The 142,731-nt window shown below is 42.5% G+C and overlaps 4 protein-coding genes across 8 annotated transcripts in view; 3 read left to right on the plus strand and 1 right to left on the minus strand.

Moving 5' to 3' along the window:
• Window positions 1-4,512, plus strand: part of TMF1 (TATA element modulatory factor 1) — a 14,121-nt gene extending 9,609 nt beyond the window's left edge. Inside the window, exons 11-17 of the mRNA XM_033071577.1 lie at window positions 431-623; window positions 867-936; window positions 1,020-1,112; window positions 2,067-2,177; window positions 2,652-2,798; window positions 3,082-3,207; window positions 3,945-4,512. Of these exons, the coding sequence (XP_032927468.1) occupies window positions 431-623; window positions 867-936; window positions 1,020-1,112; window positions 2,067-2,177; window positions 2,652-2,798; window positions 3,082-3,207; window positions 3,945-4,088 (884 nt within the window). The 3' untranslated portion in view covers window positions 4,089-4,512. The remainder of the gene's footprint in view (window positions 1-430; window positions 624-866; window positions 937-1,019; window positions 1,113-2,066; window positions 2,178-2,651; window positions 2,799-3,081; window positions 3,208-3,944) is intronic.
• Window positions 1-25,819, plus strand: part of EOGT (EGF domain specific O-linked N-acetylglucosamine transferase) — a 147,585-nt gene extending 121,766 nt beyond the window's left edge. For 2 of the 3 annotated variants that reach the window (XM_033071581.2, XM_033071582.2), the window contains exons 7-16: window positions 13,155-13,261; window positions 14,424-14,527; window positions 16,933-17,025; window positions 17,678-17,749; window positions 18,233-18,319; window positions 19,383-19,451; window positions 20,262-20,323; window positions 21,285-21,404; window positions 22,347-22,449; window positions 22,830-25,819. In XM_033071581.2, coding sequence (XP_032927472.1) covers window positions 13,155-13,261; window positions 14,424-14,527; window positions 16,933-17,025; window positions 17,678-17,749; window positions 18,233-18,319; window positions 19,383-19,451; window positions 20,262-20,323; window positions 21,285-21,404; window positions 22,347-22,449; window positions 22,830-22,976 — 964 coding nt within the window. In that variant the 3' untranslated portion in view covers window positions 22,977-25,819. Of the gene's footprint in view, window positions 1-7,912; window positions 8,021-8,575; window positions 8,623-9,438; window positions 9,669-10,026; window positions 10,128-10,669; window positions 10,779-10,864; window positions 10,960-11,992; window positions 12,098-13,154; window positions 13,262-14,423; window positions 14,528-16,932; window positions 17,026-17,677; window positions 17,750-18,232; window positions 18,320-19,382; window positions 19,452-20,261; window positions 20,324-21,284; window positions 21,405-22,346; window positions 22,450-22,829 lie in introns of those variants that run through there. The other variant, XM_033071583.2, reaches the window with a different exon arrangement.
• A 19,566-nt stretch (window positions 25,820-45,385) lies between these two features.
• LOC117002560 (translation initiation factor IF-2-like) lies at window positions 45,386-47,247 on the minus strand. The gene is made up of 4 exons (XM_033071815.1): window positions 47,226-47,247; window positions 46,415-47,040; window positions 46,150-46,320; window positions 45,386-45,981 (listed from the first exon to the last, which is right to left on the minus strand). The coding sequence occupies exons 1-4, from the start codon at window positions 47,245-47,247 to the stop codon at window positions 45,400-45,402; spliced, it is 1,401 nt and encodes a 466-aa protein (XP_032927706.1). The 3' UTR covers window positions 45,386-45,399.
• TAFA4 (TAFA chemokine like family member 4) lies at window positions 45,900-114,852 on the plus strand. Of its 3 annotated transcripts, none has more exons than XM_033071954.1 (7): window positions 45,900-45,991; window positions 46,257-46,441; window positions 70,763-70,898; window positions 73,857-73,972; window positions 106,967-107,122; window positions 110,037-110,161; window positions 113,025-114,852. In XM_033071954.1, the coding sequence occupies exons 3-7, from the start codon at window positions 70,819-70,821 to the stop codon at window positions 113,034-113,036; spliced, it is 489 nt and encodes a 162-aa protein (XP_032927845.1). In that variant the 5' UTR covers window positions 45,900-45,991; window positions 46,257-46,441; window positions 70,763-70,818; the 3' UTR covers window positions 113,037-114,852. The 3 variants fall into 3 exon arrangements, with proteins under 3 accessions (XP_032927845.1, XP_032927846.1, XP_042635649.1); XM_042779715.1 differs by lacking the exon at window positions 45,900-45,991 and adding an exon at window positions 46,074-46,088; XM_033071955.1 differs by lacking the exon at window positions 46,257-46,441 and having other exon boundaries at window positions 45,911-45,991.
• The last annotated feature ends 27,879 nt before the right edge of the window (window positions 114,853-142,731 follow it).

A 142,731-nucleotide genomic window follows, 5' to 3' on the forward strand; every position in this document is an offset into this window, starting at 1 on the left:
GACACTGAAAGTATTCCAATATGGAGCCTGATGCTGAGATGCCAAATTGTAAAGTTTGGAATCACTTACCTAACTGCATAGGTGGTGATACTTATGTTGTTTGATACAGTATTAACCTATAGTTTTAAATGAAAAATACATTAAAAGGCCAAAAGTGGACCCAAAGAAATTATTTCCTTTCTGAAGGCAATTGTGGTTGTATATTGCATTCTGAAAGAGTTTGAAATCTCTTCATTCTGCATTGCTTTGATCCTCTGTAGGTGGGAAATATTTTATTTCCTTTACAAAACAAAACAAGATGTATTTTTTAACAAAGGTTAGTTGCATATAAAAAATCCCCTCAATTTTGATGAGTAAGTAAAGATATTATTTATTCATATTCTAGGTCTTTGATCAAAAAGGTTAAATTCCATGCTTTTCTTACTATCAGGTGAGTCTCAAACTCTTCTAGCAGCGGCTGCTGAGAGAGAACGGGCTGCTACAGAAGAACTTCTTGCTAATAAAATTCAGATGTCTTCTTCTGAATCTCAAAATAGTCTTTTAAGGCAAGAAAATACCCGTCTTCAGGCTCAGCTGGAAGTGGAGAGAAACAAATTGAAGAAAATGGAGAGTGAAAACAGCAGGTGAGTTCGTTTTTGTTTAACAGCATTTCTTTGTAACTAGTGAAATGAAGTGTTGATACGAGTCTGCAACACATTGGCAGAATGTTACAAAAATGTTAAGGATAGTTTGTTTCATGCTAAAGATAGAAAAGTGTTACATTCGTTACACTTTATAGCCTTGCTACTGTGTTTGTTTTAAAAGTATCTGAGAATAGAAGGGAGAATACTTGTTTAGTGACTTGCTCTTTCCTTCCTCCGTTGTAGGTATGAGGTTGAACTAGAAGGCCTCAAAGATGAGTATGCAAAAACCTTGGAAGATGCAAAGAAAGAAAAGGTATCGCCTAGTTCAGCTTTAATTTCTGTTATGGTTGAAATCTGAGCTAGCAGGAGATTAAAAGCTTGTATTTATCTTTGCAGGCCCTGCTGGCTACTCAGTTAGAAATGGAGAAGATGAAGGTTGAACAGGAGAGGAAGAAGGCTATTCTTGTGCAAGAAGCAGCAAAGGAGAAGGTGCCAAAACCTAACATTTCTAAGTCTTAGTGATATTGGCTTTATTTTAATAGATACCTATACCTGAGATTTTCAGTACCTGGCAGTGTCTTTCCAGTGGAACAGGTGTTGTGCTAGACTCACTGAAATAAATTTTGAGTCATAGTCTATTTAACCTGAGAAGAGGAAAAATATGGATTGTTGTGTTAATCCCATGTGTTCCTTGAGCACTCTTGGATCCTTTTTCTTCTGAAGCTACCTATTTTCTTTGCTTAGACTGCCAGCACTGCTGCCACTGAATTCCTGTTTTGTTTCACATGACTGTGTGTGATGTTGCACATGCTTTCCAGCTGAAGTCACAAGTCAGAACAATCCTCAGTAGTCATTAAATTCATTACCACTAATTAACAGTTAGTATTCAAGTAATACCATTTCTGTTGTTTGTTCCTTACTGTCTCCAGCCCTAAAATCTAAGTGTTTTCCCCTTCAGAGGTTAGCATGCTTGTAGATGCTGCCTACAAGAAGAGGCCAGTCTGTTTTGAAGAGGTATCAGTTAATTATTAGCATGTGAAAAATCCTGGAATTTAATTCATACACTCTATTTAAAAAGAAGAAAAAGGCCTTAACATTCATTCCTAGGAGAGATATTCTTTCTGTGATACATTTGGACATACAAAACTGCCTCTGAGTCTCTCTTGGCTACTTGAAAGCACACCTTTTCTTGGTGTAATTTGCATTTTCTGTGTTAATTTCCTGGAAGGTCTGAGATATTGAAGATAGGCTGTATTACAGCACAGAAATTCTTTGTTTTTAAACTTTCATATGTTTTAAGTATGGGGCAAGTAGAAAAACTATCAGATAGTGTTTTATAGTTGGTGGAAAAGGGAGGTTATTTATAGAATCTCTTTTAGCATGTTGTGAACGTTTTTTTCTTTTCCCAACTGCTGATTGTGGATGTCTTTGTTTGTTTTTAAGGACCGAAAATCATTTACAGTTGAAACCGTATCAAGTACACCATCAATGTCCCGCTCCAGTTCCATGAGTGGGGTGGACATGGCAGGTCTTCAAACCTCCTTCCTCTCACAGGTAGGGTAGATTACCTATAATGGCTTTTTTCTTCTTGACAGACCACTTACTTTCCTTCTCAAGAACTTCTAGTAAGATAGAAAATGACTCTTCAAGTGTATATTGGCCTTAGACAAGCTAAGAGCCTGTGCAGAAACATGTAAAGACATCTGTTTACAAGATGTCTGTGTAAAACATACAATTGGTTTATTTTTACTGGCACTCCCTGGGCAGCATCACTGACTGCTGTACTCTGCTGTCTCCTACTGCTACTCCTTCCCTGTCAGTCCAGCTCATGCTGCCAAAATCAAATGGCACCTGTATAAATGTCAGGAGAACTTGCCAGTAGGGAGCTATCCCAGATTGTGCCTATTCACCTCAAGCTTAGCGCAGTGTAATTTTAAATCTTAAATAATTTCGTGTTTAGGAGAGGGAAGATTCCAAAATGGGCATGTCTTTGTCTAATTTTCAGCTTTTCTGACCTTCTGTTTGTAGGATGATGCTCATGATCACTCATTTGGACCAATAGCTACCAGTGGGAGCAATCTCTATGATGCAATAAGGATGGGATCAGGTTCAAGTATAATTGAAAACCTACAGTCACAGCTAAAACTAAGAGAAGGAGAGATTTCACATCTACAGGTATCTTTTCAGAAAGCTTGGTCAGTGTTATGGTAATTCTGTGAACCAGCACAGGAAGGATTTGTTAGTTCCCTTTTTGTTTTGGCAAAGGCCTATTCCTTATCTGTCTGAAAAGTAAAAAAAAATCCCAAGACCCTGAGATTTGAGGAAGTGAGAGTGGATCTGAGATGTGCTGTTTCACAGTCTGGTTTAAGAATAAGCTTTAGTTATTGTGTATTTTGATATGGTGTTTTATAAATACAGTGAATTCTTTCCTTCTCCTTGTTATGTATGTTTACCTTAGCTGGAAATTGGAAACCTGGAGAAAACTCGATCAATAATGGCAGAAGAGCTGGTTAAATTAACAAATCAAAATGATGAACTTGAAGAAAAAGTGAAGGAAATCCCCAAATTACGCACACAGTTAAAGGTCAGTGCATTTCTGGTGTAAATCCACCATAAAATGTGGATAATGGCTTTTCTTTAAGAATGTCCTGTTTAGGAATATATTCAAATCTGTCTGTAAGTGACTGAAGAGCTTGTTTTTTGTTTTTGGGGTTTTTTTTTAATAAACATGTGCTGTGCATAAGAATCTGCTAAATCAGGAAGAGACCATTTTTGTTTCTATCATTCAGGCACTTGTCTGGAACTGAATTTTTTAGTAGAGGGAGGGTTTTGATAAATACCATGGGCTTGTGAGAAGCTGAATATGTATCCAGTAGAGATACAAGAAATAAGAAAAATGATTGAATCCTATTGAATTGAAACTGAGATATTTGAACCAGTTTTGGAATAATTTTTGAATACAGAATGTTCAGTTTTCTCATGAAACATTTCCCAAACTGGTCATTCCTCTAGTAAAACAGTGCAGTTTTCTAACTGATTTTAATTCTTACAGCAGCTGAACTTCAAAGTGCTTCAGTATGTCCTCTGAAGCCAGCACTAAATCTTTTTAGGATCTTTGGAATGTCTTCCTTTAACATCTAGAATGTAAATCTAGCTGTATTCAAACCACAAAGTCCTTTTGCAGGGTTTACTGTGTACTTCACTGTAGTTACACTCTGAGGTAGTGCTGCACTTGCTTCCCCTGGTAGTGTCAAACACTGTCCCAGCAGCAGCTTGCTTGGGGCTGGAAAAGCAGTGAGATAACCAAATGTGTCCTTGCAGGATTTGGATCAGAGGTACAACACCATTCTCCAGATGTATGGGGAGAAGGCAGAGGAGGCTGAGGAACTGCGGCTGGATCTGGAAGATGTGAAAAACATGTACAAGACTCAGATAGATGAACTTTTAAAACAAAGACAAAATTAATTCCTCATGGAACTCTTAACACTATATGGTGACAGACTGTAAAGATAACTGTTTATGTAAATGCTGAATTTAAATGTCCTGTAAAAAAACCCTGTATTATAGAAAATGTGACTATATAATAGAGTTCATATGTTGACAGAAGAATCAATGCTTTAAGTGTCCTGCTCTGTCTGCAGTTAAATTATTTGTGCAATATTTAATTTTTTTTTTTCTTCAGTCATCCCTTTATTTAAGTTTTTGCTAAATGCTGGGTCATTTAACACAAACAGCAGAAATTATGGTTGTTGGTTGCTTGTGAGACAGCACTGGAAAACATGAGTAGTACTAAAGCAGCCCTTGATTCATAATCTTTGTAAACCTATGAAAATCACATTAGAAGTCTTTCTCAAGTGTTCATAGGAGTTTTTCTAAAATCTCATCAGGTAATTTTTCATAACTAAGTAGCAGAAACTTGCTGTCCTAAAGCATAACCGGTGGATATTTTTATGAGAGGAAAATCTTAGATTTGTGCTTACAACATCTGAATGTGTCAGGGTGATTATTCTTAGACAAATCCGATTAGTCTGACTACACTAAATCCTCTAAAGCAGAGTGTGAGACTCAGATGAGACTTCAAATTACAGCTTCATTTTGTATATTGCTTGTGTTCTCATGAGTCTGGAGATAACAGCTCTGCTTGAAATGATAAATGTGTTCAACTTTTAACACCACAAATATGTTATTAAATATCTGTTCTAGATTTAGTAGCTGATTTTTGACAGTAGCTAGAACAGTTCAGAAGAACGCAGGAAACTGATTTTTTAAAAATAAACTGTTGCAGATCTCATGGTTCCTTTTATAAAAGTAGCAAGGGTTAGACTTCTTGTAAAACTGAACTGTGGCTTAATAATAGTTTTTGAGCAAGTCTCCAGTGGCTGCAGAGTATTTCTCATGGCATTCCTTAAGCAAGGTATTGGTCAAACAGCACCCACGTGACTTGGAGTCGAGCTGCATTTTTGGTAATGTCAGAGGAAATGTTTGAATGGGACCCTTGGGAATGCTGAGAAGAAGCTTTTGTCTTCCCCTCTGCATTCCAGAGAGCAAATATTTTGCTGCATCTCAGAACCTACTCGTGTGAAATACTGGGCAGTTGAAATTCTTCTCTTATCACACCAGTGCCTCTGTTGGGAGAGGGTTTTTTTTTTTCCCAGACCAGTGCACGTTGTCATTTGGGAACTCTTTTCCTGCTTGGGTATTTGGTGGCCTGACAGACAAAGGATGTGAAGGATAAGGAGTTGCTTCTGGAGAAATACCTCTTGGTAATATAATTTTACTATGGGTGTTAAGGGTTTATTCCTCACTGGGAGAACAGTCCCTGAAGTTACATAGGCAAGGGAATGTTCATGGAAAATCCTAGTCTGATTTGAGATTCACTGGGAGGATTTCATTAAAGCCATAGAGCCAGAACACTTAAATTTATTGTAACTCCCCCATCTGTCATAGAAAATTCTAACTGCTTTAATAAAATACTTTTTTCTCTTCTTTTTTTTTTTTTGTCATTGGAAGGTGGGAGGGAATTCCCCTCTTGTCTTCATTTCAGTTTTGCAAACCACAGTGGCACGCTTTTCTTCTAAAACCCTCTGAATTTAACACTTTACCTTCGTATTAAAGCATGGTTGGTTGCTCTCAGTTTCTGAGAAACCCAGACCAGTCAAACCTCAGCCAAAAACTATATTAAAACACTTGCTGGAATTTTACTAATTTGGAATTATGATGTGCAAGGGTTAGTTCAGCCTTTTCTTAAGAAAACTCTGTGAAGGCTAAAGCTTAGAACTTCAGCTTTTATCCACCACAGTGAATCAATAACTTCCTGATTTTCACCTTTTTCCTTTACAATCTTGGCAGACAAATGCAGCAGCAAAGACAAATAAATTATCCTTTGAACTTTTATTGGGATCTCTTGCTGCCAGTGCTTTTGAAGGTAACATTTCCTGTGTAATGTGAGCAGATGCTCCTGAAGGGCTGACAGGCAGCTCTGAGTATGTCTTGGGCTATCTTGGTTTTCATTAAGAGCTTAGGTAAAAGGGAAAGTTTAACATGCAATCAACATTAACTGTTTTAGACGTAAAAACAAAAGGTATTCGATTTTTAAATTTTACTAAAGTAGATTTAAATATTTGTATTGACTATTTTTGGATTCTGTATTCCCTTGTACTGCAACTTTTACTATCACCTGAGAATCGGATGGCCTTCTGTGTCTTAATCATCAAAGCCTTAGAAAACAAAGTGGCTGTTGGAAGGTAACATGGACTTTAAGAAAACATGTTTGCTCATCTTTGATACAATTGTATGCTTGTTTTGAAGAAACCTTAATGTCTGCTTGAACACAAGTCATTGCTCTTACTGAGATGCCTAGAAGAGTAATGTGCAAAATGAAAGAAATTAGGTTAGAATTCTAGTACTCACTTTTGACTAAATTTATCATTTTAGAACATTCCTTCTGAAAGCAACTAATTTAGCTCTCATTTTCACTGCATATGCAAGTATGAAGAAAGGTTATTTAAGGGTTACTCAGTGTAGTGTTCAGAGGGAGCTGAATTGCTGATGGCAAGGCCTCTGTGGATGTAGGGAGATGAGGAATAGATTACTCTGGTACTTCCTTTAGGAACTCAAGAGCCCATGTTCAAAATCCCATGTCAAAATCTCATGAGAGAAGGGTTAGTTCTATTTTTTTTCCCTGCTACACGATTGTTGTAATTTATGTGCTTACATTTTACTAAGGGCTATAATGATCTTTAATATGAGGTGAAATGGTTAACACCGTGAAATTAAACCCCTCGGTTTCTAGTTGTAAAATATGTACAAACTGTAAAAAGCACGGGTCAGCATAAAATAAAAATTTCTGCTAACAGTGTGTTCTGGTTCTCTTTGAGAAAAGACTTAAAAATAGTTCTGGGGAGGGTGGGTGGGTGTGAACCTATGAAAGGAAAATATTACTTAAGGTGGAAGATAGCAGATGTAGTTGGAATGCATTTAGAGATGCCAGTTGAAGTCTTGCAGTGCCGTGGGTATTTATGTTTATTTTAAATGCAGCGCTGGGTTGTGGATAATGTGAAAGTTCCACTGCTTTCCTTTATTCGGGTAAGCGATGTCCCTACAGGGCCAGCCGCCCTCGGCTGTCTTTGAGCTTTCCTGGCTCGGGCTGAGCGTTCGCTCCTCGTTTCCCACCTGGGAACGCGGGGAGAAGAGGTTTGGGCTGTGCTGGAGGATTCAAAGCTCTTTAGTGCCGGTCCTGTGCCTCCCCCGGCGCTCGTCCCTGAGGGAATTGGGTCAGAGCGGAGGCTGCGGGGCTCGGGCAGGGCGCTGCCGTGTGTCAGGGAGAGCAGAGCAGGGCACTGTGAGCCCTGTCCTTGCTCCGGGGCTGTCGGGGAGCGCGGCGCTCCCGGCCTGGGCTCGGGGGGCCGCCTGGAACAATGGGGTGCCGGAGCCTGCGCTTCCTGCCGGGCCGCGGCAGGAAAGGGCCCTTTTTCCTCCGCATCCTGCGCTCGCCGCTCCGGGGCCGGCAGCCTTTAATTTCCGGCAGCAGAAGGAAGACGCGGCTGCTCCGCCGCTGCTGCCCCGCGGGCAGGTGCCCTTCGCTGCGGGCCCACCTGAGCCGCGCCCGGGCGCTGCGGGGAGGCTCCTCCTTCCCTGCCTTCCTTCCCTGCCTTCCTTCCCTGTTCCTTCCTTCTCTGCTCCTTCCTTCCCTGCCCGGCTCCCTCGCCCCGGGCGGGGCGGTCCCGGCGGTGCCGCCGCCCCTCCCTCACACCCGGAGCCCGGCGGGGCCGGGCCGAGCGCTGCCCCCGGACATGAGGATTGCGGCGGGCGGAGAGCGCCCGGCAGGAGCAGCGGCCGGTCCCGTGGGCCGCGGGGCTCCTCGGGGCCGGCGGGGCTGAGGCGCGCTCAGATACGAGGTGAAATACGCATTAATACGGGGTGAAATGCGCGGTGAGATACACTGAGATACGCGGTTACAGGCGCGGTGAGATGCGTGGTTATAGGCGATGAGATGCGCGGTGAGATACGCGGTTCTAGACGGTGGGATGCGCGGTGAGATGCGCGGTTACACGCGGTGAAATACGCGGTGAGATGCGCGGTTACACGCCGTGAGATGCGGTGCTGTGCGGGACGCGGGAGCACCGGGCGGTGCCGGCTCCAGCACGGGCATGGCAAGGCTGGGTCGGGCACCCGGTCCGGCTGGGTCGGGACACCAGGTCCGGCTGGGTCCGGGTCCGGCCCGGTTCTGGCACAGGATGCCCGGACCTTCCCGCAGTGACAGCCAGGGGTGCGGAAGGGCCGCTCTGGGGTTGGGGATGGCAGAGGTGATCCCTGTGCAATGCCCCACGGCCCGGTGACATCAGCGCGGTGCCCGGGCTGCCGGAGCTGCTCTCTGCTGGGAGCAGGACAGTGTCCTGAGGAAATCTCCTTCTGCAGCACGTTTATAGCTCCACCTTCCTCTCCTACTCTAGGTTTCTGTACCTGGGAAATTTGAAGTGGTTCCTCTGAAACCAAACAGGTAAAACTACTTGTATCGTAGGAATTTTGCTAAAGGCTTCAGTTGAAAGCAAGCATGCAAATTTTAGCAAATTATAACGCCAAAAAAGGTGGAGTTTAGACACAGGCCATGCGTTTTTTTTCCCCAGGAAGTTTAATGTTTCAAAGCAGAGGTGTTAGATGAGAAGGCTGTGCTAGCAGGAAGGTATGCAGGCAGCTTTAGGGTATACAGATGTGTGGGCCTGTGTGTGTGTACATGTGTCTATATATAAACACACTTCTATTTTATAAAAAATTATATATATAGAATATACTCAGTAGTCAAGTTTCTTTAGCATGATGTTAAGCACTAAAACCAGACTTATCTGTGATCCTCTATTTGTGTCTGCCTGTTTTTCTTTCAGCTAATGATGAGTTCAAAGTGGAGAATGTGTTATTCTCATACTTACTTTAAAAATAAAAATCCTTCTTTTCTCACCCCTCCCCCCAGTTATTCTGCTTTTTCTCCCTTCTCACTGGATATTACGTGCTCTATACTTAGTTTCCACATGGAACTCTGAGGATCCCTTGGCATTTAGCTAAAGTAAACACACCCATTTTAGCTTGACTGGGAGTTTGCCGTGCGTAATAACACTCAGTGACTAATGATTCAAAGATAATCCTGAGGTTGTGCAGTCTGGCCTCCCAGAGAAAGTTTGGTCTTCACAGGAAAAAGAAACCACCCCAGAAATGCAAGTACAAATTCTTTGACTAAATGTCTGACTCTAAATTTTGTCTTGTGTGCTTGCAATGCTGCAGATATGTTAATTCCATTTTTTTCCCTATTTTATTTATAAAGCACAGAACTCACAGGTTGCCATGTTTATGTTGCTTGTGTTTGGATTGCTACTGCAAGAAATTCTGGCTAATTCCCAAGCTGGAAATCCTCCTGAATTCCCAAACATTCCAGAAGAGCCATTCTACAACTACAAAGCCATCAACTTGCCAGATGAGCATATTCCCTACTTTCTGCACAATAACCAGCACATTGCTGACATCTGTAAGCAGGATCCTCTTTGTCCATATAAAGTAAGTTTGATTTTTTTCTGCTTGTTCAAATGTCCTGTTGGGGTGGTTTGTTCTTGGGAGTTGCAGCAGTTGAAGATGGTGATTAATTGGTCTCCTTGCTAATTAGTCAGGGAAATGTCTTGGGGTTTGTCATACAAAAAACAAGAGTAATATTGTTGTGCTTGTGTGTCCAATTGGGAGCCTCTGCTGTGCATGAAGAATCTGGCTGTTGTTGCTCAAACTCTGTTTGAAAACAGACCAAACCAAAACCCTTTTATGCAAGATTTATGAGCAAGATGTCATTTAAAAGCCAACAACTTACTTAAGTAATTTCCCATTTTCCTGTTGCAAAGCCTGATCCAGTCATTCTGTGTTGCAGGAACACTTGAAGAAACTAAAATCCTGCTGGGGTTATGAGAAATCTTGCAGATCAGAGAACAGGTTCAGTTACCCAGTGTGTGATTATGTTGAAACTGGGTGGTAAGTTTAATTTTAAATGTCTTCTGTACATTATGGTTAAAAAAATAGTGTAGTGCTCACTTTGTTATAGCTGAGAAGTAAACAGTATTGTGATATTTAGAATTTAAAGAGTGATTTTTTTTGTGGACACCTATGTGTATACATAATGTGTGTATTTATACATAATGAGCCTTTCAACATGATTTAGAAATTTTAACTTTTTAAGGAAGAAAATACTGTTAGAAATGCTTCCTGGCAGAATGTTTTCATTATTCTGATATAGCCTTGAATTCAGATTCCTAAAATAACTGTATTTCCTTTCTTAGCTTTAAAAACAGAGGAAAAAATGAGAAAAACATTTTTACCCTTTTAGGGGAGAATAGCCTTAAATTGTCATTGATGTTTTCACTTGCATGCAGATGATAAGTGCTTCCTGTTTTTTAAATGCCAGTAAAACAACTGGCTGGTTCTTCTGTTCCACTTTCAGTGGAAAAATCTGTTGAAGTTATTACTAGAATTGAGCAACAGACCTTGATTTGTTTCCTCTCTCCTTCACACATCAGGGCAAGTGACATCGAGACAGCCCAGCAGATATTCTGGAAACAAGCAGATTTTGGATATGTTCAAGAGAGGCTCAGTGAAGTGAAAACCCATTGCAAGCCTGCAGCAACAGTAGGTATTTCTGACAGATGTGATACTTTGCACTTGTTTTAAAAACCAGTTTTTGTTATTGACAGAATTCTACTTGTTCTTAACAGGGGGATTCATCTCTGACCTGCTCCCAGTACCTTCAGCATTGCAGAGCAACAAACTTGTACATTGATTTACGAGCTGTAAAGAGAAACCACGACAGGTTTGCCTGTGTTATAACAAAAATGGGATGGCAGGGAAAAGGATTTGAGAATTTCTTTAACAGAGCTGACTTGTTTCTTGTCATGGATTTTACTGCTGATCAGAGGCTCGTTGTTGAAGCCCTGTAAAGGTTTACACCTCTTCTTTGCTGGTGGTGTAAAAACCCAAACTGTCAGTTTTATGGAAGATAATGGGTGATTGAAATCCTTCCTGGTGAAAGACAGGAAGACATTTCTGTGTCTTCAGTCATGTCCTTCCTCGGTCAGATGACGTGCAAAACACAATTGTTTTTGTCTGAGGAACCAAGATCTTTCCTGTGCCTTTATACCAGATCCAGGAGCTGCATTTTCAGATACTGAGTGACTGAGGAGAGATCTGAACCTGGATCTTCCACATCCCAAATTAAAAAGCTACATATTGGAAACTGGATGAAAAAACCATGTCTGTGGTGCTGGCATGACCCTCTGCCTTGTATTTGAAGTCAGTGTCTCAGTCTGGTTCATGACTGAGGCTGATATTACCCTCCAGATTGGGTTTTGTCATCATCACAGCCTGTCCTGGAAGTTAATTTAGACAGGAAATTTATTATTGCACCTTGCTCTTCATATGTTGTATAAAATCCTTGGGCAGCAAAGTGGATTGTGAAATCTGAAGTAAATTCCAGTAAGAAATTGTTAAAAACAAAAATGACAACCAGTGATGGTCCTGTCATACAGTGGTGCATCATCATCATGAAGCAAAATCTAATTAAATTACTCATGTGGGTATGTGTAAATAATTCTTAATAACATTCTGGGTGCATTAGTGCTGCTTTCTAAGATGATTTCTAGACCTTCAAGAACACCACTGTCTTTTTTTGGGAGTTATGGGAAATTCTTGATTTACAATGAGGAAAATACTCAGTTTTTAAATATCTATGAAGTGCCCTGCTGAACTGAGACTAAGTAGCACTGGCTTGAGTATGTAATTGAGATTGCAGGACACTGGTAACCCTGTTGCACAAAAGCTGACAGACTTTTTCTAATTTGCATTAGATTCAAAGAAGACTTTTTCCAGAAGGGAGAAATTGGGGGTCATTGTACCCTTGATGTTCAGGCATTTTTGGCTGAAGGTCAGCGCAAGAGCCCTCTGCAATCTTGGTAAGAATCTCTTGTCAAGGCTGCTTCCAAGTTCACTTGCTAATTATTTTTGATTTTTGTCATTGGCATTACCAGCTGAGTGTAGGGGATTTCATACTGAGTAAAGACCTGCTCCTTTTAAGGTCAATTTGAGAGTTCATGTTAGAAACCTCTGATAGTTACATCTGTGCAGAAAGTCTGAACCACACTGTGTAATTGTGTCCTGCCTCATTTGCAGCAGTAAAAGATGTGAGATCATCTTGCAATTGGAAGTTCTGACCTCCAGGTGTTTTCTGGGCAAGGTGCAGGTGCTGTGCCTGATCTGTGTGTAGAAGGGGTGATGGTTCTGTGGTGAGGTCCTTGAAGCTGGCCCTTGTGTGTGAGCTCAGAGTCCTTGGTGAGGATGATCTGGATGTGTGCTCACACAGAGCCTGTGCTGGGAATGGGAGGTGGGCTGAGTGGGAAGTGCAGGGCATTACAGTTTGCATCTTAGCACTTCAAAGCTGCCTTGCCAGTTAATTCATGAAGGAACTGGAGCCTTTAAGGTCCATATAATAATTAATTCTTATGTTTTGCTTGTATTTTCTTTTTCTTCCCCCATTTTTCATCAATGTTTGATTAAAGTCAAGAACTGCTACAGAGAGGAAGACTCTACCTACTACTGTCATCACAACTGCTCATCCTTATTTAGATGCAGGAGCAATAAATACTGCCCCTACATTCATTATTCCAGCCAAAGCACGGAAATCTCTGCTTAAGCGTCTTTGGCAAGGCAGATCAAGTTGGGTGGAGCCACAGATCCAGGCTCTGAGGCTCTTTGTTACATCCCTGCTGCCTTGATTTGGAGATCAAAGGTGCTGTTCACTCCTGAGATCAAAGGCATGTTTAACCTCTAGAAGCCCTGAAGAACCTTCCATTATAATTTCAAATCATTTTAATTGTCAGACTCTCTCACTTTTCAGCAGTCCTCTTAACTGAAATGGACTGGAAGGACAGTTACTAAACCTGAGACGTATGAAGTACATTTGTTTAAATGTGTTGATGTCAAAGCATATTCTGTGTGGTTGAATCTTTCTAGGTTTGCAGAACTCCAGACATTCACTGCATTAGACTTCAGGCCTCTAGAAGATGGCAAATGTGACATTGTTATTGAAAAACCAACATACTTCATGAAATTAGATGCAGGTAATTAGTATCTTTAGTTTATTTCTTTTTGTACTGCAGTTAAAAAAAGCTCATATTCAACTTGTCCATCTACATTATGCCTTTGTGACAGTTCACTTGTAATTATGGTATGTATATTAATTCCTTTTTAGCTCCTTTTTTTGGTGTAGTTCCAGTGATGAACTTGGAAACTGAAATTTGAAAATCTTATAATTTCCCACAGATGATTTAAAAAAAAAAATCAGAACAATTTCCTGTTGTTTGCCCTGCACTGTTGCTCTCTGGACTGTGGTTTGGCAGTGTTTGTGTTTGTACCAAAGGCTGTTCTGGCTGTGTTTCTGCATGCCAGGCTCCATACCATGAAACACAAAGTGTGGGTGTCTGTGTCCTGCAGTGGTGCCCAGCAGCAGCATTGGGCACTGGATGATGGGGAAGAGAAGGGGTGCTCCAAGAGGGGCAGCAGGCAGGCACCTTCAGGAATCTGACACATTTTGAGCTTCCCCAGCCTTTTTGTTGGGTGTTGAGGATGTGGCAGTGGGGTGAGCTGTGTTTGTCCTGGGTGCTCCTGTGCTGGGCTCTGTCCCAGCTCTGACCCCAATTCCTCCTCTTCCCCTGCCTGACATTTTCAGCCAAGCTGTTGCAGGGGACTGGACTGTGTTACCTCCCTTGTGCTCCCTCCTTTGTTTATGGGAGATTTTTGTGCACCAGGAATGAACAAGAGAGAAGGCCTGAGGAATGATTTGGGCTTTGGCTTGTGTGAAAGTGCAAGTTCTGCCTTGAGCTTCCCTCAGCCCCACTAAAGCAGACCCAGACCTGTGCTGAAGGCCACTTTTTGTGTTTCCTTATGTCTGACTGGGCTGTGTTAAAGCAGGAGATGCTTTCACATCCTTCAGAAATCAGCTGCAGACTGTAAAGAGAAATAGCACGTGAGGCTCATCCTATTCTTTCTTTTGGCCACTCTTCTAACTCTTTTGTACTTTATAAAAACACATTTTACCTCAGATTTCTTTCCTTGATTCCTTCCTTTTAGAGCTTCATTTTTTAGGGTGTATTAGGAGGATTCAAGGAGGCAGAAGCAGGGAAAGCCAATATAAAATGCAGGATGCTAATCAGGAAAAAAGCATAAACTAATAAAAGTGGAGCAAGTAGTGCAGTATTTTGCTAACAATTCTTTCTTTTTCAGGTGTTAATATGTACCATCACTTCTGTGATTTTGTCAATCTTTACATTACCCAGCATATCAATAATTCCTTCAGTACTGATGTCAACATAGTCATGTGGGACACTGTAAGTCTGCTGTGCTTTTAACATATTTGTGATGGGTTGTACTTCTGTTTTATAGAGGCTCTGAGGGTTTTAGTAGCCAATCTTTAGCTCTCTCATGGGCATAGCCATGTGGAACTGATAAATTTCTGGATCCTTTTATTACAGGGGCATGAGTAATAGTTAGAGAACAGATTTTCTGTGATAAACCATGTGCTCTTGGAATGTTCAGCCTTGTTTGTACATAGTTATACCTTTTTTTTGTGTGTGTGACCTCAAAAATAACCTGATCACTATTTCTAATGAGTAGCATTTGAAGTTTCAACTGGTTTTTGTAAGCTTTTTTTCTCTTGGAATATTGAAGTAGATTTGCTCAACCGTTTCTTTTATATTTAAAAAGAAATACAGTCTTGCATGTTTGTAAATCAGCAATGTGCAGCCTGTAGTAAAGAAAACAGCTAAATTAAATCCTTATATATTAAAACAGAGTTTAAACAAGTTTCTAAGTGTTGCTTCTGTACTGCTGAGTTGAAACAATGACTGTGTTTGAGTAATATTAGTTCAATTGGACAGTGTTTAAGTTGTGTAGGAGGGTATTAAACTAAATAAATAACAACTGGGCAATATGTAATATGCCAGATAACATGCATAATCTGGTCCAAAAAGAACAGCTTTTGAATATGACACTGTCCCACACCTCTTCTGTGATCATAAAGTGCTGAGTTTTCTCTCTGAGCATTTTGTGCTCGGACAACTAAACTTCAACTGAGAACTATTCCCTGTTTAATGAGAAACCTCTTTGGCTGGAAGAAACTCTTTTTTTTCTAATTCTATTGTGTTTTAAAGCTAAAATCAGTGCCATCTGTCAGGTAAGTGAGCTCTCTAGGTGTTGCACAGGGACCTGTTAATCCAGCTCTAATGGCTTTCTGAACAGATCAGGTGTCAGACAGCATTGCAAATTACTCTGAAAAGCAACTCTTTGTCTTATATCGTGTTGCTGACTCAAATAACTCTTTCAAATGTACTGTTCAAAGCAGTGCCACACTGTTATCATTTTAAATGAGCCTTACCTGCTCAGGCAGCTGGAGTTCATTGCTGTGTGAAACCAGGTGATGGCACCACTCAACTGCTGATGAACTGTCTGTATTCATCAAAAGGTGGACTTGAGCTTATTATTAATTCTCTTTTTTTTTTTCTTGATGTAATTAGATTTGGCCATACTTCCTAGCTACTGTTCTTATTAAAGAGTAATGCCCTTAGATGTAGGTTAAACAAAGCAGAAAATTAGTAGGAATTCCACTGGGTGTTGGTGTGCAAGGAAGAAATGTTTATAAAGCACTTTTAAGGAGACCAGAGAGGGTTAGGAAGTGGTGCTTTCATCAGTCCTCCACTTCTAATCTGGGAGAGCAGTTCTTGTAGTACATGGCCAGAAGGGAGTCTGGAATGTAAAATTCATTAAAACCTAATGGCAGAGCAAGAGGAAGGCCTCTTGAACCGAAGGAAATCCTGTGCCCTTTAGATTCTTTTACATTTCACCAGATAGCTGTTCTCTCCTGCTATCATTTGTAGCCCTATTTTCAAATTTCCTATTTAGTTCTCACACAACTTTCCAAGCAGCCTGAGCCAGCCCCAGAGTTGAAAGGGAGCTTTAGTGAGGATCTGCACCAGGGCTCTGAGGGCACATTTAATTGCATTCAAAGAGCAAGAGGTGGTGGCTCAGCCCTGGGGTGGGTAGGAGAGGTGACAGATTGAAGGCAGGAGCCCCTGCTGCTGGGATGATGTTGTAGGGAGTGGATGGCTCTTTAAAAGTTCCCCACAGAACTTTTAAAGGGGAAGTTTTTTCTGCTCTCTATAGAAACCTCTTAGCTGTTTCTTCCATCAAATCAGATCGTTGCCTTCAATTTGTGATACATGTGCCATATGCAAGTGACAGCCCCAAAACAGGCAAATGCAGAACAGGCTGGTTGTGACTTTTTACCTCAAACTTCAGTGCTGCACTTGAATTCCCAGCTGGTTTTGGTTTTTTAATCTCAGATGTTGAGGTTAAGGCCTTCTACCATCCCTGTGTTTCTGTTACTTCAAATTTAAATTGTGTTCTGTTGACTCTGGGAAAAGTAGTAAGTAATTCTCACTCCTAACTCAGAAATTATAATCTGCTATTGAAGAAATTGTCTAGTTGGGTAATTTATACAAGATTTTATTAAAAATTAACTGCCTGAGAGGTAATTTGAGTTACCTGTCAGTGCAAGTGCTGATTTGGTGCTGTGTAATGTCTGTGTTCTGTGCTAGGCTGCCTTGGGTCCTGTGGTGGTGTTGCACATGTTAAATGTATTAAAACTCATATACAGAACCTGTAAATCATGAGGAGAGGTTCTAATAAGCATTTATGTAATTGTTGTATCCTTGGTTTTTTTTTGTTTTCCTCCTAGAGCTCATATGGCTACGGTGATCTGTTCAGTGAGACATGGAAGGCATTTACTGACTACGAAATAATTCACTTGAAAAGCTTTGACTCTAAAAGGGTATGGAATTCTATATTTTGTTTTAATTGATGGTCACTAGGAGCAAATATGACAACGTCTCAAGCTGCTGGGGGTTATGGGTGTTCAGGAGGAAAGCATTAATACTTTCCATACATGTTTAATTCGTGTAGAGTATTCTACCTCAGAAACAAGAGCTGTAACCTGATTCTGTGGTGTGTCTGTCCTTTGTATGGATGGACCTAACTTTTATGTCCTGTCCAGTTGTGTTTGTGAACAGGTTTTGCTTCTGCAGGACTCCTAACTGAAGTTAAGGGTTTCAAAAGTCTTCTGATTCCTCCTGAGGTGTTTCTTTCCCCCTGTAACTATTGGCATTCCTGCTGCTAATCATTAAAAAAATATACAAAAAAAATACATCCATTCATTCAGAGCTCATTTTAGCCTCTTCAGTCTAGTAATAAACCCATTAACTGGTTTCCCTCTCTTTAGTCCCTGTTTGTTCTGTTTTGGGGTGTTTTCACCTCCTCCCACACTGCAGGTCCCAAGTGAGAGCTGTTTCGGGATCTTTGTTCTGTTCATTTGCACAGCCGGGCTGTCCTTGGCAGGAATTGCTGGCTCATTAGGACAGGGCTGGCAGTGAATGGGCTGGGGGAAGGCAGCACTGGGCTGTAACTGTTTGTGATCCCCTTGCCAGGTGTGCTTCAAAGAAGCCGTGTTCTCTTTGCTGCCTCGGATGCGGTATGGATTGTTCTATAACACCCCCCTGGTGAGTCCCTTTGTCCATCCATTCTCACTTGGAGGGTTGGCAGGGTGGAATCTGAGCTGGGGAATCCCTCCAACATCATGAAATACACTGCAGTGAAGGTGCCAACTTCTAATGAAGTGATCTTCCCTAAAAATTGGGATTTTAAAATTATTCCAGCTGGTTCTGTGCAGTCTCCTATGTCATAGCTCAGGAGGTTGAAATTATTCCTCTTTAATGGGTGGGCATTGTGAACTAACTGGTATTTTTGCAGAGCACAAGAGCTTTAGCACAGTCAGACTTCCCTGAGGGTGTTAGCTCACACACTCAGGCTCTAGCACTAGAGTTATATTTCTTTCTAAATGAAAGTACCACTTGTGCTGCAGTGAATAGCACAGTGCATGATACTGGGCTTTTGTTCCACAAGAATGGTAAAAACCCAATCACAAAGCTCACTTTTCTGAGCAAAATAACTTTGTGCATTAACAATTGCTTTTTTAATTTCAGATCTCTGGCTGTCATGGCACAGGGCTGTTCAGAGCCTTTTCTCAGCATGTGCTACACAGATTAAATATTACCCAGGAAGGACCCAAGGTGTGAAAACTGCATAATGCAACTGAAATATGGAGCTGGTGGTTCTTGTCAGAGAACAGCAGTAGCAAACTGAACCCATGGGGAGTGAGGGTGTATCTGTGTGCTTTTTGTCCTTTCCTGTGATGTTTAGGGTTTGGGTTTTCCCTGTAAAGACCTTCAGAGACCATTTTGTATGTTTGTGGAAGTTGCCCTTATGTCTTATTTCTGTAGGACAGACTTCAGAGCATTCTCCTTCCCACCTTAGGGTCTCTCCCCTGTATCCATTCTCTGTGCTTTGAGCCTTCCTGGTTAAGTCAGACAAGTGTTCCAGGGAGCAGCAGTGGATCCTGCAGAGCAGAGTTTATCAATCCCCTTGGATAGTGCTGAGCTTGGATCAGAGCTGCAAGCAGTGGGATCTGGTCCTTCCATGCTTGCCCAGCACCATCTGTCTGCTCTGAGCTTCTCTGTTGCTCTCTCTGTGGTTTCTGCACGTTGCCTTGGTGGCCAGGGCAGTTCTGGGCTAGCTGAGGTCTCCAGCTCTGCTGGAGAGTAGCCCACATGTTATTGCTGAGGAGCACATTCAGAGCTCTGCACAGGCATTCAGTGCTTCTCCTGCTGACACTAATGGGAGCCATGCAGTTAAATCTCTTTATTTCACTTGGAACACTCACCCCTGTGAGCCCAATTAATTAAAAGAGGTAAAAGGAGGAGCTGTTATAGAAGTAAAATATTTTTTTTCCCAAGGAACTTGTGCACAAGCCATGCAGAAAGCTGCTTTCCTGCTTTCAAAAACTGCCATATAATGCGTAATACAAAGGCTCTTTTGTACTGAATAAAATAAATCTTTCAGAAAATATTTAGCTCTTGGTTAATAATCGGACTTTAACAAAGTTTTTGGTGCTTCGAATCTGTCAGAAAATATGATGTGAATTTTAAAGTGGTTGCATCATCTATTTATTACATGTGGAAGGAACATATTTAGTTGATCAAATAATTGCCAGAAGTAAATAGAGAAGAGTTTGGGATTGTTTTTTTTGGTGAGGTCTGCCTCTCAGCTAATGAACTGCTCCTTCTTTCTTTTTAGGATGGGAAAATTCGAGTCACCATCCTCGCACGCAGCACAGATTACCGGAAAATATTAAACCAGAATGAGGTGTGGTCCTTTTTATCTTTAAAAATTACTTATTAGAAGTTAAATTTTGCTCATTGGATTGATTTTTTTTTTTTCAGGTACAGCCAAGACATCTATTTTCTGGCAAATCGTGGACAAATATGTCCAATGTTTATATTAATTTGTTCTAAAATGTCTTCTAAGCTGTCTCCATTTTATACCCCAGACACTGAACCTTGCTGACTTTTCTAAACATCCAGTGGAAGACTACAAATGTAATACTAAAAGTATTTCCTCTGTGCAAACAGACACTGCAGATCTTCTGAAAAAATGAAATTATTTCACTTTCAGATTATTTTTTTTTTATTTGTAGCATCTCCAGTGTTGAAGTCTAACAAAGCCCTCTGTAGTGCCTGCAGATTGGAGTGCACAAGCCCTCATGTCAGAGTTTGTGCACTCAGAACATAATTAATTTTCATATTGATTAATGTTTTTATGCAAGTTTGTGGACTTGTGTAAAAGCTTCTTTCATGGTAAAATGATAATATTTAATGATTTTACACCTGTTTTCATTCCCTACACTTAGTGCCTGACCAAAATGATTTGGGATTGTCATCCCCACTTTATGTAGGCAGAACTGAGGCTGGTGTGATGCAGTGTGAGCAGACAGAGCAAAGGATTTGTGCTTTATCTGCTGGGCTGTCCTCAGCTGATGCCTCCACTGCTGCACAGTTTGTGTTCTGGTACCATGGCAAAGAGAGAAGCTGGTTTTATCTTCACCAGGTCAGGAGAGCAAGGGAGCAATTCACTGAAGGAGGACACCAAATCCTTGTCTTTTTTTATTCTCCCCAGCTTGTGAATGCTTTGAAAACTGTGTCAACGCTGGAGGTCAAGGTGGTGGACTACAAGTACAAGTGAGTTGGTGGAGGAAGCTGTGCTGCCTGTGGCTGCTGACAGCTGTGTCTGTCCCAGCTCCAGCCTGGGCTAAATCCAAGGACTGGGAGGGAAAAGTTTTGGGTGAGGTATTGAGCACACCCATTCCATAATGCACTGCTTAGGCTCAGGTTAAAGCTGCTGTACAATGAGCAAGGTTTGAAATCCCTTTTGTTCCCTCTCCCAGAGCCAGCTGTGCTCCATCACCTCTTTGCACATTGCTCTGCAATAGCTCTGTTAACAGGGGTTTCCCTTGTATCATGTCAAAGTCTTATTTTATGAGCCTTAATTCAGTAATCAATAATAACTCTCATTATTTGCTGCTCTGGTGACCCCTGAAGACACCACCTGAGGTCAGTTTGTGGTGCCAGGTATAGTGGGGAATGTGCCAGGAAGAAATGGATTAAAGGAAAAATTTCCCAAACAAAGCATGGCTGTCCCAAATGGCAGCAGCTCCACCTGGAGTGTCATGAATTGTGCAGGAAGAGTGAGAAACTGGAGCAGCATTGAGACATCCCTGTTCTGACCAAACACAGACACTGGAGGGAAATTTATTTGTGTGTTTTACATTACACTGAATGCAGTTCAGAAACAAGTCCTTTCTGCTGAGTTTTAGGTTTTTGTTTGGGGTATTTTGTTCTTTGTTTTTGGGGTTTTTTAAGTCGATGCATTGTTTTAGAAAAACCTTTAAACTTACAAAAACTTTGAGTTGGCAAAAATATTTCTGAAACAAATTCTTGTGAAGTTTTGAAACCTGCCTGCATTTCTTTTACTTCCAAGCTGAGTTACTGCTGGCTGCAGCATTTGTGATTCTTAGTATTGTTCCTTGAAAAATCAGTTCTCTCTTTCAGTATTCCCTCAAGCCAAATTTGTTCTCTCCCCATGTTCTGCTGGGGTGGATAGAGTTTCCACATCATCACCCTTTTGTTGTGTTGTCTGCAGGGAACTTGAATTTTCAGAGCAACTGAGAATCACCCACAACTCTGATATATTCATTGGGATCCATGGAGCTGGGCTGACCCACCTGCTCTTCCTGCCAGACTGGGCTGTTGTGTTTGAGCTGTAAGTCTGTCTGTCCATCCTTCCCCCTCTGTTCGTTGCTGTGTGTTAATGAAGCCTCTCCCTTCCTGCTGTTTGACCATGAATGTTTGTCTTGCAGCCTTGTTTAGACTTCATAGCTGGCAGCCTCTTCTCCTGGGGATCAAAACAGAGAAAGCTTTCATTACAAAATACAGTGTAATTATATCACACAGGCTGAGCCTGTCATTTCTTAATCTTCCATGGTATAAATATAATGGGAAAATGGCAAACCATGAGAAAAGCTCATTGCTCAGGTTCTGCCTGGTGAGTCTGAGATCCAATGATGTTTTAGTGATCCAGGTGAATTGATTATGTGCATGTCCAGGGCTGTTATTGATATTAATTGATTATGGGCTAGGAACCCCCTGGAGGTTTTTCTATCCTCCTTGTTCTGCTTATGACATGATGCTGGCCAAGGTCAGTCCTATGTTGTTGGGTTTTGCCCTAAATTTCTCTTGCACCTTCCTTTTAAAATTATTTTGTCACAAAGTAGTAATTTAGCAGACACTCCAACCTACAGAACAAAGGAGAAATCCAGAATGCTTGTTAGAAGAGCTCAGAATTCTCCATCCTGGGAAATTCTGTCGTGGGAAGGCTGCAGAACTGGTGTTTTGCAGCATAGTCTTGGCTCAGGAGTGTTTTGTCCAGTCTCCAAATAAGTTCAGAAACTCAGGGGTTGTTTTTCACATGTCCAAGAGCTGCTGCAGCTGGACAGGGAGATGTCTGACCTGCAGATGTGCCTCAAACTGCCTCCAAGGCCACGTCTTGAGAGCAGAAGGCAGCCCTTGCTGTTGTTTCAGTGGAGCAGAATTTGTCCATGGTTTTGGTGCCTTAGAAATGGACAACAGACATTTCAATTTTTTTTCCCCTGGTAACTTCAGCATAGTCTCTGTAGGTAAATAAGTTTTTTCTGCCTGTCACTAGATACAATTGTGAAGATGAACGTTGTTACCTGGATTTGGCAAGGCTCAGAGGCATTCATTACATCACCTGGAGGAAAAGGAATAAAGTATTCCCTCAAGATCAGGTAATGATGGCCACACTGGAAGGATGAGGTGCTGTAACTGGAGGACTTCACAGTAATCCTGTTTTACCTCCCTGTGTTCTGGTATTGGAAAAATGACATTCATTCTTTAGGCCAAATGAACTTCCCTGTTAAGATTAAGAAATCATTTGATATTAATGGCTGAGGGAAGAAGAGGAATGAAATTAATTGGCCATGAACCATTCATAGCATGGCTGTTATGCAGTTCCTTTGCTGGTTCTTTTGCCTCAGAGCAGATCAGAGGATCAGAAATAATAAATTAAAATGGCAGATCCTCCTTTTCTTTTTTGCTTTTTTGAATGGAAGATGTATTGATCTTTTTTTTTTTTTTCTGTCTGAAAGTCCTTATCTTGTTTTTCTAGGGACACCACCCAACACTGGGAGAACATCCAAAATTTACAAACTACTCCTTTGATGTGGAAGAATTTATGTATTTGGTGCTTCTGGCTGCAAATCATGTTTCACAGCATTCGAAGTGGCCGTTTAGGGTAAAACATGATGAATTCTAAATCAGACCTCTGACTGAAACACTGTTTTTAATTAATCACAGAATGGCCTGGGTTGGAAGGGATTTTAAAGACCATCTCATTCCACCCCCTATCATGGGCAGGGACACCTTCCACTATCCCAGGTTGCTCCAAGCCCTGTCCAGCCTGGCCTTGGACACTTCCAGGGATGGGGCAGCCACAGCTTCTCTGGGCACCCTGTGCCAGGGTCTCCCCATCCCCACAGCAAAGAATTTATCCTTTGTATCCAATCTGAACCCACTCCCTGTCAGTTTGAAGCCATTCCCCGCTGTCCTGTCACTAAAAAAAATTCATTTCCCCCTATGAGGGAAGTAACCCATTGTTAATTTGTCAGACCACTTCTTAGCAGTGTACCTTGTCTTTGTAATTCCTTTCTAATCTGAGCAGTTTTGATATGTAAAAACTATTTTTTCAGACTCTTTCTGGTTTTTTGCACTGTATTTCTACATTCCAGATTCTGAAATGCTCTTTATACAAAGATATGTCCACCCATTTCATGTAAGGTTTTCTGGAGGAGATCCAGGGTCAACAGACATTGTGAGCTTCTACTTTAAATCTGAAAACATTTTCACATTAGAGAGCACAGTGTTATGATTTTGCATTTAGATATAAACTTTGACTCTTGTCCCTGTAGTTATAACTGCTCTGTACAAGAGGTCTGCACAGTAGGTTCAGTCAGTTTTCTGTCTCAGAGCAGGTAAATATTTTCCAAAGTGAGTATTTGGAATTTCAGGTAATCTGGGCGTTTCCCACCTTTTCACAAAAACCAGCACTCTACCTTGGAAAACTTGGGCAAATTGGAATAAAACTTGATTTTTTTGAGGATTCTAAAGGGAATGGCCTTCTAGTCTTTTTAAGGACAAATGATAAAATGTGTGGAGTGTCTTTCAGCTGCAGCTGAAAGGAATTGATGAGGAACCTTGTTCTTGGAGTCATTAAAAGCCTAATTTTTAATATTCTTGTTTCTTCAAAATTTTGAAGAGTTGATGCAGAAAACTTTTTAAATGAAATCTTTCCAAAGCCAGTAGCACAGTTGACTGTTTTCAGTGAAGGGAATATTAAACCAAAGCTGAGTTCTTTTTGAAATTCCCCCTGGAGCTGAGATGTTCTAGTGAGGAAAATAAAGGTAGTAGTTCTTTTGTCTTAAGTGGGGCCAGTAGGATGTATAGAAGAATCAAGTTCAGTGAGATAAAACCCTGGAGTTCCTTTAAATTATGGAATTTTGGGGAATGTGTCCCCATGCTGGACTTGCAGTTCAGCCACACAGTCCCAGTGGCTTGGGGCAGGCACACATTTCTGTGGAAAAGCAGGAGAGTTCTGGTAAATACAAACATTTCACTGCTCTAATTGTAGGTGGTATTGACTTCCCTTCCCCAGCAATTTCACAGAGTGTGGGTGCATTTCCAGACCTGTCTGTACTGCTAGGGATGAGTTACTGTAAGCACAATTTTCATATAGATCTCTCATGACCTTAATCAGTGCACAGGGGAAGCTGGGCAGAGCTGAGACCTTCATATATTTCATATATTTTGTGTGTGTGGTGCAATTCTTCCTGGAGAGTGTTGTTTTACTGAGGCAGAAAACTGTTTCACTTTAAAGGATCATAGAAGCAAAATTGCACTTCTTAATATGAGGGGGGAAAAAAAAAAAGCCCTTGAGCAATACCATTTCCTGTATTTGTGTGTGTCTGTTGGGGTTTTTACCTTGTGGGATTTTTAAAGTAAAAAAAAGTGTCAAACTTAAAGCCAGTAAAATGTCTGTGTTTGAACGAAACCAAGTCAAAGGAAAGAAGACATTTGGTTATGAACTCTGCAAAATTTTTTTAATAAAAAGCTTTTAAATTACAAAAAAAAGTGTAAAATTTTTGGGCAGTTTGCCAGGTTTTAGAGGCAAATGTTTTAAATACTATTAATTGCTTGGAGTCACATATGTCTTTCTCCTGCCATGACAGGTTGATGTTCTGAGGTCCAAAGGGATATTCAGGTCTATTTACTTAAGAGTCATTCAGAGGTGATGCTGCCATCCTGCACTGCTGGCTTTAGTGCTGGGCATTTGCAGATTGGTTTGTGGAAATCTCTGTACATATTTAACTTCCTGTGGTGCAGGTGATGCTGCTGGAGGCAGTGAGTGAGTGCTTGAGTCTGCACAGGAGCAGCTAATGAGGAGCTGCTCTTTCAAGTGATCACTGAAACAAATGGTTGAGCATATGTGTGCAGGAGAGGCTGCAGGGACTTAATCCAAGGGCAAAATATCCTGCCAACATTCACCAGTTTCAGCAAATCTGAGTGCAGTGTCAACAGTTGATGGCCAACATGTTATTCAGCCTTTATGGCTTAATATTGCTAGGATGAAAAGACTGTTTGTGTTGATTAACTTTACAAATAGTACAAGATTTTCTTGGCAGCAGAAAGAGGTTTGGTTGGATTTTTGGGTTTTGCCAATAAATCCTCAGGGAGTTTGGATAACAGTAAAGGTCTGGGTTGTGACTTGAAGAACATCTGGATCATCTTGAGTCTGTCTGGAAGTTGGAATTTGAGGGAATCCATGAGACTTGGTCTTCAGGCAGGATATAGCTCTGGGTTAAGTTTTCCTAACAGATCATGGGACTCTTGTTCCTTACTATTTCTGATTTTTAATTTTTTTTTTTTTTGGTCTCTCCAATTTAGCCAAGTTTAGAGTCTAAGGGGCACCTTGGCATCATTGTTATGAATTCAGTTTTGGGACTTTGTGTAATGTTGCAAGTCCTGAATGCTTTTGGGATTGCCTGTGTTTCCTGTACAATGTAAACCAAAACCTGGATTTGGAATAAAAAATAATTTATGGATGCCTGTGGTTTCTTTCCTTTTTACTTTGGAATTCATCAAGATGTAATTTCAGATTTTTTCTTTGGGAAGTTCTGTGGAAGCTGAGTAAGTGTGAGCAATGGTTTGTAATGGGGAGGTGGCAAATCAGCATTATTAATCTTAAGAGTCTGAATATAAATATTAAGGCAATACATTTTTAAAAGCCATTAAGTAATAATAGAATTAATTTTTGCTGTTAATCTTAATAGTATCATTAATGAGATAACTCAGGGTTTAGCATATCTCTTAATCCTGATTCTTTTTTAAGGTGGAAAACTGAAAAAAAAAAGTTCTCCTTGATAGCTTTTTAGGTGCTCAGAAGGGAAAAATTTGATTTCCACACTGAATAATTGTTTCAATTTGCAGTGATTGCCTTAAGTTGAGTTCTTTTTCTCCTCTGAGCATGCATTTCTCATGGGTTGGGCTTTTTTCCTGAGATAAATGAACTGCTATTGAATCCCCTCTGGCTTTGGCCATGCTCAGGCCTGGGTGTGAGGGTGCTACTGATGCCTTTGGATTTTAGCTCTTCTATTTTTCAAATCCTGTACCACTTTAGGGCACAACTCTAACCTCCATATAAAGTGTTAGTTAACTCCCTTCACATTTTGGTCAGACAAAACAATCCCTCTAGGCCTGGAGCTAAAGGACACCCCACATCCTCAGGCTCCAAAAAGCATAAACAAAAGTGAATTGGGGAGGAGTAAACTTGGGGTAAATTACTTTATTACCTGAAGCTGTAACTGGAGGATTAACCCCTGATATGTAAGTGGACCAAACTTATAATTGTTTGAAAAACTCGTGATCATTTTCCATCTTGGAGGCTCTGGGCTGCCCAGGGTGGATCTTTTGAAGGTTTTTGGTAAATACCTGCTCTTATTCTCTTGGTCCTGTCCAGCCCTGTTCTAGGCAGCCCTGCTCAGAATGGGAACCCTCCTGGGTCAGTGCCAGGGCTCAGCTCATCCCAGCCCAGTCCAAAATCCAATCCCTGCAGTTTGAGCTGTGCCAAGAGTGCAGCTGCAAACAGCATTTGGTGTTTGGGGGCAGAGAGATGCACACAGGGAAGGAGAGAGGTGAGGAGGGAGGAGCAAGTGTGAGGTTTCAGATGGGTAAAACAGGCAGAGTCATTCTCCAGCTTGGAGCTCAGGACACCCCTGGGAATGTGGTTATAAATCAAGTGAAATGTGTGGAAAGATTGCTGGGACAGAGCCAAAAGTGAGGGGTGTGAAAATACTCATGTCACTGCAGGGAGGTACAGGGGGGAAAGGAAAGGTCCTGAATTGCCCTGAGCCAGGAGAGGGGAGCAGCACCCCTGAGCAGGGGCTGTGGGGAGGAGGGACAGGGCTGAAAAACTGGGTGGTGACCTGGGAGTTGGGCTGGAGATGAAGGAAAGGGCAGGGGAGGATGGAAGGGGGTGTTGCCATGGTGGGGTACAGCTGACAGCACATTTAATTTTTTACTGGCTGCTGTTCTCTCTTGGAACACTGAAATATTTTTATAATACAGCAATCTAATATACATAAAATACAAAAATAACCTTCATATATAAATAGAATAAATCATATATAAATATATATAATATTATCTTTTGGATTGGGGAATAAAACTCGAATAATAAACTATCTCTTAATTTCCTTTATGTTTTCTTGATTTCCCTTTCCAATCATTCCATGGCAAATCAAAAAGGAGAAGTAGAAAGAAAAGGTAAATTGCACTATTACTGAGAATAAATTTGTTTTGAATATGTATAACTTCTACAGTGACATTGTTCTTTTGACTTTTTTTTTCAAATCAGACCTTCTTTTGGCCTTTAGAAAAGTATTTATTAATGTAGTACACAAAGGGCACAAAGCTTTTGAGTAGTGGGTGAGAAATCAATTGTCTGGAGCTCAGCTTCCCCATCACCTGGGAACAAAAGAGTGTCAGGAATGTTAATTTTGGTTGCCAGGTGTTTGAGGGTTGGGCTTGTTGGAAACTGAACAAAAGATGACGTTCAACCAGGATTTTAAAAGAGAAAGTTGAGAATGCATCAGTTATTTTCTAGATTGAGCTGATAATAAAGTCACTGTCGAATATAAATAGTCTCAGTAAAGAAAACAAACAGAAAACAATGAAATTTTACCAAATCAGTCATCACTGATAACTGATGAATTATGGAGAAATACTGATGATGATCAATTATGTTGAATTATGATGAATTACTGGAGCAAAGAAGGCTCAGGGGGGCCCTTCTGGCAGAGGGGACAGCCAGGGGTGGGTCAGGCTCGGCTCCCAGGGAGCAGGGAGAGAAGAGGGAACAGCTTTAAGTTGTGCAAGGGGAGGATTAGAATGTATAGCAGGGAATTTTTTTTCACCAAAAGGGTTGTTAAATGTTGTAAGGGGCTGTGCAGGGAGGTGATGGAGTCCCCATCCCTGGAGACATGGTTTGCTTGTGCTCTTGGCAGTGTGGGCTAAAGGCTGGACTCGATGTAAAACCTCTTTTTTAATTTACAGGCTGCTCATTCCCATTTCATCCCCAAATCTGCTCCCAGCCCACAGCTCCCTGGCAGTGCTGGGGCTGCTGGCAGGGTCTCGGTGCTTTCAGGAGGTCCCAGTGCCCTGCTGGCAGGGGACAGCCCCAGCTCGGGGTGTGCAGGCTGGAAATGCCCCTTGCCACCTGTTCGGGGAAGGCAGCAGAGCTCTCACCGCCTGTTGCAGCAGTAGGTGTCACTAGAGCCCTTCCCAACGCTCCCAGGGAACCTCATTCCAGATGCAGAATCTGCTCGCTGCAACTGCTCCTGCAGTCAGGGTTTTGTTTTTCCTCCTTCCTGTTTGTAGAAGCAAAAAATTAATCCATGGAGAATTTAGCTTTTAGCCTAAGATGATTCAGATGCTATAATATTGGTGAATTTTTCTTCAGTTTTTCTTTCAGCAGCTTAGTTGGTGTTGGAAAATAATTTTCAGTTAATCTTGCATAACAAAATCCTGCTTCATGTTTTGTTCTAAAACCACTTTGTGTCAGATTTCACCTTTTAAATTTAATGCAATTTCTATTTTGTTGCAAACTCTTGATTTTCTCTTATGCAGCACATCACCCAGCCATGCAATATATCCTGCACCTTCCACTACCTCATCACTTCTGCAGTGCAGTTCACTAGGAAGGGTGGTTGAGTGCACATCATGGAAATATGGGCCAGTGGCACTTGAAGAAATAATAAGAAAATACTGAAAAATGATGGAGTTGTTATTCTGTTTGCTTTTTTAAAAGCAACCCCCATGAAGACAGTTGTTTTTAAAGAAAAATGTTTGAGCTTTCCAGAATTCCCCCTTTCCAAATTTATCCCCCAGCTGGTCACTGAAGATGGGATTGGTTGACTTTTCAGCTCTTTGGGCTCTGGCTGCCCAAGGAGGGCTGTGGTGTCCAGCATTATCCCTTTGCATGGGTTAATGCCAGAGGAGATGATTTACTGCCTGACATCTGATCCACAGCTTTCAGCAGCTGAGCAAAACAAAAATAAGCTGTCCATGGTAATACAGGGCAGGAATTGTGTGAGCTGCCATGGAAGAAGGGTGGAAAGCAGGTGAGGTTTGTAACATGATGGAAGCGCTGAAACAAAGCTGATGTGATGCAAGAGCAAGGTGTCCCTCATCAGCTTTGGTGGTTCAATCAGGGCTTGTTGGCATCCCCATCTGTAAGGAAACCCCCGAACTCTCATTTTGCTTTCACTGAGGCACTGCTGGGTCAATGGCTGGACTCAGTGATGTGAAAGGTCTTTTCTAACCTGGAGAATTTCATGCTAACAGCACTTCAGAGCTGTCTGGTGGGCAGATCCTGTGAGCAGAGGAAGGCTGCCATGGCCAGTGAAGGTCAGTGAATGACTGGTACAATTCATCACCTCTCAACCATTCTCCATGGATCTGTGTCAGGTGAGGAACAGGGGCAGACCCTGAATGTGCAGGGAAGGGTGGGCAGCTCTGGCATTTGATTGCTTGTGCATGTTGCAGATAATTAAAATCCATATCATATTCACGTGTTGGGTGCCCTTGGGACAGGCAGGAGGGGACTGAGGGGGCTGTGAGGACAGGGAGGGGTGGCTGTGCTGCTCAGGGCTCTGGGATCAGCCTGGCACCTCTAGGAGGGCAGTGGTGACCACAGTGGCCATCACTCATCACCCATCCAGGGCTCTGCACAGCAGTCACACCAGGGTGTGTGTTTTGAGCTGACAGCTCCCAATTGTTTCCTCACCAATTACTGTGCCCAGGCCTTGATAGCACAATGAAATGTGCCTCCTACCCATCACTTCATCTCTGTCACACTGGCTGGGTGTTCTGCGTTTGTTGTGACTGGGAGAACTTCAGCAGCATCACAAAAATAAGCAAGCCTGTCTCTGGTGTGAAAGGCTTAAAGACAGGGTGGATGCTGTTAAATAAAAATACCTCAGTCCAGATGAAAATGTACATGGAAAGAAAACCTCACAGACCAGCTGAGCCCTCTCAGCTCTGTTTTCATTTGGGACCCAGTGAGGGATGAAAAGAGCAGGAACTTTTCCTTTGCTAGACATCTTTATACTTAGTAAAGTATTCAGCCTTTCTTATAATTTATTCATTGTGGTCTAGCATAGTCTAAAATATCAGCCCTTCCCTCCCTGTCCTTTTACATACGCATTTTTGATGCCTCTTAATTCATTATTTAAGCAGCCTGCGTTCTGCTTTACAAAACACCCTCCTCCCTGGTACCTTAATGCTCTCTTATTTGTGTATCTGTGTCAGCAGCTTTCCAGCAGGAAAGGGAAGGGGCAGGCTGGGATGCTGATCCTCCAGCCCTCATCTGCACCCATCCCAGCTCCCCAGCTTGGGGAGGAGCAGAGGGGCTGGGCAGTGGAAGGAGCCGAGCAGCAGAGGATGTGCTGCAGTGATGCCACACCATGAGCTGCTTTGGGGCCTCAGAGCTGCCCTGGCAGAGAAAGGCTCAGTGGCACCTTAGGGAGGGTGGGACACTGGGACACTGCAGCTCCTGCTGGGACCCGGAATCCCCTCCTGGCACTCAGTGAAAATCCATTTGAGCAGCACATCCCACCCTGCAGGCGTGTCTGAGCCAGCGCTGGGGACCCCTGTGATGGAGAACCCCCTGTCTTGTGGCTCATTACAGAGCTGGCTAGCTGTCAGCAGGAACATTTGCAGCTGAAGAACCGGTCTGTGTGCTGTAAGGGTGAGCCATGCTTTGATTGGAATTCCTGGGTTTGCTCCCTGGGTGCGGTGTTTGAGATGCTGCCAAAGGTGTCACTCCCCCCAGATTCCAGGGTAACGCCTGGATCCAGGAACAGAGGGTCATGTTCCTAGCACTGCCTTTCCCTAAGGAAAGAAAGCTCATTCAGAGTATTGTAGCACTCCCTTAAGAAAAAGAAGTAAAGGTTAAGCAAATTGAGAGGAGCACAGATGTTCCAAAGCTCCTTCTCATGGCCTTGGTAGCAAAAATGCCCTGGACATTATCTATTCAATGCTTTTAACATTCCAGCCAAAGAAAAAGTTGGGAATATTTGACCTGTTGGTGCATGCTTCAGAGATAACATTTGCAAATGCTGTGTGATAAATCAAGCTTTACTAACTTAATAGCCACAATGTTTTCTTTTTGAGTCAGGAACCCAGGAGAGAATCTAGGAGTGAAAAAACAGAGCTGACAGCCTTCTGGCCATTTAATGCAAGTTCTATTGTATTGATCAGATTTGAAAGCATTTAATATTAGCTTAGTGCAGTGACATCAGCTGAGGATGCTGCTGTCACTTTGGGGACAGCAGGAGGAAGCACAACCCCTGCAAGGCAGGAGCTTGTCCTCAGCAGGAGGGACTTGGCTGAGGACACCCCAGATCCCATGACTAAACACTTTTACCTTATGTTTTGCAAATAATAAACAATTTTGCTTGTTTCTGTGGCTTTGGGGGTTTGTGTTTGCTTGTACCCATATTTATTTTCTCCCAACTCTCCAATATCATATTTACACAGTCAATACTCTTCTGCTGGCTGATTATTTTTAATAGAGCGCTTTATTAAAGTGTCTTTCAGGAGAATATTTGCACTGCAGTGCACATCAGAGCACTGCTGTGTGAGAAGGGCTGAATGCACCAGTACAGTCACTTCCTTACCAAATTTTGTGCTTAGAACATTTAGACGAAGGGGGATGAAAAGGAATTGCAGATCCTGTGTAGAACCTCTGCAAATCCCACCATGGGCAAGGTCTTGCTGGACACTGACATGTGAAGCAAGTACAGCACATTCCATGCAGCTTTTTTTTGCCCCCCAAATTACCTGTCCATCACTTTTAAATTCCTGACACTCAATTTATTATTTTTAAAAATTTTCTTTTTTCTCATGAGAAGAAATCCCAAGTTTCTCTCCTTTGGGGGGAAGTGTGAATTAACCTCCAGTATATTCTGTTACTCTTGGAGTTAACCAGACTCCAACTGCTTCTTTTTGATGATATTTTTGGGTTATCCTTTGGACTTTTCCCCCCACTGAAACCCACAACTCATCCCTGCTGAGACTCCAGTGGCACTAGGATTGCCTGAGGGGAAGGGGCTGATGGCACTGGAGATGGGGACACTGCTGCTCACCCCTCTCCCAGCCAGCACTCCACAGAGAAAAGTTTAGGCAGGTCTGCTGTAAGCAGCTCCATTTAATTTTGTTCTTTTTCACTATTAATTATCACTGGAAGCAGTTTCCAGTGAATTAAAGTCCTCATGTCTATGAGGAGTAGGGCTGCTCTGGGTGGGTTTATTTTTCTATATGCTACTCATGCAGATTTCCTGAACCCCTGCAATTTTCCTGGCTTCTCTCTGCTATTTGACATTTATTCTTTGTGTACTTTTCCATCTCATTAATTTATTAAACATCAATGGTGATGCAGGTCTTTGATCCACTTAAAAATTCACCACCTACGCCTGTCTCCTCACCAGTTCTTGAGCCATGGCAATATTCCCTCTCTCCTGGATATTTTGGCTCATCAACAGACCCTTGCCAGTGCCTGTGCCTCAGATGGTTTTCACGATAATGTGACTTATTTTTTTTTTAGTTTCTCATATTAATTTCATATTTACTTGCAGAAAGGTGCAGTTTTGCTCTGTAGAAATGTGTTGTTCAGCAAGGTGTGTGTAACTTTTCCTGACTTCCCAAAATAATCAGCTTTTTTGGCAACGAAAAAAAAATCATGGCTGGGTAGTGGATTTGTCTTGAGCATTTCTCAAAGAAGGGGGTTAATGGGAAGGGATCTCCATGCTAGTAACTCTGTTGCTCTCTCCTTGCAGAGCTTTTGGGTGAAACCATCTGGCCCTGAGAATCTGCACTTTTCTCTGTGCTGCTGACTCAGATGATGCTGTAAGAAACTCCTGGGTGTCCCTCATGCCAAACCCATTGCTTCAATATCCTCCTTTACAGGGCTGCTTGATTCCTGTCTGCATTCCCAGATTTTATTTTATTTTTTATTTTTTTTATGCTTGCTCCCTTCCTGCAGGAGGCAAAATGCATCACTCCAATGCACCACAGCCCCTAAAACCTGATGGTGCAGTCAGAGTTCACTGCTGAACTTTGGTCCCCAGAAGGTGGGAGCTTCCCTCCTTGGAAGGAGCCCTTCCAAAAGCTGCCTCCGAGTTGCTAAGAAACAGCTTGTCACTGTGGCATGGGCTGTAGGCAGTTCTGTACAGGTAATTAGAAGTCACTCCTGCTTTATTATTAACTATTTGTTGACTTTTTTTCCCCTTTTAAATAATTTTCCTCCCTGTCCCCAGAGCGTTCAGCACTCCTGGTACATCTGCATCAATTATGCATCGTCTGTGTGATTTTTCTTCCTGTGGAAACTTGGCTTGCAGAGGCTCTTTGTGATGCTCCAGCCATGACCTAACCCTCCTGTGCTGAATAATTCCTACCGAGACAACACAGTTTCCCTGCTGTGTTTTCCACGCTGCTGTGTCTCAGCAAGGCAAATAAATCAGGCTGTCTCCCACCACCAGGCAGCCTTGTTTGCTCAATTTTGCCGTTCCATTTCTTGCTTTATTGAATAAGCATGTATTTATGTACCTTGTGTCCTTTCTCTGCCTGCCCATTTTTTATTGAACTCCTCCATCGGCCACACGGTTGGATTTTCCTGACAGAGTTTTGGATCTTAAAATGCTATTTCTTCAGACCAGCTGTCACTTCTGTCCTAACCTTGTCCCACGAGGTCTCTGTGCTCTGCTTACGTGTCTGGCTCTGCCTGCCCCTTCACCTTCTCCTCAGCTCTTTTAGTTTTAATACCTCATACATGAAATCTGCTTGGGATTTTCCCCCCTTCTCTTTGATTAGGGTGACTCTCTTATTTTTGGCACTCTCCAAAAACCAACACCCCTCCACAGCCTTTATGTTCCTCATGACTCCTCTTTTTACTGCTACAGCACCAAGCTTGTGTCTCTCTGGGGATTAGCAGGGAGATGCTGCTGCACCAGCCCCAGCCTTAAATCTCTTCCCCAGCGATAGAAGCAGTGTCCAGCCAGCCTGAGGGGTTTATTTCAGCTGTGTGTGTGGCTCTGGGGCAGCTCACAGCTCCACTTGGCTGGGGAGAGATGTGGGAGTGCAACCCCACGGTGGGGATCTGCTCCCACCCCACACTCTGCCAGCCCCCACCTACAGCTCAGGCTTTAGGGCTGGAGAGGGAGGTTTTTGTGCTGAATCACCCATTTGGGAGCACACCACATGGCAGGATTTCCCCCCACACCCCAAATCCCCGTTTCTCTCAGGAGAGCTATAGAGCTTTGGGGGTGTGGGGGAACAGAAAAACCTTTTCCCTGATGGCTCATATTGCTGCTTAGTGCCCACCTGCCAAATCCAATGTCGGGAGATGCTGAGACCTGTGGGGTTGGAGTCGGTGCCTAATGAAGGCTCGTCAGGCTGGGAATGAGGATTTTATACCCTGCACAGCAGAACTCTGGGATGTTATTTATAGCTGCTCACTTGCACCTCAAGCACCTGTAGAGACTTTATTCTCCAGCCCCTCAGTGGAATCACAAATGACAGAAAGAGCTGAAGATGTAATGACCCTTGAAGTAGGAGAAATTATTTACCAAACCGTAGATAAGACGACAGATCTCTCCTGCACTGTGTTTAGGGCATTCAATCTATTGCAGATGTTACCATAGTCATGCTGTTTAATTTAAAATTGCCCTGCCTTCCTTGTGTCTCAAATTCTTTTCTTGGGAAACTAAATCCTTTCATAACCTAAATGCAGCAGAGGAGATGAAAGCAGCTGGTCTGGGGATGTGTATGGCCATTCCAAGGGACCTCTATGTAATTGTTTTTTAAATGGACATGCTTGCTCAATTTTTTTTGGTCTGGTTCATCCTGGTTTTGTTGTTTGTGATATGTCTTCTGACTTATGCTCCTTGTCTAGCAATGGAAAACTACCAAGATTAAAAACCTTTGTTAATTTATAGCTGGACTAGTAAGAGCTCTTCTCATTTTACTGACTTTGTGACCTCCATAGCAGATATAATGCAGGGATTAAAAAGGAATGGTTACTATTGGTTTCCTGCAATAATTTTCTTTGTGCATGGGTCAAAAGAATAAGGATTAACAAAATTATTAGATATTGGAAACAATAGCCCAATCTGTTTGCCTTTATCTTTTAAAATCTGTCCCTTAACAGGGCAGGTGATTCTGTAATAGAAACTTGCCACTCTCTTGAACTGAACATGGTCCCTACTCCCAAAAATCTTGTTCACTTCAGACCAGTTCCTCACTACCAAATACCCAATAGGTCTTTCTCCTCTGAAATCAGACCTGGTTTCATCTTCATATGCAGGAGTCTGATTTATATTTGTAAGACATAATATGGCTGGTCCTAATTTTTCATGTGTGCTTTCAGCTGCAGTGCCAAGCAGTGAGTTGTGTAAATCTCTCAATTGTGAGCTTTACTTATCATTTATCAAGCACATGTGAGCACTAATTTTAGTTTTCCCCCTACTGAGACAAGGTTTTGGAAGTGCTCAATGGATGTCCAACACATGCAGGTGGAGATAACCCTGGGGATTAATTTCACCATGACTTTATCAGGGCTCAGGAGAGGCTTTTCACCCCCAGCTCCTGCATTGTTCTTCCTGGTGGTGCTGCAATCAGAGCTGTCAAGGAAAATGATCTACAGGCAGTAGCTTGATTATATTGTCCTGAGATACTTCTACACTGAAGGATTTTCAAGTTTTAATCAGTCTGCATTAACCGTGGTGCTCTTGTAGTTGATCATGGAAAGAAAGCAACTGTTGATTGCACTAAAAGCATTAAGTGACCTCTGCTAATTAAAAGATAATGTCAGTGCAACTGAGTGGAGTGCCTGGGTCTTTAGCCTTTTAGATAGACACTAAATGAAAATCAAAGAGTTTGGAGGAAATATTTGTGGTCAATTTAAGAGACTTGTTTGTGGAAATAACAGGTCATGTTTCACAAAAGTTATTTAATCCATTAATGATACCTAATATGCCATAGAACCAGGAATTTGCTGAAAGAGAACAAGCTGCCTCCCCAGTTGTGGGATGTCTTTACTTACTCTGCCTTAACTGGAGCATTTTGCTTGGGAAGCCTATGATATAGTGAATCCAGTGTGTCCCTCTGTTGTCCCATAAATAAACCAAATACTTTTTCTCACAAATGCAAGTCACCTTTTAAATGACCCAGACGTTCAGTGTTAAGTTCTGTGTTCAGTAATAGTGTAGTCAGTGTCTACAAATTCAGCCTTGCCTTTTTTTCATTAATCTCAGAGTCTGGGTGAGAAAACAAAACAGGTGGAATAACTATGTGCAAGCACACCCCATGCTCCTTGGAGACCATCACTGGTAAACATTATCTTCTGCTTTCTGTATTTATAGAGATGCAGAATGGAAGCCCTTTGGACAGAGAGGCAATGGCACAAACTCTCTATGAAATCACATGGAGATGCTGTTGTGTCCTCCAAGGAGCACCAATGTCCAGAGAGCTCTTGGAGGAGGTGCCAAAGCACTTGGTAAAAGTGTGGGATAATTTTTCAGGTTTGTGCCTCACTCTGACTCCTTCCTTTGTGAGAAGAAACAGAAAGAAGGAAAGTTAATTTTTATTTTTTCATGTGGAAGAAGTTAAATCCCACATGGGAATGGAGAAGGGAACATAATGGTTCAAATTGTGGTGTTGAGAATGAGGTTGACTCCGTGCATAAAGCAGAGGGGAGGAGAGGGGAGGTGTCTGCTTCTCTTCAGATTAAAAGAAATGTTCTGGAAGCTGAAGGTAATCTCTTCCCAGGCATTTGTAACCGAGCTTCACAGCTGCCAGGTTGCATTTGATCACATGCAGCAGCCCAGGGTGAGGAGCTGCAGGGTGAGGAGCAGCACAGCACGGGGTGTGAGCCAGCCCTGGCTGAGCTCTCCATCCAGAGCCTCTGTCCAGGCAGAAGGTGCCTGATTTGTCACCATCCCAAAAGCTGCAGGATGAGCTGGGCTCAGCCTCCAGGGTATCAAGGTTAGAGGGGAATTTTCAGACAGGAAATACTGATTTTTCTCAGTGCCAGCCTCCCACCTCACAAAAAATATTGTTCTTCTGAAGGGAAATGTAAATGTAAGCCTTTGACACAAATATCCCATTTAAAGAAGCCTTCCTTCATCCCTCACCCCCACTGGCAATAGAAAGATACATTTACTTATGTGAAACTGGAAAAATTTTAACTTTGAAAAATTTCAACTTTGAGAAAACGCCCTTTCTGTTTGCCCTTAGCTCTGAACTTCATGGAATCCACCCTTTGTTGTACTGAAGCCTCAGCAGTGCCTGATGCCTCATTTCTCTCTTTTCTGTTCTACAATTAACCATTATTTTCAGTGGTTTTTTAAGAGCAATATGCACACCTGAAAATATTTTAAAGAAACCATTTTAAAAGGTTATAAAAAATAAAATAAATACTTGGCATCGAGATTCTTGGAGTGCATGATGAATATTTTAACAGTAAAAAATCTAGCCAGAGAGAAATGAAAGGATTTAGTGCTCTAAATAAAACTCTTTGTGGGTTTTAATGTGCAAAAATGGACAACAATGGCTTTAAAGCCTCTCCACAAATACTTACATCTCTGCCCTGGTATACTCTGTATATGTTGTATCCGTAGCCAGTAATGGTCTGTTATGCCTTTTTAGGTGCTCAGGAAAGGTATTACACCAGTTTTCTCCTCTAGGACTTTGCATAATAACCTTTGGGCTTTGAGCAGAGAGTTTGGACCTTCGGGAAGACAGCAGTGGGTGCAAATCTCAGGTTTTGTATCCTGTGAAGGAGAGTGGAGACCAGAGAGAGGGGAGGGAAGGGATTTTTGGGATTGTGATCATTCTCCACAGAGGGGCTCATCCTGCACAAACTGGGGAAAGCTCTGTGCTCACAGAACTTCTGATTGTCTTCAGAGCAGCGTGGGATGAGGACTGGTTGTGTCACTGCCTCATGTTTCCATTTCTGTCCCTCCCTCACACACATCCCCACACAGCTGGAAAAGAGAAGCTTTCTGTAATATCAGCTATGACAGAGGTGGAGTATTACTGGAGTTTTATTTGTGTAATGGATCAATTCACTAGCTAAGAAAGCCTTAATTATTTTTTAAATTAACCAAATGTATTGGTGTCCATGAAACATGTATTTCTGTAATTATTTCTACAAAATAATATCTTTGGCCTGAGCAGGAGCCCTTCAGTCCTGCTGTAAGGTTGCCTTTCTGCAAACCCCCCTGCTAATCCAATCTCATGTATTTCCTTCCTTGCTGTTATAGAAACTCCTATTGCTAAATGTAGTGAATGCAATTGCTAAAGTGATGGTGCCAGTATAAATTATTAAAATTACACGGAGTAATAAAAATGTGTTGTGTATAAAAAGATACAGCATAAGGCAGTAGGACTCAAGCTTTCAAGTTACTTCAGGAAATTCTCTATATCTATAACCTGCTGTACAAGCACAGTTACTACAGTTGGGTTTTGTCTTTCCATGTTTTCTAAAGCAGAATGTTTGGATGCCATACTTTTCCAACTTCCAGCTTTCCTTGAAAAAAAATGAGATTTTCTGAAGAAAAGAGGTCTGCTCTCAGGTTTTTGATAATTTTTTGGAAGCATCTTGGGCTGGAACATTAAAAACATAATGCCCAAAATTGTAAGTTACTTCTGAAAATCTATCTGGTTCATTTGTAACAAGAAGCATTGATAAAATTTGACTGTGAAGATCACTTTGTATCAAATCTATAAATTCATTAAGTACAAAACTTTCTGATTTCTTGTTATCAAAACAGAAGAGCTCGTGAGAAACATGAGAAACCTATTCCCCCTTCACTACAAATTAATAAAAATCATCCATTTGAATTTTTTCTTTCTTGCTGCAGGCACTCAGAGTAGGACATGGGAAGTGCCATGGAAAGTTGGAAAGAGACACTAAGCACAGATGCAAGGTTAGTGTTATACCAAAAAAAAAGGAGTTCAGTGCATAATCTCAGCCCTTGATGGAGAAGATATAGTGAAATGTTGACTTTAATTGCCATGGGACATGGATTAGCAGATGGTCCCATGGATAGACTGCTCTCCGTGTCTATAAATAGCATAAGTTAATTTATGCAAGATCTTCCTTTTCTTTTACAGCTATCTCCCAATGTGTCAATATCTTATTGGCAAGGAAACATCCAGCCCTGGAGAGGGAATGGAGACCCTGTTTCCATCCCTGGGATCCTGTGATTATGTTACAGCAAAAAAACCATCTGATCAAATAACTCCTGATTGAACAGACAGGCTGTGACAGTCTGATCTGAACGCACCTTCATTTCAAAAATAACTATCAGGTATCTGCAAGTCAGCTGGAATAATGGCTGGGAGGAGTGGGGGAGGCAGCACAGCTCAGAGCAGGGTCAGGGAGCCTCTCCCAGCTCCATCTCAGCCTGCTGATGGTGTTTTGCTTTGCACATCTCATCCTCCTCCAGCTCCCACCTCCCCTCTGCTGAGTGAACTCCTCTGCTCCTGATCTCTCTGCCACAGTCACAGGTAAGTGGCCAAAAGGTTTTGGGAGGTGCCAGGACTGTGTGCAGCCAGCAGCCTTCAGCCTGGCCCCTCTGTCAGGTCTGACCCCTGGAGCCACAGCAGCCTCTCTGCTCCTTGTCACTGCAGCTCCTTTTCCTCTTTATTGGCCTTTCCCAGGGCTCCCACTCTCTTCTCTCTGTTCAGTTTCTGTGATGAAACATCTCTTTTTGGTTCACAGCTTTGGCTTCTCTGTCATTCAGGAAACCTCATGTTTGGGACTGCCATGGAATACTTTGGTACCAGGATCTCATGGATATTTCTGGTTCTGGGTCACTTGTGCCTTGTCCAAAGAACTCCTGGAGTTCCCCACTTTTAAGCTCTTCATCCATCATTGTGTAAATGTTGTCATTATAAATCAGGGTCCAAGCAACCTTTTTGTCCCATTCTCCCTTGTTGCTACAATGAATTAAAGAGGTTCCAGTAAATATGAAATATGAATGGAATTTTCCAACCTACCTAAGGACAGGAAGTATTTTAAGCCAGAGAACTTTTTTCCCAGCAGTGCCATGGTATCTCTAAGCCCCACAGAAGGGTTGAGCCATCCCCCTTCACCACCTGGGCAGGGAAAGGAAAATGTAACAGAGCACCTGCAGTGACTGTGCCATTTTGAGCCTGATATCCATCAAAATCAGCCACCAGAAATATGTATTGATAGATCAAAGTCCACAACCTGCTCCATGATAAATCTGAACCCCCTTTGGTTCAGCAGGGATATTCTGGATTTACCTACATGTAATTTAGAGCAGATTTTGGACCCTGCCCATGAGCATTATGCCTTTCCCTACAGGAAGGAAGATTGATTCTGACCTTACTTAAACTAAGCAGCTTTAATCATTTGGTATAGAAACACCAAGACTGGGCTGGGGGCTGGGGACACAGACATGGGAATCCTATAATCTTTGGTTAAGTTGTAATGAAATTGTCCAGGATGAGAAGGAAACAGATGGATTCTGATTAATTTCTCACAAGTGTAGACCTCAGCATCCGATGTAACATATGTGGTGAGCAAATGTCACTCATGCCTCCAAAGTGCAGAAAAAATCACTATTGTCAGGATATATTCATTGGCATATTGGCTGCTGAACTCCCAAGGGTACAAGGATGCTGTGCATTACATTTAGTCCTGAATTAAATATTCAGAGGCAGAGATACCTAACCCTTTCCTGTATGCCTCACTGGTTATCACAGTTGAGCTTAATGAATTGAAAGAGGGAGGGGAAGGGAGATTTCCCCCCCTCCTTTGTAAATCATTGTTTACTGTGGAAGGAATATCAAGATGAGTTGGTATTTCTGCTTTAGAGTGTTCAGCTGACTACCAATAGAGCCTGAGTTAGGGAAAATAATGCAGCTTTGAGCTGTAAATGAGCAACTACACGACTTTCATCTGGTATTGATAGAAATCAGAGCCCAGCTCTGTGTTTGTGGAGTTGTTCTGGGTTTTGTCACTTCTATAATCTATTCCATGTAATTGCATATTTAAAGAAAATGTAGTTCATTTATTGATTACCACTATATTGTTTCAGGCAGGTAAGATAAGAGGCCAGAGCTGCTTTCTCTTGTCTCCACATAGTCTTAGGGAGTGGAAGGAGCAATGCATGTGAGGCCCCATCTGTGCTGAGGAAAGAGATTCATTACAGCTGACTTGTCCTGTCAGAATTACTGCCCCAGACTGTTTCTGGGAAAAGGATGTCACTAAAATATCTATTAGAGTATTTCAACCACAAACTTGAGAAACAAATATTGAGCAGTGGGGCTCCTCTGGAGGCTCAGGCTCTGCCCTTGGGTGCAGGTCCCCACTTGCAGTCACTCCCTCTGCAAAATCAAGCAATGTGTCTGTCTGTGTCTTCTCTTCTAAAAATTAATTCCTTACAAAAATGGGGAAAAATGGATATTTTGCTGTCTAGCTCACTGTAGGTTGAAATTTAATGTCTGTCTTAACTTGCACGTTTCCCTCTTCACCTTTGGCAAACAGTGTTCCACTCACTTTATGAGCTGGTTTGTTTGTCTTTGTGATCTCCTACTTAACAAGTGAGTGTGCATCATTTGGTGGGGAAGCTGAACCATCTCAAAAAGAGCTTTATTTCTGATTGAGGAAGATGTGACTGATAAGGCTGGGGAGATCCTGAGACAATCACATTGTCATTTCAACCAGTGCTGTCATACACTGGTTGAAATTGGCTCTTCACGTGCAGCCTTTTGTTTTTTCCTGAATGGAAGATGCAGCAAAACTCAGTAATGGTTGGAACTAAACAGATAAACAGTCCCCATCTGCTGGAGTCAGAACCTTCATCCTGAGACCCCCAGTTATGGAAAACTTGACCTGAGGGTCTTGTTTTCCTTTCCCATTGTTCAAAGTTGTGAGCTGTGCTGGACTCTGGCTCCTCTGGCCCCATGGAGCACAGTAGTGTTTGGTTTGTCTCCATTACTCATTAGAGATAATTCATAGTCTCTGTGCTTAAACCTTTAAATTTCTAATGAGACAAACACCCTCTGATTTCTCAGGAAGTTGATATGCAATTCACTGTTGGTTTTGCTGTAATTCCTGATTTTTTTCTTTTCTGGGCTGTTTCCAAGATTTTTTTTCCTGTCATTGCCTTAATTATGTACCAAAAGGAGGTAACAATTTGTGCATCTGCAAAGCTTGTGAACACAGTTCTCTTCTTTGTCAGATGGAAACTCATGTTTTCACGTTTTCTGTTTTTTCCATGGTGCCTGACAATGCATCACTTACAGTTCCCTCCTTTAAGCTGCAGTCAGTGCAATGAGTCTAAGTTTGATAATTGCTTATTGCATCCAGACTGCACAAGGCAAAACCACTTAAATTCTCCAAAGTCACTGAACGAGACTAAACTGTCTCATTTTTCCTTGTTTTATCACATGGCACTGGAATTCCCTACAAATCTCAAAGTCTGCTTTGCTGTCCTGGAGACCAAAAGCTGTGCTGGGACTCCTTGGTCCATAAAAGTGACCTTGCAAAGCTCATCAGGACCTTTTGACCCACGTTGAAAACCTGTGAGTCTCATGATGCCACCCCAGCTAAATACACGGTTTGCTGGACAAACTTAGCCACTGCTTTGCTTGGCAGAGGTTTTTGTGGACAACCAGGCAAGCCTGAAGCCATGGGAAGAGGTGAAGCCAAGGAGAGTGGTGGGAGATGGATTTGTAGGGACGATAAAATGGTAGGTGAGGAGCTTTGTGTTAATTAATTGCAAAGCTACAGAGAAAAGAAATATAGAACTAATACAGAATTATCTTATGACCAAAAATATTTCCCTAAATCAGATAAATGAGAATCTAGTCACTCAAGTGAAGCTGTTTTCAAGGAGCAGAGATGAGGATGGGACCTGAGTGTACATTGCCTTTGTCTCTCCAGCTGAGGCATCGCACATGAAAGTCCCAATCTCTGCTTCCTGTGTGCAGCAAACCAGTAGAGATATAAAATTGGGGCATAATGATGAATGAAACTGTGGGATGTGTCTTGATTATCCCAGGTTTCTAATGTATAATTGAATTATTTTCTTAAGTGTATTTCAAGCCCTTTGATTTCTGGCCTCTGTTTTTAATTACTCAGCCCCCTCTTGCCCTTGTGCATTATTATGCTGCTCATTAGCATTCAGTGAGACTACAGAAGTTTGACTTCTGAATAAAGTACCATACAAAAGAGAAGGGATGCTTTTTATCTTACCACTTAATAATTTAAATGGAACCCTTTTCTTTAATCAATGTTTAATAGTACAATAGTTGTTTGTTTAAACTGTGCTTTGCCTAATTTTGCAAACAAAAAAGAGAGGCAGGATAAACATGTTTAGAAATAATAAGCTTTGTAACCACTTTAATCTTCAGAAGACTTAAAATATCTCCAGCACTTCTAATGTCGGTTCATCTCAACAAGGCAGGAACGTGGGCCCTGAATGTCTCTGTATCATTTATGCAGTGTTAAGAAGCACCAGCCTATTTTTTTATTTGAGGGAAGCAGAAACCCTTGCTAATTGCAAAACTGAAAGCTACTCAGCAGCGTTAATATTGTTGGCATGGCCGCCAGCTGTGATGATTAGGATGTGTGACAGAGGGAGAGATAATTTGATCACAGGCTTGGGGACCAGAAGCTCCTGTGTCCAGCTCCTTCACAGTGCACCTGCAAAGGCAAGGAAAATACAGGGGCAGATTTAGTCCAGCCCCAGGGCTCCCAAGCTTTCTGGGAGGGGACAGTGGGTGTCAGAAATCCGGGTGTAACTCCAGGGTGAGGCAGGGCACGGGAGCTCCAGCCTGGGCATTGACTTGCCAGAGGAAATTGCTTTCTGGGGGGTGGTAATTTATTACTAATAGAGCAGTAATTAATAATCAGGTGTGAAGGCTGTGTATACATGGAGCCTGTTCTGTGTCACCAGCAAAATCTGGCTTTGGATGGGATCAGACACAAAACTGGGAACCTGAGCCGTGGCAAGGTCAGGGGGACCCTCAGAACACAACATAAAAGAGATGGACTAAAGCCTCTGTCCCTCTGCCTGCCTTCCTCCTATGCAAAACAGGAATTGATCAGGGATGTGTTGAGGATTTAGAGATATCTGGAGACCGCTTTGGAGACATTAAAACTAGTGAGCATAATATCTGCATTTCAAAGTACTCTTTGGACCTCTTAATTCGTTTTGACAGCAACCCAGTGCTAGAAATGGGGCTGTGTCTGCTGTCTGGATGGGAGAACTGAGGCTAAGAGATGGGAAGGAATTACAAGCACTGGATAGCAGCAGGCCAGGGAGAGCTGTGAACTGCTGTCTCCCGTGGCTCAGCAGCCCAGAAAAAACACCCACAGCTGGTAAACTGCTCCATCCACATGTATCAGGGGGTTGTTGATCCTGCATAATCCCTGTCTGATGTCCTGACCAGCCTACTTTCAACAAACTGTACCCCAGCCAGCAAGAGGAGACCTTTCTTCCTGCTAATTTGTGTCTCCTGTCCTCTAAATCCTTCCATTTCTCATCACTACATCGAGTTCCCTCCCTTTTACCCACACCTACTTCTCACATTTCTTTATGCAACCTTGGAGCTCCTTCCTGCGTCTGCCTTTCCTCTCTCCCCTTTTCTAGGCTTGCTAGAGGTCTGGAGGGGTGTAAAGTGTCAGGAACAGCAGGCAAGAAGGTGGCAGCTCCTCAGGTAAGGAATGAGATGGAGAGATGTGGTCTCAGGCTGTGGGATTGTTCCCTCTAACTGTATTGCAATTCCTGCTTTTAAAAGAGTGTTGTTGTGTTGTGCTAACATGAGATGAGGGAGAGCTAAGTCTGAGGATTTGGACCCTTTCTTTCAGGATAAGTGAATTTATCCAGGATATGAGAGTCTGCTCCTGGATTATTAATTTGCTATGAATGGTGGTGTGGAAGCTGCTGAGATTTTTACTGCTTTTTCACATGTGGACTAGAGAACTTGCACAAAGACAACTCAAAAGGCAATTTGCAATTCCACAACAGTAGCCAACGAGTGTTTTCCTGTGATAAAAGTAGCCTGCTCTGTTCCACAAGGCATTTTCACAGTGATTCTTCCAGTTTAAGGAATGTGTGTCCAGGAGGATGATGATTTGTATCACAACAGGTTTTAGGCAACACAGCTGAGATCAACCCACTGTTGCACTGAGCCCTGTGGTTACCTACGGTGAGACACTGCCCTCTCTCACAGAAACGAGACTCGGTTCTACACATATTTAAATACCTGACAGCCACCGAAGCATTTATTTGGACGTCACTGTTTAGGTGAGCAGCAGAGCTACGGGAGAATTGGAGGGTGCAGAGTGGGGGGATAAAGGTTGTACAGTCAGTGGCAGAGCAAGAAGGAGACTCCGGAGGCTGCTGCAAAGGCAAAGTGACCCCGACTTTGTAGCCAGGGAAACACCAGCTTTCATTTTGATCATTTAAAGCAAATTTGTGAAGATGATGATTTATTGATAACCCGCAGGACTGTGGACACGGTGAGAGGAGTGGGGAGGTTACGGCCGGAGCCCCCACTCCCTTCCCAAGTTGCAGATGTTTCCGAAAGATGCTGCGAACTCCGGCCCGGCTGCGATGCGAACATCTCCCGTGTCTTCCCTCGGCTGAGCAGCGACCACTCGGATGCTGAAATAAGGTCAGGACTCCGTCAGGCGATTAAAAGCCGGGCTGAGCGAAGGCTCTGTCTCCGGAAGGCAGCGCGATCTTCCCCGGGGGCAGCATCCCGAATGCCGGTGCGGAGGGAGGGAAGGAAGGAGGAGAGGGAAGGAGGGAGGAGAGGGAAGGAGAGCGCACCTCGCCCGAGCAGCTCCGGCTCCGCTCCCCGTGCTCGGCGCGGTCAGGGACCAGCGGGAGGATGCTCCGGGAGATGCCGAAGCCGTAACACCGTGCTTCCTCCCCAGGCTCTGAGGAGGAGGAGGAAGAGTGGGAGGGGAGAGTTCCGAAGCCACTTTGGGCGCTGCGCCGCTACGTGCGGGATTCTGTGCGGAGCATCCTCCTGGCAGCCTGAACGCCGGGTGCTCTCCCCGCTGCTCTGGGGGGGATTCCCCCTTCCCTGCACCCCGCTCCCGAGCGAGACAGCGGCCAGGTGAGCGGGGCCGGGCTGCGGGGCCGGGCTGGGCTGCGGCCGGGGCGCGGTGCCGGGAGGTGCGGGCCGGGCCAGGAGCTGGGGATCCCCTCCTGGAGGTGCCGGCCCGGGCTGGAGCCGGGAGTCCCCTCCGTGAGGTGCCGGGTGGGGCTGGAGCCGGGGGTCCCCTCCCGGAGGTGCTGGCCCGGCTGGAGCCGGCGGTCCCCACCGGCTGTCGGTGCCGGGCTGGTTCCGGGGGTCCCCTCCGGGAGGTACGGGCCGGGCTGGAGCCGAGGGTCCCCGCCGGCTGTCGGTGCCGGGCTGGTTCCGGGGGTCCCCTCCGGGAGGTGCGGGCCGGGCTGGAGCTGCGGGTCCCCGTCGGCTGTCGGTGCTGGCGCGGACAGGAGCCGGGGATCCCCTCCCGGAGGTGCTGGCCCAGGCTGGAGCCGGGGGTCTCCGCCGGTTGTCGGTGCCGGGCTGGGGCCGGGGGTCGCTGTCGGTGCCGGGCTGGGGCCGGGGGTCGCTGTCGGGGCCGGCGCTGCCCGTCCCGGGAGCGGGGTGTGCGATGCGCACCGCGGGGAGGCAGCCGGCAGAGAAGCATCGCTTCAGCTGCGATGTAACTCGTGTTTCGGAGCGCAATTAGTGGCTAACAGTGAATTATCTGTTCCCCAAGAGGCCACGGGGGGCAGCGGGATCCCCACAGCGGGCACTCCCAGTGCCGGCAGTGCCTGCGGGGTCCGCGCTCCCCAGAGCTGCGGAGAGCCCCGGGGCTGGGCAGGCTGCGGGAGAGCGGCTGTGTGAGTACCAGTCCGGAGCACTGCAAGCATCGCTCCTGGGGTTAAATCTGTCTCTGCACCGGGGTGTGTGCGCGAAATTAATTTACTGCCCCCGCTACTCCAGTGATGAGGGGGCCGCTAGTAAAGGGTCAGGCTTTCTCTTCAAATGTCACTCTTTTTCCCCCCTTCTTTTTCTGTTAAAAAGTGTTTGTAATTTCAGCTACCGATTTTCTAGATCCTGAAATACTTTCCCAGGGCAGTTGGTTTCCCACCACTGGCACTTTCACCTTTTTGAGTGGGAGGATTTACTTTCTTTAAAACAGAGCTCTAACATCACCCACTCCTTCCAACGAGGCACGTGTGACCCCAGCAACTTCACTTTGACAAAAGAAAAGCTGGAAAGAAACACTTAAGAGATGCGACTTTCACTGTTTCAACAAGTTGCTTTGTTCTCTGCTCGAGTAATTTCCTCCGAGGCGCGTGGTCATTGTCGTTAGCAGAGGATGGGGTGATACGGGTGATGTTAAACCTGCAGTCACCGGGGATTAATGCACGGGCATGACATCACCGACAGCCAATGAAGGGATGGGTTTGGACACGTACTGACCCAAACTGACTTCCAAAGTGGTGATGCTGCCGTGCTCGTGGGGAATAACGCCGGTTCGTGCGTGGTTTCCTAGCACGGTGTCACTGTGTCCTCCTCTGAGATAGCCAACAATTCATTCAGCAGCCACAGTGTGTGCTTAGTCTGGCTGGTTAAAGGTATCGCTTCTCGGGAAGAGATTATGGAAATGGGTGTATCAGTGCCCTGGCACAGAGAGAGATGATGTGGCTGAGCAGAGTAAACAGCCAAAGAGTTCCCGGCCCTTGTGGCAGGAGAGCTGCCTTAGCAGAGTGTTTGAGCACACAGAGCTTTCACCTCCAGTAAATTGCTTTCCTTTGCCTGATTGCTTGGAGAAGAGCTGCTCCCGTGGAGGTGGGCACAGGCTCCGTGCCAGGAGAGTGAGGAGGGACGCGGTGCAGCCAGCTGGATGCTGCCGTGGCTGCTGAGGCAGGAAAGTGCCTTGCCCTGCTGTGCCAATGGTTCCTGCTGTGCTCTCACCCTCACCTTGGTGCCTCCGTGCTGCCAAAGTCCAGCAGGTCTGAAGCCCTTGAGCTCAGTTCCTGTCACTTTGCCCTAGGGTTTCCCAAAAACTCGGGGTAGCTTTTGGAGAATCACAACAGATGTTTCCTGGCATGGTCTGGCTCCTGAAATGCTCATTTTGGAGTTTAGGCTGCCTCTTTTGTCTGGTGTTTCCTTAACCTTCATCATTTGCTGCAGACCCATCCAATTCCCCTGCAGGTCAGGCAGGGGCTTCCCCACAGGCTGTGCAAAACCCTTTTTGTCACTATCACAAATATTTGCACTCAAATCACTTATATTTCTGTTTGCTAGAATTCTCAATGCTAAACCAGAAATGTTTGGGTCCAGACTTCACCCCTGAAGCCTTTCAATATTTTTGGTTGTGATTTGTATGTAGGTACACACACAGAGTCCCTTATCAGTGCCATTGCATCGATAGCCCTTTGCATTGAGGGAGCCACACAGAATATCAGCAATATGACTGACATGCCTCAGAGCTCTGTGTGAGATCCTTATGCCTTCATTGCCAATAAGACGTGACAGGATACATCTAATGAATTACCTTTAAATTAGAAAGCGGTAAACAAGCCATTATTGGATTAGAGGAATATTAAAATTAGAAGAACGTAACCGTCTTTTGATATCCTGTGGCACATTTTTACCAGCTAGGAAATGACACGGGGAGCTGCAGAGAGACAGAGGGTCTCTAGAGAACTGTAATGATTTTCATCTGTGTGAAATAGATTTTTTTTTTAAATGCTATTACTTAGTGACTTATGTTTAGATGATGCTGTAGCAGATTTTTTTTTTTTCGCTTCTAGTTTCACATTGATGTTTGATATATTTGTCTAAGTGACTTCAGTGTTTGTGGAAAGTACAGGTTTGATGCACCCTGATAGCTAAAATCTCTCAATTATTGAAGAAAAACAGAGGCAAAAGGAAACAAGATTCTTGCTGATAGATTTTAGTCCAATACTGGAGAGCCTTCTGCCTTTCTAGGGTGCAGAGATTGTCTGGGTTCATGCCACTTATTCCATGGCCCTTTTCCTCAGCTGTTTAGAAGGCTGCTCCAGCTCTGGTGATTGTGTCATGTTATTTAAATTGCACAGAAAAAATTCACTTTGACTTCCCTGAGTTTTATACAAATTACTGAGAACCCAGCAGTTCTCCTGGTCACTCAGCTCAGGTGCAGGTGTTAGTTGGTGCTGCCTTCCAGATGTGACTGCTCTGGACTGGATCTGAATTGGCAACTGGTTGGTGGTACTTGGGAGCAGCCCCTGATCTCCCCATGCCAATCTTTTATTAATTGAAGGCCAGCACCTGCAGTCCTCTCTCAGGCAAAGCTTCCCAATTAAGGACTGGGCTGAGAGTGAAAAGGACAGGATATTGCAGTACTCCTCCAGTGTTAGGAAAAATTGTACATGGAGAAGTAAATAGTAAAATACTTGATGGAAAGCAGTTAACTCTCAGCCTTGTGTAAAATAGAGTTTCTTATGACATCTTGAAATTATTGTGGTTTTGTAATTCCACCAATCTCAGCTGGCCATTGAAAAAATAAGATCTTAATGTAGAACTAAACTGGAATTTGTGAGTGCAAAAACTTGTTTTCTTTGGACTACAAATATTTTATGACTCTCTAAGACCAGTCTTTTTTTCTTTTAAACTCACTATCAATATGAATATGGAGCAGCAAGATACCTCTGAGTCCTAAGCCTCATTCCAGTCTCTGAAGGAAAATCTTGAGCATAATGTTTTGTCCTGGATTTTGGAGGCACACTCAGAATAAAGATCTCTCCTATGCAAATACTTTTCATCCGAGGTATTGGATTTTCCTTGTGTGTCTCTCAGAGTTTATGGCCCTGGGACTCCTTTTCTCAAGGTCTAGTAGAACTCCTTCAGCATCTCTTTTCCCCTTTGAAAATGTGATAACCATCACGCAGGCGGCTGCTTTGAAGCCGGTGCCAGCCCTGCAGATCAGGAGATCACAGCACACTTTCACCTGGGGTCAGGCAGCTCGAGCTGAGCTGCTTTGCAGTGCCAGAGCATCCTGAGCGCTTGCAAGGACGGGGATTTCTATCGGGCTGGGGCACTGAAGCCTCTTTGCTATTCTGAAGAGGCTTGTAAGGAGGAACAAAGGACTGCGGATTTCACCCATTTTGCTCTATTTTATATTTCCCAGCAGTTATTTTGGAAAGGCTGTGAGCTGAAAGGCTGATTTTCTCAGACTTAGTACAACTGTGCCAGAGTAAAGCTCAAATGAGGGAAAGTAGCACTGGGTATCTCCGTGACTCCAAAGGTGACCTGTTGTTTTTATTCCCCTTTCTGCTGTGTTTCAATTTCAGCTACATTTTACAGGGAACATCAGTGAATAAAAATTCTGGTGGGGTCAGGTCTTTCTCCTAGAAGGATATTTCCCTCTGCACAGCACCTGTACAAGTTTTCTCCCTCCTTCCACAGCAGTTGTGCTATATGTGCTGTGAGGTAAAACAGGATCAATATATTAAGGGGCAGCAATCCCACCCTTGCTGTTACAGGGTGGTAAAAGATGGTTAAAGAACGTACTCCCCAAACCTCAGTGCAGAGCTCTTTCCCCTTTTTTCTTCTCCAGCCTCTTGCCAAACGTGACTCAGTCATGTGCTACATCCTTTTGAGCTGAAGAACGTGGGGTCAGCTTGGACTTTCTGGTTCTGGAAGCCACAAACCTTTTCCTTATAGAGGACAGAGCAGAACTCAGTGCTTTAGCTCTTAAAGCATTTGTAGGCTTTTTTTCTGAGCCTGCAAGAGGCTGCTAGCTACTAAACCAGAATCATTTGAGTAATGCCTAGACATGGATAAACCAATTAAGAGGAGTTCTTTCAGCTTTTTGAAACAAATTGCAAATTTCAGGTTCGTATTTGCATAATTCAGGTTATTAATTCATGTGTTTGCATTTCCTAAACTGTGTGCCAAATTCCCATTTGGCGCAAGTTTCAGAGTGTTGATCTCAGTGTAAAGGGGAAAAGGTGGAAATTGAGTTGTTGTAGGAAGCACTAAATGATTTTTCTTTTCAACAAATTAAATGAGCTTCGCTATTTTTTTTTCCTGTGTCAATTCATTCTCACCTCAAGTATTCAGTGAGAAATCCAGAAATTCTTAATTGATAGAGTACCCAACCTCTCCTTTGTGCATCTCAGGGATTTATATATATTGCAGGTTAATAAAGCTTCCAGCATCCATTCTGTGCATGTGTAATTAAGGAGGGACTGTACCTCGATGTCCTTTGCTGTGTTGTGTGGATTCCAGTGGTGAGCACGATGGTATTTTATGCTGTTGAGCACAAGCAGGAACATCCCTGCATGAGTGAATCTGTCTGAAGGACCAGGCTGTGGCTGCTTTAGTCTGGAGAGCAGTTACCCTCGGATTTTCCTGCTGCTTCCATTACTCACTGAGAGTTATGTGTGTTTATGATAGTCTGATCAGCAAACACAAGTGTGCTGCAGATGCAGATATATTGGGAAGTACAGTGGTTTACATTAATGGGAAGGATTTATCTTGTTGCTGTGTTGAATTTATGATGCCAAGCCGTGATATTTCCCTGTTTCAAAAATGTTATATTACAGCGGGCTGATATCAGGGTGATAAAATAAATGTTTCTTTTTTAATTCAAGCCACTGTAAGATGCTAATAATGTTGGAGACAGGAAGAGAAATGCCACGTTTCAGAATTTAATGTAATGCATCCATATTACAATTTCCTGGCAAAATTAACTTAGCTGGGACTCCTAAATGAAACTTCTTGTTATGTTTAAACTATTAAAAAAGTGTGGCTGAGCTCTTTAATGGAAGTATGGTTCTATGACACAAATAGGGGGGTGAATGTGCTCTGCTTAAATTACTCTTTGGGACTCTGTTCCCTATAATTTAGGGCTTGCAGTGAGAGGAAAAGGGGGAATGGCTTTAAACTGAAAGAGAGCAGGTTTAGTTTGAATATTGAGAAGAAATTCTTCACAGTAAGGGTGGTGAAGTCCTGGCACAGTTTGCCCAGAGAAGCTGTGGCTGCTCCATCCCTGGAAATGTTCAAGACCAGGCTGGATGGAGCTTGGAGCAACCTGGTGGAAGGGGTCTCTGCCCATGCTGGGGTGGGTTTGGAACTCTAAGGTTCCTTCCAGCCCACACCATTCCATGAGTCTAGGATAATTCTGAACAGAAAATAGAGAAGCTCTGGTTGCTAGTGATGGTTTCTTCACTGGGTATTTGGGAAGCCTGTGTTCTTTGCTGGTTTCCTTCCAATTCCTGGCAAATGCTCAGCAGGTAGGGATACTAAGGAGGAAGGAGGGCTCATCCCTTCCCCTCTGCTGCTGTCTCCTCCTCTGGCCAGTGCCAGGGTCTGTGGCAATGTCAGGTCAGTATTCAGGACACCCACTTGCTTTATTCCTAGAAAAAAACAAGAGAGTGTGAAGGAAATCTTCATAATCTCAATGACAGAAGGTGTAGTGGCTGCCCTGCTTTGGGGCATGGCTTCATCCCCCAGGAAAACTGGGATGCAACTGGAATTGGCCCTGGATCCAGGCAGGGTAAAAGCCTGATCCTGCTGGGCTCATGTTCCCTGTGTCACTGTTTGTGCTGAGCACTGCCACTTCAGTGGCTCTGAAGCACCATGGTTAGAAGCCAAGTGCTATGAAAATTTCCTCAAACACAGATCTGCAGCAGTGAGTGGACCTGCACACAGAACAGGCCACTGAGTCTCAGAAAGGAGTAGTTATTTTGTGGAATACAGAGAGATTTTCATGTGTGTGTGCTCCTGTTAAACAGTGCCCCTGAACCTCCCTGTTAATGCCTGTTGGTTGGAAGCACATCACAGAGTAATTGAAACTGGGTTATTTAACTGCAAAGTACTACTGGAGTGAGAGTTTAACTGTGGAAGATCCTGACAGTTATGTGGTGTATGGGCTTAACTGGGGCTGTAGGAGGAAAAAGCAAAATAATTACTTTAGTATACTGAACTATCCCTGAATTTTTGGTGTGCTGCTGAAATGGTTAATTTTGCTTTTGTTTACTCATAGATCTGTTTCTGTTCAGGGACCACTGAAAGAACAAAATTTTGTTAGATCAAACACCTGTTAAAAAGCTGTGCTGATTTTCTTAATTTAAGAGAGCAGCAGGTAAAAAGGACTATCCCTCCTTTTCTACACCAAATTGTCAGGGGGAGATGGATCTGAGGTGAATTGGGACAACTTCTGGCAGAATGAGTGTAACCTTCCACCTGAGAAATAACACTTGGTTAAGTGCTAGAAATTAATTGGTATATTGAGCTTATCTACACACTTAAGAGCATTTCCCTCCAGAACATTTCCTCCTTGCAATATTTCTAATGTATTTTTGTGACATATATTTCAATTTAACAACAGGAGAATGGTCACAGAAGCTGTAAACATTAAGAATAATTGCTGTTTGTAACTCTGAAAAAGGGGCAGCCACTTCGAATGCAATTAGTTCAGACACTTTAAATACAATTATTCACCCTCCAGTGTGTTTCATTCACCTGTGAAATGCCCCAGGTCAGGTTTCCTCACTGGTAGCACCCCAAACTGAGAGCTGGTGGTTTTGGGTGGATGAACAGGGAGCTGCTTCCTCCCAGGGTCTTTGCAGACAGCTCTAGGAATGAGAAGGACAACAGATAATTCAAGCAAAACTCCTGGGTTTTGCATGTGCTAAACATCCTTTTTCTTGTACATGTTCTTCAGCAATGGGTAAATTATTACTGCTGAATCTTGCTTGGGAATGTAGTGGAGACAGTCAGCTCTTTGCAATTAGTATATTTGGAATATACAGAATTGTATTATGGCTAAAGATCTGATCTACCCTCTGTGTTTTCCTCATGGAAGAGGAAAAATAAAGCCTGAATACCACTAAATTAGTCTGATTTTAAATGCTTTTTTTTTTCCCCCCAACAGAAGAAACATCTTCTGTTACAGTTAATGAGCACTGTTGTCTTTTGTTTAAAGTCATTGTTACAGAGGCTTAGAGCAAAAGGGCTTTAATAATAAAAAGGCCTTCTTCTCTGGAATGTCTGTCTGATAATAGCCTGTATGATTTAAGAATAATGCTGTAAAATAATTGGCTTTCAAACGAATAATTTTGTATAACTAATTGGAGGGCAAGTGGAAAATCTGCGTCCTCCAAATAAATGGATTGTGTCTCTTTAAATACCCAAACATTTTTTCCTCCTATTTTTCCGCCCTCAAGACAAAAATAATATCAAATCTTATTCAGGTTGTACTTAAATATGACCAAACTGATAATTACATTATTACAGAGAAGGGCAGGATAGCTGCAGGATATGTACAAGGTGCATTAGTACTGCAAATAGGAGCTGATTTACTTATTGATAGTGGAGACACGTTTTAGTCACTTTATAGAATTAACAATTGATCAGCTTGTTAGGTTCTAGTTCTTCATAAGCACAGCATGTTTATTCATTATTGTCATTACATGGTGCAGGCAGCCGAGGTCATGATTAGCAAGGCAAAATCTAAAAAAATTTAAACTTCATTAAATACAACTTCTGCAATGGGCAGTTTCTGAGCAATGCACCAATTCTCACTTCTCTGACATAAATATAACTTATACCTGCCTGGCTAATTTGCATTTCATTAGCATTTTTCAGAACCATCAGATCTATTTGTTTTGCCAAATGCCAACGATCCAGGCTTGTAAAATTGTAATAAGATGGGCAACATAAAAACATTTCCTTCAAATTGCCTTGGTCACTGTAAATATCCCCCAATCTGCAGCACTGCAACTGATAAACAAAACACGCTGCTGGAGGAGAATGGGGAGATGTTATTCCAATAAATATATCCATGATTGTTTGTTACTAAGGGTAAGTTATGTTTTGTAAATCAGCATTGACTTGGGCTTGAGCAAACCCGATAGCAAAAATTCCCACAGAGGCTTCTCCTGCTCTATATGACTAATATATTAAAGAAGATAAATAGTCATTTTTAAAACTGGGATTGAGCACAAGAGAAAACCATTTCACAAATCTGAAACTTAAGGTCACCTTGAGAAGAAAAGGACACTCTAGATGACTAGAAAAAGTCTGTTTCCTCCAGAAATTGAGATTCAAAGTTTACTCTTTTCATGGTGTCTTTTATAAAGCTTTAGAATCCCAAGTGTAAAACCAGAGTCTGTTTTGATGTGCAAATATTTCCAAACTGTGTAGTGGATAGGCACTTAGACACTCACATCTAACCAGTGCTATGGATGAGCTTCCAGTCTCAGTGATAAATAAAACACAGAATAATAATTAATAAATAATAAACCCCAGAATATAAAGCTTTTTTGTGAGTGGCTTTTATAATATAATCCAGAATTAGGGCTGAACTTTCTAAAACATTCCATTAGACTGTTTTAATAATTTTCTACCTTTTCCTTCTTTATTTATAAGCATTTAAACGATGTCTGTTTTAGTCATACTGAACACTATTAAGCTTTTGGTTCATAATTCAGAATTTTAGGAGTTGAAAATGTGCTCAATAGCATTTTCTTAGGGCTTGCTAATAAAGTTAATGAATTTTTTTTTCTATTAGTCAGTCCTAGCATAGATAATACTGCTCCCTTGTTTGAGCTGTAGCAAATCAGGACAGCATTGATTTTCTTTAAGAGATGAATAATGAAAGACCTACATTCCTAAATATGTAGATAAAGATAAGTAACTTAATTAAAAAATTATCAGTGGAAGGTAGTAAGATGAATTAGCTGTTTTAATTTGTTGTATATGTCAATAAGCTGTACCATAACCCAGAGTTTTACATAAAATCCATTTATGATATCTTTTCCTTCAGTTCTCAGTGTAATTTCATAGTGTCCACGGCTGCTAATTCTTTTGGAAATTGCTCATGTCTCGGGAACGTTAAATTCTTGGAGCTATCTGCCCTAACTTCAGCTGTGGAGGTGTTGACTCTGCAGATATTTAATGTCCAGAGCAGTGCAGGCTGATGAAAATAGTTCTGCCCTGATCAATAGTGATGTTTACAGGCTCTGTCCTCGGCGGTGAAGTCGGGTTACAGAGCTTGATTGTTTTCCCAGTGACTGGCAAATTCTGCTGTTTGATCACATGTGCTATGAATATCCCAGCTGGCAAAATTCCAGGCTAAATTGCTTGCTATTTTTTGACTAGCTTTACAAATTATACATGATGAGGAAAGGGACGTCTCGGGGCCTCCGTTTTTCATCCGACGCCGCTTTTAATATCGAGGAGGCATCATCAGGGTGCACAGGGCGGAGGAGGAGCTGGCAGGAGGAGCTGCTCTATTAAGATGTGGTAGCTGATGTTATTAAAGGAGGAGACAAACAGCCTGGTGCTGGGAGGGCTCCTCTGTGTCTCACACTCAGGGGTTTTTTCAGTCTCGTATTAATGGAGCAGGCACCCACACCAGTGCCACGGGTGGGTTCTCTGCTGGGAATTGCACCTGGAATCAGACTTCCAGTCCTCATGCTTCAATTCTGAGGGACTCCTGAGCCCTACTGGTTTTCAGGCTTGAATCTCAGATCTCGGTGCAGCTACAAATGCATCATTTGACAAGCACGGCTGAGCTTCTGCCTCAAGCCCTTGGGTCACTGCCCTTCTGTGGCAAGCACATTGTCCAATGGCTGGGCTGGATTTAGTTATTCCTGTCTGTTTTAGACATCTCTGTTTGGTTTCTAGGGTAGGGCAGAGATGCTTCACAAAGATCTGCAGATTTTGCCTTCTCCTAACTCAGGGCTGTCCTGTGAGAAGTGACTCAGCTGGGTGCTGAGAAAAAAGGGGCAGCTTGTGAGTGGGCTGTGCCTATGATGGGAGGGGGTAGGGGAGGTTTTATGGGAGCTCTGGGTAAAGCTTTGCTTGGCAGACAGGACATGATTGGAGCAGGATGCTCTCCCACAGGATGGTTTCACAGGGAAGTGTGATTTGGGCAGCAAATTTTACTCTTTCTGCTCCATCCAGCAATGCCCTGCCAAACTGCAAAGTGCAGGGCATACTCTGGTGCTTCAGGTTTTACTTTGTTTTACCTTGTTTTATTAATTTAATCTTGCCTCAGCTCTTTTAAACATAATATTTGTGTCTCTGAGATGAGTAACAAACACTGTGCCACACTGTAGGTCTTGCTCTGTTAAAAGTCATGGATGGGAGTTGGTGTTTCTTGTCCAGAGCAGGACTTTCAGAATCAAACATGTAAACAAGAGACAAGGAAAATGATTTGTCTGTCTTTTTATTACATGGTGCTTGGCAGATCTTTCTTGGAGATTTTTTTTAAAAATATCCTGATGCTACTGCAAGATTACTGAAATTTACCACTCACAGCAGAGATTTTTCCTGGTCCTCTGTGCCAGGATTTTCCTTTTCATCCGTGGTTTTTGCTCAACATTGTTCAACACACAGACAGGACCTGGCTGTGGTTCTCTGTTTGGGACATGCTAAAGGATGTGAGTGGCCAGGGGTGTCTGGTAGGTGAGATCTCCAGGGGATCCCAAATAACTTCCAGCTGTTTCCAGACCGTTGGAGCTTAAGCTGGGCTTGAGTTCTGTATTGAGAGCTCTGCTGACTTCTCCTGAGTGGAGAACAGGAAACTTCAGAAATCAATACTTTCCAGTTGGGGTGACCGTCACAGGAACACTCCATTATTAAATTAGAGACTTTTCATATTCTTGAAGACTAAATGCTGAGACCTTCAGGTTAAAAAGGCAATAGATTATTTATGCTATGCTGCTGCTCTCAGGTGATAAATTGGATGGTGCTATTGCAAGCAGTGAAATAATTAAGAATTCTGGTACAATTGAGAAGTCAAATTAGAAAGGATAAAATCATGGTTTAAGAAAACAACTGTCTTTGGCTAGAGAGCAAAAATAATTTAAAATGATAAACCATACCCTCCACTGGCCATTTATTCTGGTTTATGCAGCAATATCAGTGTTCCAAGTGGGTTCTTCTGTCTTTCTGACTCACAGCTGCTGCAAGACACTTCATACTCACAAGTACTCCTCAAAATCATACAATCTGAATGAAGCTGAACAAATAAATACCCAAGTAGATATTGTACTTGCAGAAAGCCAACAACCTAAAAAAAGGACAGCAAGGTAAAATAAGGGTGGTTGCACTCTCCAGAAAATGTCCTTTAGGTTTGGCTCACCAAAGAATTTCTGTCAGCAGAGAAGTGAATTTTTGCCACTGTATGTCAATTTTAAGGGAGGATAGAGTTGGACAAGGCTTTATCCATGGTTTAAAAATGATACATTAGACTAAATTGCAGTACATAACTATGTGAAAACATGTGGGGTTTGCCTAATGCAAGGCACAGCTCTAAATTAGAAATCTGAATCTTCCTTTTTGGATGTGGTGGTACCCTCTGGTGAGTGAAGGTTTGGCTCCCTGCAGCCTCTCTTGCTAATCTTAGCCAAAACATTTGTCATTTGCAAGGAGGTGTTTCAATTGGTGATGGGAAAATATAAATCCAATAATCCATATTTTTCTTTAAATCAGCGCTGCTGTTTCTCAGTTGGTGACCAGTATTAGAGCAGAAGACTTAAATTCCTGTTCTGGTCCTGAGATGTAGCACATTTTTAATGAGAGCAGTTTTTAATGTAAAGCAATCCTGTGACTTTCTTTCCTGTCTTGCCTCTTGCCAGACCATGGAAATTCTGTGTGCAATAACCCTGGAATTTGAACCAATGGTGCAACCACTCCCTGTGTCTCTTTAAAAACTATCTCACAGTGCAGGAAACTCAGGTGGGAACACTTAAACTGAGAGAGTTCCACTTTTGTGTTCCAGTTCATCAATCTTTAAAGAGACACTAGTAGGTCAAATGGGTACAACACTGATGGATGCACAAGAAGAATCCCCTTTTAAAATAATCACAATTCATCTCCAATGGGCAATAGAGGAAGTAAAACAAAAAGTACAGCCACTGGGGTCCTGGTGGGGGAGAACTTCATTAGCTGAGCAGTCACACACTCTTTAGAGAGCTGTCCCTTAGAGTGCAGGAGGGATTTGCAGTCCATTACATTTTGGAGAGCAGGTCCCTGCAATGTGACAGTGACAAAACCTGTGTGTCCCCCAGTCTCTTACAAAGGTTCCTTGTTGTGTAACTGCACCTCAGGAACACCCAGGACACTGCTTGGCCACCCCCTGAAAGACAAATATCTGCTGGGCAGGACAGCAGCAGCTGCAAAGTGCTCATGGTTGATTTTATTTGAGTTACATTTGAGTTACAAGCAGTGTATGATTGAAACTCTGTGTGGTAGTAGTGAATGAGGCACTTTGAGGGGATATTTTATGACATTTTTTGGTAGGGAAAGTTGTGCATGAGCTGAAATGACTATTCAGTTGTCCATCTGAAATCACAAAATGTGATATCTGAGATGTTTCATACCTGTTGCTAATTCCAATATAATTGAAATTTGGAGGTTGCTCTCTTTATTGTAAGTTTGTTAAGTTTGAGTACTATTTCCCCCAGGACAGAAATTCAGACTGTTTCCTCAAAAATGGAAAAAAAAGTGTGCTGTGGGAATCTGAAAGTCAGAAATCTGAGAAATGAAAGGCTCATGCAATCCATTTCCTTAAACAAAAATGTTCAGCAGAAATATCTGAGTATCTGCCCAAGGTGACTGAAAATACTGCTTCTTATTCAAGTGCCAATATCCATAACCTTGTACAAACTCAGGAAGCACAATCCAACCTCTGGCAAACAATAACTCATTGCTAAAAGAGAGAACTTAATGTGCCACGATGTTAACTTTTTTTTTTTTTTTCTGTGAATCTTGAGGTGTCTTTATTTTTTCCCCCCATAAAATCTCAGTTTTCTGGATAAAAATAATTGGAGAAGATTTTTCTTTTCTGTTTTCTAATTAATTATTTTTAGGAGAGTTAATAGCTTTCTAGTGGTGATGAGGAACTGATTAAAAGCTGATTGTTGTCTACCCTGAAAATAAACAATCAGTGCTTTGTTACTTTCAACAGGTCTCACATCTTTAAGGCAATCATAATTGCCTTCAAGAGAGGTAGGGGAAGTGGGGGGAAATCTCATACTTCATTTCCAACCCTGAGCATTTCAAAGCATAATCAAAATTATGCCACTTACCCTCCCCCTTGCTCTCCCATCGTGCACACGGTTACATGATCATGAAGAGGCTTTTGCATGAATGAAGAACAGCAAAAGAAAAATCCAGGTTGGGAACTGAAAGCCTGAAGTTCAGGCTTCTCTGATTTTTGTGAAAATGAAAATGATAATTATTAAAAAAAAAAAAAAAAGAGACAAAAGAACCCTCATATAAAAAAGAAAGTTTCTAGCCTTAGCCATGGAGAGGACAAGGTGTTGCTCATTCAAAGCCTGGCTGGGGTCAGGTTTCCTGCATGGAAACACGTTCCCTCAGTTGTGACAGGTGCTGGAAGGAGGGCCCTCTGACAATTCAGGTAACTGGGAAGGAAATATCATGTTAACACCTCTCTTACTATTTCTGAAGAGCAGTTATCAGCTTTTTGTGGCTGCTGCTCTCCTCTCCTGGTAGTGCAGCCGCAGGAAGGTGTCTGGGACCTTTAGGGGTTTGCTCCTTTTCCACTGCAGCAGTACCCAGTGGCTTTATTTGGGCTGTGAAGGGATGAAAACAGCATCCAGCAGATGCTTAACCTGCCATGGGAGACCTTTTTCATGATTGATCCATAGGTACCTCAGGGAGATCTCTCCCCCTCCCTCCCAGCCCTTTTTTTGGGGATTCACATGTGGGCTGCTGCCAAGCAGGAGAACCTCCCAGAAAAGGCAGGGAAAGCAAGAAACACAGAGGGCTGAGGTTCACAGGGAAGGAGGCATGAAGGATTGGGCAGGAAGAGGAAAGGAAGGAAAGGATGGAGGAAATTCCTTCTGGAAGTGAGCAGCAAAATTTATGGGATTTCTGAATTTTTTCTTGCATAAGGGAATGCAGCTCCTAGTGTGTCTGGAAATGAAAATAGCTGGGAGTGTTGCTTTATGCACTCCTAGTGGGATTTGCAATTTTCCTGGTTACCAGGAGAAAGGCAGGGATCTAGAACCTGTGCACAAACACATGTGGGTGCACTGGGTGTGATGGGCAAGGTTCCCATCCAGCATGAGTTACTAAACCATAAAAAAGCAAAAACTCTGGAATTGGTTCTAAAGACACTTTTACTCAGTTAATGAGAATCCAGACTGAACAAGACTGGGCTCTCCTTGAAATGCAGTTGTTTATTGACCTGTGCCACACAATTGTCTCATTTTTGTCTATCTTTGATATGACACCTTTTACATGTGTGTAACAATTCCCAAGCTGGTGGGTCAGAAATCCTACTCTGGAATTCTCCTGCTCAGTAGAGCAATGTTTTTCCAGAGTAACTTGAGGAAATTACTGATAAGCAAACAATGTTTTCTAACATTGAGTAAGAAGATGATCCCATAGCATCAGTCAAGTGACAAAACCAAATCAAGAATCTGTGTCATGGATGTTTGGTCTGTGTTTCCCTCACCCTGTGCAAGTTTTTATCCTTTATTATTGAGATGCTGTATGTTAGAGGCAGAACTTTAAACCACCCTAAGGTGACTGTGTTATTTTTGTTACCAAAATAGGAATACCAAAAATCCTCCAAATCTTCCCTTTCAGTTTCCTGGTGGTTGTCCTGTCCTGCCCCAAGCCTGCCAGAGAACAGGGACAGCACAGCACAGGGTACTTTGCTATGGGCTCATGTAGTGGATAACACAGGTGCTAAAAAATGTGTGTTCAGCCTGTAATTACACTTCTGGAAATTTAGTGCTGTATTTATGAAATGCTTTTCCTTAGAATCTTTAAATAATTAGCTAATGAGTCCCAAGTGGAACAATTATCCCATATACCCAGACAGTGGGGATTCTTCATCAGCCAACATGCATCCAGTGCTCATAAAACATGCTTGTGTTCTAAAAGCAAAGCTGCTGCTCTGTGTTTGGCCTCTTGGAGTGTTTTGGGAACTGAAACAAAAGCAGGGCCAGGTTGCATTGGTGACAGAGAAATGGGCAGGCCCTGGTGCTGTCAGGGCCTGGTACAGCTCAGGGAAGCAGGAGTGGACATGCTGTAACTGTGAGCGAGGTGTTTTTGGGAATAACAAGAGAATAAAATATTCTAATGCAATAGAATGAGAAAGAACCAAATTTGGTTGCATGAATACCCTAAGAACCACCAGAAAGATGTCTAAATACAGCACACCCTGACTCTGCCTGCATGAAAAACCCAACATGTGCAGGAGGCATTTTCAGTTTGTTTCTGCCAGGATTTTCCTCCAGTTACCTCTGACTCGACTCAGGGTGTTGAGGATGACACTGAACAGTGACTCCCATGGTAACTCCCATTCATATCCCAGTGGTTTTCTTTGCTCCAGGGCACAGATGATATTTTATCCTGTTACACACCCTGAGCATAGAGGATATTTTGTCCTGTTACACACCCTGAGCAATGTAATCCAACCCTGTGGATGGAGAGGGGAGCCTTGACCATCCCACAGGTGTTGATCCAGGATAAAGAAATATCCACCAACCAGGCTCCACGAGATTTTGAGCAGTTTGTACCACTAGTTTCCCCCACTTAGGTACAGAAAGTTTCTCTTCATGCACACAACAATTAATCTTTGCAGGACACTGAATTTATTTTTGTGCTCTTTGTAGTAGCTACAGAGAACCACTTTAAATCCAGCCCTTCTTTAAAGCAAGCCACTTCAAGGAGACAGTTGACATGTCTCCAACAAACTCTTATTTCTTGACTAAACAAACAGTTACTTCCACTTTTCCTTGCCACTTGCATTTATTGACTCTCCTAGTTTTCATGTTATTTCCCTTGCATTGCCTCTTGCTCTTAATTTGAACAGCCACCTTTAGGAATTACCTGCTTCTTGCAGGTGAGCCCTGGGCTGGCCACCACACACCCAGAATAGGTCTGGGGCCTCTCAGTGCATTATCCAGAGGCACAAATGGACAGAGTTTTCCTCCTCCATCCCTTCCATCCATTCCTCCCTCCTCTGAGCAACCTCTGCAAAATAATCACCAGCTCATCTGTGTCCCTGAGAGGAAAGGAAGGTGAGTGACCTGCTCTACAGCAGGTCAGTTATCTCTGCCTTCCATGGGAGAAATTAAATTCCTCCCTCAGTTCAGCGTATAGAAAACAGTGATTTATGGTTCAAGATAACCTGTGCAACAACTTCAATGTTTTGCTACCTGGCAGGCAAAGTTTACAGTCGGGGAAAATGTGTTTTTGCTGTGTCTGAAACATTCTGCTGAAGAGATTTCCTTCAAAGACATTTCTCCCCATGTTTTTTTGGTGTGCTGCCTGCTTTAGATGAGAGCTGCTCTGCTTCTGGGAGGGCAGCTGGGAGTGGAGCAGGGACTGTCTCTGCTCTGTGTCCTCTTTGAACAGGGCTGGAGTAATTCCTGCTCTCCCTTGAACAAAGTGCCTGAAGCCTGCACATCCCTTAAGCAGGGCTTGCACAGGGGGGTGGAGAAGATTTTGAGCTGCAGTGAGGGACTGAAAGAAGCTGGTTAATCACAAGGAAAAATTCTTTCTGATAAAGGTAATTGAAAGAGTTGAAATTCTGTGCTGTAATGAGATCTCCCGTGTTGGCTGTCCACACTGGTGAGTCTGTGCAACCTTTAAAATGAAACCTTGATGGTGATACCTCCCTTTTCAGGAGTTTGGCAGAATGCTCCTTAGTGGGGTGGTGATGAATAATAAATAATGCTGTATGGAGAAAAGGGTCTACTCTGCCTCCACTTGACAGTCAGAATAGCTGCACTTTGCTCTCTCTGAGTCCTCCTGGTCTTGGTGGATTTTATCCTGGAGGAAAGATGAGAACTCACTTTGTGTTGAGAGAGCAGAGGAAGCAACAGCTTTGATTTTAAACTCCTCCTTACTCTGCATGGACTTTGGGTTTTCTGGCAGCCAGACCTCTGTTTTTTGCCCTCAGTCCCTTTCTTGACTTTGTTTCCTGATCCTGTGCACAGCTCTTTCTGCTTCTCTGTGACCTGAGCTCTGCTGGGTCAAACTTGGAGCCCAGACTCTCACTTAAAATGAGTCCAGCTGAAAAGCCTTTCTGACAGATCATCCACCCAAGTCACCACAGTGACTCTGGCACCACTAACTAATGAAGTCTGTGGTGTCTGGCCTAGAAAATCAGGGTGATTTAGGCATGGTTTGCAGGATATCCTCCCAGGACATCATCTTTACATGCCCACAACAGACAAAAGGTTTGTTGTCATGTTTAAAGGAGGTGGTGAGGACAGATTTACCCTAGAGAACTCCAAATGCTGCTGAAGACAGACTCAAACAGGGCACAGAGGATGTCTGGTGCTGCTGTGGTCGATACCTCGTGCTATGTGGATATAACAGCAGTTCAGTTCTCCCTCCTCAGGAGGATGTGGAGTTTATTTCCTCTAGCTCTCATTGGCACTGTTTTCTTTTCCTCTCCACCACTCCCAGTTCCTGCTATGTGAGATTTTGAAATATTCCTGTGGAAAGGCCTGACTAGGGGTGACAGACTGAGCTGCTGCCAGCAGAGACTGATACCATAAATGAGACGTGATGTCATAAAAAAACAGTTCAAAAATTGCCCATCAAGTGTGTAGGGAGTCTGCAGGGGTCTGAGAGGGCTGGGCACTGCTGCAGTGACCCTGTGATTTTTGGATACCTGCCTGGATGATTTTTGTGTGGTCCAAAGAGCCTTCTCACTTCACTTTGCCACGGGGAACTCCATGTGATCAGACCTCCATCCCTCAGAGATTCCTGTAGGGAAGAGCTGATGTCAACTCTGGGAATAAAGGGAAGAGGCAATGGACCCAACAAAACTTTTATTTTCTTGCACTGTGAGCTTAGTCTTGTGCTACCTTCCAGTAGCTGAAGGGAGCCTACAGGAAAGGTGGAGAGTAATTTTATAAGTGCATGAAGGGACAGGATGGATTCAAACTAATAGAGAGTGGGTTTAGATAGGATATTAGGAAAAAATCCTTTACTGAGAGGGTGACAAGGTCCTGGCACAGTTTGCCCTGAGAAGCTGTGGCTGCTTCATCTCTGAAAGTGTTGGACAGGGCTTGGAGCACCCTGGGATAGTGGAAGGTGGGTGGAATAAGGGGGGTTGGAATAAGATGGGCTTTAAGGTCCTGTCCAACCCAAACCATTCTGTGATTCTGTGACTCTGACTCTGTGACTGTGACTGTACTACATGGGTAACTTTCTGTCCTCTCTCAGTTTGCACAGTGCCTTCCTACCTGGTGTAACCTTTACTTGGTGAGTAAGGGTTGGCAGATCTGAGACCTTTAAAAACCTGACACATCCCCGTGGGATGTGCCAGCTGGGAAAACAAGCGGAATGCATCGAGAGGTACAGGCTGGAAGGGGCAGTGTTGAAGGTGAGGTTAATTAACTGTTGGAATAACTCGGCCGAGGTGGATTTACTGACACTCAAAGCCTTCAGATCAAGCTGCAGCTACGTGAGCTGATGCAGAGATTTCTGGGCGAGGGTTAGGGCACCAAATCCGGAATGTGAGATGCGTTATTCCCTGTATCCGATGGGGCACCTGGAGGACACGGCGGGCACTGTGAAGTCCCACGCTCCGAGGGCAGGGTGAACGCACGGACCCTGTGCCAGCCACGCGTTGGTGTCATTAACGACAGGCGCTAATTGTCGCGGAGAGCCGCGCCGGCACCGGGAGCGCTGCAGCCGGGAGGGCACCCGGGATCCGGGGGCTGGGGAGGCTGGGTGAGATTCCCGAGAGTGCCGGGCTGGGAACGGCTCCGGTCCGCATGGAGAGAGAGGGAGAGGCTGGGTGAGATTCCCGAGAGTGCCGGGCTGGGAACGGCTCCGGTCCGCATGGAGAGAGGGGAGAGGCTGGGTGAGATTCCCGAGAGTGCCGGGCTGGGAACGGCTCCGGTCCGCATGGAGAGAGGGGAGAGGCTGGGTGAGATTCCCGAGTGTGCCGGGCTGGGAACGGCTCCGGTCCGCATGGAGAGAGAGGGGAGATGCTGGGTGAGATTCCCGAGAGTGCCGGGCTGGGAACGGCTCGGGTCCGCACGGAGAGAGAGGGGAGAGGCTGGGTGAGATTCCCGAGAGTGCCGGGCTGGGAACGGCTCCGGTCCGCATGGAGAGAGAGGCGCGGCCGCCAGGGGGCAGCACCGCCCCGAGAGATCCGCGGGAAGCGCCGGGAGCGGCACCGGGGCCGCGACAGGGACACCGGGACATCACCTGTGTCCTGATAGACAGGGACACCGGGACATATCTGTGTCGCGACAGGGACACCGGAACATCACCTGTATCGCGACAGGGACATAGGACCATCACCTGTATCCCGATAGACAGGGACATAGGGCCATCACCTGTATCCCGATAGACAGGGACATCGGGACATCACCTGTATCCCGACAGGGACCTCGGGACATCACTTGTATTGCAACAAGGACATAGGGACATCACCTGTATCCTGATAGGGACACCAGGACAACACCTGTGTTACGACAAGGACATAGGGACATCGCCTGTATAGCGATAGACTGGGAGACAGAAACATCACCAGTATCACGACAGGGACACCGGGACATTATCTGTATCCCAATAGACAGGGACATCGGGATATCACCTGTATTCCAACAGGGACACCGGGACATCTCCTGTGTCACGACAGGGACATCGGGGCATCACCCGTATCCCAATAGACAGGGACATCGGGATATCACCTGTGTACTGGTACACAGGGACACGGGGACATCGCCTGTATCACGATATGGACATCAGGTTATCACCTGTATCTCAATAGACAGGACATTGGGACATCACCTCTATCCTGACAGGGACATCAGGACATCACCTGTATCGTGACAGGGACATTGGGACGTCACCTGTATCCCAATATGGACATTGGGACATCACCTGTGTTCTTAAAGGAACATTGGGACATCACCTGTGTCCCATCAGGGACATCGGGACATCCCCTGTATCCTGACAGGGGCAGTGATCTGTACTCTGGGACAGCCACCCACCCCCTGCCCTGGAACTGTCCCAGGCCATGGAGCAGCATCAGAATCACAGTCAGGGGTGGTTTGGGCTGGAAGGGGCCTTAAAGCCCATCCTGTGTCACCCTGTCTGGGCAGGGACACCTTCCACTATCCCAGCTCCTGTCCAGCCTGGCCTGGGACACTCCCAGGGATGGAGCAGCCACAACTTCCCTGAGCAGTTTGTGCCAGGGCCCTCCCCACTCTCACAGGCAAAAACTTTTATATAACATCTAATAGAAATCTCTCCTATTTTCATTTAAAACCATTCCCCCTTGTCCTCTCAATACCTACCTGTGTGAAAAGTTGCTGTTCCTCTTTTTATACGACCCCTTCAAGCCCCTCTCACTGAATACTTACCCTGTGTAGAGTGATGTACCTGTGTACAGTGATTTACCCTTGTAGAGTGATTTACCCTGTATACAGTGATGTACCCTGTGTACAGTGATGCACCTGTGTACAGTGATTTAGCCCCAAAAATGAGGCTCTGGGTTGCTCACCCAGTGTGTAGGTGTTTGCTGTAGCTCTCTCTTTTGTCTCTAGTTCCCCTCAAACAGCAGTAGTTTTCAAAAACACACAGTGACCTAATCAGATCTTTTTCCCCCTCTTCTAAGCAATGTCAGATATTGCTCTATTTTGCCTTTATCCTTTATTCAGTAGGAGATAAAAGTTTGGCCAGGCTGGCAGTGGGGTTAAAGTCAGGCTGGCAAATCCCCTGAACAGTACATGGCCCCCAAATTTCTTTCCCTCTCACCCCTTGCTTTACAGAAGAGGAGTCTTTAAGAGATGCACAGTTGTATTTTAAGTGAAGAATTATTCAGAATGGAGAAATTAAGGCCTTTTAAATATTTAATGAAAGGAGGTTTTCTAAATTATTTAATAGCTTATTATAAAAGATGGCACAAAATGGTTTAGTAATTTATTCTTTGCAGAAAGTAGCCATAAAAAAACATTTTACAACATGTAAATATTGGTAGGAAATGCACCTAATTTAAAATGTTATCTTATTCCATCTGTCAAAAGAATTATACAGTGCCTATAGAGTTTTCAAATAACTTTAGACCTTTATTGTTTCTGTTCTTGAAACACTTCCCTGGCACAGGGAAATGCTGATTATACCCATTTTACTAGAGTGCAGAGGCACAGAGAGCAGACTGTGCTGGGATTGAGGTGCAGCAGACCTGACCAGTGCAATTCCCTCCAGAATCCACAGTCTTCATTTGCTCTAAATACTGACCCAGGAGAGTTTTTAGCCTCTGGGGAACTGCTGTGCAAAGCAGGAGTTGCTCACAGCCAGTCCATGCATAAATGTTGGAAATGGAGCCCTTCTCCTCTCCTTTTCCCTCTTCCTTCTTTTCTTTATCTTTGCTGGAGATAGAGGTGGGGTTCAGCTCAATGGCCAGAGCTCATTGTATAAAAATAAACAAGCAGCTCTGTTTTCCAAAGTGATGTGTCACCCTGAGACCAGACAGGGGCCAGCAGTTAAACCCACTGTTCACAAAACACACACAAAGCATGCTTTTGCTTTGAAAAGCCTGGAATTCCTTTTAGAGTTATTAACCAGGTGAGCCTCTTGTTTCTGTTCTGATCTGTCTCCATTATTGACATAAACCAGCTGAAGCTGGTTTCAGGAGTTTGCCTTAATCTCCCCTAACACAACTCTATTTTTAAAAGAAATATCACTGCCTGGAAGGCATCAGAAAGCCTGGAGATATGCAGGTGGATGTATCATCTGTCACTTTTGCTGCCTCCACTTAATTAGAATGAGTTGGACTAATCAATACTCCCTTGCCTTTTACTAGTGTTTAACATGTGTTTACAGAACAGGTTACACTGATGTTTGTATTTACCTGTAGATGCATCTGCACAGGGTTTTATTTTCCTCTCTAATAAAAATTATGGAACAGATAAGCACTAAAGCCCAAGTTAGTGTATTGCAGTATTGATTTCTGCAAGAGCACTGTAAGAATATATTTATCTACCTGTCCTATTTTTAAATGGGTAAAAATGTACCACATAACCATTTCAGTCAGTCAACGCTGTATTGAAAATCCTGTTTGTTTGCTTCTTCTTAATAGGTCTTTTGAGGCACACTGTGTTTTTATTTTTATTTTTATTTTTTATGTTATGTGTATTTATGGAAGAAAGGATTAATGCAGGATGGCAGTGCTTTTTCTTAAGACAACTCTTTGCTTATGTTTTGCTTTGATTTTCACTGCTGATTTGATAGAACCACTGATTTTGGCTCACCCTGGAACTCCACCTTGGAAAGAGAAGAGAGTAAAATGTGATTAATTATAGATTGCTGGCCTGGTGTCTCTTTAATTTCAGTAATTACTCTGTTTTCTCATGGCATTCTGAGCTGTTAAGGCCAGGTTGGAAGGGACTTTGAGCAAGCTGGTCCAGTGGAAGGTGTCCTTGCCCATGGTTTGGAACGAGATGAGTTTTAAGGTCCCTTCCAACCTGATTGGAAGGTTCTGTGATTGTATGAGCCTGTTGAGCCAGGGGTTTACCCATCCTGAGCTGCTGAAAGGTGCTTTTATGACCCCAGACATGCTCTGCCCTCCAACGAGGTGCTGTAATTTTGTGTTTCTTAAAAGCAGATTTCTAATTGGTCAAAGTAGGAGTGAAATGAAAAGAGTGGTGGAAAAGATGAGAAAAGGTTGTTGTGGTCGCTGTGGAGGTGAAGACCACATTATTATTACTCTCACAAATTGTTCTGTGTCACGTTTTCAAGAGCAGAAGGTCAAGTTGTGCCCAGGGATGGAAGTGAGAGAACAGATATAAACAGCAAAGAGGCCTGAATGTCTATAAAATGGAGAGTTTGAGCTCGTTATTCTGCAGGACGTGAGTCAGCGCTGCTGCAGAAGTGTTTCCATGAGGAGATTTCAGATGTAGCTCCTGGGTGTGAGAGGGATGCTGGAAGCAGGGAGAGCAGCAGGGTCAGAGGGTGCAATAATGCATAACCCCAGACACACTCATTTGGGTGTGACCCTCTGCTGCTGGGGCAGGCAGCACCTGAGCCACATCTTCATGAACACAGGACAGATTTTCCTCACTCTCCTGAATAATCTCTGCTTCAAACTGTTGGAGGCTCCATGGAACCCTGTGGAAATGTGTTTGCTTAGACCTTACAGCTTTCCCAGCTGGTGAGAGGGCACGCGGTGATGAGGCTGCACACATTCTGTTTGCAAACCCCAGTGCAGCAAACTCTGCCTTTGGTAAATGCAGTGACACCTCAGAGCTGCCTCTCCACAGCTTCTCTGTGCTCTCAGAAAGAAAAGAGCAATACAACTGCTGCTTTTTGCCCCAGACTGCACTGTAGATGGCACTGTGAAACTAAGATTTTGGTAGCAAAGATGTGTTTTGCAGCACCTTTCCAAACGTTAATTGCAGTGTAATGTGGCTTTCTTTCTAGGTCCCCGAAGTGAAGGAAAAATTCTGAGATGCAGAAAGGCTTATTTGCTGCTGCAAATGGGAATCTGGAATAACTATGAAAAACACACTGAAATAATTGTGTTTGACTGGAAAAAAATTCTTGCAAAGTCCCCAAGGTAAGAGCACTTTTTATCTTTCAAATGACACTGAAGATTCTCTGTTCTGGTTAGCAACAATATCCACTTGAATCCAATAGAGAATGAGGGCTTGACATTTCTGAAAGCAGCAGCCCACTGATGCTGAAGGGCTCAGCACCCCTTGCTGCATCTGTCTGCCAAATTTCATTTTTTCTCTGCCTTTTCAAAGATCCTCTTGTATTTCTTTACTTAGGCAGGCTGAAAGCTTGCATCCTGTCTACCTGCAAGGCAGACTAGAGTCTGCAGATGTGTCATTTAAATTGTACTGGATGCTTTTAGCAGCCTTTCAGCTTGGATATGACCAAGTGGATGCTTTGTAGTGATACACTTATTCCTGGATTTGAACATCTTACACGGGGGTAAGGTTACCCTGTCAACCTGATGAGCCCTGGTTTCACATCCCTCATTTAATGTCTCAAAAGAGTCAAACTCAACCGGGGAAAACTTTTGAGGATAAGTCAGTACATGACCATTTCCACTGAGACCAGTTTTACTGCTGCACTGGGAATGGTGGGAACACCTGGGTGTGTTCACTTAAGTGCTGGAACAGCAGCTGCTGAGCAAATGATGCTTGATTTGGGAGCTGTGCATCATCACACTGTCCCTTCCACCACCTCTCACCAGAAATGCCATGCTCAGAATGCCTGGGCTGGGGTATTTAACTCCAGAGGTTAAATCCAGGAAACCTGGAGGAAGGTTTCTGTCTTCATGGTGATAAATCAGAGTGACACCAGAGCTGATACTTGGATCAGATCTGAGTGTTTGCATTTAGGATGGGATTGGAAACTGGGCACATTATGGCATCCTGTTCAGTGATAATTGGTGCATGAGCTGTAACCTGTGTGCTTCTCATGGAGAGGCCAAGAAAACTAAATTCAGCTCTCTCCTAAAAAAGGAAAAAAAAAAAAGTTCAGTCGCCTGGGGAAGATTTGGATGACCAAAATCTGAAGTGGTACACTGATTTACACAGAATTTACCAGGCAGTTTTCTTAGGCTAATACTGGATCAACAGCAGCAGTGACATTTATGCTGGTTTCACAGTGACTCAATCCCATTAGCTGCAGTGGCATCCTGTGGTTCAGCAGGATGCAAGAGGTCAATTAGGTTCAACTGCTCTGAATAAACCTGGGAGGGCTCCAGAAGAGGGAACTCATAGGTAGGTGAGGAGCAGTGATGTCTTTATCTTCGGGTTTGATTCATGCTCACAGAAGTTTCCTATGTACAGCTGTAAAAGGCCATCAGGGTGCTTGTTCCTGTGTTCAGGGTAGCAACATATTGGGCTCAAAATCTCCTCAAAGCCAGAAAAGGTGATATTTTGTCAAATCAGTATTTTAAGTGTGGCTTCTTTCCACATAATTATAATTCTCTGAAATCTGTAGGCATGATGAGCTGGTTTTTTGACAATATTTATGCAATAAAAAAAAAAAATAGGCTGAAGGTGCTGGTGTTTGCACCAATGCATTTCTTTCTGAAGTGTAAACCAGTATTCATTGCTAAAATATATTGACATGCAGCAGGCTTCTGGTCCCTTCACTTTTGGTATTAATAAGTTCATTTTTTATTTGTTTGGGCTTTATCAACACTTACAATTAGGGAAAAAGTATTGCTTAGCAAAGTGTTAAAAGGGAAATCATGCAAACAGTTTTAAATGAGAAAACATGGCCTCTGTTTTGGTTTCATTGGTAGATGTTTATCAAATTTAAACAACATCCAAGTGTTCACCTGGTTGTGACATGTCTAAGGCATGTGTTGCTTGGGATTTCTTTTTATAAACTCGTCTCTTCAGCACTGGAACACTGGATTAGCTGGATAGTCTTAGATATTTTTCAAGGTATATAGATAATTTTTTTAGAAAATACTTGGAGGATTCAGAACTGGAATCTGCAGAGGGAAAGAAATTCCCAAAAGACCTTTTGGTGCAAATAAACTGTGATAGGCTTGCACAAATCCCAGCATGCTGATTAACTGCAGACTAATATCACTACCATGAAAACAGTATTTGGTTCAATTTATGCAAATCTAGAAATTGCCTTTAATTAATTTGATGTATTCCTGCCTGCAGAATTTGCTGAAAGTGTGGAACATGGTATCTAAGGGTTCAAGTACATAACACCCATTTATGTATCATGCAAGCAATAAATCATCATAACCGAGTTTAAAAAGATGATTAGATTCCCTTTCTATATGATGAATGGCATAACATAAGCTATTGAGGGATTTAATTGTAGATATTTGCAGAAAAATTACGGAGGATTTGAGATCTTAGTTCTAAGAATAACATGAATAAGATTAACAACACCTTCTTTAGAGCAAATATCTTCCTGAAATGCAGTTTCCAGCACCCTGGCAGAGAAATGAGTCCTTGCATGTTTGACTGAGGTGCTGCTTCACGTTTTGCCCTCAGCAAACTGGCTGATCTCCAGGAAATCTCCCAAATATTATATGTTTGGGAGACCCAACCAAATCCTGTGCATGGCTATGGTGGAGTTGGTAGCTTTAGTAACTATGTCCTGAGAAGTGTTAAGTAAAAATGACATTTTTTCTTTCTGTCATTGGGGGAGGTGCAGTTTAAAAATAGTAGCACAACTCATAAATATGTATGTTTAAATTTGAGTGTGGCTGGATCTTAATAAAAGGCAAAAGAACCCATCCCTTATCTCAAATTCATAGAACTGTATTACACTCATAATGTGTTATTATAAACATGTGTTTGTGGGTAATGTGATGTGTGATAGACATTGCTTCTAATTATAAAATGTCCTTAACAACGAATTGATCCCAACCAAACAATGAATATGATTTTGTGAGTGCTGCCTTGCAATAAGCCACATCAGTTATTCTTCAGCGTCCTTTCAGCTTCTCCTTCCCCACATCATTTTTATGTTATTCCCTACTCGCATTGTTCTTTCACTCAACTGCTTCCTTTTCTGCCTCCAGGATGAGATTCTGTGCCAAATCAATGCTTCTGTCTGACTGGCTCTTTCTGGTCTATGTGTTAATGGTCTGCTGTAAATTGTTGTCCGCCTCTAGTCACCATCCCCGGGGGCACACAGGTAGGAGCTTTTAAACTCATTATGTGCTACTGAGACCAATTAATACCACTTGCAGCATGTTAGAGCCCACTTTCTAGCAATGGATAATTGATGAGGTTGTTGACAGCGCGTTATAATCAGTGCAATAGGTTAAAAATACACCACCAACAAGGAAAAAAAAAAAGAGTTATTGTAAATTTTCATGGCTCTCTCTAGTTATTTATGTACTGAAGCTCGCCAGGAGGGTTTTGGAGTGACTTCATGACTGCTAGGACTTTGGGATTTGTTTGTGTCATTTTGCTTTATCCTTATCCAAAGACATTCTGAGATGTATCTTTATCTTCACCCTCTTAATCCTGTTGTTATCAACTGACTTTACAGCGGTATCATTTGCTCTGGTGGGCAATAAATCGAAGCCCTCAGACTCATGTTAGCCAGTTCTTTCACTGACTGACACAAATTCTGACCTGTACTTAGATCAGCCTGTGATACTCCCCTTCTGTTCCTACCTGGCACAGTGAGGAAAACAAGGATCTTGCATTTAAGGGGATGTGCTTTTGTAGTAGGGAAATACCTACCAGGCACGATGTATTATCATATTATAAATGTCAGAAAAAGCTCTGAGCAAGCTGGATTGACTTCCAGACTGGATTTTTGTAGCAGCTTCTCTGGTAGGATCATGGAGACAACAGCTTGAAAGCAGAAAGAGATGAAGATGTACCAGTGCTAATGCAAAGGTATCCCTACGAGTCCTAAATAAAACAGGGTTGCTGTGCGAAGACTGTGCCACCTTTGATCCCACTAGAGAGAGGGGTAAGGTAAAAAAATACCTCCTGTCAGTGCTGCTTTCCAGGAGAGGCTAAAAGCTGCCTGCAAACTCCACAATGGGTCTGTGTCCTCAGCACCATGGTCAGCTCCATGCTGGCTTGGGGATTTCTGCAAGTGCTGCTCTTTGTGATGTGCCCCTATTTTAAAATCAGGTGTTAGTCCTCAAATCCATATGAAATGTTCTTAGCTCTGAGCCAGACTCTTGTGGGTCCAGGTCTAATGTTAGCATCCCCTCCTCTCAGGGCTGGGGAGTGAGGATATGTTTGGTAGAGGTCCCATCCTCCAGAAGAGACAAACTATTGATCCCTTTCCTGGCTGCTTCCAGTGGTTGTCTGGGTAGGAGCTGAAGGCTCCTCCTGTGCTCACCAAAATATCTTCAGATCTGGCAGGAAGGACTGACTGACCTGCATGCAGCTGCTGTGTCTCTGAGAGCTACAAAACCTCCCCCTTGCCATTCCCCATCACCAGCTGTGCTTTCCCTGGCTGTGTAACCCTCGTGTTTGCTATAAAATACAGCCACAGTTTATGGACAGTAGCTGCACTGTGAGGCAAAAGCCTGAGGAGTGATTCCAGTGAATGCAGTGGTGGAGGATGACCCATATTGCTGCTTTGTTCTGGGAATTAGCTGTATCACTTCCAGGAGGAAGGGGATCTATGCACAACCACAAGTTAATAGCAGAGCATTTCAGAGCTGACTGCAGAAAAACCTGGAGAAGAGCCTTCTGCAGCTTTTCTCATTTGGGGAGAGGTCTTGTCAGAAGAAATGTTATTTTTGTCCTTTCAAGATGCACTTTACCTGTGTATCTAAGGGAAATACCTGTAATAAGGCAGCAGTGATCTTGTGTTGTGGGTTTGTAGGATGAACACAGTGTAATATGTAAATCATGACAATATTTTTTTATAAAATTTCGGAATGCTTGAGAACATACCTTAAATTGACACCAGGAATTCTTTCCACCCTCTCAAAGAGGCACCACAAACACAGTCAAGTTGCTGGACTTTAAACCTGTTTGTGTGCTGTGATTTCTCTGGTGAGCTGAAAGGAGTTTCTGCTCCTCATCAATAGCTTGGTCCAGCTGTGGAACTGTTTTTCAAATGAGCAGCCTTGAAGCTGGAGCCTTCATGCAGCTTTATAGTCTGTGGTGTCCTGTTCTCCCCCAAATGTGACTTCCCTTCTTTTTACACTGAAGTGACCCCCATCCCACTTTGATCCCATGTGCCAGATGAAGCAGTGATCCCATTTTGGATTCTCCAGCTCCCTGCATCTGACTCTTGGCCCCACAGAGGATGTGGAAGGTTTAGGACTCTGTCCTCAAGGGGTCTGTGTTTCCCAGCCTCATCTTATCTTTGCTGCTTGACACAACACATGGATTGACCTTCCAATGGATAATCAAACCTCTGATGGAATCCATCATGTGAGCAAGGTGCTGCCTTGTTCATCAGGAAAGCAAATAATTCAGAGCTTTTAGCAGAGCCTGTTTTGTGGAAAGCAAATGATTAGCCTCATTTATTTCATACAAATGAGCATGTTCTTGGATAGCAATTGAGATAAAATTTTTGCAGTCAATAGGCAGCACTCCCATTTTTCAAAGTAGAATGTCCTGAAGCACATTAAGAGGGATGGCTCCAAGCTTTGGGTACAGCAAGGGTTTTGTCCTTTAGGTCCAGCAGCTGTCACCTGACAGGTACCTGCTGAGGCAAGAGGTGCCAGCCTGGGATACTTTGGGAGGAGCTGGTTTCAAGAACAGGTTGTGTCTGCTCCTGACAATCAGTGTGTTTAAGTGATTTACTTTACATCATCAGCACTTTCAAACAAATGTGTACTTGCTACAGCTATGAAACTCTTTTAACTAAGAGCAGACAAGAGAATTTAAGATGAAAAGTGGGAATTGACTTTTTCTTTTCAAAATACTGCCATTTTTAAGGAGCCTAATCTGAGAAAAGACAATTATTGACCTAGGTCATGCTGAGAAAATGACATTTTACAGCTCTCTGCCCTATTCAGGCAGGGAAGAAACTGGATCTTATGGACTCAATAGCAATCCTGCTCTGAAAAGTGGGACAGAATGGCATTGAGAAATCCCTTTGACAATGGAAGTCTCTTCACTGGCTCTTTTGCTCTGTGAAATATTCACCATCATCAAATACCTGTCAGGGGAGAGACTCTTCAATCCTGCAAGCCAATCCTGCTGCTGCCTAGGAGAAGTTTGGATCTCAGATCCAGCTTGGAGGCCACAGCCTGTTTTTCATTGGAACACTGGAATTGCTCTGGCTGACAGAGTCAAAAGGCAAAAGGTAGAGGAGAAGTTTTCCTTCTCATCACCATTAGATCATTGAAGATGCTGCTTGTGCAGATTATTTTAGCAGCCTCCTTGTTTATCTGCGTGGAGGAGAAACATGAGAATGTTCATCTGACTTTGTTGCTGTGAATTCCCTTCTGAAGAATTTCTTTTTTGGCCTGACAATAACTAAGGGAATCATAAGCACCAATTTTACTTTTTCTTTAAAAGCTGAGCAGTATTTCAGGCTCTTAGTACCCAATACCAATATAATGATCAATTCCATGCTGTGCTGGATGAAGCAACACATACTTAGTACCAGAAAAAATTTGTTTCTACCTCACTTCTCTAAATCACAAATGAAGAAGCATTGAAAGGACATTTTGTCAGGTCAGGGTTGACATGTGAGGGCTGGCCCTGCAGACCCTGAGCTGGCACTCACTTTCTGAGCAGTTTCTGCCATGAATTACTGGTGCATCTTGGCTTTTTTGAGACTGTTTTATGTGATGATGGTCACCTGAAATGCCCCCAGCTTTGCTGAAGGGTCTAAATTTTTGGGCAGAATATTCCATATCAATTTCAGTTTTTCACAACCTTAAGGAACTTTTTTCTTTGCTTTCAGGGCTTTATGGACAGACTCTGTCTCCACTGGAGTCAGAGGAAAAATTCTTTGCTTACACAGACTCCAGGAATTAATCTTCTTAAAGGAGACCTGAAAAATGCAGCTTTGCATCAGAAATATTGCTGCAAAGAAAACAGGGAAAACCCACGGTTTGTTCTCCCCTTTTTTGGGGTTGGAACATGGTTTTTCCTGGCAGTGCTGTTGGGCAGCTGTGAGATGATTCCCATTTCCACCAGAGGGCCCTGCAAGGCTGTGGAAGGGGCTCCAGCACTCAGCCACCACTTAAATCCTCCTGATTTAAATCCCAACTCTGCATTTTGCTAGCTAGAATTATGAGTCCTTTGTATTTCCATGGGTCAGACATGGTTACTGCACAATAAGCTTTAGCCCTTGGTTCTATTTAACTCCTTTTATGTCTTAATGTTTTATTCAGTGTGCTATTTATGTGGTTTATTACCCAGCTTCTAAATATAGGGTAGCTACAATATACAACCCTGACTGTAATCTCTGCAAGTAATAAGGTAGGGAAGGCAATTCACTTGAGAAATGGGTTCCCTTTAAGACAAAAAGGAGCAGAATTCTCTGTGTGAAGTTTGCTGTGAAGTTATTTTAGAGGAGAAAAAAGCATAAGAAAATATTTATTTTCCTTTTTTATTTTTTTTCCTTCAATAACAAGGGCTTTTAGTATATATGACGCTTTGACAATGATTCCAAATTAGATGCATAGCTATGTTACCAGTAAGTAACAATTCAGTGTTGATTTACTCTTTTATAGGGTGAAATGTAGCTTCTGGTGTCATTTTCCAAGAATGTGTACTTTAACTGTGTGGAATGGGATTACATTTGAAAAGATTTGTGTGTTCTGGGGAGCTGAGGGGTGGGAGGGAGAGAATTATAGACAAACTGGTAAATGTGAAGGAATGTGTATCAAATGTCATTGTTTAAAAAGTGGAGGGCAAAATTCTGTAATGAAAAGGAGACAGAGTCTCATTTAATACAAATGGCCAAGCCCAGTGTGCCAAACTGCAGAGCAGGAGGCTGACACCAAACTCTTTCCTGCAGTATCAAAGTGACCTTATTTTAAAACTATTGGGGAAAGCTTGTGAAAATATTGTCTTTATTTTATTCATTTTACATTGACACCATCATTTTTTTTTTACATAGCTGCAGCCTGCTGTAAATTATAATCTTTATATTCCATTGACCAAAATTCTAACCAGGAAAGCTTTCTTTACTCTGTGTCTTTTCTTTTAAATCTACTTCTCCTAAACTTAGATCTGATAACAGAAAAAAAATATTACATTGCAAATGAATAGTCTTGTGCTACTGTGAGAAAGAAATGGTTGGATAAATGTAAATCCACAAATAGAACAGAAAAGCTCTTGTCCATGGTGTTCACTTGAGTGAAGTGATGCAGCAGCAAGTGGCTCTGTGCTGGGTTTACCTGGAGGTCAACATGCTGAGTCCTTGGGAGGATGGATGCCAGAGGGATGAAGGCAAGAGATTGAGATGTAAAGGACTTGCATTGAGTTCCTTGCTCTGAAATGATTAAAAGACCTGCCTGAGATGAAGTCCTGACCCCACTGGAGTGGGAGTTTGTGATTCTTCTGTGATTTCGTTTCCAGCCCACTCCAGATATGTCTCAGCAGAAAAGTTAAACTTCATAGTTATGATTTTATTAAAGCTTTAACCAGTCACTCTCACATAATTCACCCTTGGCAAACCACTGTTCTTCTGAAGGATGGAAACTGTTTTGGGGTCTGTTCTTCTATTGCTCACCAGGCTGTGCTCCCTTGGGCTGCACTGCATTGGCTGTGACAGCAGCACAGTGCCCCAAAGTTCAAGTCTCATTTCAGAATAATTATAAGGCCTTTCATCCCAAATGGGTGGCTGCACAGGCTGAATAAATGCCCATGGAAATGGCCAGCAGTTTCTGGTGATTCAGGCTGTTTGTGTCTGATGAGGGGTGGTTCAGAAGCAGCCTAAGGTGGTTGACTCTCCATGTTGGCTTTCATCTGTCCACTTGGCTGTGGGTGAGTAAAAAATATTCACCTTGTATTTAAGAGCAGAAATCTGTTGTCACCCTTGCCTGTAGCATCAAACATTCCCCACCTGTGCCTGGTCCACTCAGACTCCAAGAAGTGCCCAGCTCTGCTCTTGTGCCAAGCACAGTGTTCTCCCCTTCAGAGAGCTGCTCCTCAACTTTAACTTTCAAAGTTTGTGGTGTTGATGTGCCTGGTTTCAAGGACATGTTTGAGCAAGCATTTCTTCTTGGAACCCAGAAAACGTTTAATTAATAATGGAAGAACCTGGAGATGGAAGGAGATGGAATTTTTCTTTTTTTTTTTTTTACTAACATTTAAGTGTTTTGCTGGCAGAACACCTCGGGATTGCTGCTGTAGCCCTTTGCTGCATCTGTTTTTCAGTGGCTGGCAGCATTCTTGCATCCTTTCAGGAGAGTGACAACTGATAGCAGACAATGGATTCTAAATCAGGAGATTAAAGATGTCTTGTAGGATTCAGCAGGGTAATCTCTCCTCATCACACTGGAGATGGAAGCTGCACCTGACATTCACTACCTTCCAGAGTGGCCAACTTTAACAACACCTCCAGAAATGCCAGAAGTTATGAGTGGAAAATTCTAGGATCAACAGCTCTGTTGCTTAGTGTGTTTGGCTTGCCTTTATTTATTTATTTCCTTTCTTTATTTCCACCTATTTTTTCTCCTTATGGATATCATCCATGTGCCTTGCAGTCTGTGAATGGTCACTAGTTTTGATTTATGTTGTTATTTTGAGAAATAATGACCAGGTAAGTGTGAGGCAAGGTTTCTCTGAGCTTTATTTCCTGCTTGCATCCTTCTGATATCAGTTCTGTTTTTTTACCTGTATTTCCTTCAAGTAGCATCTTAAGATGCAGTGAATATTTTGGAATAAGCAGATTTCTTTTGATGTCTTTTTCTCCACAAACTGTTGCAATTAGCTGGGATGGAATGGCAGGATCTGTGTTTAACAGACCAGGAGTGTGTTAACAGCTGTTTGTAGGGTGCTGCATCATGTTGGCTGGTTTTGCCTGACAGCAAAAACGAAATTGTAAGTGATTGTAAAACAAAAATCTAAATGTACCGAGGCAGTCTTTTGGGTTAATTTTATTTTCAGATTGGGTGTCATGTTGAGGGGATGCCCTTTCCAGAGGAGATCAAACGGGAAAATCTTAAGACTGTGTGTCAGCACTGACACTTGTTACTAAGCTTTCTCAGATTTGTCTTTAGAAAACATAATTTATTGAAAATATTAAAATCAGGTCAGAATATAACTTGAGAAAAGAGCATATGATGTCAGTGGGCTTCACTCACCCCAGCAACACGAGTGTCTGGCATGACTTGTGGCAATGCTAATGATTTCTGTCCATTGAGCCCTTCCAGCAGATGCTGGTATTCCTCCAAATGGAAAAAATAAAGCAAAACAAAACAAAAACAAAAAACCAAAGTAAAATAACCCAACCAAAACTAAGTCAACTGAAATTTGTCATCTAAAAGAGTCTGAATGCAGAAAAAGCTCCTTGCTGTTCTCTACATGGACCCTATTGAAGTTAGTGCTGTTGTGTCACTGAGGAAAAAAATGTAGCTGATAATTTTATTTTCAGTGTTTCTAAATGCATATTGTTAAAAGAAAGTCTGATTGCTCTGCAAGTTGCTCTTTAGGATTGTCACTTGCTTGGCTTAGTGTCCAACTCTGTTGTCTGTTTTTAGGAATGTGAGTTTAATAATTTACTTGCTCAGAGTTAATTTTTCAGCTTTTGTTCTTCTTGCAAGGTTTCAGAAATGTGGAGACAATATAATGGATTTTATTATCAGACCTATGTTCAATGTTGTTTGTTGTTTGAATTATATAGAAAAAAGCAATAATTTGATATTTCATTCAGAAATATTGTGACAGATGGGTTGTTTTTCTCCCCCCACCACACACTATTTTTAATATTCTATTTGGAAATACAAAGACCCCACAACTTTGTGTTGACATTCTTTAGAAATGGAGTAAAATTGCTGCCCTCAGCAAAATGCAATTTACTGCTAGGGATGCCACAGTCCCCAAACAAGGAGCCAAGATAATTAGTCTGCAAGTGACAAATAAGTCTGCTATGCTAATGTAATGAAACCTCCTTTTATCAGACTGCATCACATGGTACTTTGTGCCAAGCTGGAGAGAAAAGAGAGTTTACTCTGAAAACGTGTCCTCTTCTGGGGCAACAAATCTAATCCAGCAGTGACTGTGAAAGAGTTTTCCTGACCCTTCCCCAGTATCAAGGGATTTGGATTGACTGAATTCTGGATCAAACCCAAAGCCTGAGTAGGGTTTTTTCCAAAATAATTTCCATTTTTCTTTTGGCTGTAGCAAGAACAGCATCAAAGCAGCATTAAAAAGAACTATGGCTGCAGAAGGATGAGGGAATAAAGGTGATTCAGCATTTTCTCTGTGTTGTCTCTCCAAAGAAGAGAAGGTTCTTTGCCCCAAATTCTGCAGCCTAAATAAACAGTGATCTGCTGGGGTAACTCCTCTGGCAGCCAAATCAAAGCAATGTAAGGTGTTTGTCAGCAACATGAACAGCTTTCCAAAGGAAGTGTGATTATTCTCATTTAGGAGATGGGGAATGAAACCCTTGTGTACATGGTGAACACTTCCATGTCCTGGGAGCCAACAGGTCCCAGCAGCATGACAGAGCCAGGAGTCAGGTTTGGATCATCTTGCCCTGGGACTTGGTGGCTGGGCTGGGATTTATGCAAACAGCACACTTGTTTTTAAATGCCATCCTTGCACTGTGCTGGCCAGCACAGGCACACACCTGTCAGAGCTGGCAAGTGACTGCAGAGCTCCTTCCCAAACTTATTTCAGCAATTCTTGGTCCAGAGTCTGTTAGCTGAGCTGGTCAAAAGGCACTGCAAAGAAAGGACATTAATTCTCATTTATTAGGTTTTGCTCACTGTATTTTTTTGGTGAAATATGACATGACCTTTCAGTCTGAGATCTGCCAGATGATAAATATCATTAGCAGGGTCACTCCTTGGCCAAGGGAAAGCTGCCTGTTGTGCAATGAAGACTCAGTCAAGGGATAAGGCACAGAATGTCTGGTTTGTGGTAGATGGTTGTACTGAGTGGCTATTGCTAATTGCCACTGCTCTTATATTAGCATGGTGAGCAGGAACTGATTTGCTGCTTGGTTGTGGGGATGGGAAGAGAAGAAATGAGGTCTTTGTGTCCCAAGGGAGTGAGGTGAGAGCGCAGGCATCGTGTACCATTGGCTGACCCTTGTTTCATGCACAGCTAACACCAAGGTACCTGGAGCTGAGGGGCAGCATGTGCTGGCCTCCAGCAGAGAAGGCATCAGTGACATTCTAACACAGTAAATAAAGAATTAAACAAGGTTATTCTGAATATAAGAATAAATTGGTATAAAAATCAAAGATAAACGTCGAGCTTCAGCAAGAGTGAGAGTAAAAACAGCATCCAACTGCAAAGTGCTCTCTGGGGCAATGAGAGCTACTTAGCCTTCTTTTGCATAAATCTGATGACTTAAGCTATCTGCTTTGTGAAAGGACTGCATGACAGAGTGAACAGGATGTGAGCCTTCAAGGAAGAAGAAAGACAGAAATCCCTTTCAGTGGAGACAGGATCTCATGATGTCATTGAGCACTTGACAGGCCAATTGAAATTCAAAAAACACATTTAAATTTCAGAATGATGAAACGAGAGGGAGATAAATAGGTCTGCACTAATGATTACATAACCTCTTGACTAGAATCAAATAATGTATTTTACTTTTTAGGTTAAGTCTGTGATCCTATATCCAAACAAGTGCTAAAGTTTAAAATGCAGTTGAGAAGTAACATGGTAGAAATGTGAAAAGCTGAGCTTTTTCTTCATGTTAGCTGCTGTGCAAGTCTTGTTTGTAGGGGTGTGTGAATTAGCAGGGCTTTAATACTTCAGTTAACTTTTTTACCAGGTAAATGGGCTCATTGTGTTTTGGTGTAGAGGCAAATCAAGCATGTTTCTTTACTGACAGAACACAACTATCCTAAATGAGTCCTCCTGAAATTAAGCACTGAGAGTGTCCAGGGCTGGGTGTCTCACTCAGAGCTGAACTGAGCATGTGGCAGCAAATCAAGGCATGTACCCTTGCAGACTCTGTAAAAATTGAATTGTACAGCCTGTAATCACAGGGCAGCCCTGGCTTTTACCTGTGATTCCAGTGGAGTGTTTTTATGGCACTCAGGACTTTCTGGAGAGTGGAGGAGTTCTGGTTGTGCTCTTGCTTCTCTGGGTGGTTTACTGTGCAGGGGAGAAAACATGTCGGGTTTTCCAACTGCTACAAAAACCCCAAGATAATCAAAGCAGATGAAATGTGGATTATTATTCTCCCATTCTGTCAGTAGTGTAGTTGAATATCAGTATCAGGTACTGGTTAAGTGTTGTTTATCTGTCACAGTTCACCTGTTTCCTCCCATACACCAAAACAAAGCATCATCCCCTTCTTTGTTGACTCTACACCACTGCCACTCTTTGGGAGAATTCTGTGTAGTGGGATTTAAAGATGGGTAAAGTTAAAAGTGGATAAGTGATCCTTTTATATTTCTTGTGGCAATGTTACAGGAAATATGAAGGTATGAAAAATGCAGAGACTGAGATTTGTTCCTCTATCTCAGCAGCATCTCACAATCTCACAGAGCAGAGCACTGATTGAGCAGCTAAACTGCTGAAGAAATCTTTGTCTTTTCCTCTTTCCCAAGTCAACCCACTTCTCCCCTGTTTCCCTCCCACTCTCCTTGATTTGGAGGAGTTTGTGCCACTGATGTCTTGCTGTAGACTCCTGTTAGCATCAGAAATTTATCTTCTTCATAAATTGCCCTGTAGACGGTACCCTGACAATTTGAGTTGGCTTTAAATTGTTGTCACTGTCTCTGCTTCATCATCCACGAGTAATGATGTTGATAATGAAAGTGTTATGCTATCATTTACAAATTCTTAGCCCCTCTGTTGTCTATGAGGAGATGATAAGTAGATAGCAGAATATCAGAGCTTCATTTTGCTCTACATGTGTTCTGAGCTCCCAAGTAATGAAACAAGGCAGACTCAGGATTTTAAAGCTAGATTTAGCAAGGTATTTAGATACCTATCACAGCAGTTTGGCAGCCAGCAGGATTTTTCAAATGGTTTTATGCAAGGTATGTGCTGAACCTCTACCTTAAGTGCAGTGAAATTCTAGATGTGAAGACTTGGAATTTGTGCTGGTGTGAGACAGGTGAGATCCTGCACATTACAAAGCTCTGTGTCACCATTCCTCTCTCAGCTCCAGCATCTCAGACCAGCTGAAGGGCTGCAGGATGGAACTGGATTGAGCCATGGAGTGATTTCTCAGGCAGCACCAGGCGCAGCACGGGGCAGGAGGCGCCTCTTTTGTAGGAGCAAACTCTTACAAAGGCTGTTTATTCATTGCCTGCTTTATTTTACTTTTTCTGCATTCTTCAGCCTTGCTGGGTGCTGACAGGGAGGTGCAGAAGGAGCATCCCTGTGTCCCTGGCTCCTTCTCCAGCTCTGTGTCCCTGTGCTGAGCCCGCTGGATGGCAGCAGCTCCACAGCCACAGCTCCTGCCTGAGCTCCCACTCACAACTTATTCTCCCAGATTTCCACAGGATTTTCTCCCTACTTCATCTCTGAGTATCCAGGAGAGGCACAGCTCGGTTTTTAGTTTCCTCAGTGTCCAAGCACTGTTGCAGATTTTCCAAGAGCAGGGACCAGGTCAGGCAGTGGGAAGGGGACACGTCCCTGCTGTGGGTCAGGCAGATTTTGACCTGGGAAGAGAAATTAAATTGAGCCTGAGCATTTCCTCCCCAAGTTTTATTGGGCTGTATCAACAGCAATTAAAACAAGCAGGTATTTACTGCCTGATAACGCTGACAAATAATTTAATTTTGCACCGCTTAAAAAATGATCCTCATTTTAGCAGGCTTTGTAATTAGGTTTGACCTGAAGCAGCCCCACCTTCCTCATGTTTGTATCCTCATGTTAGGAGCAGCATCTGAATTTCTGAGTCTATTTAAAGTGTGAATTATGTTTCTTAAAATTTGCAACAACATCTCATATAGCATAGAGATGTTTTAGCATTTATGTTGTAAAGGTTTGTAATAATTTTCAGAACCAAATATCATGATTTTATGCTGAGTGCTAGGACCTGCAATATTTTATGTGTGTGCCAGTATTTAAATGAGATCCAGCTCACCTCCAAGGCTAACAATCTATTAGGATGAAAGTGTGGGCAGTTCACCTCAGTGTCACTGCTGTATTTTTTAGTTATTTGTATGTGGACTCTGTACCGTGAGAGAAAATATATCTGTCAGCTACACTTTTTACTAATTAACCAAGAATAATTAAAAAAAATGCATTGACTCTCAACATTCAGTTGAGACCAGATGTCAAAACTTAAAAAACTCTGTTTTGTTGATTGAAGTTTGGGCTCTACTTCAATACCCAAAATGTTGCTGCCATTTGAATTTTAATTTTTGTGGGACCTTCTCATGTTGAAGAGAGAGCCTTAACTGTACACATTTCTATTTTAGGAAATATCACACCTGCTTTCTTTGGACCTGATTCTTAAGAGAAAATAATTGTGTTTACTAGGGTGTGAATGTGGCATTAAGTGGCTGCAGTAAGGACAGTGATGCTGCAAGCAGGAAATATGAGATCAGAACAGATTATTTCCTCGGAACAGCAGGGCTATACATGCTGAATTATTAACAGTAAATCCACAGTATTTCCTTTTGGATACGTAGAAGAGACTTAATCCCAGCCACAGGTCTTTATGATGGTTTTAGGCAAGAATATGGAAACAATGAAGTGAAGAAAATTACTTTATGGGAAAAAAAATGCAAACTTGGAGCTGGTACAAGCTTGACCTTTGTTATAGCCCTTAATCTTGGAATGAAACAAGATTTTGGCAACTTGTTCACCTCCTTTTAACTTGCTTGCAGATACAGTGACACAAAACTGTTTCAAACTTATCAACACCAGCAGTGGCTGAATGTATTATCTGGTGCTGCACTGTGGAAATTGGGGCTGTTTGATTTACATGACTCTCCCAGCTGTTGGATTTATCTGGTTGGCTTAAAAGCCTAAAGGAAAAAAAATTGCTTTGAAGGAGAATTTTTTCAAAGTAAAGAGATCCCTTGGTTTGGGTTAATTGTGCCATCCAGGGAAGATATTTCATTAGCATTATTAATCTAGGTCTGTGCCTGACCCTGTGGGAGAGTGCTGTGTATGCTCCAGGTGACAGAAGATGGAATATCCATGGAGAGGTCTAGCTGGCAGACATATAAAATAATCCATATGAAACTGGGGACTTTTAGGGGAGTTTGGAAGTTTTAAGGGCACAGCTTAGAAGTGTATTGGGATTTGGTCCTGTACATTCATTATGAAATGACACAGAATAATCAAGAGATGATTTATGCTCTTGTAACAGTGGTGTAGACAGGCTGCTGTTAAGAATACACTGATTTTGGTGTCTTGCTCCAAGTGTTGGGATTGGCTACAGGTGATAAGAACAATATTTTCTGTCCTAAACAAGGTATTTCTTCTCTTTAGCTGGTTCCATTTCAATTTGCTCTTGTTTATTATGATGTTTGTCAATCCAACAGTCCAGTGTGTTCTGAATTAATTATGAGATGCTTCAGAGTAAATGAAACTGGGACTGCTACAGAGAACAGGAGATTGCTGTGGTTTGCTGACTTTAGTCAGACTCTGTATTTTACAATGCTTTCCTGAAGATTATCAGATATCCCTTTGAGATATCACGCATGGATACATCCATTGGGTCAAATATCATCCATTAGACATCATCAGCAGATGCTGAAAAGGAAAGGTCATTGTTTTCAGTGTTCACTTAAGACTCTTCTGAAAATCCCACCTCAAAAGTCTCTTGTTAGCCACATTTGTTACATGAACAATGTCATTCCTCATCCTCAAAAGACAGGGAAACACCAATACTAGCTCACCTTTAATTTCTTTAATGTTTTGTGATAAAGTTACAAAATATGCTTGTCAGGATCCCATAAATAATTGCAAGCTGGGAACAGAATAATGATGGAAAGCAACTGGTTAGTCAGATCATAAACACTGCTTTGTACTGCCAGGAAGGACTTACACCAGGTTGCTTTCAGAGTTGCTGCTTTGAACTTTCTTGAAACGTGGAAAGTGTGTAATTTGAGAACTTTTATGGATTTCTTTATATAATAGTTCTAAGGAGCCTTGCCCCCAGTGACCTAATTATGTCACCTACATGCTGCACAACTTTGTACTCAAGCAAGACTGCCATGGGCATGTGAGCTTTCTACTGAATTTTTTTAAAAATTTGGCTTCATCTTTTCTTCCCCCCTCTCCCAGTACAAGCTGCTGACTTCAACATTCTACCTTAGGTTGGATGCTCCACTGTTGTTTTTTTTTTTTTTCCGTTGGGGTTTTGTTTATGTTTTTGTCGTGTTGGTTTTTTTTGGTTTTTTTGGTTTTTTTTTGCAAAAGGCCAAGGATGCAATGATAGAACTAATTTATATTTTAAATCTGTACCTTGTAATTAGAGCTAGGAGGGGCTGGAGGGAGATGCCAAGTGAGTAAGAGCTTTTTCTTTAAAAGCTCTCTGGGCACATAACCCAGTCCTGGGAGAGCTTTAAAGGAAAGCACTAATAAAATTCCTGCAGAAAAGGAAAAATAAGCCAACAAAATTAAGACTTAAGCATGCTATTTTTATTTAGGGGTTAAAAAAGACTCTGCTACCCCCTGGGTTCACACTCAGATAAAACATTTGAATCACTAATTATATTCTTTTTGTGTGAATGAGTTTCTGCCTCAGTGATTTCCCCAGTATTGGGATTTTTAGGTGATTGAAGATGATGTTGATGTTACTTGGAGGATTTGCATTGTTTACCTCAGCTTTGTTTGAAAATCCAGTTGCTTTAATTGTGAGATCAGTAATTTTCATGAAGTTTTGCTTTTCTAGGGGGCAAAACTCCAAAGCACAAACCCCAATTTATTTAAATCTTGGAAATTGAATAGCTGTGGAAGTTAGGCACCTGGATCTCTTGGTTCAAAAACACCAAACCTTTCACTCAGACAGAGCCATGGGTCAGAAACAAAACACAGTCATGGTCCCCCATGTTTATAACCTCCAAGAAGGTGATGGTGATGAGAAAGGGTCTCTTGTGAAGCTGAAATAGGTGTTTGCCATCCTTTTGGGCAGGATTCTGCAGTTTTCAGCCAGCAGATCTCCAATGGTGGAGCAGCACAGAGCTTTGTGCATGGATCTGCTGATAGGATTGATCTAGCACGGAGGATTCTTTGTTTCTAGGAAACACATACGCAAAATGTTCATTATATGTTCCCTTCTGAGTGCACATGACTCCATTAGCACCGTGAACTCCAGAGCCTGCCTTCTGCCAGCTGCTCCTCTGAGGTCCCCTGACTTCTGCTCTCAGTGGCTTTTCTCCTTAATCTGCAACAACCTTTATTTTATAAATACCAGTTTATGGAATCAAAATGATGGCTCTGAGCATTTCTCTGAACCAGAGACATTGCAGAGCTAAGCCATGTTGTTCCCTGGCACTTTATGCAGTGGATGGATGAGGTGGATGATTTTGCATTCCATGTACAAGAAGGAACATAAGCCTCAGCTTGTGCTGGCATTCCCAAGGACAAATGAAAACAAATGTTGAACAAGATTTCTTTTGATAAAGAAGACACCCAGTTAAAATGAAACTGAAGCCTTTTACTTATGCAAACTAGCTTTTAGTCTTTCTAAAGAAGAGAAATCCAGGTGAATATGCTGGTGCTTAGCTGGCATTGCTTAAAACTGGGTAATTCCCCCCCTTTCCTGATGGGGGCCAGGGATAGTTGCCTTTCCCTCATGTCCTTCTTTTTGTATGGGTGTGGAAGACTGCAAAACTGGTTTTCTCTTTATAATATTTAGTACCTATCCTCTATCACTTGAGTTTCCCAGGGTAGTTTGAGTTATTTCTTTGCTTTCTGTCCTGTCATTGCTGGAGGACAGGTTGAAGATCCAAGTGAAGTATCATCCATAGCCTGAAGAAATAGAAGGACCACTAGCTATTAGGATTTGTGAGCTGAAGAGCAAATGAGGGGGATTTTTATATTTCTAAAACTAAATTTTGGAAATGAGCAATATCCCCCATCATCCAGGGTGTTCTCAGCTGTACCTCTAACTTAAGTATATTAATTTTCCGTGTGATGTAAATAAAATTAATGGTCTGACTTTGTTTATGGGCTGACTCCATGCAGGCACAGCCCTGGTGCAAACACTCCCATCCTGGTGTTAGCAGCTGTAAACCTCTGCTCCTTATGGCTCCCTTGTAGCTCTGTGCTCTGATGCAGCTCAGCATGCAGATTTTTGAGTAAGGAGAGGCAATAGTTTTCAACATAAACAAGTCCACTGGGTCACATTAACCTCCTTCAGTCTCTGTGTTAAATAATTAAAATTAACTAGGTAATGTTTAACTATACGTATTTAGAGGCTTACTGGAGGAGCTTATTAGTTCAATATTCTAACACAGTGTCTTAAACCTTCCCGAGCTCCAGGATCCCTTATTAAATATTTAGTGCATATTGCTGAAAAAGTCAAGATTTGCTTTATTTTTAGAGGAAATTTCTATCCTCAAAACTCGTTCAGCCTTTAAAATGCTGGCCATCTATAAATACAGTTTTTCTCAAGTTGTCATTTCTTGCCACCAAGGAGTATTTTTCATTTGTACCAATCTTCATAGCACTCCAAGAATTAATACTTGCAGGAGGCTCTGCAGTGCATCCTTGCTGTATTCCACAGAACCATCTCAAATACCTTTTTAAGCAATTCATTTGACAGCAGCTCCTTTGGATAGAAAGAAGATGTGTGTCAGCTGCTGACTGTGCTTTGGAGACATCAATATTTCTCCTCTTCTGCTTCTAAAACTGTCAAAATGAAATTAGTTAATTGGTGGGTACTTTAGTGTAGTTGCTGTGGGATAGTAATTATTGGCGACAAGAGCTGCTGGATGTGCACTAATACAGTACAGCAAACCCTAAACTTTGAAAGTATAAGGCATTATCCTGCACTGCTGTTATGACTAGTAATTTTGCCAGTGTCTGACTTGCTGGAGATTCAAACCTTCAAGTTCAAGGACTTCTTGCTAGGAGAGAGGAGATTTTGCTTTGTGCAGAGCAGAGTTTTATAAGACTTGCCACATAGCTAAGCAACAGCAGCTTAGTGGATTAAAATAGCATCAGTGATATCTCCAGTCTCTGGGGTAATGAGTTCTAAGCAAGGCAAAGACCTCCAGGAAGGGATTTTGTTTCTGTGGAGTCTCTATCAGATGTTAGTGAATAATAAACAAACAACAAATTGTTTCACTGAGTCCATTCTCATTTTGCCTTATTGCCTGGCTTGGTTCAGTACTTCTGAACACAAGACACAAACCATGTTGCATTTCCCTTTATACCCAGCCCTGATTGCTTGCTGAAAACAGCACAGGTTCTGTGTGTTCTCTCTGCCTTAGCCAGAAACTGGTCACTCCCTGCTCCAGGATTGTCTTTCAGTATTTTAATTCATCACTTTCCAGGTTTTTGTGTGGTCTGAGGTGTCACCTGAGAGAAAAGGGTCCCTGCTTAGCCCTGATGAAAGCAGCACCTTCCAGTGTGAAGGTGTCTGGGGAAACCATTTACAGAATCCTGCACACAAAAGCTGTTTTCCACTTCTAAGAGACTCCCCATAAACGGTCTGTGTGCCATAAAACACACACTACCTAACAATCCACCTCTACACAGATGTTTAAATGACTCAGAAGCTGACAAAGGATAAGGTGTTGGACTGGGAGCATGTTGGATCTCTAGCACAGAATCTATTCACCCTGGTAATTGCCATCCACTTCTCACACAAAACTCACCTGTGCTTTAAGCTGTGAATCATGATCACTCATAGCTCTGTTCTCATAATGCTAGCAAGGAAAAATGTGAGGTGAGAAACTCTTTTAAGAGGATAGTCCCAATTTTGACAAGGTGTTTCATGAACAAATAAGTCTGTTTCTTCACTTGCAATATTTTCAGGTTTTATGGAGTCTAGATTAACAGATTTTTCTTCTCTACTGGCTGGAATTTTTTCTAAAATTTGATGGACATGTAAAAAGTTAACTAAAAAATATCCTTCTGCTTGGAACAGACAGGAATGTTAGAAAAAATAGAAATCTACTTTCTCTTACCCAACTTCAGTGTTTTTCGAATAACAATATATTACTGAAGTTCCTGGTAAAATGTTAATGATTTAAAATAAATAAAAGGAGAAATGAATTATGATTTTCAAAAGACTGCACCTTTTAATCTTAAAGAGAAAAATGCATTCCTGAAGGAGAAATAGTGCTGGGCTTTTTTTTCTAGACCATTGTAAATAGATGTCAAGTTTGTTGCCAAATAACATGTCTGATTTCATGTCTAATAGTAAGTGGAATTTAATGAGTACAAACTGGAAAGTGGAATAGTTCTCAGTGGGAAGGGAGCTGAGTTCTTCTTTTGACACACCCTGCTGTTCACTCGATTGTAAAAGATACCCCAGGTGGCAATTCAGTGCTCTCAGTGCCTTGCCTGTGTGAAAAAATAAATATAAAACCAGGGCACTTTGGGAACAAATCCACCCTGGCTCACAGGCTCAGCAGGTTTCAAGAGGGGTGAAAAAGGGCAGCCTCTGCTGCCAAAGGAGGGTGTTGGTGGTCTGAGATTTTACTATTGATATTTAAGGTAATTATACCTAAAACTTACATAGGGAGTGAAATTTGTACTAAATTCAGTGGTTCAGGCCTTCAGGTGGCCCATGGCTGCAGTCAGTTTGGAAGACTTACTTGAAACCTCCTCCAGATTCTTTTCTGGAAATGATTTTCCAGCTGGGTCCATCAGAACACTGAGCTGTGGGCTCTGGAGAGACAGCAGAGAAACGCTTGTGAGGACTGAAGGGGACTGTGAGAGAGATGGAGACTAATTTACCAGGGCCTGTAGTGACAAGGGGGAATGGCTTCAAACTGAAAGAGCAGCTTTAGATGGGATAGTGGGAATAAATTCTTGGCTGTGGGGTGGTTGCCTACAGAAGCTGTGGCTGCCCCATCCCTGGAATTGTCCAAAACCAGACTGGATGGGGCTTGGAGCATCCTGGGGTAAAGAAAGGAGTGCCTGCCCAATTCCATCTATGATTCCATGATTTATGATTATCACACTTTTTCTCAGCTGTCCCATCCACCAGTGCAGAATGCTTGGCTCAGGGACTCTCATGTGGATGTTGCCTTCCTTGGAGTTGTCCTGGTACCTGAGGGAATCCCACCTTTGGGATGGTTCAGTTATCCAGCTCTTATCTCTGGGGTGTGCTAGAGTTAAGAGCCTCTGAGGAACAGGTGATGCTGAAATGAGCACTTTACTCACCCCATGTGAAACTGCAGGTGCTGGCAGTGGATGTGGTTTCTGGTGCTTCCCTGCTTTTTCAGGAAACTTAATTTCCTTCAGGTAAAAGTAGGACACTCTGAGAGAAGTGTCAGATGTTTTTACTATCTGAATGTCTAATTCTCTCTGGTGCTGACCCTTGTAAACCATTGCTTTGTATAACTTGGAGTTAGGAACACTACACATGGCCAGGTCAAATTATGAGCATGTTTGCTGTCAGCTCGCTGGTCTGGTTTGCTGTGTAGTTTTGAATTGTGATTAAAGATTAATTATTATTTTTCAGCCTCACAGAACACAGAGTGCTTGGAACAGGATAGTGAGAAACCTGTTTTCTTGTTTGTAAGTGAGCTCTTCTGGGGTTTTGCTGCTGAGGCTGGATCCCCTCTCAGCTAAGGCTACTTCCAAAGTGTACATATTTATGATAACCTCAGGCCATCCAGCACTGATTTCAGAATGAATTAATGCATCCATTCTAGATACATCCTGCCTTATCACAGCCACTGATTCACAGAGGAATGTATCTTTTGCTGAATTTTCTTGTTTTAAGCCCAGTAAGTTATTTATACTAATTTTTGAACCTTTTAAGTCTTCCACATTTTCTGTTTCTTCCTTAACCTTTGGCCAAAAATAAAGGGGAAATTTTACCTTTGATTCTATATTGCCATTTTTGCATTCTCATAAGCAGTGCTTGTTGGAGACTGCAATTAAATGCAATTAAAATTATTACATATTTCATCTGTAATTCAGGAGTAAAAAGTAAGTGACTTTGTTAGAAGTATTTAAACAGAAAACTTGCAGGCACCTAATCACATACAAAAATAACAAAAGACTTTTGAAAAGCCATTTCTATTTCTGTACTGTCATATTGAATACCACCATGCCTGTTCCCTAACTATAAAATTTTATAATATTTGTTAAGCAAAACCCATATTTTTATTAAATGCAGAATTATGGGTATTTTTACATTACAGGACTCAGACTATTTCATTAAAGAAAAGTCACAGCAGTTCAGCTGGGTGAGTTATTTTCCTTGAAAGTTGTGTTTGTCAAGGTAGAATTAAACTGGGCTAGCCAGGACTGTCAGTGTGCTGACAATTGAGTTCTCTTCAGGGAAGTGGTAGTGCAGAAACCAACCTGTTAATTATATTGTTTAATCTCAACTGGTCAGGTTTGCATGCTCAGAATGTGGATAGTCACTATAAAGAAAGTCTTGTAATTTCTTGTGCTCAAAAGAGGCGCTTGCAAATAATTATGAGATGCAATCACATAAGATCAGGAAGCCTTGATGGATTAGTAATGAGGTACAGAGGCTTTTACCTCAAGGTTGTTTCTCCTAAGCCAGATCTGCCTGCTGCTGTTGGGAAGTGCCCTCAGATGGTGCTTGGTCTGCACTGAGCTGGAGCTCTCAGCGCTGTTGATGAGAACAAACTCACTGAAGAAAAATTGCCACAGCTGTGTTTTCCTCTCTGACTGTCTCCTTCCCTCTTATCCAGTTAGGAGACAGAATTTCTGCTGTTTTCTTGGATTGTGCTGACTGAGGGAGATTAATGTGATTCCAAACAGGTTCCTGCTGCTGGGAGCTGCCTGCTGGGCAGTGATGATGCTGCTGGACATGAGTCCTGTGCCATGGGCACTGGAGGGAGCCCAGCAGCAGGAAGCAGGACAGCAGTTCGTGTTTAAAGCAGGGACTGCTGGAAGTTCAGGTATAAAGGCTCAAAGAGCAGGGTGAGGGAGGCAGTCCAACCCCACTCAGCATCCTGAGAGGCTTTGAAAATAACAGGAGTTGGGCAGGTGTGAATGGAAGGGAAGTCCTTTTCCATGGGCTCTCCAGCCAGTGTGTTGTGCAGGGCTGTGGAGCAGCTGGGAGCTCATTACACACAGTGGCACTACTGCAGCTGGCACTGCTGCTGCTGCTGGGATTCCCTGCAGATTGAACTGACCTTTTCTTGGGTTCCCAGGACCTTCAAGCAAGGGGTCCTGTAAAGGAATGTACCTTTATGGAACTGCTCTGGAAAACAATAGCTACTTCCCACCTGTCCCTGCTGAGGCACTGAGTTGAAGGAAGTATCAAAAGGACACTGAATATAATCTCACAATGTCCATGGATTTTCAAAGCTATCTACTATTCTGAAAATTTATATTGCAAGGCAATGTGTGTTTTGAGATCAAGAAAAGCCAACCACACTGGTGGAAACCATTTTCTAGTGAGTTAAAGTCAACACAATTTTTAAGGATAGAAAACCTCTACATAAACTGTGGGTTGAAATTTTTTTTTTGAGAGTATGATCGGAAGAAATCTGTTAAAAGTTTCCCCTTTTTAATATGCTGACTTCAAGAGGAAAACCCAACTGTTTTATTTAGAGTTCCATCCTTGTGGGAAGAGTGAAACTAATGACAACTGTGGCAGGTCACCTTTAACTTTCTCAGACGGGACATGTTGGAGCACTGCTGTTAAAGCCAATGGCTCTTGGGGGAGCCTAAGCAGCACTGCAGAAGGTAATGACATGTCCTCTCCTGCCACCTCTGGCTGCTCCATTATCCTTGAAAGCAGCCATGAAAATTGCAAGGCTTTAACAGGAACAGCTGCTTCTCTCCCTTGGTTGTTTCCTTCACATCTGCAGCGGTGGTGGCAGGGCGTGTGCTCTTCTTCATTCACCCTCGTTGCTCTGACCTTTCCTGTGGCTCATTTTTTATGCTCTGTCTCCTTAATGACTATTCTAATTCATCTCTGCATTTGCTGATAGTCTTATTAGGGCCAAGGGAGAATTCACCAGGTGAGGGAGCCTGTTGTTTTCTGGTAAGAATGAAACTCTGTCAAACCTGACAAGCTGGTTGGGATACTTTCCAGGGACAATTCCACTCCACTGTTTCTGCAACTTGCCCAGTCGTGACAAGTGCTCCTGCTAAAAGGAGCAATCTCTCTCTTCTGTGGTCAGTGAAGTAAATCTCCTTTTCAGATTCACATGCATGATTTATTTTTTTCTGGCCAACATCTAGAAAAATAGCCAAGTGTCTTCCTGCTATTTAAGCATCTAATTGCAGTTGATTTCAAACAGATTTCATTGCCAACATAAGAGCAGGACATTTAAAAGCCCTTAGGAATTCGAGACTTCCCCTTCAATTCTAACTCCTCTGAGCTTCTAATCCAAATATGCTTTGTCAAGTGTCCTGGAGCTGAGCCAGTGTCTGTCTGGTTTCCTACAGGCACAGGGAAATGCTATTATTGCATCTGCTGCATCACAAAATAAATGTGCTCAGTTATTGGGGGACAAATTTCCATCTCATGGTCAAAAACCCCTTTCCAAATACAATAATCTGCAAGAGTCAAGAGCTCTCTTAGTCCTTTGAGTGATGGCAGTGAGGACTGAATTTAGTTCAAGTATGAAACTCAGAATTTCTGCCAGAGTTGTGGTCTCTTTCTGTCAAAGCTATGACATGGTGTGGGGGGTGCTTTTGATGCTACTCCCCAGCTTGTTCCTGTAGTTAATATTACAGGATACAGTGGCTTCTGTGCCATTATAAAGTTATATTTTAACTTTTCACTCCGAGCTGAATGGCTTAATTAAAATGGAAAATCTACCCAGTCGTTGTCAAGGACTGTCAATTTTAATAAGAATGGAAGAAGAGCTGGATTCTTGGGTACTTGGAATGGGGTGTGTGGAGCAAAAAAAATTATGTTATAACTGATAGTTCTTTCATTTCTGAGAAGGGTGTGTTAACACTCTGTCTTTACTGATTCAAGCAGCCTTTTTGTAGTAATTCACATTTTTAGCTTGGGTGAAATATCTTTATCATTGCTAGTTGCCAAATGAAAAAAGCTAAATTTATGTAGAACTAGCTGTACACTGACTTCAAAACCAACTTTTTGATGCATAAAAATAATAGGGTTAACAATATAAATGGCATGGAGGAAATAAGGTGAGAGTTCAGCAATTTGTGCATGCCCAGTTACAGAGCAGAGATCTCCACATTTGGCTCTTTGGACTGCACCCTTCTGGGATTTTCTTGGGTTACAGCCTGTGACTGAAATGCTAAAATTTTAGTCTTGTACCTTTATTCTTTGGTAAAGAAGATTAAAAAGTGAAAGTTGAGAGGCTGAAGAGAGCTGCAGAATCTTGAAAAGAAAAATAAGTGTTAATTGTGAAGCTTTGACAGAGAGTCATCAGTATAAAATAGGAAATGTACAGACCCTGATGATGTCTGAATTCTGACCTTTGAATTATTATTCTGTCATTAGCAGTGTAAGTTGGGAGTTTAAATGTGGGCCTAAGGGAAACAGATACCAGGGTAATTCTTGCTTTATTTCATTGTGATTATATTTTATTGTGTGTGTTACAGTGCAGCATGAAGTGGTGGGCAGTCTGCAGTGTTTGTTTTTGTTTTTCACATAAGGACCATCCCCCCCTATTTCAACAGTGCTGACTAAAAATGTCTGTTGACATTCTGCAAACCTCACTTCTGCTTTGCACTTCTGGATATAGCAGTTAAAACAACTTCAGTTCAATTTACTGTTCAGCCAGGTTGGATAGAGTCTGTGCATGCTGAAACCACTTAGAAGTCCTCATGCCACTTGGAGTTAAAAATGCATTTGTTCAATTTAGTTTTATGACCTGTTATGGCTGAACTGCCAACTGCATCTTCTACTTGGACTGCTGCGGTTTTCCTTGTCTATTCCTTGGATAAACCCAAGGTAATCATTACAGCTGTATAAAACCTGATATAAAATGAGACAAACTTGGAAAATAATTAAGCAGTGGTGATCAAGACATAGGAATTTTCCCAGGGATTAAAGACCAGCTGAGGAGCTGATGGCCTGGTGCCCAGTGCATTAACTGATCTGATTGATTGTAACATTCCTCAGAATTCCATTTGACTGATTTTCCTAATGCATGAAAACTTCATCCCACTTCAGCAGCGAAATCTATTACTCAAATTCAGTCTCATTTGCTGGTTCTAGTTTTTGCAAAAGGCAATTCTTCCAGTGGCAACAAACGCTGCTCTATGATTTTAATAAACACGGAGCAATTAGAGGAAAGAGGGATTCACTACCCATCTTTTAAATTAGGAATGTCAAACAGGACAACCAGAAGAGTTTCACAAACCACACCATTTAATGATGGCAGTTATGTCTAGATCTTTCTGGAACAGATTGTCAAATGAGGGTTAATTAATGAATAATAATTTTTTTGCCTACCTCTAACTGTCAAATTCAGGCAAAGTCCTATTACTCTGTGGTCTCATCGAAGAAATTTAAGGAGGGAAATGTACTTTTGCATTATAAAAATAAATCCCAGAAAAGCAGTTCTTTCTGCCTTGTAAGTGTGAGCTGTTTTGAGCAGTGAAATGGAGTGCAGCACGTTTCCTTGGTTGCTCTTCCCAGTTTTACTGATTCTATTTGGACATGAGAATGAAGATTCAATTTTCACTTGAAATGAAGAAAATGCTTTTTCTCCCAACATCTACTTTGTTTTCTGGCAGCTTCCATTTACTTAATCTGCAGAGCCTAATGACTTAGATGACAATTAGTGTTTCATATTCTCTAAACAAATATCATTCTTGTCTGATGAACGACCTTCAACTGGGTTAAAAATACCTCTGGTATTTACTAGATTACAAATGTTTGTTTTACACAAGTAAGCCTGAAATGATCATTAGATATTTCAGGTGGTGGAGGAATGCTCAGAAAGGCACAAGGCTTAATCCTCAAAATATATTTTGTTGCATGCATGAGAGAGGCTTAAAAGGTTTAGTGATTTTTTTTTTTAAATTAAAAAAAAATTTAAAGATTATGATACTATTAAAGGAGCTTCTGTCATGCCATAGATGAGCTGCTCTGAGACAACAAGCACAGCCCTGAGACTGGATGTGGAGTGCAATTGCAAAGGGCAGTGAGCTCCTGGTGCCTGCCAGGGCTGTGCTAGTGACACCTTGGGCAGCATGGCTTTATTATCGATGTGGATGGGACTGCCTTTCTCAGTCTGTGCTCCCAATTATGCTATTTTTGCTTTCCTATGGCAAGAATAACCTTGTTTTAAGAAGAAATCAGCTCTCACACTTGAGGCAGAAAATTTAATTTTTGCTTACAAAGTGGTGAGTAACTGTAAGCCTGGCCTGTATGGATGTGTGTGTACCTGCTTTCTTCAGGCAAGCAGAAATCTCTCCAGGGAGCTGGGTTCATTCTCTTTCCCTTTCTCTCATGATAAATTTGTGAAGGAAGGAACAAATGAGAGAAAAATAGTGGTCTGCATGTAATAGCAAGAGTGAATGTTAATGGGACACCTGGGAAATACTCCTATATTAGAGAGCACAATGTTGCTCATTTGCTACAAGTTATGATTGAAAACCAAATCTTTCCTTTGTATTTTCTCCTCTGCCTCACCTAAAATAGCTCCACAGTAGGAAGCTCCCCGCAGGAAATTATTAACACTGCTTTACTCTGAGGTGCCTTATGAGGTTTTACACTCCTGGATTCTGCCTGTACAAGTGATGGGTGTGCTTGAACCAGGGTGAATATTGGTGCCCAGCAGTCCTCATTGATTGAATTCAGCGAGTGCCCTGGCAGAGAGAGACACTCATCTTTTAATTTGTTGTTGCTTCCAGGTCACCCTTCATCCACCTTCCCATTTGCAGCAGCTTTTCCCTCCTCCCCCCTGCATTTCCAGCACCTTCTCAGCTGTTTTGATTTATTGACCACTCAGATTTAATGCTTCATTCCTTGGAAAAGTCTCCTGCTCGTGTCTGATCTAAGGTCACCTGTGCTACTTATTCCAGGGGACTTTAATCTCCATATGGATGTGACCTCTGACACTCACTGCAGAATTCACTGTGTTACCTGGTTCTCTCCAGCTGTGTCAGCAGGTTCCTCCACCTGCTCTCAAGGGTTATGATTTCATTAACTCTTTGGGTCTCATTATCAGATTTGAGGTCACTCACCTATTTTCAAATATAGAGGTACACCTACTGTACCCCGGTGTTCCTCTCTACTTAGTTGCTTGTTTTGTGAGTTAATTTTTTTTTTTTTTTTATCCCATGTGTCACTTCTCACCTGTTAAAGTGGTTCAGGGCTGCTTCCCTGATTCCCCAGTTAAAATACCACACTGCTGGTTTCCACAAGGAAAAAAGCACAAGTGTCCTGATGAGAACAAAATCTGTAAGTTTATAAGTTGTGAGAAAAACTCTGGTTTGAAACCTGCTCTTTGTGGAAGCTCTAACCTCTCTTCCTACATCTGGAAAATGGCTGTATCTTTGCTTCTGTTTTTTCTTACAGCTATTAGGAATCATGATCCTGCAGTGTATCTGAGGATTGTAAGAGTACTGGTTAGTGAATAGGATTCCTTTCCCCCTTTTTTTGTTTATTTTAGTTTGATTTTTTTTTGTGTGTGTGTGTGTTACATCTTACTTTGCCTACTATCATGGGCAGGTGATTATGGGAAGATATTTCTTGTCTGTTTATTCATAGAACAGCTGAACTGGGGTTTTGTGTCAGTGCTGGACTATCTCTGAGCACTCCCTTACTGCCCATAAGTGAAAAGGTTGAACTTTAAAGGTGGAACTGGACTGATTTGTATATTCAGAGGCAATTTCTGAGAAAGTGTGTGTGTTTATACATATATGTACAGTATACTCTTGAGTATCTAAGGTACAACATTGTGACATGAATGTGAAATTATGAAAAAAATCCAGTAGCTGATGGAGTGCTAGTAGAGAAAAAGTGCTGCTGATATTATCAGCCTCTAAGATGGTGTGTAAATTTTACTTTCCCAGTGACTTTTAGCTTCTTTTCTTGAGAAGAGTTGTCATCTTTAGAAATGCCCCTTTTCCCCTTTTACCCCTCGAAAAACCCTGCCACATGAGTGGGATTGGTTCTTGTAAACATGTTTGGCAAAGAATATGAAAAATAGCAAGTGTTATTTCCTCTAATATTTGTGTTTTTCTAACAATATTTGCCTTCTGGTGTGTGTTTCCCATGCTCATGTATTTGTAAGCAAAAGCCAGCATGAGATGAAGGCAGATGATGAACTGGCACCAAGTTCTTAAAGTGCTTTCCTCTTCCAAACAGCATCAGTGCTGACTTCTAAACTCATTTGTTTCTCTTAATGTTGTCTGCAATATTTAGTTCCATAGCTGTTCATCCTCCTATTGACATCCATCCTCTTCCCTTTAAATAAATGATGCAGTTGATTTTGTGCAGACCAGTCTCACTGGTTTTGAGGCTTTCTGAGGAACATGCTGAGCTGGGCTCATCCTACTCCAGATTTGCTGCTCTCCACAGCACATCTCTCTTCATCAGTGGTGGCAGATTATGAAACAGAGATAAAAACTCCCTTTAAATTTGTCTTTTCCTTATGTTTGTTAGCCAAGAGATTAGAAGGAAGAGGTGGCTGCTCAGGATTTCTGGTAGAGGCGTGCTGCATGCCTGTGAATTGCATTGAGACAGCACTCCCTGGGAGTGATCAGAATTAGTCACAGAGATGAAATGGATGTGGACAGAATTGGTTAGCAACCTTCTGAAAGCCTCCTTCTTTCTTTGATATGTTCCTTGTGGTTTTGAAGTGCATCACTACCATATTTGGTGTCTTATTAACAATAATTTTATTTCCCTCATTTTGTTTTGAGCATTTCAATGAGTTTTAGAAGTATTGAGTGTCTGCCCTCTGACTTCTATGAAGAAAGTGAAAATAAGGTCTTGTCAAATATGTTTGTTGAGAAAAAGCATTAAGAATAACACAGAGAATATTAATACCACTGAGAATAAACCTTTCAGTAGCGATTATTGAGTCAACTCTACTCACAGCACTTGTGCTAGTTTGTAATGTCCAAGCCTGATACCTTCCTGGTTTGAACTTTCTTGTTCTTCAGAGATGTCTGTGTTCCCTGAAATCCCAGAGGGCTGCCTTGCAGCTCTACACAGCACATTCATCTGGGATGAAAATCCTACAGGCAACAAATAAATGGTCACAGAACTTTCATGAGGCCACTTCTTGAGGTCTTTAGGAAACATTCTGGACCTGTGCACTCTAGGGCTGTTGTTATCTGTAGATATCTCATTATGGGAGGCAGCAACTTTGATAGCAGGGGGTATCTGGAGGTTGTTTCCATTAGGGAACCCTGTCCCATTGTGTCTGTGCCCTGTACTGAGGGACAGAGATGTCCTCAGTGACCCAGAGCAGCCCTGGTGTTCCTGGGGAAGCAGGGCTGCAAAGAAATCAGGATATGGATAGCAACACTCCTGCCAAACTCCTAAGAGGAAACACAGAGCCATGTGGTTCTCAACACTCATCCCCTGTCCTCCACCGTGCCAGGCTAGCCCATGTTCTCCCTTCAATACACAGGAGGTTCTGGCTCTGTGGCAGAGACCTTCCTGTGGTGGTGTTGCTGATAAAAGCTTTCTCCCTTCAGAGAGTTTTCTTATTTAAAAGGGAAGAAGGAACTGAATTTCGACTGCAAACACCGACAGCCCTTAAGTTGCACATCTCAATAGCTTTACAGGTGATGAGCTGTGAATTTATGGGCTTTGCTCTCCACAGATTTTCTCCCTCCCATTTCTCCCTGAAATGGCTTTCCTAATGTATCCAGCACAGAATTCACTTACTGTGATCTTCACATTTTAAAAAACTCTTCAGTCCCTGTTCCTCCAATGCTTTGGCTTCCAGAGAATCCATCAATTATAAAATATTTTAAGGTGTTTTTTAAGTATTTCTGTCAATATAATCTCAGCTGCACATTAAGTGTACTTTAAACCTGAGATGAAGGTTTATTTAGTGCAAGATGAATGTTGAAACATTCAGCAGAGAATTGTTATATTCTTTTTGCTGCTGTTAGGCACCTGAATGCAGATACAACAGATTTTAGTAGATCTAGGGAGGAATAGATTGAGTTAGGGTTGGTTAAGATTTTCTGTGAGTTTTCTTAAATGTGAAAGCCACTGTACAAGTGAGTGCTTATCCTCTAGATTTCTGAACACTGGCAAAAAGAGGGCTGAAAGGCTCCATGTTAACTCTCAGCATTCGTTCAGCACCTGCTCACAGATGTGTCTGAATATTAAGGAGAAATTCACAGGGTGCTCAACAGCATAAAAAGTGTCAGGATGTGTGTGAACAAGCAGGAGGAAATATCGATGTGAGCGTGTAGGAGGGGAAAGACAATTACAAGGGCAATCCAATTAATGCAAATGATGCATGCAGATGTCTGTGGCTTTTTAGTGCCTCCATTGTTGTACTCCATGAGCTGTGCTTTAGGGATGAGGGAGGACAGGGAGGTGTTTTCAAACCTGGGCATCCCACTCCTGCCAGGAGATGAGGAGGGGATGATTTACCAAAATATGAGTATTGGTCTAATACCAATACTCAACTGTGAAGGACAAAAGACTTTCTAACAATTTAAAGTTAGAAAGTGAATGTTTATTCAGCACTGGGCAGCATCGTGGGGTAGCCCCCTAACACACACTGTGAATTCCAGGTGGTCACAGAGTCTATTTATTGACAAAAGGTTCAAACAAATACATATTCATAATACCAGCCCCTCCCATCCCTGCTTCCCATGGTAATTAGCTGGAATGGCAATTAAGCAGCTTGGTTGGCTTCTTGAATTAAGTCTGGGGTCATTTTTGTGGGAGGGGTCTTAAAAGGAGGAAGTAAGGTGAGTCTTCCTCACCCTGACCTTTTCTATTAATGACAATACATAATGGCTTTTGGAGCAACTCCAGGTTTGCAAAGAATGAGTTTCTGGTTGCAATTGTTTGTGTTCTTGGGATCTAACTACCAGTTTCATCCTTTCCCATTGCAAGCACAGCTGAACAAACATAAATTGACAGGCAATCAATTATTTAAGTTTCAGGTAACTATCTCAAGCCCAGCTTCTTTTAACTTTTAACTAAAATCCTAATTTCTTTAAGATCAGTGTTTCATGGACCCTTCCCCTACCTGCCTGTGGAGCTGCCAAGCAGGAATGTGGCAGTAAAACAGCTCCTGAAGCAAGGCTGCTTCCAAGAGGCAACTTAATCTCACCTTCTGCAAACAGCAGTGTGTCTGTTGACTCCTGGCACGCCAGGGCAGCACTGCCACTGCTCTGAAAGTCAAACCAGATAATTGAAAGAAAGCCCCAGGTTTTTGGGGCTGTGTGCTCAGGGCCAGTGTGTTTGATTTCCTTTGGTATTGGCTTAACAGGACTGCTCACCTAAAGGAAGCAGGGTTTGTGTGGAAAATAGACATCCTTGCAGCTACATATTGATCCTTGGAGCTGGATCTTGTCCCTCCTTATGATGTACCTTCTGGAAGAAAAGGCTTCTCTTGTCTCAGCATCTGGTGAATAGTGGCTTTGATTGAGGACAGGACCTGGCCACTTGGTTTTTCAGATGAGATACATGGCAAACACAAGTATGTGGCCTGAGCAGCTCAAAATTTTTGCTTTTTATTGCTTCCCTTATAAAATCTTATTCTCAAGAGACAAACCAGGCTGACCTTGCTCTGCTGAAGTGAATGGAAACTCTGCTGTTGTTTCTAGTGAATGCAGAATCACCACAGTGGCCACTGTAGGAAACCAATGGAAACTTTCTCCTGTTTACTCCAAAGAGTTTTGATTCAGGCTGTAGCAGTAATAAACAGATAATAAAATAAACATTAAATTTATTTAATAAATAAATTATCAACCTCATTAAATTAACAACCTCTCTTAAGTAACAATCCCATTTTACAAAATCTTTTCTGTCAGGACTTGTGCCACCTTTTCTCCAAGTTTTGCCATGTCAGGTATTTTGAGGAACAATACTTTGGGATGAAGTGACAAATTTACTTTCTCTTTTGTGTGTTTGTTTTCTGTAATATTGACTTACAGAGAAGCTGCTGTCCTTGTGACTAGTAGCCATTTTCATTTTTTTCCTTGTTTATTATTAGATAATAATATATTATATCATTATTATTATTAGGTACTTGCATAAAAAGAGTCTGACAATAAACTTATTACAGTGACTCTGTAAGGTACTTTTATGTTATCTTCAGCATTTTGTCAACTTGCTGTAAAATACCTTATGCATTTTTCTGCTGTAGCACATTTTGCTTAAAAGTAGTGTAGCTTTGTCCTCAGGGGAAAAAAGGGAAAAAACCCAAAAATTTCTGTATGTATAATTTTTAAAAAAGTTGAGTGCTCAAGTAGAACACTGCATTTCCACTCCAAGATTGAATATGCATAGTTTCTTGTCCATTGAGGTTGTTATGAATACAAATTTGGCAACAAAATTCAGGCAGCCAAGTGTTTTCACAAGTATTTCAGCTGTGCTTGAAATATTTGTGAAACCAAAACATACACAGCAAGTAACACTGCCAAGCCAACTTTTTAAAAAGTTATATGTATGTATTTAATTTTTTTTTAAAGAACCCCCATAGAAACCTAAATTGCACTGCTAACTCTTTTTGAAAGTTTTCACACCTAATCAAGTCATAACATTTTCTGCACAAAAATTACAGTGATCTTAATCCCTGAGTAAAATTTCATTTGTAAAGGTGTGCCCGATGTTAGTTAGCAGCAGATACTGTAAAAAACAAAACAAAAAATCCCAAACCAACCCAAAGAATCCCCCTCCAAACAGGACAAACACAGAGAGAAGCAGGAAAATTCTCATGTTTGTCACTTGGAGGACTGTCTGTTTGTGGAGAGCTCTCTCCCTCCTCCCTGCAATTCTTTGTTCTCTCTCTGTGCCTTTGATATCAGCACACCTACACCAATATCTGCACTGTCTCTCTTCTCATACTTTGTGCTGCTTTGATGGTGACTATTTTTATTATTCTCAGTGTTGTCTCTCAGTCTGGCTCTCTTATGAAATAACTCACCCTGCTCTGTAGTGCTGTTAATTTACAAGGTGCTTTACAAACACAGATAAGAGCCATCCAAGGCTCTACTCTAAATAACACAAGACAAACGCAAGATGAAGCACTTGAAGGCTGTTCAGGAAAGTGAGGACATGGAAGTGACTTATGCAAGGAGCTGAGGGGCTTGTGAAGTGGAGTTTCTGAGAGAAGGTTTAGGCAGGATGGAGAGGATGTTTGGCAGCGGAGGAAAATGATCAGCTGCAAGGAGCAGTGAGGTGAGACATGCAGGGGAGAGCAAGGAAGAGAAAGGGAGGGGGAAAACAAACTTGGAGAAATAGGGGACAGTGAATCATGAGAAAAGCAGGAGGATGTAATATTTATCAGAGGTTTGTTCAGAATGGTCTGGGAGGGAACTGAATAAATCCATACAGTTTGGGTGTGTTGATTTTTTTTTGTTTTGGACAAAACTCATCTATCCATGACAGCTTTACAGCCTACCTTGTTCTCAGCCTGTCTGTGATGACAAGCATAGCAAGCAGTGCCCACATGTTGATATGGTAAAAAGTTTCCCTCCTATTTAAGATGTCTCTCTTGTATTTAATATGATCCTATCCATTGTGTCCATTTATAAAGGGAAAGAATTAAATATAAAACCTAATGGATGTCAGGCAGGCAAAGGAAGAGGAGTGTGTTCTATCTGCCAGTTTTTTTGCCTTCATCATGTAGCTGAATACTCCAACCTGCTCTTCTTTCTGTGGCTTTGTAAAGGTGAGGGAAGATAGATTGGAAAACTGACTGATAAAATTTTATAATAAATAATAGTGTATAAACTTAGGGAACAAACCACATCCTACACCTTTGCTTCTTTGCATTGCTGAGATTTAAGCTGGCTCTGAGAACACTCTGTATCCTGTAGGACCGCACAACCTGACTCCTCCTTAACGCACTGATGTGTTTTTTTTCTCTGGAATGAGCAGGCCAGCACCAGGTGAAGCAGGGCACGTGTGAAGTGGTGGCCGTGCACCGGTGCTGCAACAAGAACCGGATCGAGGAGCGCTCGCAGACCGTCAAGTGCTCCTGCTTCCCGGGACAGGTGGCGGGCACCACCCGGGCCCAGCCCTCCTGCGTGGAAGGTGAGAGGCTCTGCTCACTCCTCCACATTTTTTGAGAAGTTTATTCTCCCTGATGTCTGACTTCCCACTGCCTCAAAAAGCGTAATCCTTCCTTTTGTTCGTGTTGGAAACGTCCCTGCGCGTTGATGATAATGAGCCTGTGCATAAATCTTGGTGTAATTAATCCTCTTAATATATGTACTGCGCCATTTCATGTCTGTGCCAATAAAACTTCTTAATTTTTTCACACACGAATTCTCTTCTAAAACTAGTTTGAAAACAACATAAGCTAAGAAATTCAAGCTTATGATATTAACTCTTCCAGATGTCTTAACACTTAGCTTGGCTAAAAATTCACTGGATAATAAATGCAGCCCTGAGATTGGGCATGCAGATGGTGCTGGGACATCTGATATGGAGAGCTTTTCTCTGGATCAATATTGCACCATCTACTGTGCCTATTTTTTTGTAGAGGTTACTGCTATGTTTAAGTTAACAAATGTACTCCAAGACAGACTTTTTTTAATCCTAAAGTTACCAAAATCCCTCATTTCATTAATTCATAAGCAAGATCCTGTTTTCATTCTTTTGCTCACAAAATTGCAACTGGTTTACTTAAACATAAAACAAAAAGCTTCAAACTCCAATTCTAATCTAATATTTAAAAATATTTAATGTCAGACATAAAACTCTAAATACATGTGAATCTTTTTTTTTGAAGTTTTTTTTAACCTATTATGAAGCTGTCAAAACAGATATTTTAAAAAGTGGATTTTTGAGTAAATTGTTTAGATTCCTAGTGCTTTTATGCTTTGTAATTCAGAAATACATTTAAGTTTAACTGTGCATTTTCTTAGGGAGTTTTCTTTTTACATCAGAAGTGTCTTCTGCATTTTTAGGTGATACATCTAATAGCAGAAATACTTTTACATATAACAGATAATAGAAGTCAGGCATTATTTGAAACTCACTCAAGGATTGCAAAGGTGACTGTCATTCCATTGCAGAAATATATAAATACTGTAGAATCTTGATTCAGACAGCTGCTGAAAGATTTTAACACGTTTTTCTTTCTTTGAGTATAGTTGCAATTAAGTGCAACAAAATATTATGAATGTAAGATTTTGACTTTTAAAGTGAGAGCCTTTGATTCCCCCTCATTCCTCAGGGTAATGCTTTAGCAGGCTTTGCTTATTTTTGCAAGCATCTGGGACTACAGTGAGCTGCTGCAGCCCAGAATCTGTAGCTCTCTTTCCTTAGCCTCAGGATTAGATGTGTTTTTCTCCCACTCTATACACACCCTTCAGTAGACTCCTACACTGTGAAAGCAAGAAACTGTTTGGGTCTAGAATTTGCACATTGCAGACTGGTTATTACAGATATTAAGGGTCTTTTTCCAGCACCTTTGTCCTGAATTCAGGCTTGTTTAATTTGCCTATAATTTGCCCGGAGTTTAACGGGAAGGATACACCCCAAGCGTAGAGTTGCTTGTCCAACCAAAAAAAAAAAAAAAAATTATAAAGCAATTGACTTGTAGCTGTTTTTCGTTTTCATTGAGCTTCAGACCCTGCCATCTTCTCTGGGTGTTTTTCATTCTATCCTTACTGACCTTATCAGAAATAATCTCTCACCTCCCAGCCAGGTTTCACCCATTTTTTATCCCCAACCTGATGTCCACAATCAATCAGTATCAATGCAAATGATCTGAGACCCAAATGAATGGTGGAAGTTCATACATTTATTTTGTAATGTTATAAAACTGAAAGGTTAGTTTATAAAAGCCAAAGCAGTGTTCCAGAAGTCACTTTTTCATAACACTTTTCAGTAAAAGTACAAAACAAAAGTAATTGAATGAACATTTCAGCAATATCCTGATGTCAGCTTGCCTGCTTGACACCCTAATTTTAAGGTTGCAGAGGAACAAATATGTCTTGGAATTAAAAGGAAAAAAAATGCTTTACAAGAAGCAGACTCCATTATTTTTGTTCATCTTTCCTGAATGTGTTATCTTTTAAGGCATACAATTCAATAGTTCATGCATATAGCAGTATAATGCAGACTAGCTGAATCAACATTTTAAGCCATACTTTATTTTGAAATCCAATATAGATTATGTAGGATTGTATACTGATATATTTCATAACAATTTTCTGGGATTTGATGAGCGCCATGAACAATGCAAAACTGAGAAATGCATGCAGATACTGTTGTTAACAGCAGGTTTAGAAAGTCATGACTGCATTTCTAAAAATAATAGGTCTTAATAGAAATTGGCTTAAGGGTAAAAAATTAATACATTTACCCAGTTAAGGTGTACAACTGTAGCCTTCCAAAACAAATTGCAAAAGTGGCACTGTGACTGCAAGTAGATTTTTAATTGATATTCCAGTGCTTGCCAGAGGTTTCCCAATACCTGCAGTATTTTCTGACACACCTCACAGGTTTACATCTCTGTGCAGTTCTGTTTTCTCACCCAGTGAAGGAAGAATCTGGCATTTCTCTGCCCCATATGGATGTATGGGTTAAACAAGGAGCCTCAGCTTTGCTCCCCCCTGCATCAGGTACTCGACTGAAGCATGCACATGGAGACAAGTCATTTGTGTAGTCAGTGGAGATGCAAAGGCACTTCCAGAGGACAATGCAAGTGTTGGAGTCAGTCTCTGGTGGTGCCTGCCTCTTTACCATTTGCACATGGCATTTACCCTTCTGAGGGCTGCTGGAGTGTTCAGCCACTTTTTTATCTGAAACACACTCCATGTAACTCACTATTAAACCACTAATTGTTGTTTCTGCCTTTTGAAATCAACTAATTGAACATGGCACAGACAACCTTCCTGCAAAATAAAAATCCCAAAAACAACCTTCCTTCACAAAAAACCCCAAAACCAACAGTGATAAAAAGATATTGTTCCTCTTCCCTGCTTCATTTTTCTAGCTTCCATTGTCCTGCAGAAGTGGTGGTGTCACATGAACCCCTGTTTGGATGGAGAGGACTGTAAAGTACTACCAGACTATTCAGGTTGGTCTTGCAGCAGTGGAAATAAAGTCAAAACCACAAAGGCAAGTACAGAGATCACTTATATTTAAAGGTGCCAGTCTGCTGATTGCTCTTATTGCATTGTGTCTGTGGGTGTGAGCCCCAGTCTTGGCCTTCTCAAAGTTTTGGAAAGCTGTGGTTAATGTAGTCATTCTCAGAGAGGAAATGTTAGCTCAGAACTGCCCCCTCACTCCTGCAGTCAAACTGAAAATGGTCCTGATTCAGTCTTCAGTGAGCCAAAGAAGCTATTTCATTGTGCTCAGTGCCAGAGGGATAATCATGTTCCAGAACCAATTCTTCAATTTGCAGACCGAGTACAGGGATCCAAGGTCTTTACCACTGTCACATGAAGTTAGATTCCTGTGCTGGACAGCCTTTTACCTTTTGAAAGTGGCAGCCTGGCTTGGGAGTTGTTGGAAACCTGCACTGATGCCACTGTGACAATGAGCACCACTGGAAATCAGGTTGCTTCAGAATATTTCTAATTACAGACCACTCTGTAGCTGGCCTGATTTTTTTTTTTTTTTTTAATCCAGACCTTTGCTATGTCATCTTATTTCCTAATTAATAGAGAGAAAATATCATGTCCTCTGTCTGCTAGGCAATTTAAAATGAGTTCAGTGCATTGAAGTTCAACAAGTCACAGCAAACTGCATTTCTAAATACATCATAAACCAGGAGTCTTTAGCAGGCAATAGCAAGGAGAGACATATGCTCAGCTTTTCCCTTTACAGCCTCTTCTAGCTGGGAAAGAATGTTGTTCATTAGGTTACAGTCTGAGTTAATAAGCAATACTGTCACCAAATGTTCTTTAGTAAAGGCTGCTCTGAGGAGTGAGAACTGCACTAATTTCTGGATGGGTGAGAGCAAATTGGATGTTTTGGGCAGCTGTGGTTTTTATACTGGTGGTCTGTAGACACTGCACAGTGGCACAGGGGAAGTGGCATTCCTGCATGTGGCAGAGGGGTTGGAACTGGAGGAGCTTCAAGAACCTTTTCAATCCAAACCTTTCCATGATTCTGTGGCCAGTGTTATTTATCAAGAGCCAAAGATGTAGTCCATAGCATTCCTGGGTCCTGCTGTTCTCCTGTGGTGCACACTACACCTGGAATTTTGTCAACAAACTCTGGAATCAGTGTGGATAACCGGGACTCAGTTATTGCAGGATAAACGTCACCCTCAGCCTTTCAGTTTTGTCCCAGTGCTGATTTTTAACTACTCATTTGTAGACAAGGAGTGGCATTGTAGCCTCACACTGAAGGGTGAGACTGGTGATTTAGGAGTTCTGGATATTGTACAAGACATCTTCATCTCTGGACATACCAGAAGAGAGCTGACAATTTATACCAAAAGGACCTTGTTGGAGAAGAGTGAGTCAGGTTGATTGTCCTTTGAGTGAGCTAATTATCCTTGATGCCTGTGACAGATACTCGAGGGGTATCCAGGGGCAGAACAAAGACTTTTATATTGTCACTGATGACTGAGGTGTCAAATCCTCATTCATGAGCTGCCTCTTCCTTCCCAGGGACAGTAGTAAGGAAACTAGAATGGAAAAACAAGTTCCCTTGTCACAGGGAAAAAGTAAATATGGTGTAACTTATATTTTTACTTTGAAAACGAATCAAAGATTTGTCTCAGATCAATAAACAAAATATTTCTTAGGTCTATTGTTAAACTTTTACACAAAGAGGACTGTTTGAACTGCCAGACCAGTAGCCCAAACTGTTCAGCCACCTGTGAGCCTCAGCAGTGGGATGCTCAAATCAGACACAGCAAAACCCTTTGGGGGACAATTACAGAGAGTGTACACATCCATGAATTTTTTCCAATTTAATAGTTACCTTATGCCTAAAACACAATAGTTGACACCCGTTCCATACTAATTTTTTTCTGTGTTATGCACCAGAGATGATCTCATTACCATTTAAATTTGTAATCAATTTTTTAAAGCTTTTTAAGACCCTGGGATCAGTGCTACGTGGGACAGTGGCTTCCACAGGTTAATTATACACCGAAAGAGGAAATGTCACTTAATCAACTTCAAATCCTCTATCTTTTCATTCCATGAAAATAAGGAAAAATAGTGTAGCTGAAATATTTGAAGCACAGGAGACTGCTGACACTACTCGGTATTTAGATGAATAGTTAGTGTCGGAGTGGGACAGTTAAAATGTGCAAAGCTGAGGAATTTGCATCTTCCATCAGTTCCCTCAGGGAAGGAAATAAAATCTCTCTGCTGAGTGTCTGTTTAGTTTTGTGACACATGTAGACACTGCAGAGCAGAGCTGACAAAGCTTTCCTCCTTCCAGCTGCCTGTTCTCATCCATTTCCAGGACAGCAAATCCAACAGGACCCTCCTCCCTGTGCAGCCAGAGCTGCTGGGTTTGTCCCTGTGTGTGCATTAAGGCCCCTCCAGGCTCCTGGGGGACTTCTGCTGTCTGGGAGAGATTTCTGCTGCAAGAACAATTTATTCCCTCCATGTGCTGCCTGGTCCCTGATTCCCTCCCAGGGGAGGGACCTCAGGGAATGGGCAGAGTTTGCATGAATGGCCCTTTGGGAAGGAAATCCCACACTCGTGCTGGAGGCATGGTGTTGGGAATGACATGAAGCAAAGTAAAATAGGAGATTTCCAGGAGCTGTTGGTGGCAAATTCAATGATGAACTGACATTTCTTTATCTGAAAATCCCCCTCATGCTAGCAAATAACAGCATAATTAACATTTATTTAGAGATTCTGCTTCTCTGTGTGGTATGAAGGTGTGACTGGGGCAAGTTCATTCATTGCCTGTTTGTGTACACAGTTCTTTTGCAGCAACAATGCACCTGATTTTTTTTTTTTTTTTTGTTAATTCTGTGTAAGTAGAATTTCTCTTTCCTCTTTTGTAGGTAACACGGTAGCAAAGGCTAAACCTGAGGGTCACTCCCAGGACTATGGCATGTGGAACTTGGCTGTTACACAGAGACCTTTTTTTGTCATGTTGTTATTGACTTCATCCTTCAAACTTGCAAAGGAGTTGGGAAAAAGGACAGCACTTCTCCTTTCAGCTGTGGCTGCAGTTTCTGAGCCTGGATTTTGCTATTCAGTGCTACATTATGATTTCACAAGAAAAAACAAGATTTGGTTCTACCTGAAATGCACCTTGGATTCCCAAGGATCTGAGACCTGGCTGAAAATTGTGGAAGAACACACCTGAGCTTCTGGTGGTGCACCAAGGATAAAACTTTCTCAATGACACAAAGATATGTAAAATTGTTTTAAATGAGTTTAGGTCATGAATGTAACTTAGGGGATCATAGAAAGAAAATGCTGATGTTAGAACTGGTACAGATGATCTCAAAGGTCTTTTCAACCTGTATGATTCCATGGATTTGTCTGAGGTGTTTCTTGCATACAGTACAACATAAAAATACAAAGCTGATCCCAGTGAATTGATGGGACCGTGTTATAAATTATGTCTTAGTGTATTTTCAACTGTAATTTAGTACCTATCAAGGTGGTATGAAGGTGAAAAGATGGCATTTATAGAATTAGTAGCAATTATTGTAGGGCAAACTTTGGTTATAGCTGTGCAATTAGATTTATTTCCTTAGATAGTTCTAGGTAGTTTAACCTTTACATTCATAAGTGATGGCAGGAAAGCATGAGGAAGAGATAAAATTTGAAAGCAGGCATAGTTTTTCTTGTCCTAAAATAAATCCATTCTCTAGGGGAATAGCAAAGTATACATATTCCTTGCCTCTTTGAATCTAGATATGGAAAAGAATTTAGCCATTAGCTAGAAATATTCATTGAGATGCCTCAAAAAAAGGAGAGCAGGCTTGTACTGCATAAGGAAGGCTTACTGGAAGGGGAATAATTTGTTTGGATTTTCATAGCTTTGGTTATATCCTAATAGGTAACATACTTAAAATTCATAAGCAAAATTCTAGATAAAAGTGAATCTTCAGTTTCAATTAGTTCTTGTTTAGAATGATTATAATAATTAAATGTCCAGTTCCTTGACAGACTGAATTTCCAAGTGGTTACATTTTGAGACACATAATTGTTCCCTATTATTGTAGATGCATTTCATGCCCTTTTTCTTATTTGCCTGTTAGAGTTTCTTGTCATCAGTCTTCATAAATAGAATAGGGGGAGAGGTGAAGCTGTAGCCAGTCTGTCCCCCTGACATTGCAGCAGACTGAAGTGCAGTGGTGCAGATGAACTGCTGGTGACCCAGAGACAAAAGTCATTGTTATGCTTTATGTAAATATTGGGGTAACAATGCACATCCAATTTTTATGTAGACAGAAAGGTGGAAAAAAAGAAAAAAGATGTCTTGTACTAATGTAAGTCATTTTGCATAAACTTTCTTGTGTATGGGAAAGATCCCATCAGCAATGGGAAACTCTTCAGGGTCATAATTATTAACTTTATTAACTTCTGATTAACTGGAGTGAGTGGGAGCATTCAGCCTGTTAATTCCACCAGAATCAGTGGTGGAAAGATCTAGCCCTGTGTTTCTTGGTTTTGATTCCCTTGGTTTAGGTCACTTTCAATTATGTATTTGATTACAGCTGGGATCATAGTGGTCATTGTACTCAGTGATAAGCAAATGAGATTTTCTGCTCTGTGCTTGGACAGTTAATAGAATCTGCTTGCCCTAATGAGCTCTACATTCTCAATATTTTTCCATTGTTTTGATTTTCTGATTAAATTTTAAAATTACCTTTACTATTTCTATTGTTTCTCTGCATATATATTCGTGGTGTCATCAGGGAGGATCCTTTTAATTTGTTCTTTGTAGAGTGTTGACCTGTAACTAGAATTTATTTATTTATTTTGGTGAGTGCTCTCTGGTGATGCTTAGTCAAAACCATTGCTGAGATGTTCTAGGTGGGAAAAAAAAAGCTTTAGGGAAAAACTGTCTATTTTTGAAGGTAAATACAAAGAAAATAAGTTACTTTCCTGTGGTCACACACTGGATTTGTGGTGGAATTGAGAACAAAACCAAACTTCTCAAATGCAGTCCTACCCCAAAGGGTGCAGTATTGTTATGTGCCCTGACACAGCCCCCTGGAAGTGCTTTTGCTGTCACTGAGGAAGGGGAGAAACTACAATGTAAATTTGGCAGCCTGGGATTGTGAAATATGCCCCAAATGAATGACTTGCCTTCCTACAAGCCCAGCCCATGACAGAGATTTTATATCCCTAAAGCAGCTTTGTTCCAGAGGATCTTGGTCGATTTACAGCCTTTTCTGGCTCATTGCACAAATGCTGTGGTGTGTGCCTGCCTCGTTTTTTTGGAGAATTGCTGCTGTTGATGCTGTTGTCTGGCACCTGACCCCAGCCCTGCCCTTCTGGGACACAGCAGAGTCAAAGTCTGTGCCAGCTGCTGCTGGTGGAAGGGACCAGTGCCTCAGATCCTTGGTGTGCTCTCTCTGGGACAGTTTGTGTTTAAATACTGCTTCCAGAAGAGCAGCAATCCTCACCTCTTTGCAGCCTCAGCCTGCTCCCACTGTTAAGCTTCTCTGGGGTTAAATCCTGTGGGTCATCACGCCAGGGTTTTGTTTGGACAGGAACTCTCCTGTCCTGGTTCAGGGAATAATCCTCTTGCTCTAAACGTGGCAGTGTCTTGCCATACAATTTCAAACAAAGATTATTGCAGACACTCACTTCTCTGATGATATATTAATATCCAATCTGAACTGATTCATATCCTGATTATACCTATGTCTTATTTCTTACCTGTGTTCTTTTTGTCCCTCATCAGGATGACCCTGATGCCTTTCCTTTCATCCAGGTGACATTCCAGTGGGCATAAAATAACTGTGGCTTCTTCATGTCCTTTTTTTCTCCCCTCTGCCTGTCTTTGTAGCCCTCCTTGCAGTTTTGGTGAATATTTTTGCACACAGATTGCAGAATTATGAGCTTTATTTGGCATTTACCATTGCTGGTTCTCAGGAGTGTTGGACCCTGCCAGGACTGATGGTGAGGATCTCCATCCTGTCTCACTTTGGGCAGGAAGTGTCACTGTTCACTCCTCAGCCATTCCTTACCACCATCCCTCTCTTCCCCAGTGAGATAAGGAAATATCTGTGGTATCAAAATAAATGTTTGGATATACAGATTGAACTAGATATACGGCATTTTATTTATCTAGAAATTAAATTATCATAATGTAACTCCCTTCAAGGTTTCCCTTGCATCCTACAACTCTGTTAAATTCATGATAGATTTTTTTCCATTTTCTATTTACCTCTAAGTCTGTTATCTTCAAGGATTTTTGTTCAAATCTGGATCTAAGGAGAGTGGATAAATTTTTTACACTTGCTGTAAATTTTCTCAAGGGTTAGTTTACAACAAACCTACAACAATAGAAAATGGCTTTGAAGACTCACAATTTGCTTGCAGACTGAAAAGACCCTGAGGTAAGAGAACAGTTAAGACTTCTGTCATAACAATAGATGCTTCTACAGCTATAGAGATAGAGATGATCCTGTAACAGACATTTGGGATAAATTAGTACCTCTAAATTGTAGTAATGTCATTTAAAGGACTGCTTCTTGCAGCACAGTGTCTCTCAGCAATGCATTGGGGTAATAATTCTGGACAAACTCAGAATGGATCTGCTCACCTTGGAATTTGGAATATATTGGTTATGTGCAGGAGGGTGGTTTTGTGAAGGTTAAGGTTGCAGGGATTCTCACTGCCTGGAAATGAGAATCCTACACCTGAAAATATGGAGTATGTACTGTTTTTCACTTCAGTTCCTTAGACTTTAGTTGAGAAACCAGAATCCCATTTGCAAAAGCGGGATTAACTAAACAATGATAAAACTAGGAGCTTTTTTTCCAAGTGATGACTTTGCCTTGATGAAAAAGCAGCATATCTCCAAATAATTTCCTTTATGTCTGTTGCTATTAAAGTTACTTAAAAAGACAAACAACCAAAAAAGTGCCTGGGCAGAGTTAATAGCTTGTACTTTAGAATCTAAAACTCTACTGTGGGGATATGTCTCAGTTACCAGATTTTTCTAATTTGGATGAAATTTCACAGACGGGGATTAGAATAGCAGCCTGTACCAACCTTCAGGAGACCTTAAGAATTTTATAAAGTACCACAGCTTTATTATAGTTATGAGGACAAAGTCACCCACCAGGAGAAATTGAGTAAAAACACTTCAGGGGCCATTCTGCCCTGCTCTGTGTGTGTGACATTCCCAGTAATACACAGAAATCACATCACTCAAAAGAAGAGCAGTTTTGATAGCATGTTTTATTGGGAGCATATTGTTATTACAATCATTTATGCAAAATGATAGGCAGTGAAATGTTGCCAGAAAAATCACTACAGGCTGCTCTGAATGGGGAGGCTCAAGCCTGTGAGAAGCCACTGTTGCATTTTAGCAGCCCAAGATGAGTCCTAGAAATGAATATATATTTCTGGTCCTTTGAGATGTAATGACTTGTAAAATGTGCAGACATGAGGGAGACTTAAGCAGAAAATCAGCTCTGTTTTCCCTCTCCTGTCCCATTGTATAACAGGAAAGAAAACACTCGCACCTTCAGTCTTTGTACACTTTTGTAGGACTTAAGAGATTTATAAACTTTTTCTGGCCAAACTAAGTTCTCCATTCTAGAAGGTGTCTAGGAGCATGGTCAGATTATGAGTGGTTAAGGCAGACAAGACTGAGTTTCAGCTGAAATGTAGGTACCATATTTCCTTGTGGATATAAAGTGAGGTACCTCAGCTGCTGTGAAGGTTGCAGCCTTTAAAACTCTCTTAACTCTCTCAATTGTCAGTCTCAGCCATAACCTGCATTGTTTCTGCCTCATTTGGGTTCATTTTGGGGTATAAAAGGTTTTTATCTTTGTAAATGAAATTTTTCAGAACTGACCCCACTTATATGCTTGGTATTTAGGCATTGAAGTTCTCCAGCAGAGAAATAGGAACACAAATATTTTGTTTGCTCACAAGAGTTGTGCTTCAATTAGTGACAATCCATGCTGCCATTAGGTTGCATGGGTTGGTACAGGAATTTACACAAAATTGTATAAACTGTAGTAATTCAGCATCCCTTCTGCCCTTCAGTGTTCTCACTGGGTGAAGATTTGTGGATCCCATTCATGGCTCTTGGCCATAGAATCCTGGTTGTATTCTTTGCAGTTCAAGGTTGTGAGTGGATGTACTTTTTTTCCATTTCTTAAAAAAAAATAAATTGAATCATCAGAGAGTTTTTTCACAGAAATGCCTTCCAGTCAAGAAACTTCTTACTGGGTCTGCTGAGTAGAGAGAATGGTTGGCTCAGACATGAAAAGAAATCTGTGAGGGGCAAAGTTCATCCAACCCCACAAATGCTCTGAGTGAGCCACAAGAGTGACAACGTGACATGGATAAGACAACTTTACCTCAAGATACTTCAGGTTATTGATACAAGGCATTATTCAAGATATTTCAAGGAGTGCTAACCTGTGGCCTTCATATGGCTGAGGCCTTGGAGAGCCACAATAAATTGTAAAATAATTTTAGTGCACCTTAAAGGAACATCCATGATGCCATCCATGAGTCATTGTGAGAAAGAGATGGACACTACAGCAGTGGGAAAACAGCCTCAAAGACAGCACAAAATTAGGAATCTGTTTTTCTGCTGCACTGTACTATGCAGATCCACCCAAGCTCGTGCTCTGGGTGGTTTTCCAGTTTACAGAATCCTGATGATTTTTTCTTTACCACGTTTTTCGACAAATATGCCCATTGCTTAAAATTCACTGGAACAAGTGATTTGCAAGCAAAATTGTCAGCTGTTTGCTTACCCTTTAAATTAAGTAGCTCACAAAGTAATCTACTACAGTGGTAAAATCAATGTAAAATGCATTACTCTAACTCCCAACAAAATAAAATCAGCGCTTTGTAAAACAGCCCTGCTATTCACAGGACTAAACTCTGCTGTCACTCGGATTCCTGTGGAGCTCCTGGAGCTGATGAGTTCACAGGGGTGCAGATGAATGCACAATGATGTTCTCTGGCTGCCTTTTGAAGATGTGCCTGCAGCCAGCAGGAGGCATTAGCAAATCCGTGAGGAATAGTGCAGGAAGAGCAGAGGAACGTTCTGCTGCTTTCAACAACTTTTCCAGGGCCTTTGGAAAGTCATGGGAAAAATGCTTCATTCTGCAGTAGCCCATGGCTTTCACAGCCTGAGGATTAGCCCCTGTTCCTGCAGAGAGCACAGGTGGTTAGCAGTGAGCAGGGTCTGGTTAATGTGCGTTTTTTACACAGGGATGGTGCAAGATGCAATGTGCCTGTGCTGTGTCTGAATATGCATTCCAGGCCTTGTAAACCCTGGGTTAAAAGGGGGTACTCTGCACCCTCAGGTGGAGCAGGGGGTGTGGAAGGATTGAGTTTTCCCCCTGCACCCAGAGCCATTCCCTCTGTCCATGTGCTGAGAGTCCAATCTTCTGACAGTCAGAAAACACAAACAATTGCAGAGGAGATGTGAATTCCTGCAGCAAGGGCTAGAAAGAATGTTTTTTTGTCACTTAAAGCAAAGCAGACAAGGTAGCACATCCCACAGGACACTAATGAGCCACCTGATAACACCAAGTGCACACCTGACCTCTTGACACGGGAAGCAAGGATGACAGATGTACTGTCAAAATACAAATCTGTCAACTTCATCATGTAAATCTACCCACAGATGCTTTACAGTAGAGATCTGAGGGCAAATAAACATTTTAACTTACAGAGTAACCTTGTAAACAGCAACTTTTTACAAAAGACTCCAGTTAATAATTTATGAATTGTAACAGTGTCACGAGAAAAGGATACTGAGCATTGATTTTTGGCATTGAATGACAACAAAGCCAATCCCCCAGTTTCCACAATAATGATGCACTCACTGTTCTAGTGTTGGGGTGTATTGATATTCATGTTGCATTTGCATAAAATCCTGTCTCTCATCTTTTATATTATTCATTTGGTGCTTTCCATCTCTTTCCCAAATGTGTTGAGTTGTTCCCTTAAACACACAGATTTCTATTCTGCAAGTGGGGAAGCATCTCAGAGTCACTTCAGGATGCTGATTTTTGCTCTTTAATTAGGTCTGTAAAGAATTTGGTGCTTAGATCAGGAATTAATTTTGTTTTCTTGTTTATAAGTTATTTATTGTGACCTCTTGAAATGATAGCATTTGCCTGTGTGAAGACAGTTAATTTTCCAAGATGTGACAAGCACAGTTTTTAATTAGATTAGGGTAATCATGTTAAAAAAAAAAGAACTTTCTTTTCTGAAGCACAGGGATATTTGCATTCTTTTAGTAAAATGTTTTTTTTAATTCATGATTGAAAATTAAGCCTAGCAATGAATAGATCTGGAGTGTTGGAGTTAATGCAAGAAAATTTTTTTTTGAGCTGTTTATAATGCCTTTCAAGACCCTTCTTACAGAGCTGCATTTGTGGTACATGTTTATTTATGATTAATATATCAATATTTTAGTTTCTATTTTAGAGAGGTTTTATTCAAATATCTGTAACTATCTTTGCAGAGAAACCTTTAAAATATGGATTTGGTGTAGCTCTAAATGTTGTGTCTTTTCCCCCTCGTACCCTTGAGCACTGATGGCACAAATCCAGTCCCTTTTGCCATCCTCTGTTTGGGGAAAGACCCTGATGGATGGGGAAGGCTGGCTGGGCTGTGTGGGGAGGTTTTTCTGTGTTGTGTTGACATGAATTCAGGAATAGAATCTTGGTTTATCCTTTTGAGTTCTGGATTCACAGCATGAAAAACATGTGGGGTTTTCAACAAGATCTAAAGCCCCCATGAGCACCTTTGAAGATATTTTAGTTAATAGTTCTGATGAGGCTATTTGAGTCTGCCAAATCAAATCAGATGTTGCTCCTCCTTTAGAGAGAGGTACTTCTGTAGAGCTGTGGTTTAATGGGCTGATGGCAGTTTCAGAGATGCTCCAGTTCTCTGAATTGCTGCAGGTGCACTGATGGGTGAGACCCTACAGGCCTATTCTGAGCCATTAATGCTCACCACATCAAGAATATTTCAACAGAGCTGTGTTCCTGGATCATTGATCTGCTGATCCATAGGTGTGCAGAATTATGTTCTGTCAGACAAGCTGAAAGAGGCAGGAATGTTTTCTGTATTCTCCAACAATATTTTTTTTCTCTTACAGGAGACTCCAAAGCTTTCTTTGGAGATTCTAGAGGTTTTTTAAAGAATGAATGACATTATTGAACCTACCAATTGTGTTTCTCCTGCTTGATAAGTAGCTATACATATATATATAGCTGCTATTCATATATATATATGAATAAATAGCCTGCGAAATTATAAACTATTTCCTTTCTTAATGCTTTTTCCCACTGCACATTATGTTCTAGAGTGTAATTCCTTGTACCCTCAGATCTAGGACCAATCAATATTTGATGAATGACACAGTCAGTCCTTGAAATTTTTTTATCTGTCAAGTTCATAAATGTCCTGCTCTGCACCTATGGGGTTTGGCTCTCAGGTGGTTTCAGGGAGTGGCCAAGCAGGAGGCTGGCAGAGAGTGTCACCAGCTTGGGGGGAATGCTGGATTTGGTGCTGCTCCTAGCCAGAGTCCTGACATGGAGATTGTATTTGAGATCCAGCTGCAGTGCCAAGGTGGTTGAATAAATGCAGATAGATTGGAAAATGCAGTGGATATCCTGGTGTGCAATTTATCCATAGAAATCCTGCATGAGTGATGGAACCCAAATGTTTTCCATCAACGCTGGAAAGCAATTCTATCCCCCTCTGCTTTATTGCTTGTGACAGTGAGAGCTCAGAAGGCAGGGCTGTTCCCATCCTGTCCCCAGGGCACAGCTCCAAGGGAGAAGCCAGACTGTGGTGCTTCCCTAGTGTGGATTCCTGCAGCAACTGCCTACAACCCAGTCTGCTGTGTAGCAAGCAGGTAATGTGAGATGTAAGAGCTTTGCCAACTTGTCTATCAAATATTGACTGTGTGCAGCTACTGTGAGGCTTTACAGGCTGTGGAAAACTTGGCTGTGTGGTAAAAGCTGCTGCTATGCTCATTCAACCCGAGATGTAGATCTAAATTTTCCTCATTTCTGTTCTCCTTTTCCTCCTACTCCTTATATCCAAATTGTGCATAAACACACATTCAAAAGGCAATGGAGAGATAGCCATTAAAGCCTCCTGCACTGCTCTTGCATGGACAGAATTAGATGAGAGCCATTTATCCTTGCAAAACAGCACAATTTGTTCTTCAGGAACATTTGTGCAGCCAGGGAAACTCTTCATGGGAGCATTTGGTTCTTACAGACAGGTGCTGCAGGATGTTTCCTGTAAAGGGCTAAAGGTTTGCCAGCTGCTCTGCAGCTGCCATCCCAGCACAGCAGAGCCATCCTGAGAGGAGAGGGAGGCTGGGGGCTCACTGACACCCTCTCACTTGTCTGTGGGGCAGAGCTCACCACAATCCACTGTGGAACCCCTGGAAGGGTTTATTTTCATGCTGCTGGCAAGGCTGGCACACTCTGAGGCTGCAGCCTGCGTGGCACAGCAGAACCTGCATTATCACTTCTGCTGTTTATAGCTCTGCTGGGATGGATTTGCAGTGGTAGATGAAAGCATGACTGGCAGGTAATGGAGAGCCAGTGTCAGGAGGGAGACAAATGGAGATTTTCCAGTGGCAGAGGATTCAGCTGCTGGCTTTCATCCCTCTCCAGCACTGGCTTAGCCAGATGGGTGCTGCAAAGGAACAAGGAGAATCCCATTGATCAATATTTTGCTTATTTGTGTGGCAGGGAAGGACTGAATGCACAATCTTGTACTGCAGTCAGAGAGAAAGACAATCCTAGATGAGAAATAATGCAATGCAAGCATTATTTTTTTAGCTACTTTCTATTTTTTCTAAATTATCTTGATATTCAGAAGTATAATCATAGAATAACTTGAGTTGGAAGAGACCCTCAAGGGTCATCAAAGTCCAACTCCTGGCCCTGTACAGGACAGCCCCAGAAATCACACAATGTGCTTGAGAGTGTTGTCCAAACACTTCTTGAATCTTCTTCAATCTTGCAGATTAAAGCAGGTAAACTGAAGGTGAAATGTAATACTTTATTAGATATTGCGAGTGACAACCCTTTCCTTTTCATGTGTTTACTAAATAAAATGTTGGATTTGCAGAGATATTCCTTTATAATTGAAAGCATGACTCAAATCAGAAATAATTTTATTCATCTTTATAAGCCAATGAGAACTTTTCTTACTTTGTATTGGGTTTCTGCAACCCAAGGAGACTGTCTTCTGTGGCCCTGGAGATGTCTCTGCAAATCTTAATAAATCCTCAAACTTCAGTTAATGTCTGATGTGCATTAGTCACATGTGAGTTTAATCGCCATTATGAGAGCCTATCGTGGGTCATGGTGAGCCATTTCCCTTGGAAATAATTACCCTCAGTAGCAGCATAATGTGTTAATAGAATTGCTTTAAAGCAGCAGAGCAGCCCCATTAGCACTTGTCAGTGCTCCCTGCATTTCCAGGATGTCTCTCACTTGTGTTGTGAGCCATTAGAGGGCTGGGATGCAGTAAATAGTGTGGTGCACACTGGCAGCTGCGAGCAATGAACTGACAAGTGATTTATTCCAAAGGAGGCACCTAACACTCCAAGGGGGGCTGTTTCCAGTCCAGCTCTGCAGCCCTGGTGAAGTGGTCTGTGTGACTGCTCCTTCCTGGCTCTGCTTGGGATGGCAGAGCTGCTCAACCAGGCAGTGCAGTGCACACTGCAGCAGTGGTCTACACTGAGCTTTTCTTAGCTCAAATCACCTCAAAACCAGAAAATGGAAAGGAAATGTGAGCAGGAGGCTTCTCAGTCACGCAGGAGAGTGTGCAGGTGCTGCCTCTGTGTGCCCCAGATCCTGGAGCTGCCAGAGCAATGTGCAGCTGGCTGGAGTGAGGATGCCTGTCCCAAACCTGCACCAAATGGCCAAAGGTGTGTCCTGGGGAGCTCTGGGCTGAGCTCCTTCACATGGAGAAGTGACTGACCCCATGTCCCACACCCTGTGAAAGAAACGAACAGTGCAAGAGATGCAAGCAAAGGGGAGACTTGGCAGCATGATGGCATTGCTCACAAACAGAATTTATTTTCTGTGGCATCTGCAATCTTCCTTCACAAAACTCTCTGTTCATTACATTAAATTGGAAACAAATGTAGAAAATACGTGACTATGGTTCAGTATGTATTTTCATTGCTTTGCTTTTGCAATTAACTTGTTGGCATAAAAGTCATTATCTGATGACATTTGGGAACAAAAAACTAATATTGTCTGGGGCAGAGGAATCCTACCCATCTTTGCAGCAGCCATTAAGACAAACACTTCTCTGGTTTTGTGCAAACAACCTGATCACTTTTTTGGCAATTTAAATCAGATGCTATCACCACCATGCTCCAGACTCCATCCCAATGCCAAAGGTTGATAAGTAATAAATGTTCAAGTCAAAGCTGACCTAATGCAGGCCTCCCAGAGCTTCAAAAAAGCTCACAATATTTCAGCCACAGCAGGTGCATTCTGTAATCCTTTATTAAAAACTCCTGCCACACATCCCCCCAACATGTGGTGGGGTCTTATGCAGATTAAATCTGACATGCTACGAAGTCTCTACAACCTTTTCCTTACTCCTAATTAAAGGAAAGAAAGCCAAGAAGAGAATGAAATACTCCTAAAGAGAAATGTGAGGCAGGTGGATAGAAATGATTGTTTTGTGTGGCAATCACTAAGCTCCAGGTTCACAAGATGGGGAAGGTGTTTGACCTGCTGTTCTTCCTGTGTGTGTGCTTAAATTAAATCGTAGGCTTTCTGTGAAAGGTAACTGACTTTGTTTAATTAAAAGCCTCTCTCCTGTTCTAGCTGGACTTCTAATTCCAGCACAATGTGTAGGCACACGGTGCTTTGTCTTCTCAGGGTAATTAGACTTAGTAATGCAGCTGTCCTGTTTACAGTGTAAATCCCCCTAATGATGAATGGAGTAGACTTTTGGAGAAACCCTGATGATACTTCAGACAGGGAGAGTGGATGATCTTTGCAAACAACTGGTGGGTAGAAAGTAAATCATTATCTGCTAATAAGCCTCTGATTGCTGGGTGTTTTATACTGTAGAAGATTAGAGAATTTGACTTTGCTTTATTTTAGTCCTGGCTGCGGAGCTGGAGCACGAACACGAGTAACTGGTTTGTTTATGGGTGAGATTCTGACCTTGTGTCTTAAGAACCTCTTTGAGAGTTCACACTATGGCAGAAGCTTTTCTGTGATGCTGTTGAAAAAAATGTGACAAGAAGGCTTTAGAAATGGATAGTGTGTGGTAATATGGGGGCAGATTCTGTGCCATGAAGCACCCAGTGACCTCAACCAGGTGAGAGGACCTGGTTAAAAACTTTACAGCCAAATAACAGGAGACCTCTGTGTCCCCAAAAAACCACAGCATCAGGAGAGAGAGCTGATTAGGGGTGGAATGAGGACGTGCTTTACCCTTGTTTGCAGGTGTGCTCCTGAGGAGAGCAGAGTGTGCCAACTGCAGTCCCTGACTTCTGCTGAGACAGAGCTGGGGACCAGCACGGGGAGGTCACTTCAGCTGTCACATTTCAGAGGCCAGAGACTGCTCAGCAGGGAAGAGAGGAGGAACATATGGTGTGGTGGGAGGAGGTGGAGGTGGCAGTGAAGATCAAGAAATATAATGAGAAGCAAACTTTTTGTGGGGTGCTGCCTTTAGGAATGTGGTGTCGGAGGGCAGGAACTGGTGAGAGCAGGGCTGTTTGTGCAAAGGGGAACCAAACAGGGTAAAGACAGGAGCTGTGAGCAGGGATGAGCCTTGGGAGGGAAACTGCCTCCTGTCAGGTGTGCTCCTCCTGTCAGCCTGGAGGCCGTGGGAGCTGTGAGCTGGAGGAGCGTCTGAAAGATGGGTGCTCTGTGTCCATAAGTTCATCTCCAGAGAAATAAAACCAGGCTCTCTGGTTATTCTCTAGGTCTGGTTTTGATTCAGAAGGGGACAGGAGGCATTTTTCTGGCACAGAGGATTGTATGAGTCCAGCCCTGGGAGGAGGGAATGGCCATGGGCAGAGATGTGCCACCAGCCCATCGTGCCTGGGGCTCACTGGGACCACAGGGGCAGCTCTGGGAGGAGTTCCTTCCACTGGACTGAATTTCTCCTTATTTCAGCTTATATTCTCCTTATTTCTCATTACATTTCACCTACAGGGAATGAGTTGGGAGGTATTACATTTGCTTGTTATGTGTTATATCACACTGTCATTGCAGCTGGTGTAGCCTTGCACAAAACAATTCTCTCTGCAATGTCTGATGCTGATCCCAGGTGTGTTCAGCCCACCAAAGAGAACTTGAAATGATCCTCACCATGTTCACTGACCATGCTCAAGAACTTCTGAATATCTGAATATGTGTTACAATTTGTCATAGAGTTCTTGTGGCTGTAATGGCACCATGGGAGTTGTTTCCTAATGCTGAGAAATTCAAGATTTGAAAAATGCTGTTGTCTTAAATTAAGACAGAAACCCAAAATCTCAACCATTTTTATTCATCAGCTGAGGGAATTTAAAGGAAGGAACTGGCTTAGTTGAAAAAACTTGTTTCAGTAAATTGCAATTACTGCAGTTTGAGTTCAAACTTTTAAAAATGTAAATGAAGTATTTGCTGATCATTATAAATTTCAAAGGAAGAAAGAAGGTCTATGTGAAAGTCAGTCTGTTTCAAGTAAAAAAGTATATTAAAAAGTACTTTAGGTTACAGATTTTTTTCTCCCCAGCTAACAAATTTTTGAACAATTCTTCATTTGCAATGTTTTGAATTAGGTGAAATGCCATTTTCTGATCTTTCCTAAAAAAATTCCCAAATTGTTTTAATGATCTAACCAACAACACTCTTCTGTGGCTTTTTGCCAGTATGTTAGTTTATGTATAATTATACTGGAATTATATTAAAAGTTTATTTCATAATGAAAATAACCTCAAGAGGAATGAAAATGGATATAGAGTTGCAAATGAAACACTCTGCAAAAAGTGAAATTTGCTCTGCAAGGAAATCCGTGCTCCACTTTCAGGTAGGTAATAAATTGAACACAGAACATCTCACAGACAGTGTCAGATATAAAATATATTAATCTTGTCAGAGAGTATACTAACTCTCCCAGATTTATGATCAGGTGCATTTAAGTGCTGTTCTTCTCATTAATCTTGATTTACAAACAGTAGCCTTCAGAACAAGGGTCAGAAGAGACAAGAGACTCACGGATGTGTTGCTTGGATAACTCACCTTCCCCTGCTGCCCTGTGCCTTTCAATGACACCCTTCCATCTTTAATTACTGAAAGATTTTTAATCTTGTCCGAGTGAGGGCAGAATATGATGAATGTGAGGGGTCGCCTGTGCCACTCTGGGCTTGTTTTTTAACAAGAGATGTCATGGATGTTGGTGGGAACAGCAAGATAATCACATCTACAACTGGCAGGATGTGATGCTGAGAAAGTTCAAGAGGAGAGGGATGCACTGGGAAGGGGGAAAAACAGCAGGAGAATTATTGAGTGAAAAACAACCATGTAGGAAAAATACAACTCCTGAAGAAACTGCATTTTAAAGTCTGCTTAACACACATAATGTGTATAAAATCCTGTTCCTCTGCAAAACAATGTCTCTTTGTAATTCCTAAAATTATGGAGAACTGGAAAACCAAGCTTTCACGGGAAATAAACCTGGTAATTCCACTAGGTGATACTGGAGACAAATCAGTCTGCCTGCAGGCTGGTGTGCTAGGTAGGATAACATCACCCTGGTTTTGTCAAGGTGTTTAACCTGGAGGAGTAAATAACAAAGTACTTGTACTTTGTAATAGGAGTGGAACAAAAGAATTCACCTGATGAAGCTGCAAAACTGCCAGATGTGAGAAGGTGGGTGTATAGCAAATGGAAATAATTTCTGACTTCCTCTCTGGTATGGTCTGTCATCCAAAAAAATGTCAAGAATAGATTGAAACATTCAGCATGTTCTTCCTGCTCTTGCTTTTCTCTACTTTATGGGAATTGAGCATCTGAATGTTGTGGGCAAGGTCAGTGGCAGTGTGGACTAACGGACTTTGCAGGGCCTCTTCCAGGTCTCCCAAGCTGGAGCAGAAACTCATGACATTTGATATGACGAGGGCTTTGGGAAGAGTCTTCCATGAAACAGTTATCTGAGTTGTGAATTTAGGTCAGCAAGTAAATCCACCTTAAAGAAATATGCCTGCAGTGTACCAGAGTCTGGAGTTGCCTGATATCCACAGCTATGGATAAAACCCACCTTATTTTCTTCACAGCTCTCCTGGATGCTTTGTTCTGAGCTTTAAGACCTCTCAAAGGCTCACAGATGCCATGGGGGTTCATGGGTGAGAATTCAGACTTTGATGTGGTTGGAACTTGAGACATTAATTGCTTTGAAAAATAGAACCAGGGCATCAGATACTGGCTGGGAGCCATGGGAAAGACTTGAGCACAAACCAGAGATGCCCTTGGCAACATAAGCCATGAAATAAGCAGTTGTTCCCCATTCCCAACCAGCTGGAGCTGGTGTACTGTTTCCACACTGAGTTTCAAAACACTCTGAGTTATTATAATCCAGCCCAGAGGTGACAAATTCAGGGATTGCTGATGCCACCTAAGCAGCCAGACTTTGCAAGGTGTCAGACCCAAGGCACAGCCCTGACAAATGTGAGCAGCGTGCTTTTCCACAGAGGGGGAGATGATGTTTCCACGGGCTGTTCAAAGAAATCCTTCCCCTCATCCTGCATTTTGGCTGTGCTTGGATTCATTCACTTCAGCCTCCTTGGATGCTGTTCAAGCCATCTGCTCCTCTCCAAGAGCTGAGTTCCTGGAGGTGTTCTGGTGTGCTGTGAGTGTCAGTGAAGAGTGAGGACACTCTCATCTGCAGGCTGCTGGTAACCAAGCCTGCAGCACCCTCTCCATCTCTCCCAATCATCCTTCCTAATTAGAGAGATGAAGAATGGTGCATGGATATCTATGGACTGTTCAAGGATGGGAGAACACAGCCTGCCTCCAGCTCTGCTGGACACCAGTGACAGCAGCTGTGCTGGGGTTGGAGTGTCCATTTCTGATGTTGTTATCAACAGTTCCTTCAATTTTTGTATTAAAGGCTGCAGACTAATCCGGAGTGGAAGGGAGGGGGTGACAAGAAGACCTGGGTGTCAGCAGAGGTCTCTGTGCTGTTTCAGGAGCTGCATCCCTGTTCTGTGCAGAATGTGAGCTAAAGTGAGACAGCTGGCAGGGAGCAGGGAGGTGTCAACAGGAGAACACGGCAGAATCTTCAAGGTCATGGATCAGCTTTTGAAAAGGTCGAAGAAATTATTTATCATTGAAAGTAGGACTTTGAAGACTTGATTTGTTTGAAATTTATGTTGAATTCTGTTTTTCTGGGAAAAAAAAAGAACTTTGCTGGAGCACAGACATTAGTTTGGTTGTAGGTGAAAGCTTTTTTTCCAGGGAGAACCATATGTACTTGATTAATAAGCTGACACTTCTCCATGACTTTTTCTTTTGCTGGCTTACAGATTCATGGAGTGACCTTCTTGGTAGGGATAAAGGGAATAGGCAGAGTGAGGCCATCTAAACAGTAGAAGAAAATACATTATGATTTTTTTTTCCTGACTGGTTTGCTCATTTAGGGCAAGTTGAGTCTTCTTGAAAGGCAAAGAAGTTTCAGTTGTTCTCAGCCATGCTGGTGTGTAGTTTAACCTCTGATCTCTGCTCTCATTAGTTGGTAATAATTCCAACAGAGTCTGAGGTTCCTAGTGTTCCCAGAATACAAGATTTCAGGTTTTGCATTGAAAATATGATGCAAAATATGTTCACTCCATATGAAAATCCAGATAATAACATGATAGCTGAATGTCTTCACACCAAGTTTCCATGTGGTGGTGGGCAGCTGATCTATCATTTCAGCGAGAGAGTCAGAAGTCTTTCTTTTTGGAGGAGAACGTGCTGCTGATCATCTTATTTTCTTGCTGTATGGGTTTTCTTCATGTATTTATTTTTAATTCTGATTATTCAATGCAGGAATGCTTTCTGCCTCTGAAACTGAGGAACAGTTAACCCCTCCTCTTCATTCGTCTGATATGTACTAAAATACATCCTAGAGTGTGGAATGTGTCCTAGACTTTTTGATGGGAAGGAGCAAAGGTGAGAGAGGTGTCTTTTCAAGAGTCTACAGCATTGAGTCGTGTCTCAGTGAGGCAGCCATGACTAAACACAGCAGCCAAATTGAAATCCTGCCCAGTCTGGCTTGTTTTATTGCCATCTGATCTTGCAGTCACCTGACAGAGTCAGGCTTTCCCCCTTTCTGTTCTGTTTGTTGATGTTGCAGAATGAACAACTGTCTTCAGAACTGGTTCAACAAATGGTGAAGCTGGAAGAAATATTTTATGCAGTTTGAGAAGGTTTAAGGTGCTGCTATCACAGCAATTTCATCCTGGTGGTTTCTATTTCCTGAGCCCTAGTGGGATTGGCTTCTCTCTGCTCTGCTGGACTCCGTGCATTATTTGCATTTCTTCCTCAACTGCGTGCAAATGGTTTAACAAACCATGCATCAAAGAATTTGATGTTCTTGTAAGGTGGCAGAGTCAAATGCTCAAAGGCCTTCCTCCCACAAATGTCACCAAGTCTAAAGCTGTGGGTGGAAGGAGATGACCATCAGTGGTTAGGAAAACCAATTATTCAGCAAAGCCCCATCCCTTGCTAAATTAGCAAGTGTTGGTAGTAAGTGCAAATGCACCATGCTCAGTGCTTAGATCCACCAGTGCTTCTCTGTGTATTGCCCAAGTGTGAAGCAATAGCAGGTTTCCAAGTTAAAAATTCAATGTTTTTTAAAATATGTAAAGCATAAATTAACACATATAATGAAAAGCTGGGTTTTTATCCCTTAGAACGGCTGCTCAGAATGTTTCTTTGTTTTGTCAGATTGGAAAGGCATCAAATTGTTTTATTCATTATTTCTCCCCATAGGTTACATTCCAACTTCATGTATTTTGCACTGTATAGTTTGGAATCTTTTCAGATTGAAAAGTGTAGACAAAAAGACTCCCAGCTTGTTTTGACAGTGTCTTGTGTATTTTATGCACCAGTTTAAAGCAAATACCGCCCCTTGACACCCCCTCAAAAATAATGATCTGGATTTGATTCACTCTATGGACCTAGAATTGCTATGAAAACCTGTGCAAGTACTAAACCATGTGAATAATTTAAAAATTATGTCTAAATACAAATGCAGCAGGGCTCACCCCTGGAAACTCTCAAAAGAGCTTAAAGAAGACCTTTCATGAATAGTTTAAGAAGATATGGTTCTCTGGTGGGATTGGGGGAGCAGACTGGTAACCTTTTCTGTCCCCTTGTGGATCTGTCTTCCATAATTATCTAATTCACTGCTTTAAATTTGTTTCCAAATAAGGAAGGATTGTGTTTAGATGGAAAGCTTAGTAACACTTCAGCTTACTTGGTCAGAGAAGCATGACAGAGGATAAAGAAGAATATGCCTAGTGCCAGAGGTTTCCCAGGAGAGTCAGTCAGACCTGGGCTAGGCTCAGTGTGGAGAGGGATCAGCAGGACACGAGGCTGAGCTGGATTTATGGCTGCAGTTATCCAACAGCAGCTTTTGCCTCTCAAGGTCAGCCCACCCGAGGTGCAGGCACGCAGTGATGTTACAGAGGAATGAGCCATAAAACCATAAAATGTACAGCAGACTGAGGAGATGTCAAGTGGATTATTGCTTTGACAGGCTCAGGAGACCAAAGCACAGGTGCAGCCTAACAGCAGCTGATAAAGTAAGTGCTGACTGCTAATGAGAGCTCCCAAAGCGTGGAACTGCTCATGCTCCAGCAAGACCATGCCTTGGGTAGGAGCTGCTCCTCCTACCCAAGGATGAGGGTAGGGTAAGACACTCCTGAGTGGTGGATAACCCTGCTAATCCAAACACAGCTTGCTCTCTCCATCCTTGAGAAGCTGTGTGATTTTCACCAGAGCTGTGTAATCCCTGTATGAGTAAGCATTCCTTCAGAAGTTTTGGAAGGGCTGAGGCCAGCATCCCCTATGACAGCAGCCTTGGTGCACTTTAACCATCAGTGATGGAAAACCTGTGCTCCTGTGGGCAGAGAGGGACTGGGGAGAGAAAAACGTGCTGTGGTTTTTTGGTTGGTTTCTGTCAGTAGGGGTAAAGGAGTTGGTGTGTTGTATGTGCAGCACCATCCTGGCCCCTCTGTACCAGAGGAAGGTGGTGTCTGCTGAGCCTTTTCCTGCACACCCTCCCCTTGCAGGAGCTGCTTAAATTTGTCAAATAAAAAAAAAACAAAAAACCTGAGATGGTTTTTCTGTCTTCAGTTGCTCCTAGGAGTAGGCTTTACCAGCAGCAGCTGCACCATGTACCTCACTGACTAATTTGATGGAAGGAGCTTTGTAAAACCAGATTAAACTATTTTCCATTCACTTCAGGAAGGGATAATTAGGTGGGAACAGAACAGACAGGAACAAGTCACAAGTACTGCGCTATCAGACACTGCCTTTGATCATCGTGTTACTCCCAGGTTTGCAGTCACAAATTAGGGTGTTCTATTTGCAGTGGATGGGGCTTCAAGCACGTTGTGCTCAAAGCTGCATTTTTCCTTGATTTCCTCTTCAAATACCTTTTTTTCTCATGCAGAAATTTTCAGGCTACTCTGGACTCACAGAAACTGTGCTATCTCCAAAAGGTGTTCACAGGGGAAAAGGCAACTTTCCCAGTCTCCAGGAACATAAAGTTTGCCTTCACTGAGTTTGAACTAAAAAGTAGGCTCTCATTTGTGCTTCTTTGAGGTGCTTTCTCAGAACCAAAATTAATTATTTAATCCTCTCTTCTTTGAGCCCTGTCTCTGCTCTTTATACTAAGTTTCCTTTCTACATAGCTGTGACTGTGAAGGCTGTGTGGCTCTTGAAGGTGTATTAAAAGCAGAAAATGTAGTAACAGTCAGCAAATTCATTCAGTGGCCAGGGCTGTGAGTGGGGAGATACAGCTGGGAGTCCTGGAACTGAACTGGACAGTCTTACAGACCTGTCTTGTGTGGTTTGCTCATTCCCTCTGCAAGCCCTCAATTAGTGGGACAAAGAAAACCTTAAATTCTGCCCTTTAGGTGTGTCTTTGGGTTTGTCCTCAGGGCAAGGTCTTGATGGCAAATGCAGGAATGAAAAATAACCAGCTTCCTTTAGTAGTGTGTGAGTTAGAAAGGAGGAAGGTGAAGGAGAGACTCTGGGCTGCTTTATCCTATTGCTTTTGAAACTGTGAAGGAAAACTCTGTTAAGTCTGAGTCTGCCAGGTTTGGCAGACAGATCCTCTGTTGTCGAGTCCCTTGAAACTAAATGTGATGTCTTGGTTCCCTGGTGAGGGCCCTGGAGGGAAATGAAGACACTGGAAGGCTCTCAAGAAAAACACAGTGAGGCTGTCACAGGGTGAAAGTCCCCACAGCCTTTGAGAGAAGGCTCAAATAAATGCTTGAAGAGAAAATTTTAAAAGGAATCAAAGGCAGGGAGGCCTTCAAGCATTAGGAGAGATGGAGGAGAACACTTGTTATGCTTTGTCAGTTTAGCATATGGAAAATTTCCTGCTGGGACCAGGGTGGGAGGCTGGGTTTGAAGTACAGGGCTCAACTCAAGCTGTTGGCATCTCTGCTTCAGTGCTGAGTGAGTGTGGTGATGTCCTGTGCCACTGGCAGCTAGGTCAGTCAAAATGATGATTTTCATGTTTCCTCCAGAAAAATACTGACCTGTATGCCCCAAGCATAGGTCATTTCTACTGCCAGTTCTCACCTTGGGAGTGAAGACTCTCCAAAATATTAATTTGGTTTGAAACAGGGAATATTTTCTGTCCAAACACCTGGGCTCTGTTTTTATAAAAAAATTAAATCCAGGCACTTAGGCTTTAGCAACATAAAAAATATCCCCTCTAGGTAGAGGTGTGACAGAGTTCTTCATGGAATTTGTCATTTCACATTATTGCTGGAAAACAAGGAGACAGATTGCGCTGAAGCCGTGGGGAGATGCTGATGGAAGCAGGTTGTGCTGTGGGGAGGTGAGATGTGTGAGATGGAGATGGGAGGGCTGTGGAGCAGTGGCTGGGAGGGCACAGCAGCTTCCCCTTGCTCAGGTGTCCCCAGGAGCTGCTGTGAGGAGCAGCAGGGCAGCTCTTGGTGCTTTCCAGGTGTGAATTCCAGCCCTCAAGCTCTCAGCTCTCTGCTGGGTGACACAGAAAGCTCCAGGTGCCCACACCTTGCTTGGCCATCCTCAAGCCAACACTTCACTGAGTGCCCAAATCCCTGGACAGGAGCAGGGCCTGAGGCAGCAGGGTGACTTGGTATCATTTTCCATTCTTTTTGCCTCATTCCCATGACAGAGATTGCATTAGAAGCTGAGAGGTTTATAAATTCTGAGTTATAGCTGTAGGCAGTTCATGAAGGGGAAATTGGGACTGGGGAGGGTTTGAAATTTGCATATATACCACACCCACTGCAATTTAATTTGCATTTTGTTTGCATATATCATGGTTAAATAGTGCCCATGCAGTACTTTGAAGGGGTAAGGACTGCATCAGTTTGTCTATGATTTATATAATTTTTGCTTTAAGTGTAATTTTATAGAGTAGTTCGGAGAGCATGCAGTATGAACTTAAATTTAATTTCACAAAAATGATCAAATGACACTAATCAACCATAAATATAGAGTTCTCTTTGAAAATAATGTTGTTTTCATAAAGATTTTAGATTAACAGCACTGCAGTCTGCTGTTAACAGCTGAAAAACCATGATCCAATACAATAGCAAGTTTTCCCACATATTGGGATTGAGGAGGCATCTTCCATAAGCTGGGTGGGAATTCAGGACTTGTGTCTGTTCTGTGGTGTGTGATTCCTCCAGCTTTAGGGAGTGTGAGTTTGGATAGTTTTTAAAGCTTTTTCCTTCCTTGTTTGCATTGCATGAGTGATTTTCCAGCATAAGTGCAGCACAGAGTGACAGTGTCTGTCCTTCCCAGGATGGCAAATGGCTGCAACATAATTATTAGATAATTGTGACTAGTGTCTCATGAGGGAAGAGAGACACCAAAGTTATTTCAAGTTGTTTTCCATATTTTTTTTACCATAAACTTGTCACAAATTCAAATGTAAGATGTAAACCCCCCTGACACTCTTTGCTTTGCACCTGCCCCAATGAAACAGGAATTGCAACATCCTATTTAAAATTTGTTTTCTTCTTTTAGTTTTGCAACTGTTCTTCAGCACAAAGACCACTTCTGCAGAGCTATTTCTGCAATTTTAAGAACCAGAGAGGTTCCACGCTCCTGTAATTGCATTTCCCTTGGGAGGGAATGGGACTGGCAGGACTTGGAAATTCCTCTAATCCCATCCCAGGAAAAACTTTCTTCCTCAGAGATCTGTTCCCATATGTTTGCCTGAATTTTTAGGCACCTAGTCATCTTTTAGCAGTGAGTACATCTTTGGTCATGTATTAAAACCCTTGGAGGGTTTTACTGTACTGCCACCTCCTCGTCTGCACACCCTCAGGAATCTCACTCTGTAACCACCCTCTCTGCCTCTTTTCATTAAAGGCAGCTCTTCCCTGGCAGCCCAGCCATAAATCTGCTCTGAGGCAGACAACATTTCTCTGTGGCAGCACGGAGCTCTTTTTGTGTCCTTTTGGTGGCAGTGGCCTCTGACCTGCAGTGCTGCAGCCTCACACACGAGCCCCTGCCCCTCTCTGTGTGCTGGGCTGCCCACAGGCAGCCTGCAGGGCTCCAGTTTGCCTTGAATGATCTCTCAGCTAAGAAATAACAACGTGTCACTCTGGCAACCTGAGCTTAAATTGGTTTGAGTCAGTAAGGAATGCTCTTGGTTTCTCTCTAACCTCCCAGCACGGGCAATAATTCAGTTCTGAATGTACAGCCTGTTATTACTGTGGGCTTTTGACACATGGATGTGAAACCTCCTCTTAACCTGGCTGAGCCTTGCCAGCATGATGGACATCAGGAGGGTCTGCTCTGTTTTGATCAGCACCAAAGTGCTTGGGAGCACGTCCCTGATCGGTGCCTCTGCCAGCAGCTGAGTGCTCCAGCAGAGCCTCAGGAGCCAGAGAGGGATCTCACCCATCCCTCATTTTGTCCCTAACCTCAGGCACTTGCACAAACTTTATCTGGAGGGGAGACTGGAGATGTGCTGTTACACAAGCTGTAGACACTCTGTTTAGAAAAATGGACCAAGTGTGGGTTTGTGTGCTTGAATTCCAAGCATTTTTCTTAGAACTGTATATACTTCTTGTTATTTTATAGCATTCAAAAGCAATTGGAATTTCTTCTGCTTCTTGATTTTTCTCATAGTCTTCCAGCTTTGCTGCTTTGTTTCTGTGGCATCAAAACCAATGCATTTGCTGCTTCCCTTTGTCCAGGCTGCTCAGATGGCCTCCAGGCCCTCTGCAAATTACAAATGGGTGTCAGTCTTCTGTCTTGCTTTGTCTTGATGGGAAAACAGGCATGCTCATGTCAGCTCTGAACAAATCCTTTAAGTCTATCATCTGTGTTTGCACTTGAATGACTGTTTTAAAATTTGAGATGTGAACTATCAAAGCTGTGGAAGAATACAAGCATGGGTTTGCTTGGTGGGCTGTTAAATAGGATTTCTGAGTAAAGCCTCAGCGATTTAGGAGCCCAGGAGCAGCTTTAGAGATGTGAGCAATTGGAAATATCTGTATGGAATGTACTGAACACAGAGGCACAGCACTGAGAGCATCACCCTGTGCCTTTCTACCCTGTCATCTGCTGGCTGTGGCGTTTTCAAACTTGCTCAGGTGTTGCTGCAACCTTAAAATCCCCCTGTTTACCTGCAAGCATCCTTGGTGCCACCAGCAGCTGCCTGGCCTGATGAGCTCCTGAGCCCCCAGCGATGGAGTGGAGCTGCTTTGTGCCTCCCTGTGTCTTTGCTCATGGCTGGGGCTGTGGCTGCATGTGCATGGCAGTGAGTGAGGCTGACAGGCAGCCAGGCACTCGGTGTCTGCTGAGCAACAGGAGCGTGCCACGAGCACCAGCCCTTCCACAGCTTGAGTGAGATAGAGCAGGACACCAGGTCAAGGAGAGACATGTGCAGCAGAGGGGGGAGTGGGAGAGAAATCCATAAATATTCAATGAAGGAAGAGGGAAAACACATTCTGATTACAACTCTGGTTCTAATGTATGCAAATGTAACAGTTTCCACCCCTACTAAGGAATCATGTATTACATACATTACATGATGTAGTACTGTGTAGCAACATAGTTTATGACTCCTAGGAGAAGAAAACCATAATTCCCTGCCATTAACAAAAATAATAGTGCTTTCACCCAGAGGAGCCTTCCTTGGAAAGCCTGTGCAGATTCTATCTAACCTAATTTAAGCAATGTCATGAGTTGGAACAGATCGCTATCAAGTCTGTCATGCTTGTCATAACATGGCACTTGAATCGAAGACATCCCTTCCCAGGAGAAATCCCTGTGAAGGAACTGTATTATTTAATGGAGTTTAAGATTCCTTTTAAGTTTCAGAGCTTGTTTGTCTGAAAATTGCTCCGGTAAAACTCAACCGCTAGCCAGGTTTCATTTAAAGAGAAATGAGTTTGCAGGTCCATGATTATAGGCTGCTATTCCTCAAAGCTGTAATTAACTGGGGGTGCAAAGGGGAGGCTGCTGAAGAGGAGCAGAGCACACACCACGTGCTTTGCAGCTGGCATTTATTTTCTTAGGGACAAGGTTTTCTGCAGCCTGTGAATGGGCACCAGCATTTATGGGAAGAGACATTCCCTGGTGACAGCCACCTGTCTCTGTCACACCTTCTCTCATCCCTCCTGCATTTTATGCAAGCTGCTAATTAGCTTTCAGTTTTTAGTGTGTAACGAGGCAGAAAACCTAAGAAGGAAATGAGACTGTGGTCTCGCCCCCCAAAAATACGGGGAGTCAAACAGCATCTTAATGAGTTTGAATCCTTGGATGGTCACAGGCTCAGGCTTGCGACTGCTCATTTAATTTCTGATTTAATGCAGCAACAGTGGCTGTTAGGAGGTGTGGAAGTTCACATCCACTGCTCCAGTGCTGCTGCCAGTGCCAGGCTGTTCCTTCCCCCCTTTGTCCCCGTGCTCCTGGTGCCGAGGGAGGCAGATCGCGGGCGCAGCTCTGCGCTCACTTCATTAGGAGCACGTGTGGGCTGTCCTCATTTAGTGAGGCTGCTCAGGAACCTCCTGTTTGCAGGAACTTTGGCAGCTTGTCACAGCGTGTCAAGATCTGCTCGTCTCCCTGGATAGCAGAGTTTATGCATAATGCAATAAATAGAGACGGGAGAATCGCGCTCCGTGCGTTTAGCGGATTTCAGGCTGGGTGAGAGAGGAGTTAAACTAATGCCTTCCTGTCAACCTCTCAAAGCAGTTAATCATCTTTTTTTGTGTTTACTTTCTTCACTCTCCTCATATTTATTTGTTTGTTTATACAAAATCTTTTGGGTTTTACATCTATCTGTTAAAAATGAGTCGATGTCTTTCTTCTTTTTGGATGCTTTAGGAGGTGTTGGGGAATACTTGAAAAATAAATATATTGGGAGAGGCAAGAGAAAAGTGTTTAAGGAACTGAAAGCAGAGGGAAAAAGAATAATTCTTTTCTCCCTTGCTGCCCTGCCTGTTCTCAAACTTCTCTGACCGGGCCACATGGTGGCCTTTGGAAACTTTGGTGTCTGATGCTGAAGCTGTGTTCAAAGCAAAGCCTGCCCAGTCCTATGTGAGGCACAGAGCTGATCAAACCCCACTGAAGTCAATGAAAAGACTTTCACTAAAGGCAGTGGGCTTTGGCTCAGATGCTGAAAGCATTATCATCACTCTCTGGCTGATCCTCTTGATACCAGCTCTCTCATCAAACCCTCTGACAGAAAAGGAGAGAAAATCCACTCCCTGCTGGTTAAACCAGCAGCTAAACACAAAGTTTTGACAGATCTAAGCCACTCCTATGGAGAAATCAGAGGTACAAAACCCCAAGTGCTAGAAGCTACACCAATCTTCAAAGCATCTGTGTCCCCCCAAACTCTTAAGGAGCAGCTTTTTCATGACCAGAAGAGCAGGGTATTGTCCTGCAGGGTGTTGTCCTACAGGGTGTTGTCCCTACAGGGTGTTGACCTGCAGGGTGTTGTCCTACAGGGTGTTGTCCTGCAGGGTGTTGTCCCTACAGGGTATTGTCTTGCAGGGTGTTGAACTGCAGGGTGTTGTCCTGCAGGGTATTGTCCTTACAGGGTATTGTCCTGCAGGGTGTTGTCCCTGCAGGGTGTTGTCCTGCAGGGTATTGTCCTTACAGGGTGTTGTCCTCATCCTGCCCAGCCTGTGGGCATGGGGCTGTCCCTGGGGGACTGTGTCAGGGATGTGGGGACATGCCATGATCCCAGGGACAGGGCTGTCCCTTGGGGGAGGCTGAAAGTTGGGGCAGTGGAGGGAGGCAGTGGGGATATCAGCTTGGGAGAGGGGAGGCTGAGAGCTGTGAGCCATTGGAGAGGCAGGGAAACAGGGCTCAGAGCCCCAAGGGAAGAGATGCTTGATGAATATGCAAGACTGAAAAATTACATGATTAATCAGGACTGGCCTTATTTCTAGTCCTGGGATCTTAGTACTAAATGGAAGTGTAGCAGAGGGAACTTGAATCCTGACTTTTGTGCCTGTTCTTACTGCAAGGACTCAGTTCACAGGTTCAGTCACCAGTAACCAAGCCAACATCCAGGTGGTGGATGCAGGGACAAACCATGGCTACACATTTTAAAGCAGCAATTTTTACACATTTCTGACTCAAACAAGAAGACGGAGCTCAAAGACCCTCCTGATACAATCAAATATATCCCAGCCAGCACGAGTAACAGGCTTTGGGTGTTAGATGGTCTGAGTGGATTAATAACTTGCTTTGTATTATCAGCCAACTCTCATCTGGAAATAAATCCTGCCTGATTTCTGTGAACACGACACAAGATTATTCCAGCAAGTGCAGAGGTTGGGATTTGTGCATTGAAAGGGGTGGTGAGCAGGGCTGTGGGGGGAGAAGGCTGGGAGAGGATCTGTGCCAGGGGGGCTGCACTGGGCCAGGGTTTTGGGAGCGGAAAGAGAGGATTGCAAAGGTGCCCCATGCTCCTGACCTGCAGAATCCAGCACATGACACATCCCTGGGACACATTTCCCTGAAAAGTCTTATGAGAAGCAACTCAGGGAGCTGGAGGTGTAAACCCTGGAGAAAAGCAGGCTCAGGGAGGATCTTCTTCCCAAAAGAAGATTTCAGTGGGGTGAGAGGCAGTTTCTTCTCCCAGGAATAAGTAATAGGATAAGAGAAAACGACCTCAAGCTGTGGCAGAGGAGATTAAGATTGGATATTAGGAAACATTTCTTCATTGAAAGGGTGGACAGTGTGTGAGGTGTGTGGGAAGCTGGACTCAGAGAGTGTGGTGGAAGGAAATGTGGCAGAGGATTTTGTCTGGGGGGGAGGCAGTTGTAACCTACCCCTCTATCAGAATTGTGCCACAAGGCTCAACTTCCATCATTCTTCCCATGAGAAATTCTGCAGTGTGTTTTAATTAGCAATGGAAAGACATTTAAAGAAGCTCCTAAAGAGGTTTCTTACTCCTTACTCATGCTTTACTTATCCACTAGACTCACACCTCACAGCCTTTTGTTCTTGGTCCACATTTGCACTTTCTGTTGTTTGTCTTTTGTTTTGTTGTTTTTTTCTTTCTCTTCTTCTTTAAAACAATGAAATATAGAGCAAAACTTTAAATTACCTGGTTAAAGAAATACACTTGGGTTTTCAGCTAATTTTTGTATTGCCCTTTGCTGTGCTTGCATGGCAGTGGTGCCTTGTTCTGGGGCTAAGCCTTGTGTGAGTCCCAGGCAGAGCTTTTGGAGACCCTGCAGGGATGGCAGCCCTAGTCCATGCTGGTGTTGTGGCTTTCCACAGGATTTTTGGCCACTGCTGAGAACAAGCAGCAGGACTTGGTGTGCTAAACCCATCCTGGACTTGTATGAAAAGACTGAAGGATGAAAAGAGCTGGCAGGACCACTGAGGTGAGAAACATCTCTTAGACTCCAAAACAGGCTTTTAATTTGCTTTTAATCACCTACCCCCAAGTCAGTATGAAAGAAAAATGTTTAATAATACCATCCTTTTTACTGAATTAAAAAGGGGATTTTTCCTCATTGAAACATTTCCCCTTCCACAGCAAGTTGCTGTCTGGTGTGGAAATGCTTTCACAGATGTCAGTTAAAATGTCAGAGACTTCTGATCCGGTCTGTGCCCTCCAAAGGACACCTGTGTTTATTTTTACCCTGTGTCTCACCTTGCCTCCTTTTGTCTGTGGAGCCCTCCAGCAGGAGCTGTCCTGCAGCCCTCTGTCTTTTGGCATCTCATGTGATTCTGCTCCATGGTGGTTTTGGCTGTCATTGCCTCAGAACCCTCCTGCCCAGAGCTGTGGGTGATGCTGGAGCTGCTCTGACCCTGTGCCAGCCCCCAGCCCCTGCAGCAGGAGCTGAGAAAAGGCAGGAGGAGGAAAACTGGACAATGCAAGGTGGGAGAGGAGGGGGTTGTGTCATGGGATACCACAGGAATGGGGACAGAAAGGGAGCAAGATGGGCAAGATAAAAATAGGGATTAAAAATGGATGGGTGACCCAGCCCAGCTTTGGTGGCAGAGGGTGAATCTGTGTCAGCATCCAGCTGGCCTTGCCTCTGCACCAAGGGAGCACCAGGGCTGGGGAAGGTTACTGCAATGACACCAGCAAGTCAAACTCAATTACCTTTCCCAAAATTTTGATCCTTGCTTTGGCAAAACCTCAGTCTTTCCCTGACTTGTCCAGCAAACCTGATTAGGATTACACAGCAGGATTTTTTTCCTTTCCAGATGGAAAACTATAATTTTTTTCTCTGTCCAAATGGAATGGGTGATTTTCTTGTCAATGTTTAAATTGGCCTCCTTGGGCACATACTCTGAGGTGGTGATGTCTACATTACAGAATAGAGACAACTCTTGCCTTGACAAAAGGAAAGAAAGATGGTGGTTAATGGAATAAAAACTGTGTTCAAAAGATATTATAATAAAACTCTACAGACAGAGAGCTTTCTGACTGTGCCTTTCCTTAGGGTCTCAGCACAAGTTCCTCAGGGACTCTCAATCCAGATTAAATCCCTAAGGAGATTTATATACATATATATATATATATCTGTATGTATTTCTATGTGTGTATATATATGAAAATACCACATAAGCCTGTAAAAAACCATAAGAATCTCTCTATTGACTTCAAAGGCATTTAAATCCATGGTAGTAATGCAACTATATATTTGTAGCTGATTTAAGGATTTAGGGAATCTCTCTCTGAACAACTTTTGAAGGCTGTTTGAGATTATAGCATTACTCCAGGTAGCTCTATTAAATTACAAGCACTGTTCTGATTGCACTCCCAGTCTGCCTGTGCTGCTGTCTTTTAATTTCTGCCTTGGACTCAAAGTCCCAGACATAGTGATGCTGG

Source organism: Catharus ustulatus, chromosome 13 (assembly GCF_009819885.2).
Source record: "Catharus ustulatus isolate bCatUst1 chromosome 13, bCatUst1.pri.v2, whole genome shotgun sequence".
NCBI classification, from domain to species: Eukaryota; Metazoa; Chordata; class Aves; order Passeriformes; family Turdidae; genus Catharus; species Catharus ustulatus.

Excerpts from the sequence above, each read along its gene's own strand:
- LOC117002560 (XM_033071815.1), bottom strand. The coding sequence starts at position 47,247 with ATGCTTGCAGTGCTCCGGACTG. Across the intron at positions 47,041-47,225 it reads GCTTGCAGTGCTCCGGACTG|TTACATCGCAGCTGAAGCGA; the intron begins GTACTCACACAG and ends CCGAAACACGAG. Across the intron at positions 46,321-46,414 it reads CTGTCTCGCTCGGGAGCGGG|CGGCGCAGCGCCCAAAGTGG; the intron begins GTGCAGGGAAGG and ends TCCCGCACGTAG.
- TAFA4 (XM_033071954.1), top strand. The coding sequence starts at position 70,819 with ATGGGAATCTGGAATAACTATGAAAAACACACTGAAATAATTGTGTTT. Across the intron at positions 70,899-73,856 it reads ATTCTTGCAAAGTCCCCAAG|GATGAGATTCTGTGCCAAAT; the intron begins GTAAGAGCACTT and ends TTCTGCCTCCAG. Across the intron at positions 73,973-106,966 it reads CCATCCCCGGGGGCACACAG|GCCAGCACCAGGTGAAGCAG; the intron begins GTAGGAGCTTTT and ends TGGAATGAGCAG.